Source organism: Alligator mississippiensis, chromosome 3 (assembly GCF_030867095.1).
Source record: "Alligator mississippiensis isolate rAllMis1 chromosome 3, rAllMis1, whole genome shotgun sequence".
NCBI lineage: Eukaryota > Metazoa > Chordata > Crocodylia > Alligatoridae > Alligator > Alligator mississippiensis.
Genome location: NC_081826.1, coordinates 153,250,172 through 153,355,381, shown reverse-complemented (window position 1 = coordinate 153,355,381; position 105,210 = coordinate 153,250,172). Strand labels below are relative to the sequence as shown.

Below are 105,210 nucleotides of genomic sequence, written 5' to 3'. Positions count from 1 at the left end.
ATGCATGTCAGCATTGCAGCACTTTGATAAACAATAATGTCACAGGAAGGGAGAGCATTTTTTTTACTCCAAAAAAAGTGTTGTTTGCAGTTTGATATAAAAGTTGGGCAAGAAGCAGCTGGATACAGCAGACACCTATAGGAGGATTTTGGTTTTCCCAACAACCTAGGTAAGCAAACCCCATCCCATGGCCCCCCCCCCACTAAAACTGGACTGCTGCAGGCTGCTCATACCACTCACTTCCCATCCCACCCCCTCCCAACCGCCTCACCCGGCCAACAAGGGGTTTACTTAACCCTTTGCAGGACATGGTTCAGGCTGGTTAGGCGGTGTTGTGTAATGATCTGTGGGCCCCCCCGACCAATGCCAGCCTGTGAACAATAACCTACCTCTGTCTACCCTAGTCCACACCCTACCCCAGTCCACCTCTGCCCATGCTCTGCTTATCCTCTACCCACTGCCCCCTCCCCTTGACCAACCCTGAAGACAGACAAAGATGGTTTATGTTGTAAATAATAAAATAATTTAATCAAAAACAACCACTGCTAGTTGTTGGCAGCATCCATAATATGTGCTGCCAGGCAATCCCGTACAAGGGCCGCCCAACCAGCTTCTCTTTGTAGATATGGCCCCCGCCTACACTCTCTCTCTCTCTCTGCTCCCACCTTCTCGCTGTCTCTTGGTACCATCTTCAAGAAGGGGGACAGAGCTGATTGCGGAAACTACTAGGGCATCTCTTTAGCCACTGCTGGGGAAAGTCATTGCTCATATCTTTGCTAACCATCTTCTCCCACTTGCGGAAGAAATTCTTCCAGAATCTCAAAGCGGCTTCAGACCATCTCAAGGAACTGCGGACATGATCTTTACAGCACATTAAATCCAGAAGACGTGCCGTGAGCAAAATAGGTTGTTTTGGCCTTCATTGACCTCTCTCAAGCCTCTGATTCTGTAAACCATGAAGCCCTATGGAAAATCGTATCCAAAATTAGCTGTCCAAACAAGTTAATCTGTGTTCTGAAACTTCTCCATGACAACATGTCAGCAAGGGTTCTCAACAATGGGAATCAAACCGAACCATTTGAGGTGAAAACTGGAATGAAGCAAGGTTATGTCATCACTCCAACTTTGTTTTCCATTTTCATCTCTACCATAATGTACCTTGTCGACAGAAAGCTCCCACCTGGAATTAAAATTGTGTATAGGATGGATGGAAGACTCTCTTCAACCTCAACAGACTTAAGTCCAAAACAAAGACCACGACAATATCCATAATGGAGCTCTAGTACACGAATGACAATGCTGTCGTTGCTCAATCTGAACAAGACCTCCAAACCATTCATAATGTATTCTCTGAAGTCTACGAAAGTATTGGCTTAACGCTAAACATCAGGAAAATGCAAGTCCTTTACCAACCTGCTCCAAATGGAGAAACAACCCTCCCTCCCCCACCCCATCCCCCTCCAATTCAGATCAACGGAGAATAGCTGGAGAATGTGGATCACTTTGCCTATCTTGAAAGCCATCTTTCATCAAAGGCAGACATCAACATGGAAATACAACACCACTTGAAATGTGCAAGCACAGCCTTTGGATGTCTGAGTAAGAGAGTCTTTTTAAATCATGACATCCTTGCTGAAATGAAGCTCTTGGTTTATCGAGCCATTGTCATTCCAACTCTGCTGTATGGCTCGGAAACTTGGACCACATACAGAAGACCTCTCGAGCTTGGAAAAGTACCAGCAATGGTGCCTTCACAAGATCCTTCGGATTAGCTGGGAGGATAGATGCACAAACATCAGCTGCTTGGCTGAAGCAAATTCCAACAGCATCGAGGTCGTGATCATCCAAAACTAAGTATAGTAAGCCCTGGATTTTTTTTTCTAGATGGCAGCCATCCCTCCCAGTGAGCAAAGACAGTTCCTTTTATGCAAAAAACTCTTTTCTCTGGGACCTAGCACTGAATATCTAGGCTTATGGTTAAAACGTCTCCTTTTTAGAAACCTTCATTTTGCTTTCTAGAAGCTCAGGTTGTTACAAATGCAAATAATTCCACCTGATAGACTAAGCCTATTCCCGTATAAGCAGCTCTCTGGAGTAATGGACATTGGTTCATGTCTGGGACACTGGGAAGAAGCTCCTAAATTCCTCCTGTTTTGACTGGTCATTTTGTACATCAATACTTGTTTGGGAAATAAGCTCTTTTTTCAATAGATGGCTCAGGAAAGCTAAGTGCTGTGGCAGGGCTGTGGTTATGTACATAGAGTGGGAATGTGGAAAGTTTTCAAAACCACCTCATGGGAAGTGAGCTTGGGTAAATTCAAAAAGAGGTTGGATGAACACCTGTCTGGGGTCATGTGATCCCAGCATGTGCTCTGGCCAGTGGCGGGGAGTCAGACTAGATGACCTATTTAGGTCCCTTCTGACCCCTAACTACTATGAAACTATGAAACCAACTTCACTGGACAGGTCATGTTGGTCGCATGCCTGACTCTGCCTTCCAAAGAGAATCTTTTTCTCACAGGTAAAAGAAGGTCAGCAAAGTGGCAAAGGGCAAAGAAAGCACTTCAAAGATGCCTTGAAGGCAAACATGAAGAGGTGTAACACTGACATCAACACTTGGGGAGACCCTTGACCAGGACTGACCAAAATGGAGGGAGTCTCTTTCAGAGGGACCTCAACACTTTGAAACAGCTCATTAACAGGGAGAAGAGGAAAAGAAGAACAGGCAAAAACAACATCCAACACAGCAACACAGTGTCCATCCCTCCTGGAAACACCTGTCTTCACTGTGACAAGACAAGATATGTGGATCTAGAATTGGGCTGTGGAGCCGCCTGTGGACTCACTATTCAGATCCTTGGAAGACAATCTTACTCATTTGTGAGTGATCGCCCATCATCATCAATGTCCTACCTTACAATTTGTGGCCCCAGCATCAAGATGATATGATAAAACGTTTCCCTAGTCATTCGGAACATCTCTGGCCACTGCTGGTAGTTCCAGGTGGTCAGCATAATTCACTCCCACCAGTCTGAGCTGCTCTTGCGGGCCCAGACCCTGCAGTTGCTGCTCCTGAGATTCATCCACAGAGTCCTGTCCACATGCCTCTTGGCTGTCCCACGCCACTTCTTATCTAAGTGCCCTTTTTCACAAGGCACCTCTACGTGCAGGCATCTCTTCATTGCAAATGTTGAGAGAGAGGACCAATTCATACGCTGCCATTGTTAGCTGCACCTGTATGTTTTGTATCAAGTCCAAGGCCAGTAGCAGGGTAATTAGCAACAGTTCCTCCTCGTCCTCTTCGCCCATGTCATCCAGATTCTCCATTTCGGACTCTTCACTCAGTTCTCCATTTTCCACTTCCCAGTCCTCATGCATTTCTTCCTGAATCTCCATTTGCTCCTCCTCCATCATCCCATATGTATTTTCCCAAGCAAGGTTGATTGAACATACACAGCAGGACGGCCTTTCAGATCACAGCACCGCCACCAAGCCAGGGGGTTGTGGTCTAGAGCTCTGTCTAGGGAGCTGCATTCAATTGATTCCCATTGCAAGTGACCTCTTATCTGCATTTCAACAAGTAACCCTGGGGCACTGGTGCAGCAGAGCCTTCCCCATTACTCTGTTCTGCGGGGGGTGTTGGAGTTTACCATGGTGAACAATGGCACCCTGGCTTCAGGATAACTGCATATATCATATTAATGGATAGCCACACCTGAGAACAATATACCCAGAAAATGGAGTATGGTTATCAGGTGTGCCTCTTCAGTCTCTGGCTACTGATCTCATCCGAAAAAAAGCCTGACCTGCAATAACACTCCTGGCTAAAAAAACAATGTCCTCCCAGAAAAAAACCCATTTGCCCTGCCAGGTCAGGCATAGCATATAAAGTTAAAAGTGATGTTTTGGATGCACAGGATCTCATCCTTTTGAAACTTGTGTTTGCTCTTACTTACTGTATCCTAGTAAGCATAGTAAAAAAAAAAAAATACCCTGAGATAAGGGGAAAGTTGTAAGAGAAAAGTTCTGATGGATCAAGCCTTTGGTGAAGACCGCTGTCATCAAGCTAGGCTTGCAAAGACTTTTAATTCTACAATTGGAGAGAGACAATTCTGCCATGTTGCTCTTGTGTTAATGTAGGACCAGACAAAGCCTTGAGAATCCTCAGTACAGAATGCTTTTGTTTACAAATATGTCCAAATGAGCCAGTATCAGGTGAATACTTTTGCAAGGACAGCAAGAAGAGTCTGTGCTTCTCTAGTTGCAGCAAGAACAAACTTGGCTCTGCCAGCTTAAGAAGCAATTGCAGGCAAAGCCACAACTGTCTTCCATGATATATTGACCATTGTGAAAGAACCTAAATATTCTAGGTTTAGAAGCATCAGCTGCTGATTTATATTTAATATTTGAGGAAGCATGTCTGTTACGTTCGGTAAATTTGCCATAATTTTTTTTTTCCTATGACTGCCCATTCTGGAGTACAGAACGTGGCTGTGGCCAGGGTCCCAGTGTGTGAGAATGGCATCCAGTTGCCATATAAAGGGCATGGACTTGCAGGCAGTACCCAACTAACAGTTGTGGTCAGTCACAGTGACCCACTGTGCCATCAAGGCCTTGACCTTTATGCAGCACAGGCATGTCAACTGGTCGTACCCATGCTCCTGTATACAGCCTGACAGCCCCTCATAAATATGAGTGTTGGAGAGCCTGCCCCATGCAAACTGGCTGAGCACAGCAGCCTCACCCTACAGCATCATGTGGTCTGCAGTCTCATCTAATGACAAGCTGGGGCCCCAGGAGGTGGTCTGTGGCATTGGGGAAGATGCTAGCATGGCTCCTGCAACTCTGAGCCTCTGTGGCTGTTCCAGTGTTGCTGGGTCTGGGCAGCTGCCTGCAGCACTCAGCACAGAGGTATGGTGTAGGACTGGCAGCTGTGTGGCTGGGCAGTGCCAGGCAGCACCTGCAGGGTCCAGGCAGGCTGCTGGGTGTCACCTGCAGCCAGGTAGAAATGGCCCCAGTGGCCAGAAGCTGGCTGCAGCTGGGCCTGGGTGCTGGCAGGCCTGGCAGGTGCCTACAACACCCGGAAGATCTGGACAGCATGGCACTGACAGCCACACGGCACTGCAGATTTTAAGGGCCTAGACCTGGGGCCGATGTAGAGCTGTGCTGAGACTGGCCCCCTAGTGGCAGAGCTGACTAGGAGTAAATTTGTTCCCGGTCAGGGTCTACACATGCACTACAGCACAGTAACTACTCGTGAGTAAATTTAATACTTGCATTTGCAGGTAGCAGATTTACTCACAAGTAGAACAGTTTACTGCACAGTAGATGTGTGCACATGTAGACACACACTCTTACTGTGCAGTAAACTGCTCTACTGCACAGTAAAGTGTCTCGTGTAGACGCACTTGCTTGTCTCAGCTCTTGGGCCCTGAACCTAAATCCCTAGGACCAGTTAGCTGCCCCATACTCCCTGCAGCAATGTAAAAAAATTCTGGTATCTTGCGAGCTCATTTCATATGGTAAGGCATGCTTTGTGGGCACTGTGTGTGGAAAATTATTGGGAGCACTGTGTAGACATGAGCTTCCTAAGCAGTGATAGCATCTGGGTCTGAGCAACTGACACCAAGTTCGCAGATGACACCAAACTTTGGGGCAAAGCATCCACACCAGTAGACAGGCGGATGATCCAGGCTGACCTGGACAGGCTCAGCAAGTGGGCGGACGAGAATCTGATGGTGATCAACGCCGATAAATGCAAGGTTCTTCACCTTGCGGGGGAAAAAAAACCCACAGCATCCTTATAGGCTCGGCAGTGCTATGTTGGCTAGCACTATGGAAGAAAGAGACTTGGGGGTCATCATTGACCACAAGATGAACATGAGCCTGCAATGCGATGCTGCGGCTAGTAAAGCGACCAAAACGCTGGCTTGCATCCATAGATGCTTCTCAAGCAAATCCCGGGACGTCATTCTCCCCCTGTACTCGGCCTTAGTGAGGCCGCAGCTAGAGTACTGCGTCCAGTTTTGGGCTCCACAATTCAAAAAGGATGTGGAGAAGCTTGAGAGAGTCCAGAGAAGAGCCACGCGCATGATCAGGGGTCAGGGAAGCAGACCCTACGATGACAGGCTGAGAGCCCTGGGGCTCTTTAGCCTGGAAAAGCGCAGGCTCAGGGGTGATCTGATGGCCACCTACACATTTATCAGGGGTGACCACCAGTATCTGGGGGAACGTTTGTTCACCAGAGCGCCCCAAGGGATGACGAGGTCGAATGGTCACAAACTACTACAAGATCATTTCAGGCTGGACATAAGGAAGAATTTCTTTACTGTCTGAGCCCCCAAGGTCTGGAACAGCCTGCCACTGGAGGTTGTTCAAGCGCCTTCATTGAACACCTTCAAGATGAAACTGGATGCTTATCTTGCTGGGATCCTATGACCCCAGCTGACTTCCTGCCCTTTGGGCGGGGGGCTGGACTCGATGATCTTCCAAGGTCCCTTCCAGCCGTAATGTCTATGAAATCTATGAAACTAACGCTGATAGAAGAGTTACAGCAGCCTACGGCGTAACATGCTTTCTTCACTGGCTTTGTATCATGAATGTATATGTCAGACACACAGACATAAGGTACCTCATCAGCTGTGGGATGGAGAGATCCCTGTGTTCCCATATGAACACCCAGAATCTCAACCCCTACACTACCTTACTAGCAGAGAGCCAGTTGCACCTGTAATGGGTTGCTTCATATCTCTCCCTCATCAAGACCCTGGCTAGCCTTAAATCCACAAGCTTTCTCAGTTGCACAGAGCTAGGTAGCCTGAAAGTCTCAGCCTCTCCTTGTTGTATAACTTCAGCTGTGGATCAGTGTAATCCAGTGATAGTGGGATATAGTTGTTGTCTTGCCCTACCGAAAAGCCATGACTAAATGAGTTTTCCCAGTGTTACAGAGATGAGGAGGAGAGTGGGAAAGGGGAAAAGAGTAAGAGAGAACCCCCCTACAACACCATTTTGTTATGTATCAGGGTGTTTTTACACTTTCCCAGAGGCATCAGGTATTGGCTACAGCCAAGATTGGGGACTTTGACTGGGGTGTGCCTGCTTGGCGCAAAGCTGGAAGTTCATGGCTACAGGGTCTAGCCCCTTTGTTCAGGGTCAGACCAATTGCCATATTTTGGGTCAGCAAGGAGCTTTACCCCATTGTCAGACTGGTATGGACTGTGGGGCATTTGTGCCTTCCTCTGTAGCTGGGGGCCTCTACCCAGGACCTTTTGAGTGTATATTGATGATGTTTTATAGAAGGAGGCCATTGGTTGCTGTGGTTCCCTTGGTTTACCTGTGGAAAGTTAGGGTATTAGGTCTATGTTGAGGCAGGGTTGATGTAGTCTTATGTAGAATTTAGATTATGGTTGTATGGGGTGGTTTGGATAGGGATGGTCCTGCCTCAGGCAGGAGTTTTGACTAGATGACTTCTGGAGGTCCCTTCCATCCCTACTTGTCTATGATCATGAATCAATGAGATAATCAAGGTAATGAAGATGACTAAGATGCCAGCTGTTCTTAAAGAACTGACCAATACCGAAAGGGACCTGAGCAAGCGAGCACCAGCAAGGAATGTGTAGTTGTCAAGTGAGTCCTTGGGACCCCAAAGAGCCACGGAGCTGTTCCTGTCACATCCCACGTGTCCTGCAGTCACCCACTGGTTGGACACCTGCTCAGAATGACAGACACTAAGCTAAACAGCACTTTCACGAGTGGGTTTAGGGGGGTCTTAAATTTTATTGTGAGACTTGCTCCAGCAAGAAGAGCAGAGATTGGTTAGTCATGGTGGTGATTGGCCTCCTGTTTAGCCTGAGGCTTTCTCACCTTTTTTTCCCTCCATAATGAAACCTTGTAAATAAAATCTTCACATTTTTGGGTCTCTTCCATGCTTTGCTGGATTTTGTTTTCCTTTTTACTTTAAATGTAGACTATATTTTTACCTTAGAAAATTTTATGCAACAATTACAGAAAAAAAATATTTTTAAGAACTTGAGTGAAAATGAACCTATTGCTGTTTTGTAAAGTCTAGTTGTACAATCACTTTTTAAAGCCAAGTGATACAAAAGGGAAATGGAATTTGAATTTGTATCTGAGTTTTTTGTATTCTACTCTTCTTTGAGGTAGTGAATGTGCTTCTGTGTATCCACAGTGGTGGGGATGGGAGAGAAGGGCTGATCACCTTGCACCATTCAGGGCATTTACCACTTGGTAAAGAGCATATATAGGGCTATTACACCTGAATAGTCACTTTCCAAACCCACCTTGCACAGCAGGCAAGACTAAGGCAGGGTTGGGCAATTATTTTGGCTGGAGGGCCACTTAATGAGTTTTGGTGTCCTCTTGAAGGCCACACTTCTCTTTTTCCCTCCCCTTGTAACCTGGCCAGAGCTGTAGCATGCCCTGATCCCCACCCTGACCCAGAATCCCACCCCAACCTGGAACCTGCAGACTGCATCTGCAGCTTATGCCTCCATCCACCCAGTGCAGCGCAGGTGGGCCCAGGTATCAGCTGTAGATGTCACCAGCAGGTTCTGGGTGGCGATTGGGTCCACAGCTGATGCCACCACGTCAGTGCTGGGCAGAACCAGTCCTGCCGACCTGCCCAGCACTATGCGGCAGCTGAAGCCAGAGCTGCCGGCCACCTGCAAGCCAGATCCCATGAGTTCACAGCTACCCATCCATAAGCCAGATGCAATCAGTTGGCAGCCCTATTTTGCCCACCCTTGCATTACAACATTGAGCCCTGTGATCTTGCATAGCACTCGCCTTCCACTGATGGGCCTTTAACTCGTGATAACCATAAGTCTTGGGTCGCTGGTAAGAAGATAAAAGAAAATAACCCCTGCTGAAAGACTTTTCCTCCCACTTACCTGTATGGTACAGTAGGCAGGTTCAGGAATTTGGAGGGTTTGGCTGCTTGAGGGTAGGGCTCATATTTATGGATGGTTCTCAGCAACTTGTTGGACTGCACATTGGTTTGTAAATACTTTTAATTTGAAGTATCACTGGGAAGTAATGATTCTCATGATTCATCTTGCTGCCAGGATTGTAACAGATCTTCATTCTTCACTTTCCTCATGGTGCATGACAACTGTTCAGGATGAAGCTGCATGTTCCCTGTCTGTAGTAAGTCTGGGAGTGGATCACTTCAGACTGTTAGCACGTACAGCCAGGCTGAACTGGGGCATGGATGGTACAGTGCAGAATGGGTGTCTCCTGGCCTCTATGCATGTAGGCCAATGGGGGTGGATGGAAGGGAGGAAGCCTGCCTACTCACAATACCTGGGCAAGGTGCAGCCATACTCATACTTCTTGAATGTTGTGTGGGTTACAAGTCAGGAGGGGCATGATCCCAGCCCCACTAATTTTAAAACAGTGAAAAAGGCAAGTCTGAGCCTGGATTAGTCCTTGGAGTGCAGTCCTTGCAGCAGAACTCAGGTCTTTGAACTATAACCACTAGATTATAGCTCTCTCTTTCTGGCCCCAGGAATCTTGCTTTTTTACTTCACAGTGGACCCACTTTGAGAGGAAACTTGAGCTCACTACCCATATAGTAGTTACTCAGGTGCAGTAGTTAAAAAGCAAATGAAGAGGAAAGCCTATCTGTGTTCATTCCTATGGGTTAGTTTTTTAGTTTATTAGAAACTGAATCAACACAGGAACAAAGTACGGAAGGACTTAAATGAACAGCCCACCGGTCTCTGGGGCAAGTGGGAAGGTTAAGACACACATATATTAACAACAGTGTAAGCACCTGTATAATTTCAGGTTTAATTACCAGGTATAATTCAGGAAATAATTTATCAGAGCACAGGACAGAAATATATAAACTCCCTTCTAAGTCTGCTGAGTCCTCTGGTTTAGAAATTTTCTTTAAGCAATTAAACACTGGAAAAAGCAAAATCAAACCAAAACCTACATAATATTAAAAAGTAAAATTCTAGATAGATATTTATTTAATTACATTTGTTTTACATTGCACAAATCTATTTGCCCTTTTCTCCTCATCTTGTTTTCTATTATGTCTTCCCTCTCTTTCTTTATAAAGATACAAGCCATTTGAGAAGAATGCCACAAATGATCATTTAAATATATTTAGGCACTGTTTAATAAAACATAATAAAACAATTTCTGCCAATCTCTGTCTTCCTGTAAAATATTTATGGTTACATTTCAGCTTTGAACTGAAACATAGTTCAAAGCCTACATTTATGCAGAGGTATTAGCCAAAAGATCATATTCAAGTCCTGATTAGATATTCTTTGTTCTTTGAAAGGTCTTCAGTAAACAATAAATGCAATGATTATCTTTTCAAGTATACATTGAGATCAACAAGTGCATTCATAATTGGCTAAGAAACATTTGCTGACCAGTTTCCAAGCTGTCTAGTCATACACATACAGAAAAAAATTAATAAAAAAAGAACAAACAAAAATGCCTGGTAAAAATTATTTTTCTTTACTTTCGCTGACAAATAATTTAAATAATTTTTGTATAAAAAAACCAAAAAAACTCCAAATGAAACACACTTTTCACTGACAGGAAGCAGCCTTACATTGTCTTACATTGTAGGTATCCATGTTGTCATGTCACTGATGTGTTGTTCAGTTTTGATAATCATTGGTTGTAAACTAAAAATGATTGGGATTTTTTTACAAAAAGAAGTATGGCTGTATTAGTTGCGTGGAAGTTTCAAATGTGGTTCAGACAAACAGTAGATGTGTCCAAAATATTTGGTGGGCAACTTGGATGACCAGCTCTCTCTTTCTTTCATCCATATCACCTTGTGAGATGGTAACCCACACAAGCACAGATGCTCAGCTTCACAGAGCCTACCACTGGTGCTCATTAGCGTAACATAGTGGGCTGGGCACTACCCTTGTGAAGAGGGCACAAAAATAGATGCATGCAAAGCAGCAATGAATGGCTCCCACTGCAATTGGCACTGCAGCGGCTGGCACTGCCCCAGGCATTGCATGGCTGCCCTGAGAATGGAGCTGCTCAGTGACACCGGTACTGCTGCCTCCAAAACAGTATCGGACAGACAGAAAGATGGAGTCTGACGGTGAGTTCCCCAGAAAAAGCAAGCATCAGCGTAGCTCATTTCTACTTCTATGCCAGAGAGAGGTGTCAAAGGTGAAGGCAGCCAACTCTAAATGGATTTTGTCTTGGTGTGTGGACAACTACCCCCACACAAATGGTCACTGGTGGGAGTGGAGAAAGGGGGCTGTTTAAAGCAACATAAAAGTAACTTTTTTAGCACCTGAGTTTCTTGGTTCTTAGAGTGGCATGAGGCTTTTGGGAAGGCTGAGGTCTCTTTGCATTACACACCTATTGTGGGTCCTCTTGCAGTGCTCACAGATGAGCAACTTCTGTCGGCTGCAGCTTTCTGGGAGCTGATGCTAGTGAGCGCCTTGCCCCAACAGGAGGCACTGACAGACAGGACACAGTCCTGACTTCACTGGCCGCTGAATTCTCTGTGGTGCAGTGGTTCTAATCTAGTGACACAGTAGTATTCCTCGCACTTGGCAAATGTTTGAGTTCAGATCATGGCCCTGCCATCTTGCCCATGCTCACCCCATGTGTATATGAGTGCATGCACACATACGCATACACATACACGTATGTGTGAAGCAGTAATTACTTCGGGTAAAATAAAGTGCCTCATTGATTCTCACACCGTTCACGAGACCATGGACACTTCTTTCCACCTTAGGGTTTGCATGGACACTACTGTTTACATCTAGGGGACCTGGAAAACCTCAGGACACCTAGGTTCTCACCAGGTATACACAGAGAGGCTCAGGGGACAGGGCTCGGAGCCTTGGCAGGAGAAGCTGAACCGCAAGGTGCTCTGACATCAGGCAGTCGAGGAAGAGTGGAGAAGTCGGGCAAATAACAGCATATGGATAGCAGCGTGTGTCTACTTGGTGGGAGACGAGCAGTGTAGGGTCAGGAAAACGCTGCTGAGGCATGAAAGGGCTACAGACTAACTGGTGTCTGGGTTATGGGGCATGAGGTAGCAATGGAGCCAATGGCTGCTGCAGAAGAAGAAACAGGATGTAGCAATAGACCCTGCCTGACGGGAAAAGGTGGGAGGATGACAGGAGTGCCAGGCCTGTATGCCTACTCAGTGGGAGGGCTGGAGATGCTATTGGGACAGGCTACAGACTCCAGTCTTCATATGGGTCTTACGCGATGTTATTTCATGTGTAGGGTAGCTCAGGCCTTGTGCAGTGTGGGCAGTTTGGGGGCCACCCCCAAGGGCTCTGCTACACAGCACCTGGCTAGTGCTGACAGCCTCCCCCACACTGCATAGCCAGGCAGCAGTGCAGGGACCCCAAGAGCAGCACTGCCAGGCACAAGCTGACCTGGGAAGCTTGTAGTACCCCTTCTGCTTATTCCAGCACACTGCAGCATACAGAGGCATCAAAGGAGAGTGTGCAGAGCCAGAACAAGACTCCCAAGACTTTGTCCATGCTTTTCAAGCCAGCTTTCCTCTGCAAGCTCCATAGATGGGTATGAGCCCATGTGCTGCCACTGGGCACTCAATCGCATGCCTTCCATCTTAATCCAAAGCTAGAAAGAGCAGTTCTCTCAAGGTGGCTGGGGTCTCTCATAGGCCTGCCAGGTGCAGTCAGCCACATGGGCACCCCTATGCCCTCAGTACCTGCCTGCATCCATGTGGCAGTTTTTGATCTCCAGCTCCAGCTGCTTGATTTGGACATCTCTCTGACTCACCACCTCACGCAGCCTCCGGATTTCCTCCTGCTGTCGGTAAAACATCTGTAGCAGCTGGAAAAGAAGCAACACCTTGTTCCCCTTATGCCACAACCATATCTAGGCATAACACTGTCACAGCCCTGCTGGCACCAGCAGCATATCAGACAGGTATCCTCTGGCATGACTGCCATCATCAGAGTACCCATTTAGCCACCTGAATTCACCCCCCAACCCACCCCATGGCTCCTGAAAAGCCACATTCCCTCAGTAGAAAGGAAAGGAAAGGAAAGGAAAGACAGAAAAATAGTTTCTACCCCTCTCCCACATACTTCTGCCTTTATGACTCCATTCCACTGATGGGTGCAGGGGCTAAAATTCAGCACTCAGGAGATCTGGGTCCAGCTCTTGGCTCTGTGTCAAACTCCCTGTGTAACCTGGGTATGTCCCTCAGCTTCTCTCGGCCCTTGTTTCTGATCTCTTCAGGAGAGATAAAAAGCTTCCCTTTGTCTTCTTGGCTTACACTGAGATATTTTGGGGGAAAAGACCATCCCTCTCACTAGATGCATATACAGCACCCAATGCTAAGAGGCCCCAGTCTCAACATCTGTGATTGGCCAGGAACAGGGCCCAAAAAAGGTCGCACGCTATGGCATGGGTGGGCAATTATTTGGGCCCAAGGGCCACATAGGCAGTTCTGGGGAGCTACCACGGGCTGGTCAGCACCCCCCGCCCCCCTCCACCCCTGCCCCACCCTGAAAACAGCCTGGAGCCTGTGCGTCCTGTGGCTCCTCCCCACCACTGCCAACAGCACCTAGCCCCAGCCCCAACCCTGGCCTGCCTCACACCCATGCTAAGCAGTGGCAGTGGCCAGGCAGAAGCTGCTGATCAGCATGGGTGAAAAGCAGCCCCTCCCACTCACTGTTGCTGGGCCCTTCTTGCTGTTGCTGCCTGGAGCCGGTGCCTGGACTGCCCTGCTGCTCCTCTCTGTCACAGTCACCATCGCCTCCAGGCTATCCAGCGGGGCAGATGTGGCAGTGCAGAGGACCCACAGGGCAGCCCAGGCATGGGCTCTGAGCAGCTGCAGCAAGAAGGACCCAGCAGCAGTGAAGAGGAGGGGATGCTTTTCCCCTGCATGAAGCAGCAGCTTTTGCCCAGCTGCCGCCACTGCTGCTGCTGCTCAGCATGGGTGGGTGAGTCTGGAGCAGGTGCAGGGCACGCTGGGGTCACAGCTGTATGTGCAAGTTCCTGCTGATTTAGAGCTGGTCCACTCTGCCAGGCTGAGTCTGGGGCAGGCTGGGGGCATGGCTGTGCATGTGGTCTGCACCAGTACCACGGGGCTGGGGCCAGCTCAGTGTGGGATGCCTAGAAAGCAGCAGAGCTGCCCCAGCCCCGCTGTGTGCTCAGACAGTGGCAGGATGCACCATGGGCTGGATGGTGTCTGGGCCAGGAGAGACCAAGGGACCCACTGCAGGCCAGAGAAATTGCCTCTTCAGGTGGGATCCAGCCTGTGGGCTATATTTTGCCCACCCCTGCTCTGTGGGCCCTCTCCCAACAATACTGTGGGGAAGCTTTTATTGGCTTCTCCCAAGGGGCAAGCTTCTCTCCCACATTTGGGCAAGTGACCAGATTTCCTGAAAAGCAGCATGCCCGTAAAGGCCAGTGAAGCCAATAACTGTCTTACAATGGTCCAGCTGGGAATCTCCTCAATTAGGACCATCTCTTGAATAAGCCAGCGCTACGTACCAGCTAGAAAGGGGAAACCAATGAAAATGCTGTGGCTCTGCTCAGGTAAGGCATAGAGCGTACTGATTTTTGCATGGTCCAGGGGACCTCTGGGTGACCATCACCTCAGTGTATGGTTGAGAGCAGAAATGTATTAATGTCAGCAGTGACAAGGACTAGCTATAAATACCTGGGTAGAGAGAGCCTACCCCTTGTAACTGGGCTGCCCCATTGTGCTGTGTGCTGTATTCATGTAAGAGACAGCCAATGGCCTCAGGGGATCACAAATGAAGCATGCCGTTTGGGCTAGCTGTCACCTGTTGTTCTCTCCCTTCTCCCACCCTCACATTCAGGCCCCCCGTGCTTCCACACAGCCAGACCTCATTCTCAGTTTTGGGCGGGGGGCACTCAAACACATCAAAGCCATTGGAAAGCCGCATCTGGCTATCATTCTGCAGTCTCTCCTCCATTTTCTTCTGGCTTTTCCTGTCCGGGACACTGCTTTGCTTTTGGATCTCCTCCAGTGGCATCCATTCTTCCTGGTTTTGGTACCGGTTGGATTCTGTGGTCTTCTGGGATGGCTCTTGCTCAGGAAATTGTGGCAGAGAATTCACAATCCCAGAGCCTGGTCTCAAGGACACTAGAACAGGCCCTGTAAAGCAAATGGGGGGCGGGGTCTTTAGCTCCTGGAAAGAGCAGGCATGTACTCACCCAGTAGGAGAGACCTGAAGGTTGGAGGTACTCTCAAAGGCCATTCATAATCGAAACAGCCCTGAGTCATAGGACAAATTTTAATTTTTTTAATAGGGCATAGCTCTCCAGCCACTAATGGACCAGAATGCTCTTGACACATCATGCCAATGCAAGTCAGGCAAAGAGCTTTTGGACTCCAACTCCGCTCCCTCTGCCCAGGCCTGACCTTTATTGATTCCATTCAGCCACTCCTGAGATGTCAGTGCTGGCTGGGTCCCAGCTGTCATGGGGTAGATGTCCTCCTGGTAAGATTCTGACTGCAAACACACAGGGAAAACACACAAAATTGCTACTGGAGCCTCCAGCTGCTGCCAAGCTTGCTGGCCAAAAAAGGGCCATTTCTCAGCAGGGCAGCCTAGACACTGACAGGTAATGGTTCCTAATGTGTAGGAACCTCTACCCATCCTGACCCAGAAACCCCTTGCCTGGCCTTTACTGGGATGATGATTCCCCTAGAAGTTCCTTGTTGCTTTGGCTCACAACATCCCCTTGCCTGGAAGAGCAGAGTGTTACAAGGTACGTTCCAGGCTGATAATTCTCCTAGCAGTATATGGATATAGACAACCTGGTCCTGTTAATACTTGCAGCAGAACTTCTGCTAGGTTTCAAAGGATTGGGATTGCACCCAAAGTGAACCTCAAAGATGTAACACCCACAGAGATGAGCTAGGTGGCTTGATGGCAGAGCTGGGCTGATGTAGACAGCTATATCTGAGGAGCAGGTGGGCTGTATATCTGAGGAGCAGAGATGGAGAGGTATAAGTACTCACTGTGGTGCCCATCATGGACTCCATGGACTCACATAATCAGTTGCCATAAGAATAGCCTCCTCACAGGGAAGCTGGACTGAGTGGTGTCAGGGGATTTAATAGCTTACAGAAGTAGTTTTAGTAGCTTACAGAGTCACAGCCAAAGTGAAAGCTAAAGTGATGTGGGTGCGAAATGGTTCTGGTCTCCCTGACTGGGATATCTACACTGCAGTCCCAGGCATGTATACAGTGGTACATATAGCTCTCCAAGCTAGCTTTAAGCTAGCCAGCTCAGACATGGGGAATGGCTTCAGTATGGCAGCATGAAGCTTGGTGCTAGCAACTTTATTCTTCCAAGGAGCTGAAACCCCAGTGCAGGCCCTTTCACTGTGTTATTCCAATAAAGGCCATGAGCAGTTTAGAATGTTCTTACATACTATAGTGTCATTGTCTGTCCCACACACATGGCTGGGTAAGAGCCTTCCATAGCTGCAAGCCATGTAACAGGCTATCACAAGCTGTCTTTCCTTAGGAAATAATCTTTGGTTCAGGCAGCACCCATCTCCCACCTCGGCTGAGGAATAGGCCCAAGGGCTTTCCCAGAGGTCATGCATCCCCTGCTTAGCTGTGCTCTACCAGAGCTGGTGGATGGGCCCACGTGCATGGCAGAGGCCTGCTTACCCGCCGTGGCACAATCATGGAAACAGGCTCGATCAGGCTTTTGGTTGGGATCAGCTTGTAGAATCGGAAGATCTCACAGGCTGACACATCAAGGCCTCTTTTTGGCATGGCCCCTGATGACAGAGCACAGCAGATGGCAGGCATGGTTTGGGAGCAGGCTGGGCACAATCACCAGGGAAGACTGACCCCATCCTTTTTCCAAGTGAATTTAAGCAAGCGAAGGTCATTGACTCAGCATCCCTCACCACAAGCAGCATGCCTGGCTGAGAGATGGCATTCGTTTTGGCACAGATGTGCTAACAACATCTTGGCTTATTAGTGCTGTAACAGTAACAAGGGCACTAACAGTCACGCACTTCATTAATGGTGGCAATAACACACACACACATCCAACTGGACACGGTGTTGTCAACTCAACTGTCAGGATTTTTGGCATTGTTCTTAAAGTCTATGCTTTGGGAATGTGAAAAATGTAGCTCTTTATTTTGTATATAGTTATATATATCTATATATATAAGAAAGAGCTAAGTTTTTCACATTCCCAAAGTGGAGACTTTAAGAACAATGCTAAAAATTGTGAGTTGGCAATACTGCCACTAGGGTTTTTGCCACAAATTACATACGTTATGTAATGAATTGGTTAATTGTGCAATAAATGTAGACTGGCCACACTTGCAAAGTAATTATCACACAATTAACTGATTAATCACAGAATAAATTTAGACCAGCCACATGTGCAGAGTAATTATCATGCCATAAAAATGTCCATCCAGCTATAAAAAGAGCCAATCAGCTACCAAATTAGTGCTTGAAAATGTGTAACAATTTTATAGCTGGTTTCTATCCAGCATTAATTTTAATATGTGGTTGGGCCCTAGGCGACTGTGGCCTTACAAGGATCTATACTTGTTAGATGGAGCCTAGAGAACATTTTCATAAACCGTCTGATTGCCATGGCACTGAATGCAGTGTTTCCTTCTTCCTTGGGTGCTCGAGTCAAAGAGTGACTCAAATGGATGCTTATCTTGCTGGGGTGATCTGACCCCAGCTGACTTCCTGTCCCTTGGGCAGGAGGCTGGAACCAATGATTTTGCAAAGTCCCTTCCAGCCCTAATGGCTATGAAATCTATGTGCTTTGCTGTGTAGTGTACTTTCTACCTCTAGGAACAGAGTTGTAGCTCAGAGGTGGTGTTCAGAATAGGCCCCCTCTAGCCTCAGAGCCCTTGGGACTGTGCTATTGAGAACATAGATGGAAATCCCAAGAACACACAGGCAGAGTCGGTAGCTTTTATATCTGTCAGATTCCATTCACAAAGCTGATGTGAGGTCTGAGTTAGGCCCCAGAGTATGTTATTGTGGACCCCAAATTGTTATGGTCTCAAATGCTGAGCCCACAGCTATGCTAGCAATCCAGGCCACAGACTCACCAATGCCTTTCTGTGGTATGTGGGAACGGTACTCCATCAGGAAGTTCAGGTATGGCTTCTCCATGCTTATCTCATAGTAGCGAATGTTCCCATCACCCTGGAGACAAGGAGAATCAATGCAAGGCCTGGCATAGCTCCCACTGCACAGAGGAGGACTCAAGAGAGGGGTGACTCCAAGTGCCATTCCAGTGGACAAGAAGGGAGCCCTTTCTCTGTGAATGCCAGCTTTAACCTCCTCACTCCCATGAGGGATTGGCCTTATGGTGTCATTTCCCATTTTAACTAAGGTCAAAAGCTCTGAAATGACCAAAGTCAACCTGCTGTCCAAATAAATGTGCCTCGCCACAGAATCTGGCCCCATCCCATGGCAATTATGCAAGACTGCAAGGCTGGACAAAGACTGTGCCTCATGCGCTGCCACTGGATCCACCTGCAAAACTCCCTAAGCCTCAAATCTTGTCATGGCATGAGTTTGTACATAACCAGGCATATTAGTACATCTTTTAGTTTCTTTTTACCTGGAGAAAAATATGGGTTGTGTTGCACCATACCATATCATTATGCATCATACTATCCACACCCTCTTTTTCAAAATACTAGATCCACCCTTGTTTGTGGGTTTGTTATTGCCCCCTGCAAGGAGTAGATGACAGACATGTTGAAGACCTTGGCTCACCTGGACCCTGATCCTGTAAAAGCTCATGCACCTACCCAACATTACACCTACAAGTCCTCCCACGGAAGACCATGTCTTCAGCTCACATGCTTGACATAAGGCTGCATTTGCAAGATCTGGTCCATCTGGGCAAGCATCTGAGTGCTGTAAGCATATGTGATACTAGTGAAAACTGACTCGGGGACCTGGGAGTTGCTGATGATACCAAAATTTGGGGTGAAGTGGGCATGCTAGTAGGGAGGGAAAGACTGCAGCAAGACCTGGATAGGTTGCAGGGGTGGGCTAACAAAAACAGGATGCGTTTCAATACTGACAAGTGCAGGGTGCTGCACTTGGGCAGTAGTAACCAGCAGCACACTTATAAGATGGGAAACTCCCTTCTTGAGAGCATGGAGGCAGAAAGGGATCTTGGAGTCATTACTGACTCCAAGATGAACATGGGTCAACAATGCGAGGTCACGGTCGGCAGGGCTAACCGGACCTTATTGTGCATCCACAGGTGCATCTCAAATAGGGCCAAGGAGGTGATCCTCCCCCTCTACGTGACACTGGTCAGGCCACAGCTGGAGTACTGTGTCCAGTTCTGGGCACCCCACTTCAAGAGGAATATGGACAACATCGAGAGGGTCCAGAGAAGGGCCACCCGCATGATCCAGGGACAGCAGGGCAGACCCTACCTACAATGAGAGGCTACAAGACCTGAACCTGTTCAGCCTTCACAAGAGAAGGCTGAGGGGGGACCTGGTGACCACCTATAAACTCACTAGGAGGGACCAGAAGGGTTTGGGGGAGATCTTGTTTCCCCTAGCGCTCCCTGAGATAACAAGGAATAACGACCACAAGTTGTTGGAGAGTAGGTTTAGATTAGACATCCGTAAGTACTACTTCACAGTTAGGGCAGCTAGGATCTGGAACCAACTTCCAAGGGAAGTGGTGCTGGCTCCTACCCTGGGGGTCTTTAAGAAGAGGCTTGATGCCTACCTGGCTGGGGTCATTTGAGCCCAGTTTCCCTCCTGCCCAGGCAGGGGGTCTGACGAAGATCTACAAGGTCCCTTCCGACCCGACTTCTCTGATTCTCTGATTCTATGAGTGCAGAGTATACTGGGAAATGACTGGAAGAGCTCACCTTGTCATCAAGTGCAGACCCCAGCTCTTAGCAGTGCAATATAATCATAAGTGACCATGCTCCATCTAAAAGCTGGCTCTCTGCTGCCACAACTATACTGCCTTTCTTCCCATGTCTAGCACAGGCCCTTCTGTGGGAAGGGGAGACTTGATTTCATCCTTTGCGTCTGTCTGTCTGCCAAGAGGTATCCTCACATTTAGTTGAGAACCTTTTTAAAGCATCAAGGCATGAGTCTTGTATCATGCAAATTGATTTAAAGCAGCAGCCCCTAGCAGGGAGCATAACCAACTGTGCTAACATCCATTCCAAGGAAAAGCACTTACCTTGCTCACAACATACAGCATGTTTGTATCTGAGTCATAAAAAGGGAAGAGCAGCCCTGAGGAGCCATCTAGATCCTCCTCTAATAAAGGCACCGAAAGATCATTCTGGGCATAAAAAAGGAGAGAGAAAACAACTCCCATCAGAAATGACCTCGGAGAGGAGCTTCTTCTCACAGGACATGGACATGGATCAACCCAAATGCCCCTGGTCCAAAACACAGAGTGTAACTCCCTGATAGGGACCCTGCCCTGTCCCTCCTAGAGAGAGAGCTGTGAAGACAACAGGCTACATCCTGGAATCCCTCAAGATGATGGTGGGGAGAAGCCACCCTGGCTCCTTGTATGGAGATATCAGCTCAAAGGTGTCCACTAGACAAGCACCTACATGGGGGCAGAGCATTTTGTGAGGGGTCTAGGAAGGTGCTGGTTGGGTCCAAGGTCTGTGCAATGTAGGAAACTGGCACATCCCCCCTCACAAAGCAGGTGAGCCTGAAGGGTTCTGCCTACCAGGGCAAAGTTGAAGGGTAGCTGGAGTGGCAAAGCTGCTAGGAGGAGTTGCTCACTACCTAGCAAGCCAGCCACAGGGAGATTGGCAAAGGGTCACAAACAGGTTATTTGGCACAGAGGATACAGGCTTGTGACTCTGCAGAGCCACCACTGTCATCACCTGGGGCAGACCTACCAGAGATGAGCCTGCTTAGGACAAGCTCAGCACCATGGCCCAGAAGAACTGGCTAGCATGTTGTTGGGATGGACATTGCTCCAGCAGCACCTCCTGCTTGTGGACACTGTATCCAGCAGCACAGGTGGCCAGCTAATGGGAAGCTGCACATACCAGTGATGGAACAGCCCCTTCACTGCTCTCTAGTTAATGATGTGACACTAAAATATCCTTTCTTGACCAGCACCCATCTTGACAGGAGGCACATGCCTTGCCAGTAGATTGGGGTAAATGTTCTCCAAATGATTAAGTGCAACGCACTGCCAAAACTAAACAGCAGATACTTTCCTCCCTTGAAGCCCTACTGAGCCAATGTGGGGCTTAATTCTGCTCCAGTGGGAAACGGTAGACTTTTTGGCATTGAGTGCAATGATACCAAGAACTAAGAACTGCATCCAAAACCCCCAAGGTCCTTGGAACAGCTCTGTACCTCCAGTTGATTGCTGTCTGCCTTGTTCCTGTGTCTCACTACTTCGAGTAATTTCTCTGCTGCCAAGCTATGTTCATTTGCATTAAATAATGTGGTACAAACCAAATGATGAGTCACAAAGAGCTTTTACCTGGACAGATGCCTCTGAACGCTGGCTACATATTAATTATTCGGTATTTGGTAGGTACAACTGTTAACATGACAGTTACAAAGTCTAGAAAACTGTGGATGTGAATATACTGGGCTGCTGGTCTGACTCACCTGATCCCATAAGACTATCTGCCTATTATTCCACCGGGATGTGCCAGTAGAGAGCAGCTTTTTCATGTTTCCTAGAAACAAAACTTTATTCACTCTGTGAGACTTGTAGCTGGCTTCCTGTAGGGAGAGATGGCATGTTACTGTGATTTCCAAAGTGAACAGTACATTGTGGAAAGAAATCTTTTCCCATTATCAACTGACATTTGGAGGAATCCAATCTCTCTGGTAAATTAATCTTTGCCTCACACAAACCACACTGCTCCCAGAGTGCTGCCTCCTAAACCAGAAGCAGTGGAACCAATCTGTATGGTGCTTCTTAGCAGTAACAATACTAATTACTTCCGAGTTAATTAGTTTATATGGATGCAGCTTTTTCATTTCTGGATTAGGAAGGAGGCCATGAGCTGGTTTCCAATTGCACAGTCCCAGGGTCATGCCTGTTTTGTGACACTAAGGAATCGCCTTGGAGCAGAGCCAGAATTCACTTGTCAGTCTGCTCCAGGATTCTCTCTGGCACTTGCACCTTGCTTATAGGAATAATCACCCCCTGGTTCTCCCAAGAAAGCTCATCTCCCTTCTGCCATGGCTGCACACAACTGCAGCCTTCCAAATGTTCAATAAACCTTTACAGAAGAGGACTCACAAAGTCAGCCGCACTGGATTCAAGTTTCCGACCCCAGCCTACCTGTACAACTGTGCCTGTCTGAGGCTCAAAAATCCGTATCTTTCTGTCTCGGCAAGCTGTGGCTAGCAGACTGCCATCCATGTTGAATGACATGGAGAGGATCACATCCTTGTGAGAATCGAAGATCTTCACTGGATTCTGAATGACCGTCTCCTTTGTGTCGAGGTTCCATATCATAATCTGAAGCAAACAAATAAGTTCTCAAGCCCTTTCCCTTTGAACTTGTTAATTTTAAAGTAAGTGCAAGAAAAATGGCTGTTCCATCAGCGAGATCGGAGTCGACGTATTGGAACTGTACAAAAGGAACTATATGAAAGGTTTACTGCAGCTATATGAAAGCTATATGAGCTATATGAAAGCTACTGGAGCTATATGAAAGGTTTACTGCAGAGTAGACTAATTAGCTCTGCAGTAAATGTTGCGCATCTACACGTGCACCCCTCTTAAGCTGGAGTAAACTAATTTATTCCAGAGCAGGATAGTACTTGTAAATACAGGTACTATCTTGCTGTGAAGTAGAGAACTCAGCAGCAGCACACGTGTAGATGCTGTCCTGGCTGGCTGGGGCACGAGGGTGCTTCAGTGTGGGGGCTGCCTGCCGGCTAGTCCCCACCCACTGAAGCACCCTCATGCCCCAGTCAACCCCTCTGCCATATGTTAAGCCAGGGGGAGCAGCTGCCAGACCAACCCCCCAGGCTCCCTGCCAGCCGGGGCTGCTCTAACTTGGCTCAACGTGCTGTGGGCCTGGGTGCACATGCAAATGGCATGCCTAGAAACAATAAACTCTGGAGCAATAAGCTCCAGAGTTTATTGCTTCATATTAATTGCATATGTAGACACACCTGTTTCCTGTTTACCTTTCTGTGCCCCTTTTTTACCTTCGTTTTTTTACATCACCAATGTTTTTACATTTCCCAGCCTGTCTTGTTCTAGTGCTTCTGAGAGCTAGTCTGACTCAAACCACTGAGACCCACAGAGGCTGAGGAGGTCCAGCTCACCCTGCTTGTAAAACCCCAGCCTTGGCCCTTCAAGCCCAGACCATCAACTTGCCCTCAACCTCCTCCCCAGTGACTTCCAGCCCATGACCTCTTCCCCTTGGAGGGAACCACAGGACAGAGTAGGGCTACTTCTGGAGAACTCCCCCATGCAGCTTGACAGGCCTTGGCCCTCTTTTAGAAAAGACAATGACAGGGAAGTGTACCAATAAAAGTGATTCTGTAGAAACAGAGCATATATGGGGCAGAGCTTTCCCCTTGCAAACACCTGTAGGCCCCGCCTCCACTGTGCAAGGCTCAGCTGTGCATGCTACCATTTGAAGCAGGAGACATAGCCCCTCTGGGCCTTGCTGGATACCAACAAACCTTATAGTCATAACCAGAGCTGAAGAGGATGTTATTGGCAGTGGGGTGCCATTCGATGAGGCCAACCCGCCGTGCATGGCCGAGGAGTTCCTTCTTTGCGTTGGTGATGTTTCTTGTTAGCAAATGCTTGGGGATGTCCCAGATCTTGACCTGCACAGCACACCACAAAAAGGTCTCTGTGTAAATACAGTGTTGTATCACCAGATATCTGTGCTAGTATGAGGCAATCTATCACTAAAACTTGGTCAAGTAAATCATCAGCACCACTGATGTCAAATTAGGGGAACCCATGGTCCAGAGACCAGATATTTCTCTCAGGACAATACCTAGATACTCGAGAGCTAACCCAGCAACCAGTACATTCAAAGCAGGGCTTCCTCTTTATTCCAAGCGATCTTGAATTGGACCAGAAAGCATTTGACATTGGCCTCCACACATATCATTTAACCAAATCATTGAAATATGGAAAAGAGCCTGAGGGGACCTTAGGAGTTCATCTAGTTCAGCCCCTTGGTCACAGCAGGATCATCCTAGTAGAAAGCATACCAGACAAGTATTTGTCTAACTTCCTCTTAAAAACTTCCAGGGATGGAGACTCCACTACCTCTCTGGGTTACCTATTCCAGTGCTGAACCACCTTCACAGTTAGAACATTTTTCCTCATATCTGTCTTAAATGTCCCTTGTTGTAATTTAAGACTGTTATTTCTTGTCTTGTCTCCTGTATAACTCTATATTTTTCTGTATAACTCTATATACAGTATCTATATAACTATCCTTCAGGTATTTGAAGACAGTTATCAAATCTCCCCCTCAATCTTTTCTTCTCTGGATTAAATATTCCTAGTTCTTCCAACTGTTTCTCATAGGTCATGTTTCCCAGACTACTAATAATTTTTGCTGCTCTTTGCTGAACTTTTTTCCCAATTTGTCCACCACAAAGGCAGCAGCCTCAGATGAATTGCCAAGGAGCCACTCCACACTCCATACTAATCCAGTTTGGCCCAGGCTAGAATGATCTAGTTAGGAATGGTCCTGCATTGACCTTAATTTTCTATGATTTTATGTCCTACTGTTAATTTTTGTGCCAAGCTGGCATTCACTTGTGTGGAGGCAAGTTCAGGTCCCCTCTCCTATAACTATTGCTGGTTTCTATCCATTGATGGCCTAATGAAGAAACCCCCTATCCAAGCTGAGTGCTCTAAGCATTAAACTTAATCATAGAAAGTCATTGAACTACAGGCTCCCTTTGATTTACTCTCCTTCTAGCTGTAGGACTCTTGAAATCTTGGTGGCCCAGCGGTCCAGCTCCATCAGAGTCCCCATAATCAGGCATGTCTATAGCCTGGCAGTTGAAGAGTGAGCTCTCCTGGGAGACATTAGTTGGAATAACTTCAAGCCAAGGAGCAGCTAGAACCCAGGTACTCTGCTTCCTGGGTATATGCTCTAACCACCACACTATTATGCAAGAAGTGAGCTCTACTTCCTTCCAATTTTGTTTCTGAGTGAAGGTGGCCATGACTGCCACACTTTACACTGAACACAAAGCTCTTTGCTTGCATTGATCCTGTTCCAAACATGTCTACAGATTTGGGCCCTTCTGGGGATTTAGACAGCGTTTAGGTGCCACTATGCCTCATATTGGTATCATAATGGAGCTCAGACAGGACCTAGGTGCCTTGCTTCTCAAACTGACCTGCTTTGGGACAATGCAAAGACTATATTTAGATGCACTGGGAACTCTGAAGTCCAAAACGTGGGCAATAAATTAAGGTAGGTACCCACTGAGATTTGGGGCCACTGGAACAGAGATAGCCTGAATATTTTGGATCACTTTTCATGATTGAAGTGTTTAAATCCCTCCTAAGTTGCCTTTAGGTGCCAGGCTTACGTATCTGGATCTACTCTGCAGTCACTCTTTGTCTACAGTATAGACATACCCTTGGAGAGCAGCTCAACCCCTGACCTATTTGGTTTGCTCTTACTTTCACCATTTGCATTAGCATCAACCACTGTAACTTTGGATAGTCTCAATATCCATCCTAAGGAAATGCCCAATTCCTTTCTCCATCTGGCTACATTTTTGACCCTGGTAACTTCCTGTAGCAGTGAGTTCCACAAGCTAAAAGTATTTCCTTGTATTAGTTTTGAACTTGCCCCCTTTTAATTTCCTTGACTGTCAACTTCATGTGAGATTTTTCCTCAAGCAGATCCAGTTATTTCAGTAGTGTTCTTCAGACTCAACTTACTTCTACCTGTTTGAGCCAGAGTGACTCCATGGAAGGGTGCTATTTAAGAAAATCTGTTCTTGATTAGCAAATCCTAATTATACTCTGCGGGCAGGTCTACACGTGCAAATAATGCAAAACAATAAATTCCAGAACTTATTGCTTTGGAGTTTGTTGTTCCCAGGTGCATTGTTTGATCATGATCCCAGGAACGCAGCACGTTGTGTCGGGTCAGAGCAGCCCTGGCTGGCAGGGGGCCCTGGGGGTCAGCCTGCTAACTCAGGGCTGCTTCCTGCAGCTCAGGGTACTGCAGAGGGGCTGGCTGGGGCATGAGGGAACTTTAGCATGGGGCTAGCCTGCAGGCAGCCCCCTCACTGAAGCACCCTCATGCCCCAGCCAGCCAGTGCAGTATGGAGTAAACTGTGCTGCTGTGGAGTAAAAAACTTGTAAATATAAGTACTATTCTGCTGCAGAGTTGGTTAGTTTACTCCAGCCTAATAGAAGTGCACGTCTAGATGCACAATGTTTAGTATAGAGCTAATTAGTTAGCTCCACAGTAAACATCTCATGTAGATGCACCTCGTGGGGATGCTCTGAGTCTGGAATAAGTGTGCCCACACAACGTGTCAATCAAGACTAGCTGTTCTGCTTTAAATTCAGGCCCTATACTAATCCAAATTAACTTGCTTGTGTAAACAAGCCCAAGGAGTATGTTGCATTGGAAAAGTACCTAATTCAGAGTTTCCTTCTCTCACTGAGCCCAGGACATATCTCACCCATGTCTACATGGGAGCCCATGGTTCTGAGCCCAGGACAGAGCCTCAGGCTTGTTTTTAAATGTGAGTCTGTTTAGTATTTCACCATTTAGACTGTAGGCTCCTGTTGAAGGAAAAAGCTCACTAAGCATTATGGGCTTGATTGTAAGTTGGGAATAGAAGGAAAGTATTCTTTACACAAGTTCAAGAAGAGGAAACCCAGGCATGCTTCTTCCTGAATGGTACAATTTCTTTCCCAAACAAGTGCTTTGGCTGGCTCATGACCGAGAGCAAGCTGACAAACTTACAGTAGCATCTTCTGAGCAGGAAGCTATTACAAAGTCATTAAAAGGGTTCCACTTGATGTCCAGCACGTTCCCTTTGTGCCCACATACTCGAGGATAGTGTGGGTCAAGCTTTCCTGTCTGAAAAGAGCAGAAAGTCCTGGTTAGCTCAGAAAATTGGAGTTTAGCCACAGGTTTATATAATCTCTACCCAGCCTTAGTAGGTTATGTGCCATGGCCAGACCTGCGCCATACTTTCCAGGTCCAAAGAGAAACACCATTTTTTTGCTTCAGATAGATCTCGATATTTTGCTTGCAGGGAATAGGTCTTACAAACTCTTAGCCCTTGCCTGGATAGTGCTATTCCAGATGCTATTATCCTTCACCATTCCTGAACAATGACAGTGGAAAAGCCCAGAAAAGCATGAGCCAACCATGGAACTGATCATTTCCCAGGAGCCACAGGCAAAGGTATAAAGGACAGTGGCTAGAGCTGGGCAGGTAATGGGATTTTTGGGTATGGTGGCTGGATCAAAAAATTAGAGGAAAATAACTGGGTTCAGGGTATACTGAAAAGGAAATTTGGAGCGATTCTATGGAATAATCCCTCAAAAAGGCTACATAAAACTGTCCATGTGTAAACACAGGCATAGAAATATAAATAAATATTTTGTCAAAAGTCTGACCTTGTGTCTTGTTCATAGTCATAGAATAAGAAGGCCCTTGTACACATGAGGAAATTGCCCCTTTTAGTGATTTAATTGCCTTTTCTAACAATTTGTGTAACAGTGTACACGTTTGGTGGCATATTTTGATTTAAATGTCTTTTTTACATAGCAAACTAAAACACATCCCATGTATTTTAGTTTGTTATGTAAATTACAGCGATATTCCTCATGTGTACAAGGGCCCGATCCGGAGAAGGCATCCGGGATGGTTCATGGGGCACTGGAAGTCTGGGTGTGCTTGGGGAAGCTTGGGGAAGCTTGGGCTTAGCCCGCTTCCATGTGCACCATCCTCATCACCTTCTCTGGCTGCCAGCACATCCAGCCACCCTCCTGCCACCTTCCCAGGGCAGCCAGCCCGTTTCCAGGTGGTCCCAGGCAGCAGGGTTGGTGCACAGGGTGCTGGAAGCCCACCAAGCCCGAGCTTCCCTGAGCATGCCTGGGCTTCCAGCGCCCCGGGCACCATTGGATCTGATGGGTGCTGCCTGCAAGCTGTGGCTGCACCCGTGCAGCTAACAACCCACCCAGGTTGCCCCCAGGGACACCACTGCCAAGGAGGGAAGCACTGGGCTCCCCCGCTGCTCAGGGGTGGCGTGATGCAGTGGCAGCTCTTGAGGGCAGGCTCCACCAAGGAAAGAAAAAAAGCGGCCAGAGGCCTGAACTTTTTTTTTCTCCCGGATCCTGCCTGAGTCTCCCACAGCTGGGGAGTGAGCTGCAGGCGGGTTGTGAAGCCCCTGAGCTGTAGGGGACCCCAGTGCTTCCCTCCATGGTGGCAGCACTCCCCAAGCAGCACCCACCTGCTGGCACCCTGCCTGGGTGGTCATGGGGGGCACCTCCAGTGTGGAAAGAAGCACCAGGGCCTCTCGGCAGCTCTCCCCACAGCCTTGAGAGAGGTGGGCAGGCTCTGAGAAAAAAAATAGGATCAGGTCCCTCACCGCTTTTTTTTTTTTCCTTCAGCAGAACCTGCCCACTCTGTGGCAGGAGGCCCCAGTGGTTCATTCTAGTTCTGACTTGCCAGCATATCTATTTGAAATGCCTCAGGATCTATAATAATAACATGCTTATTCCATCTGTCCTGAGCACTGTCTGTCTGGAGCACTCTGATTGCTTGTTTCAGTAAACATTGTGATTGGCTGCTGAGACAACCAATCAGAGTACTGCGGACAGACAAAATAAGCCTATTATTATAATTATAGATTCACACGCTATCTTTCATCTGCCACGTGGGTTCCCAAGCAGTGCTTGAATTCAGCCTATTTCAGACCCCTTTCTAGTTTAAGTTAAAACAGAGACCCCTAGCATCCCGGCATGCTCTTTGGGCTGGGCAGGGCTCTCTGCTCCGTAGCAGGGATAACCCCTCCCCTCTGGCTGCAGCTCCAGAGACTGTGGGCTGCTTCCCCCCACCCCTCACCACTCCTTGCTAAGCAAGAATTGCCCCCTCCCCTCTGCCTTGCTGAGGAGGTGTCTATGTATTAGCTTGCAGATTACCTGCTGAATCGACAGGTAGAATCAACAGGCAGAATCAACAAGTAGCTGGTAATGTCCCTCTATTGTTTTCTTAATTGGGTGATAAACACGTATTTAGGGGGTGAGAAACACCATTGTCAATTCCCTGCTGGAATTTAATCTAATCAGAGTGTCCTGCCAGGGCCTGGCCATGCTCCCCTCAGCTCAGTACTGTGGAAGGAAGGGAGGGCTCCTCTAGCACCCCCCCAGCTTCTGGCCTGAGCCACTGCAGGCATGTGCCTGTATTTCTGGGATGTCTGTCCAGTTACAAAACTGATTTAGCCTAGCCAGGTTAGACTAACCTGCAAAGACTGAATCAATTCAGGCTCAGGCTTTTTGAATGTCTGTCTCTAGAGCCTAGGAGGGAAAAGAGAGACTCCCCATAGACTAGCGCATACAGATGCTTGTCTAGATGGCAGGATTAGCTATGAGGGCTTCAGGCGGAGTCTGCTTATGAGAATTTACAGTGGAGGGCACTGTAGCCAGAAACCACGTGGTGCTGAAGCAGCGGGTGGGGGGTGGGGTCGGGCAGTGGTGGTGGCAGGTGGCAGGGTAGTGGCAGCGACTGGGTGTGCGGGAGCACAGCAACAGCTGGGTGGGAGCACGGGGCCTATATGCACAATCTTCCAAAGTTCTGGAATGTTGTTATAACACAGCACCACAGCAGAACAGAGAAGAACAAAAATGGTGAGGGGGCTGGGGCACATGATTTATGAGGAAAGGCTGAGGGAACTAGGCTTGTTTAGTCTAGAGAAGAGAAGGCTGAGGAGAGATTTCATGGCCCGGGGGGGGGTGTTTAATCTTTTGAACCTCCCTTCAGCTACCTGAAGGGAGGTTCGAAAGACAATGGAGCTAAACTGTTCTCAGTGGTGGCAGATAACAAAACAAGGAGCAACTGTCTCAAGTTGCAGCAAGGGAAGTTTAGGTTACATATTGGGAAGAATTTTCTCACTGGGAGGGTAGTAAAACACTGGAACAGGTTACCCACAGAGATGGCGGAAGCTCCATTGCTGGAGGTTTTGAAGACCTGGGTAGGCAGAGCTTTGGGTGGGATGATCTAGTTGGGGATGGTCCTGCTTTGAGCAAGGCATTGAACTAGATGACCTCCTGAGGTCTCTTCCAACCCTAATTTTCTCTGATTTCTTCATTTTCACATTGCAACACTATGCCAAAATGTGGGTGTGGCTGGCTTCTGACATAAGGCTACAGAATCTTTAAGCAGTTACTTGTTGTGATGGTACAGCAGCAGTCCATCAGTCCTGCAGGGCAGCTAATAACAGCTCAGTCTAATAACAGCTTTGCTAATTACAGAAGTATTCACCTGGCTCAAATTCTACTCCCCATATTAAGTGCATAAATGGACTTACCCAAGGAACCTTGTCTGCCTAAATGGACTTCAGGCAGACAAGTCCTTAGACCAGTGGTCACATACCAGTGGATCTCAATCCACTGATAGACCTTGGAGCCTCTTGGAGTCAATCTGAGGCTGGGATGGGGGGCTACATGCACGCGTGCATGCATGCATGTGCCTCAGCCCATCAGGTCAGTCCGTGGGGGAGGGAAGGGGTGGGGGCTAGATCAAGGCCCCTGCAGTGAGGGATAATGCCACAGAGGCAGAAGCAGGGGTAAGTTGAGTGGGGCCCTGGCCAGGTGGGACTTACTTGCTCTGGAGGTGCACTCCCAAATAATTTTTTCTCGATCTGTCCCCACTCTTCCCTCCCCACAGATTTACCTGCTGTGTGGGGGAGGGGGTGGCAGCGGTGCACGCTATATCTTGGGTTGCTTTTAAATGCCAAAGGTGATCTCCTACTTAAAACAGTTGGAAATCACTGCCTTAGACCAACATGGCTACAACCTATATCCCTGTAAATGGACTTAAGTATCCTATTTTTATTCCACCCTGTTCAAGTCCCTGAAAAACAGTTTAGACAGTGGGGCCTCCACCTTCTCACTGTTAAGGGTCAAAGGACAGTGTGTTGCAAAAGCAGTTTCATTATTGAATTTTTAGGGCCTTGAGCAGGGTGGAACAGAATCACACTTAAAGTCCTAAGTCTGCTTAGATACCCAATAAATGAAACAGAGTCTGGCACCTGAAACAAGAGCTCCCAGAGGGTAATGTCATCATGTCTATTCACCTTGTTCCTGAATAAAACAGAGATATTCTTCTATTTTATGGGACCTTAAGTATTATGTCAGGCAAATCATTCGTTACAGGAAACAGTCAGTTCAGAGATAATTGTATCTGCTTCTCCCCTGTTGAAGTTATCTGAATGCACAGGCTTTAGCTCTTCCTTTAGCTCTTTCACAGGCTAACTTTTTATGTGTAGCAACCTCTGCTATTACTGTTTCTCGCAATGTTCTTCACAGGATATTCATTTCTGTTGTCTCTGGCAAGTTGTAGGATGTTCTTGGTTGGCATGTCTGGTTTTGCACCTTGGAGCAGAAGTGTGCATGTATTTGGAGTGGACTATTTTTAAGAATCTTTGGGTTAATAATTCCATGAGAATGCAGGAAACCTGGGCTTAGCGGCCCAGGGGTTCTTCTAACCCCATGTTCCTCTCCTATGCCTGAAGACGTGTGGAGGTTTAGCCACATCTTCCCAAACCAAGCAGCCATTTCTCATGTAGGACTGGATAGTCTCCTTGAATTCACCCACCATGACTTTGATGGGAAAAGGAAAGAACTAAAGATAGGCACAGTCCTATAAGATGAGATGGATGTGACTGAGAAGGTTGGCTCCTCTTCACAAGGCTCCACCATAACATCTGGTGTGGAGAGGGCAGGGTACCCTGCTCTCTCCACACCAGATGTTATGAGTTTACTCATATCAGTTCTCATCTATGGGAGCTTTGGCCCCTAGGTTATCTTGGCCAGATTCTAGGGGTCTTGTTCCTCACTCCTGGTCACTTGCCCCGTTCTTCCCCGCATGGGTGGGAGGCCAACCCTCCCAAGCCAGGGTCCTCTTCTTGCCTTTGCCTCCCCTGGATCGACAGTGGCTGCCTGCTTGGCATCTCTTTAAATCCTCGATCTGATCAGCTGCGGTTGCCATAACAGCATCCCATTCTCTGTTGTCCTGGCTCTTGCAGATGATTGGGCTAATTACCATCCGGGTCTTCCACATGGTTCCTATCTTGCCTGGGGTTGGTGCACCTCTGCTTCCCGTCTGGGCTTGCTCGGGTAAGTTGTTTCTCCTCCTTTGTTCTTTCGGGGTTTCGTGGCAAGACAGGTTTACTACCCTGTCACAACATGCAACAAAACCATTGTGCCAGGGCTCTATACCAGCAGGTCATCAGCAGGGCTTTGCTGATCTCCAGGGACAATTTCCTTAATTCTACGTTTGCATTATCCCCAGAAGGCAAAGCAGTGCCATTACAGATTTACAACAGCTGGCAAGAATCAAAGAGATGGCATTAAAGAAAAGTTTATTAGGAAAGAAGGGTACAAATGAGTCTGATCAATGAAGGACAATGCAAATGTGCTGTCTTCGCCCTGCCAGCACCAGCGTGTTATGGTTCAGAGGCCCAAACTCGGCAGATAAAGACAGGCTCTTTATCTCCAAACATATAGACAAGGTTCCAAGAGGCATTTGTTTAAGCAAAGAACAAAACAGTAAACTTCAAAGGCAAACTGGCCCAACAGCATAGCCCTGGTATCATCTCTGGATAGTCAGAACTGCAGATCTAGACAGGCTGGGAACCACACCAGATCTCCCAAACTTAGCTAGTTAGTTTCCCCTCTCTTCTTAAAAAATGACAAAAATAGAGCGGCTCCAAAAGCACAGACAAAAGAAAAAAATAAAACTGAAAATTCGCTTTTCACATATGCTGCCCTAATTCTAGCCAGTTCACAATCTCTTCAGTCAGTGGCATAACTAGGGTGGGGTAACCAGGGTAGCTGTGCCAGGAGTCAACTGGCTGGGGGGAATAGGTAGGGGAGGGAGGAGTTGTCACTGGCCCTGTGTACAGCACCTGCCCCAGGTGCCCACCTGTGTCATTACACATCTGTCCCCAGTTCACAATCTTTTCTCACTTCTATTGTCAGGACTTTCCAGGGTCCTGTGACCCTATCTACATGTCCTAGTCTGCTAATGTTTACCCCTATTTGGAACTACATTTTGACATGTTCTTAATTTGTCCAAATCGGGACCAAAGGAATAAAAACCACACCATTCTCTTCTCACTTTTGTCATTTTGTAGACCCTGATTCAGCAAACCACCACCACCTAGGATTCACATTAAAAATTTGAGCCGTCACACATTTTTAAACTCAAGTGGATCACAGAAATGGGGGCCTAAGGACACTGTCATGACCACTGAACCTCTTTTGTTCTAAAGGAACCATTGGTGATGTGTAGGGAGTGCACGCGGGTGCACTTGCACCCCCTGAGATTGGCTGTGCACCCCCTGGCAGCACCAGCTGCAAAACCAAAAGTGCACTTCTGGTTTCGCCGCTGGCAGTTCCGTGCTCGGCAACCTGGTGCCCCCCAGACTTGGGAGGCACCAGTCACCCACGAAGGGAACAGTTGGTTATGGAGAAGCTAAGATCATCTCCTGTCCATTAGCAAAAGCTGCATTCCTGTAAATAAAGACTCTTTCCCCTTTTTGCTGCTGATCATTATTTGTTTTGCAATGAGGACCAGGCCTTTGGACTGCTGCTGCTGATTGCGTGTGAAAGATATGCAGGTATGAGAGTGCCATCTAGCAACCAAAAACCTTATGGCAGACAAATGGATAGATAAAGATACAAAAGAACTCTCAGTGTTAGGGGCTATAGAGTCATGTAACAGAGACTGGCTCCTCGTAACCAATTTAGGGCCCAAATTGTGTTGTGTATTGTGTTTTACAGTACAAGCAACAGAAGTAAGTTTCAGTTACTACTGTCACCAAGACATGCCAGGGTCTCTGTGGCCTTATCTCTGTCCCCTAGTATTGTACAACAATGGAAGAAACCAGCCTGCACCCCCAGAGCCCTGCCCAGTGGTCATTGCTCACCTGGTGCACAGGTATCACGAGGAAGGCCCCACCACCTGCACACTCTGTCACCACAGCAATGAAGTGGGGGTTGACAGCACAGAAGTGGTTGTCGTGGACGCTGCGTGTGATGGGCACACAGTCATAGCACTTCTCCTTGCTGGCTGGCTTGCCGTAGACGTGACGGAACTTGGAACTCCGGTACTGAGGGTGCCATGACATCTGGAGTGGGCAAAACATAGAACGGGTGGTAAGGATGAGGCCTTTCCCTGGTGCTGTGAAATGCTGGCTCAGGCTTGAAGCATATCCCTGGGATCAGCAGGGCCAGTGCAACCCATGAGCCTCCACCCCTTTATGCCCATGATGCATTCAGAACCCCAGATATTCAGGAACCAGGTTCTGACCAGACTTACTCTCTCTGCCCATGACTACAATTCCCCTCTCAGAACACTTGTAAGCCTTTTTCCCTTTATCTAATATCTGCTAACCAGTCTCTTCCCAAAACCAGAAGGGAGGCCATGAGCCACATCCAGGCAGAAGCCCCACCATAAAGTGAACAGCAGGGCTTTAGGAAAAGAGACAGCCACTGAGCACCCCTTCTGGAAACTAGCCCAACCAGCTCCAAAACACAATACTGTAAATGAGGGGGAGAAGTGGAGACAAGCATGCTATCAGCCCCATGCGGCCAATCTAGAACACAGCAAGAATAGCAGCTGCTGCCAGCCTGGCCATCGCTCAGGGCACAGAAATTGCTTGTTATGGCTCTGCCCAACTCACCCTCCCAGATGGTCCCAAGAAGGCTCCTCCACAGTCCAGCAGGCCAGCTTTGATGTGGATTAAGCCATCAACAATGAATTCAAGAGGAGAGACCAATTGAATCCAGCTCTACATCATCTCAAGCAACAAGAGTCTAAGGCACCACAAATGACTTAAGCAGCTGAGACCTGTGCCATGCCTGAGGCAGCCAATTTCTTTCATAAACATGGCTCTCCCACCACCTCTCTCCCTGCCCTCAGCAGCACCTGTGGAGACCATGCTGCATAGATCCAGATGGCATCTGTGGCTGACTATAACACGTTCTCAGTTTGACCTCAACACTGCCTGACACTACACTGGGAACTCAGTGGGTAAGCAAGCACCTTCTCCCTCTCTAACAAGCTTCTACAATATTGCCCAAGAAAGTGTTGCATAAGACCCCAAAGGCCTCCAGCTCAAAGAGGGAAGCCCTCTAGAACATTAGCCCAAAAAAGGCTAGGACTCTTCAGTTGGGAAAGGAGAAGGCTGAGGGGGGATATGATAGAGGTCTATAAATCATGAAGAGTGTGGACCAAGTAAATAGGGAACTGTTGTTCACCAAGTCCCAGAATACTAGAACTAGGGGACACCCAGTCCCCTAGTTCTAGTAGGGGACTTGTTGAGACCCCAGACCGCAGCTGGGGTCGCAACAAGGAGAAATGCAAAGTGCTGCACCTAGGGAGGAAAAATGTCTAGCACACCTACAGCCTAGGGAATGACCTGCTGGGTGGCACGGAAGTGGAAAGGGATCTTGGAGTCCTAGTGGACTCCAAGATGAACATGAGTTGGCAGTGTGACGAAGCCATCAGAAAAGCCAATGGCACTTTATCGTGCATCAGCAGACGCATGACGAACAGATCCAAGGAGGTGATACTTCCCCTCTATCGGGCGCTGGTCAGACCGCAGTTGGAGTACTGCGTGCAATTCTGGGCGCCGCACTTCAAGAGGGATGCAGATAACCTGGAGAGAGTCCAGAGAAGGGCCACTTGTATGGTTAAGGGCCTGCAGACCAAGCCCTACGACTAGAGACTAGAGAAACTGGACCTTTTCAGCCTCCGCAAGAGAAGGTTGAGAGGCGACCTTGTGGCTGCCTATAAGTTCATCACGGGGGCACAGAAGGGAATTGGTGAGTTTTTATTCACCAAGGCGCCCCCGGGGGTTGCGAGAAATAATGGCCACAAGCTAGCAGAGAGCAGATTTAGATTGGACATTAGGAAGAACTTCTTCACAGTTAGAGTGGCCAAGGTCTGGAACGGGCTGCCAAGGGAGGTGGTGCTCTCCCCTACCCTGGGGGTCTTCAAGAGGAGGTTAGATAAGCATCTAGCTGGGGTCATCTAGACCCAGCACTCTTTCCTGCCTATGCAGGGGGTCGGACTCAATGATCTATTGAGGTCCCTTCTGACCCTAGCATCTATGAATCTATGAAACTCACTGAAATTAGCAGGTGACAGGTTTAAAACTAACAGGAGAAAGTACTTTTTTATACAATGCATAGTTAACTTACGGCATTCATTGCCACAGGAGGTGGTGGAGGCAGATAGCATAGCCACTTTCAAAAAAGGGCCTGGATAAATTCATTTATGATAGAACTTTTAATGGCTACTGAACAGAGTGATTGGAGAGGTTTCCTCTGGTATCTGTAAACCAGGAGTGGGCAAAAGATGGCCCTCGGGCTGCATCTGGCCCAGAGGGATTTTTTTCAGCCTGCAGCAGGTCCCTTGGTCCTGCCTGGCCTGGGTTCAGGCGGCATACCAGGTTGTTGCACTTCTGGCTGGTCCCAACACCCCTGGATGCGCCCTGGGGCTGGGGGCCACAGCAGCTGGACTCCATGGCCCGGCAGCTCCAGGAGTGGCGGCTCCTTCCGGAAGCCACAGCCACCAGCCCCAGGGGCTCCTTCTGGCTGCTGCAGCTGCTGGCCCCAGTCCCACTGCCTGGGGCACTCCAGTGATGTGCTCTGCACCCAACACAGGGGCAGGACCTGAGTGGGAAGGGCAGTCAGCTGGGCAGCTGAGAAGGGGGTGTGAGCAGGTGGAAAGCAGAGTTCAGGGGCTAGATGGGCAGATGGGGCCAGGGAGATGCCAGGATCTTGGGGCAGTGACTTCGTGGGGCTGGGGCCCAGGGCAGAGCCGCCAATCTCCAGCCCACATGCCCCTATGATGGATGTGGGTTCTGTGGGCAGGGGCATGCAGGGAGCAGATTGCACCTCTGCCCCAGCCCCAACCCTGGCCCCACGCTGTCACTGCCCCAAGATCCCAGCCCTGGCCCTAGACGCAGATCCCCACCTGGATCCAGTCCCATCCTGTCCACCCAGCCACATGCCTTGCCCACACAGCTCCCAGCCAGTCTCTATGGAGACCCTGAGATTGTGGGGTGGTGACAGCATGGGGCCAGGGCAGAGCAACGATGTGCTCCCTGAATGTCACTGCCTGCAGACCTGGGACTCTGCCCCAGGCTTGGCCCCAGCCCTGTGCTGCCACCACCCTGCAATCCTGGGGTCTGCATGGAGACCGGTCGGGCTCCCCATGGACAGGGAACATGGCTGGGCAGATGGACATCTACATCTGGGGCCAGGGCTGGGATAGCACAGGGCAGGGGTGACAGCGCGGGCCGCAGTGACAGCAGACCACGGTGACAGCGTGGGGTCGGGGCCAGGGCAGAGTTGCGATCTGCTCCCTGCATGCCCCTGCCTGTGAAGCCCGAATCCATCTCAGGGCTGTGTGGGCAGAAGATTGCAGCTCTGCCCCGCATCCTGGCCCCAGCCCCGCACTGTCACCACCTCATGACCCTGCCCCATGATCCTGGCCTCACCCACCTCTTCTGCTCCAGAACACTGCTCCCTGCCTGTCCATGGCCCCACCTCATGTAGGTAGCTTTGGTGAGCTGTTGCATGGGGGAGTTGGGGAGGTGCTGACTTGGCCCACTACAGCCCAGAAAAACTCCCTATATGGCCCACAGGCCCAAATAATTACCTACTCCTGCTCTAAACCAATAATAGTGTATGCTAGGGAGGATGCTGAATAGGGGGAAGATTACCCTAGATACCCCGTTCAGTACTTCTCCCGCCATAGCATCCATTTCTGCTGCTGTTGGAAACAGAATATTGGACTAGATGGAGCACTGGTCTGACCCAGTATGACACTTATGTTTTTAAATGATGGGCTGTACTTGCAGAAATGAGTGGCACAAAACTTAATAGGAACAGCCACATTCATCCATTTTTAAAGCTAGAATGGAAGTCTGCTGGGTAAGGCCCTTCATCAGAGAACCGCCCATAACACTTACATCCTGTCCTGGTTCTGTGGAAGAGTACAGTGAGGTACAAAATAATTAACCTTTCCTACTGCAAACAGGGAATAAAGCTCTTTCTGTCAACCCTGGTCAAAACCACCACTCCCAGTCCCTCACACCACTAAAGCAATGGTTACTGCTGGATGTTGTAGGACTTGGTACCACCTGTGAAATGCAGAAGTCATGCTGCTGCATGAGGAATCCAGTGCAGGAACACTTCTAAGTGTGGGAGACCAAGGACGGAAACAGCTCCAGCATAGACATACAGCATGTACAGACATGTACAAACTCTCCTGGGAGTGATTTAACCCTGTTTATTGCCAGATTATTTTTGCCTTGGAGTGGACATTTTTACTGTGGGAGAAACAGCTTGAATATCTGTACACTTGTGGTTTCTCCTGGGAGAATGTCTGTACAAGGCCAAAACCTGGATGTGACCACTCAAGCTGTGAGATGGGACCATGCACCTGTCCAAGGCTGGGAAAACATGTTAAAAATTAGATCTCTGGAATTTGAGCAAAGTGAATTCATATGTGATTTGGACTTCATTTGCAGCTAATGATTATCAAGGCAATGGCAGGAAACAAACCTCACAGATCTAACCTATGGAAATTCCCAAACAGATATGGCCCAGGTTTGGGTTGGGGTTACAAACAAATGGTTTGTAGGAAGTAGCTGGTTTACAGTGAACAGGTTGTTGCGCCTCCCTCCCTCCTCTCCCTCCTTCCCCCCAGGTAAAACAACACTTATAGGTTGTGGTAGTTTTCCAGAAAAAGAAAAATGGAGAAACGGTTGAAACCTGTCTTGAGTCACATGTTTTTGGGGGGAATCTTAGCTATGGAAGTGCTTGCGAACTGAGCAGGAACTGTTGCATTTGCAAATGGTCTGAGATAAGCTGAGGACTGCTGAGCTGAAACTGAACTGGGAATGCTGAAGCCATCTGGGTAGGCTAGCTGCAAGCATACAAAGGTGGGTTTCTGAGATATGAAAAATCTCACACGAGGCAAACAGATTTTCACTTGTTCATGTCTCCTTCATAAGAACCCCAGAGAATACCAGGTGTGTTACTTCATGCATGGATGTAAGCAGGATAGAAAAATGATTTAAACCTTGACTCATATGCCATCAAGGTCTGTCTACACCACATACACAGCATGTCTGGGAAGCTGATCACAAACACACTCCATGCACCCACTCCCTCTCACGTGCATCAAACTCTGGAAATGCAGCAGAGAAACTGGTCCAAGATTGCCCCACTGTGGCCATTCACATGTGCATGGGAGACCAGTGTTTCCAAAGTAACCACAGGGGGGTGTCCTTGAATGACTTATGGCCCCATTTCTGGGGTTGGCATATGAGAGCAGGAGCGCATGGGTGGGGCATGTGCTGGGACCATCTCTCAGGGACAAGCTGGGACTGTAGTGCAGACATACCCCAAGAAACTTTATAGTGCTTAGTCCAGAAGAGCATCACCATCTTTCGCTACTTTATCACAAGCCTGAAATGACAGAGCTGAAGTCCTGAGTATAGGAACAAAGAGAACAGCAGGAGAATCTCAGCCTCTGTTGAGAACCGCACATGATTCTAGCCTTCGTCATGGCAGCAAAAGGCTCAGTAACATGACAGGTGAGGATCCAGCATCTCAGTAGTCTGTGGGAAAATCTGAAATTGGTTGTTTCTAAATACTTGAATTTTTTTGAGCCCAAGCCATGACTTTTGGGGGACTTGACTCCTAATTCTAGAATACTTGGGCCACTCGGTGCCGCTGACCAAACCACTGGTCTTTCTAGCTGTTTATAGATATGCTCACCATTTTCTAAACCATGTTAAGTGATTTGCATCACACAGTGCAAATCCAATTTCAATTCAAATGAAGAGTTAATAGACAATCATTGACCATCAGGGAGGTTTTTGTGCATTTCTACAGTAAAGACAGCAGGGGGCATCTGGTGCTACACCAGGTAGTGGGCAGAGCAAGCCATATATAGGTGTTAATCAATATAGTTTAAATTGCTTAGTTCAGACTGCCATGGTCTGCATTCACTTTAATCCTCATTCAGTGAGGATTAGTTAATTCAGACTCATGCCAATTTCAATTCAGATTACAGACATTCACATGTATACAGTGTCGATTGTAGTCCGGATTAAACCTAGAACAACATAACACCTATAAACAACCTCTGTCTCCAGGTGAAAGCACATCAACACAGTCACCACCCAGCTCAATGAGCTGACTAATCGTGCCTCACAACAGGACCCTGCCAAGCCCTTTCTCTGCAATGCACCTTTACTTGTGTTGACCACAGAGACCTGCCATCTAAATGGAGCCTGCTTCCCCTGCTCTAAGGAGCTGCAGCTCAGAAGCCCTTACACCTCCCTCCATACTCCAGACACAGACTGGGATGGCTCCACTGCTCCTTCCTCTCCATGTGGCAGCTTGTAGTGTCCTGTACTCCAATCCATCCTCCACCCTCTCTTACACCTTAGCAGCTAATTAGCCTATCAGCCTCTACCCTCTGGAAGGGGGGAGCAGACTGTGTGAAAGCCAGCTAGCTGGCCCTTTACCTGGGACTCCTATGTCCAAGCCTGAGACAGCCCTCAGCAAACAGCACTGGTGGGGCCTTGTATCTCTGCTTAACAGCAGATCCAGTATATATCCTTTGGATCCACCATTCACCAAGGCTTATAGGTATAGCAGCACTAAGAGAACTGCAGAAATTGTGCCTCTGCTACTGAAGGCAACTGAGGACACAATCCAGGGTGCATAAAAAATAATTATTTTGTTTTTAAATTTAAAAATTGGATTTTTTTTATGTAAATCAGATTTTTATTTAATCATATTTTTGTTAAGATGCTTTAAAAAAAATTAACCTATATAAAGATACTTTTAATTTAAGATATGTTAAAGCTCAAAGAGCTCATCATGGAATAGGAATTATAACTTCTAATTATATACCATTTGAGACAATATATTCATGTAACCTTGTTAGAAAAGTTTTATGAATAGGGCACAACAGGCCATCGACTGTATTAGGGGCCCAATCTTGTGGGGTTTCCAGAGGCTCCTCTATATATTAGTAAAAATTAAAGAAAACCACTCTACCCAATGGGACTCAGTGCTCAGTCTACAAGAACCCATTAAACACCTCTGTGATGCTTATATTCAGTTCTCAAACTGTGGATTTGTGACTGCATCCTTGTTAACATAGTTATCTTTCATCTCCTAGTATATGGAGATGAAAGATAACAGATCTGATTATCTAGCCAACAGCCCTATTGTCTGTCTTCAAGTTTGTGCACACAGAGTCAAGCCCTTACCACTCTCTAAAAGTGCAAAATTTCAAGAAGTTAAATAAATAGAGTATTATTGGGGGTGGAGTAGATCTGGGCAAGGAGGAGGAGTCTGGAGATAAATGCAGGGGCAGGGAGCAGCAGACACAAAAGAGAAACATTTTGAGAAGAATTTTCTGGAAGTCTTGAAGACTAAGTTTCTGAGTATAGCCTTTCCATTGATTTGAGATCTAGTGATGGAATGGTATGGTAGAAGGGAAAACCTATCATGGCAGCAGGCTTGCCAGGCCATAAAAGAGACCCTGTTTGGGAATATTTTAATGAAGTTCCTCTACATTTGGGTAAGACAGGCATGCATGCAAAATGCAAACTGTTTAACAAAGAAATGCAAGGCCTGGTTGCCCAAATGAAACAATACCATGAGAAGTGCCCCTTGTCAGGAGGAAGCTGCTTTGAAGATGATGAGTGGAACATGTCTGAACAAGCAGCACCTCCAGGTTAGTAAGCATCCTTATTTCATATTTCTTTCTTAAGGACTATTTGTCTTCCCTGTCCATATCTTTTGGGTAGATTTCTGGACTACTTGAATTCTCATAAAAATGAGCAAAAATATACTTGTTACTTTATGGAACTACCATATTTTTAATGCAGTTGTAATATAAATTAATGGCTAAAATAGGCAGATCTTCCTTTTACAGTTTCAGTTCTAAAGTAGTACTGAGTGCAGTGAGTACAGGCAACCCCCACTTAACACTGTTTCACTTAGCACTATTTCGCTATAACACTCATTTAAAATTGATACCTGATTTCACCTAGTGCTTGGCAAGTTTCGTTATTATGCTCACAGTCACTATTTTGGGTCATTAAAAACAACTGTGGTCACCATCTTGGTTCATCAAGTACTTTTGGTTTCACTTAACACTCATTTCACTTAACACTCATTTTTTCAGGAACCAATTAAAAGCGCTAAGCAGGGGTTGCCTGTAATACTAAATGAGCACTGCTGTAATGACTGTATTGACTTCTTTTGTTCAGGAGGATCCATCCTCAATATACAGGATTCTGACTATCCATCTTCACCATCACCATCACTGCCTACAGTTTCAGTTAGCTGCTAATGATAACAGTGTTCCAGTCAAATGTATGTCACAGTATATCCTGTAGCAAAAAGAAACAAAAATCTCCATCATCCAGAAACAACCATAGATAAGTTTGTAATAAGAACAAGCAAATTACAGCAAGAGGCAATAGAGTTTTTAAAATGGCTTGGTTTGTTTATACAACAAACTCTTCTTTCCATATGGGTGAGAACACACACTTCATTGATATGGTTCAGTCACTACAACCAGGATACAGTCCACTCAGCAGAGCAGATATAGCAGGCAAATTGCTGAATAAGGTGTATGACAAAGAAACTGAACAGTGTGCAAAAAGTCTAGAAGGGAAAATCATTAACCTGAGTCTTGATGGGTGGAGCAATGATCACAATGATCCATAATATGTGCTTGTGTGACAACAGAAGAAGGAACTGTCTACTAGGCCTGTGTGAAGCAGCTAGTATTCGCTTCAGATTCAGATTTGGCCACTTCAGGGGACAGTAATTCAATTTGGTGAGTCGAATCACTGTCCCGAATTGATTCAGCCAAATCTGATTCAGAGATTCAGCTGCTGCTGAATTAGCTGAATCTCTGAATCAAACAGGCCCCATCCCCACCCACTCTCCCAGCCCCATCAATGGCTACCAGTGTCCTGGCACTTAAAAAAAACAAACCCTGCACTTACTGGCTCCTGCCAGGCAGGGGGTGCAATCCCTGCTGCCCTGCCCCACTGTCCTGTGCTGCGTAGTGGGGCTCTGCCATGATCCCCCAGAGGCCCTGATGGTCACTGCAGCAGCCAGTGAGTGCAGGGCTTTTTTCTTTAAAAAAGCTGGGATGCTGGGGCCAGGTGGGGCAGCCATTGACGGGGCTGGGAGAGTGGGCGGGAGTTGGGGGGCACTTGGGGATGGGGAAGCAGGCAGGGGATGGGGCCTGGCGGGGGTCCCCCCAAGGTCCCCTCCCCCCTCCTCCAGTCCTCCTTTTCCCGCCCCCTACTTACCGGCACGGAACCTGGGTCCAGCTCCCTGCAGCGGCAAGTGGAGACTGCCCTAATCACCAAATCTCCGAATCTTTCTCCAAATCTTTTTTTAATCAATTTGGAGGCTTGAATTGGTCTCCCAATTCAATTCAGATTCATAGATTCAGCTGCCAAATCCGGCTGAATCTTCTCCAAACTGAATCAGCACCCAAAGCTTCACACAGCCCTACTTTCTACCTTATAGAAACAATTTATACATCAGAAAATGCATACACAGCAAAATACGTGAAGTAGCAGTAAAAGCTATAACAAACTGTGAAAAAATTCAAATCTCTAGTACACAGCTTTGCCTCAAAGGTATCAAAGATAAGGAGAAATCTAAAAGAAATTGAAGAAAGTACCAAGCTAATGACATGTGGCTGCAGTGCTCATTTGATGCACCTCTTAGCCAAAGACTTCAGTGCTCCAGAAATAAAGGCTTATGTCGTTGAAATGGAAAATACTTCTGTAACAACACTTTGCAGCAGCTACTCTGAAGAAAGCAGGAGGAACCAAACTAACACCCCCACAAGACATGCAATGGAACTCAATAGTGGACTGTTTTGAGTGATATATTGAGAACTGACCTAATCTGATGACAATTTATGAACAAAATCGTGACAAAATACATGGAACTGTCACAGCTGAAGTTCTCAACATTGGGCTAAAGAGAAATGTAGAACATATGCTGACTATCCCAAAGTCTATTTCCATAGCCTTGAACAAAGTGCACAGAAAAGGCTGTTTTATTGCTGATGCTGTTGAAATTTGGAAGGAACTGAGAAAAGAGAAATACACAATGACAGAGTTAAATTACAGGCATTTAAAAGATGAATGGATCAAGCACTATCTCCATCTCATTTTCTTGCCAATATTCTCAATACTAAGTACCAGAGTCAATCCTTAACTGGTGAAGGGGAGGAGCTGGCTATGAGATGGACATCCAGCAATCAACCCTCCATAATACCAACTATAATACATTTCAGGGCTAAGGGTGAACCATTCAAGAAATATATGCTTGTTGATGAGGTTTTAAAGAAAGTCATATCACTGAACTGGTGGAACTCACTTAGGGCGCCTATACATACATGTGCAGAGAGGCTCCTCTGACATACTATAATTACAGAACATCGAAGCAGACTCAATTAATCAAGCCTGCTGGAGTGTGGTAATTACCAGGCTCCAGCAGACTCCAGCATCACGTGTATCAGTGTCCCAGCACTGAAAAATGGTGGTGGGGGCACTTTAACTAAAGCTCATTCAATGAGCTTTAGTTAAAGCACCCCTGCTGCCATTTTTCAGTGCAGGGATGCCGATACACATGATGCTCCGGGAACTTTAATTAGAGCAGCTCTCGGAGCTGCTCTAATTAAAGCGCTCTGCCCTTCCCAGAGCACATGTATAAATGCCCTTAAGCACCTGGATCCACCAGAGGCTACTGAAGTGATAATCCAGCTTTTACCAGCAGTAGCTTCTTCTGCAGGTATAGAAATTATATTTTCTTCCTTTGGACTAATTCATTCTAAAGTGAGAAATTGCTTGGGAACTGAAAAAGCAGGAAGGCTTGTCTTTCTTTTCCAGGCTATGAATAAACAGGAAGAGGGAGGTGAATCCTGAGTTTGCTGCATAATCCAGTATTTCAAGTTTCTCATGTTGACCTGGCTGAAAAAAATCTATTTAATTTTTGTTAAAAACACATTTCACATTTATAACTAAAATAGTTAAAAATTCAAAAATACATATGCTTGTTATGTTAAAATAATTATACGTTTGCTGATAGAGAAAAATATCCAAACAACATACTAAGCTTGTTGTTTTAGTTAAATAAAACAATTTAAATATCTTTTATTTTTAATGATGGTTGTTGCTGTTCTCTAATACAGTGTGCCAAAAATATCCCCCAAATATCCATGACTTATCTAGTAAATTGGAGATAGTTCACCTCCCAATGACTTCACAATTATCTGCTTCAATTAGCTTTGGTAAATAAAATAACCAAACCATACGGAGAATCTTGGAATTTGGGTCTGTTAAGTAGATACTACAAGTGATTTTTTTCCCTTTTAAATATCTGCCTATTCCTTCAATATAACATTTCATTTTTTTTCTTGCTATCTGTGAACTAAAGCATATTTTTACTGCAAATAATTGTGTAAAAAAGGTGCCACAATGAAGATACCACTGCCACAACCAGGTAAATGTGTCTCAAGCAGCTGCAACAGGTATGTCCTCTCCCCCCTGCATAAAGGTACTCTGATCAGCCTAAAGTGGGGAGGAGAGCCGGCTGGTACTTCAGCCCTTCCTGGTCCGGTTGTCCCCACACTCCTTCTGGGAACAGAGGCATGTATGTGCCTGTTTCCAAAAGATGCCATGAAGGGTTGGACCAGGAAAGAGCACAGCACCAGCTGGCTCACCTGCCTGATTTACGTTGATAAGAGAGCATTAATGCAAGCAGGAGAGTGCACATGCTGCAGCTTTCCCAGGCTGTCAGCACAGCAAGCATGCAAGGCACTTTTATCTGGTCATGGTGGCACTAGCAGCACCCTGGATCAGAGTAACTGAGGTAAGCTGAGGCAGCTGATTTCAGTCTGGAGGAGCCATGCCGTGTAACTGAAGGAGATTCATACAGAAAACAATTTCAGTGTATTAAAATAACTGTATTAACAGATACAATTAGCTCACTGTTTAAACAGGCAGCACTAGAGACACAGTATCCCAGATACAAAAAAAAGATTTTTAATGTTATATGTAGAGTGTATATATAGATATAGATATAGATATATATATATTGGTATATCATGTCCAATCCCCCCTTTCAATTCAGGAAGGTTTTTCATGGCTACTCTATGCTTCTTCTAAAGCACTTTGCATAGGAGACACATGGAACATGTTGCAATAGTTCAATGGGTCTCAACTGGGGATCCCACCAGATTAAAAAGAGTGGTGATGGGGTGCACTGACAAAAAGTTTGAAGACCACTAGGTTAGAAAAAAGTAACATGCATCCCCAAGTCATGCCCCTATGTTCCAAAAAGGGGCAGGAGTTCAGACCCACCCCTGGGGTCTGTGATTGGCTCTGTGGCTAAGGACAGACATTCAAAAAGCCGAAGCCTGAATTGATTCAATCTTAGCAGGTTACTCTAACCTGCCTAGGCTGAACCTATTTGCAACTGTATAGACATTCCCTCTGGGCTGAGGAAATGCCGGCACATGACTGCAGTTGCTCAGGCCAGGCACCGAGGGGGTGCTAGAGCGCACCCTCAGCTGCAGGGAAGCTGTGCTGGGGGGGGGCGGCGAGCCCAGGGAGGGGTTCCTGTCCCACTCACAGGTACATGATCCAGGTCTGCCAGGTGCTCCATCCTTGCTGCTGCAGTGATGCGGCTAGGCACAGACAGACACTGGCTGGAATGGCCCCTGAGGCAGAGGGGGCAGGGAGGGGGGTTATTCTCCCCTCTACCCCCACAGCCCCTGGGGGACCGCAGCCGGGTCTGCCCGTCCTGACTGCCGCCACTGCTCACTTCCTGTTTGGGGCAAGCAATGGAATGAGCCCCCTTCTGCCTCTTCCTCCAAATGCCAGAGGGAGGGGAAATAACCCCTCTCCCTGCCCCCCAGCCTAAAGGGCTCTGCCAGCCGGCTTCTGGGGGCAGCAGCCCTTGTCATGCTGGGAAGCACGAGCCCCTTCCCAGGAAGGGGGCTGAGCTCGGGGTGAGCATAGCTGTGGCAGACTGTGCATGACAGCACCGGGGCTTGGAGGGGACCAGAGCCCCCCAACCCCTCCCCAGCACAGCTGCCGTGGTCCACAGCAGCTTTCCCCACCCCACAGCGCAGCCCCCCTGCTGGGAAGGGGCATGCACTCCCTGACACCAGGACAGGGGTTGCTGCTCCCATCACAGTCACTCCCCTCTCGCAGCTCCAGCAGCCAGGCAGGGGTGGGGACAGAGCCTGGCTTGCAGGGCCCCTTAGGTGGGAAGCAGGGAGTGGGGTTATTTTGACCTCTGCCCCTGGGGGCCGCTGCTGCTGCCATTGCCACCGCTGCTGTTCACTCTGTTCCTGGGGCAAGCAGCAGAATAAGCCCCCTCTGGCATCCCCTCCCTCATCATCCGGCAGAGGGGGCTTATTCTGCCACTTGCCCCAGGTACAGAATGAGCAGCAGTGACAACAGTCAGGGCAGGCAGACCCTGCTGCAGCCCCTCGGGGTCAGAGGTGGGGATAAACCTGCTTCTGCTCCCCCCTGCCTAAGGGGACCCGCTGGCACGCCTCTGGCCCCACCCCGACCTGGCCGCTGGGGCAGTGACAAGGGAGCAACCATGATGGGAGCAGCAGCCCCTGTCATGGTGTCAGGGAGCACAAGCCCCTTCCTGGTGGGGGGACCGTGCTGCAGGGTGGGGAAAGCTGCTGTGGACCACAGCGGTGCTGGGGCTGGGAGGCTCTGGACCCATCTGAGCCCCCGTGCTGTTACTCAGTCTGCTGCAGCTCTGTCCACCCCGATAGCACCCTCCCCGACCCCTGCCAGGAACAGGCCAGTGCTCCCTGACACCACGACAGGGGCTGCTGCCCCCATCAAGAGCCCTGCCCCCTTGCTGCTCCAGCAGCCAGGCGGGGGTGCAGCCAGAGGCCAGCTGGAAGGGCCCCTTAGGCAGGGGACAGGGAGGGGGGTTATTTCCCCTCCCTCCAGCGTCTGGCAGAGGGGTAAGCAGGGGGCTTATTCCACTGCTTGCCCCAAGCAGGGAGCAAGCAGTGGTGGCAGTCGGGCCAGGCAGACCTGGCTGCGGTCCCCCGGGTGCAGTGGGGGTAGATGGAGGAATAACCCCCTTCCCTACCCCCTCTGCCTCAGGGAGCCATGCCAGCTGGCATACGGCTGTGCCCAGCCCCACCATTGCAGCAGTGAGGGGGGAGCACCTGGCAGACCTGGCTCGGGTCCCTGCTGGTAGGACAGGGAAGGGAGAATTAAACCCCTCTCTGGCCAGTTTATCCAAGGTTACTTCCAGCCCTGGCCATGCCCCCACTGCTGGAGCAGCCAGCAAGGAGAAGTGCAGGTCCATGCTGGTGGGACAGGGGAAGGAAGGGGGAAATAAACTTCTTTCCTGTTCCCTTCCGGACCAGACCCCCGCCCCTGCCTGTCCCTGCTGTGGCTGGGGAGCAGAGGGGCAGAGCCAGCCCTGCTCTGCTGGAGCAGAGAGCCCAGCACAGAGAGCATGCCGGGATGCTGGGGGACTCTGGTTTAACTTAAACCAGGAAGTGGTCTGGGACAGACATTGCATAAACCAGTTTGAGGTCAATCAGTTAAGTCTGATACTACATGCAACCAGGTTGATCTCAAACGGGTTTTGACCATTTTGAAACTCTTTCCCATTAACTGTACAGGGAGCTGAGGCACCTGACTTTTCCTCAGGATGACTCTCCTTGCAAATATGTTTAATTTCTAGTTGTTGCAATACCAAAGTTGAGATATCTCAGGGACTGGTTTGTATCAGGCCCTTGTCCCTTTTTCTTACCTGAAAGGATTGGGGGGGAGGGGCTGCAGCCCTTGTGACCCCCTTGGAGAGGGCGCTAGCCCACACCCCAGCAGTTGCAGTCAGGCAGGGTGCATGGAACCAACACCAGCCCTGGCCCCAGTGAGGCAGTGTACAGGGAGCTGGCTGCAATAGCAGTAGCAGCCGCTGTCACTTAAGACCATCCTATGCATGCCTCCACTTTCACCCTGCCCTCTGGATGCTTAGCACAACACTTCTCCCATCTGTGCACAGGTCACTAATTACACTTCTGTACAGAAAGACAACAGAAACAAACCATCAAGGATCCAAGCAGTGAGGGAGACTCTGCCCATCACCCTGTTGATTTATGGAAGTGTGGAGTTACTATAGAAAAGGCCGCTCTTCTGGCCACATCAGCAGGCTATGGCAGCAATTAAGCCCCAGGCCAGCTCTACAGTTTAAGAACAGATGTGGTGCAGTTAATGACCAAAGTCAACCTGAGAGCCCTGTGAGGTTGCCAGGCCTCACTTCCTGGCAACCGATAAGAGAAAGGGGCCAGAGAAGGAGTTTCAGATCATGAGACAGAATATGAAAAGATACTTAATCACCTACCTGGGGTCATATGACCCCAGCATTCTTTCCTGCCCATGGCAGGGGGTCGGACTTGATGATCTGCTCAGGTCCCTTCCTACCCTAGCATCTATGAAACTATGAAACTTGGCTGCCTTTAGTTTATTTCAAAGCACTAGTTATATGTGAGCACTCTTCAATTTCCATGTGTTTTGCCTTTGCCATATATCTGTACTGCTCACGTGACAATAAGCCCCAATCCTTATTAATTCAACAGATCATGGGGTACCTATTGACCACCCCATGAGATCAGAATTAGGCTGCAAGGTCTGGCCTGGTAAGATCTGACAGTCAGATTGTCTTGCTGGCCTTCAGGTCATAAAGAAAAACCCACACAACTCATCCTTTTTTCTACCTTATGAAAGATCCCTTAGCCAGTCTCATCTGCATCTCAAGTCGATGCATTCTAGTCCTAAAAGCATAGGTCAGGAACAAGCAAATCCAGATTCAGCCACTGCCAATCCACAAAGAACCAAGTATGAACCCTGTGGGCACGTCTACATGAGACGCTTAACATGTGCAGTAGTGTAGTTTACTGCATAGTAAGCATGTGCATCTACACATGCACACACTGTGCAGTAAAAATGCTTAATCAAAACTAAATTTGCTACCTGCAAATGCAGGTAGAAAATTTATGCTTGATTAGTTACTGTGTAGATGCAACTGGGCCAGCCCTGCTACTAGAGGACTGGCCTGAGGCTAGCCCCAGGGCTTCCGGCTGGGAGCCTCCCTTGCCCCAGGGCTAGGCTGTCTCTATGGCAGCCCCTGCCTCAGGCCTTTAAAAACCAGGAGGCACTCAAGAGCTCTGGAGTACAATAGCAGGGAGCCTGAGACCACTCCAGAACCCTGTGTTCCCCTGGGCAGGCCACAGGCCAGCTGCCCTAGCCTGCCTGCATCCTGGTGCTGCTGCCTGGCATCGTGCTGCCACGTGCCTGCCAGGCCCACGCTGTCCAGGCCTGCAGTTCTATGCTCAAGCCAGAACTGCTAGCCCCTAGGCCCAGCTGCAGGCAGCTTCTGCCTGCTGGAGATAGCTCCACCTGCCTGCAGCCCATCCCCAGCAGCCTGCCCTCAGCTCGCAGGTGCTGCAGGGCATTGCCTCTGCCACGCATCAGTCAGTCCCATGCTGGGACCCTGTGCTGGGCACTGCAGGCAGCTGCCCAGGCCTAGCAGCACAGGAACAACCACATGGGGACCCAAAGAGGTGGAGTGGAACCCACGATGGTGTCCTCATCTGCGGCCATGCCAAGGCCCATGCCCACCACCCATAGCCCCAACTAGTCCATGGAGGAGACTGGCGACCTCATGGCACTGTGGGGCAAGGTAGAGGTGCAGCATGAGTTTGAGCGGGGAGGGCACTCCAATACCCATGTCTATGAGGGGCTGTCAGTCCAGCTGTGGAAGCATGGGCACGACTGGTCAGTGCAGCAGTGCCGCATAAATGTCAAGGGCTTGTGGGTACAGTGGGTTTCCATTGCCAACCAAAATCATCGGTTGGGGAATGCTGACCGATGCTTTTAGGACTATCACCCTGGGACCCAGGCCACAGCCATGCTGTGTACAGCAGCATGGGCAGCCTGCCTGAGCCCCCACCCTAGCCTGGCACCCTCAGTGACATATCACCAGGGGAAGGGCCCCTCGGGCATCCAGGAGCCTGTCCCACTAAGCTCCCTGGCTGCACCCTCCACCAGCAGCTCAGGGAGCCCAGGCCAGCCCACCAGGCACTGCTGGTCATGACACAACCAGACACCAGCACCACCAGCTCCTCCTGGGAGGCGGGGCACAGCCAGGCACCTGCCTGCTGAACCCCACAATCCAAGGACTCTGCCCAGAGCCGCACACCATCTCCAACAGTCATGACTGTGGAGCCTTCAGCCACTCCAGCCTGGCCACATAGTAAGGCCCGCACTGGAGGGAGGGCACTCCCCGTCCCAGACCCTGCCTCTCCCCCTCTCCCCACCCAGCATACCCACAGGGGGCAGGAACATGTTGCACAGCCACAGCTAGTGCCACCACAGGTGCCTGTACTGCAGGGCCGGGGCCAGCAGCAGCCTCAAAGCAGCTGCTGTGGCCCGGCTGCCCAAAAAGGCAGTCCTTATGCAAAGCAGCCCCAGCCCAGCTGCATGCCCAGTGGGTGGTGCCTCAGCCAGACAGGACTGAGGGACCTGCCAGAGGCCAGACAAAGCCTCTGTGGGCCAGATCCACCCAGCTGGTGACGTCTGGCCCTGTCCCCGCCTGGCCGCTGGAGCAGCAAGGGGGGAGTTTCCCCGAGCACAAGTCTCTTCCTGGCAGGAGGGGGAGTGGGGGTTGCGCTGTGGGGTAAGGAAAGCTGCTGCAGGCCGTGGCAGCTCTGGCAGGGGCTCTGGCTCACTCTAGACCCCGGTGCTGCTGTGCGCAGCCTGTTGCAGATCTGCCAGCGGGGCTCCCCACCAGGAAGGGGCTTGCACTCCCTGACATTATGACAGGGGCTGCTGCCCACACCAAGGGCCCTGCCCCCTCCTGCTGCAGCAGCCAGGCTGGGGCATGGCCAGATGCCACCCTGCAGGGCCCCTTTGGGGGGGCAGAGATGGGAGTTTCATAGATTTCATAGATTTTTAGGGTCGGAAGGGACCTCAATAGATCATCAAGTCCAACCCCCTGCCCTGGGCAGGAAAGAGCGCTGGGGTCAGATGACCCCAGCCAGGTGCTTGTCTGGTCTCAAATATATAATAATACTATATGTACAATGCTATACCTTAGTATAGCCACACTTAAACCACTAGAACTATATTTTAACCAATACAGCTCATTGCACCCATGAGTACGGTTCTACTTTACCAGCACAGAGTTCCCTTTTCTTGTATGGTATACCTGTATTCCTATACCAATAAAATGGTTTCCATTGTAGGCACAGCCTCTGCCAAACAAGTTATTGGGCTCAGTACAGAGGAAATAGGTTGAAATGTATACAGCCTATGAGGTACAATCACAGAAAAGTAGGGCTGGAAAAGGGCTTCCAGTCCAGCCCCCTGCCAGAGGCAGAACCATTGCTATCCAAACTATTCCGGGGAACCCCTTTTCTAACCTACTGCTAAAATACACAAGCAACCTGCCACACAACCATAAAGCATAGCACCCTAACTTGCCACAGGTAAAGCAGGGAGACAACAGCGGCCAGTGCCTGCTGCTCCAGGGCTGTTAAAATACACTTGCGATATCCAAGGGAGAGAGTCACAAACCACGCTACAAGGGAACGTGAAAACCCTCGTAGTCCGCACCAGTCTGACCATGGGGTAAAATTCCTTTCTGACCCCAAATGTGGTGATTGGTCTGACCCTGAGCAGAGCAGCGAGACCCTCTAGCCAAGAGGAACCTCTGGGCTTTGGTCCTAAAAGAATTGGCACAGCCCAGTTAAAACCCCAAGCCTTGGCTGCAGCCAACACCTAATGCTTCTGAGGCAAGTGAAAAATCAAAACCAAACCAAAAGCAAAAAAACGCATGGGGGAGGGGGAAAAAATTCCTCCCCAGCCCAGTGCAGCAATTAGCAAAACCCAGAAGCTTGAGAGGCAACCGAAGTAGAATTTACTAGATCATCCCTGCCCTAATGATCCAGCCTAGGGTTGCCAGCCCTTCCAGACTGACCTGTTGTCCTGTGGAGTCAGACCAACTCTCAGGATCTCAGTATTGCAGTTAGACAGGAGGGTGTGACATAATTGCACGTATACAAACACACAAATCAATTAGGTGCATACACACACACACTACCAGCTCAGGCACATACACATCCAAACCAGCCTAGGCACATGCATACCTATCACGAATTCAAGCACATACACTATACACCCCAAAAGTTAGACACAGATGACTAATTTGTATATCATGCACATAATGACATATATATATATATATATACACACACACACACACTCACCAGTTCACACACATACAAGCCACCTACACATACACACAGGTAAGTTCCTAACTTGGATGGTACAGTGTGTATGTGTGTGCTTGTGGTACCTGGGATACTTGGGGGAAGGTTCAGGTGAGAGAGAGAGTGTTACAGTGTAGGGAGTGAAAGTTGCCAGAACTGAGTTATTTCTTCTCCCTCTGGCATCCAGTGGCAGGGACAACAGGGGACTTATTCCTCCACAGGGACTGAGCGGGCAGACCTGGCTGCCAGTGGGGTAGAAGGGAGACTAACCCCCCTCCCTGCCCCACGCTGCCTCAGGGGCCATGGTACCCCACTGCTGCAGGAGCAATGGGGAAGTGCCCGGCAGTCCTGGCTCGGGTCCCTGCCAAAGGGATAGCAAGAGGGGAATGAAACCCCTCTCTGGCCAGTTCAGCCTGGACTGGCCATGCCCCGCTCCAGCACAGCTTCCCTGCAGCCAGGGGCATGCTCTAGTGCCCCCAGCTCCTGGCCTGAACAACTGCAGGTATGTAGCTGCATGTCTGCTCTGTTACAAATCGGTTCAACCTAGGCAGGTTAGACTAAACGGCAAAGGTTGAATCAGTTCAGGCTCCAGTTTTCTGAATGTCTGTCCCTAGCCCTAGAGTGGAGCTCTGATGATCTTGAGATGGGCAAGCTCTCAAAATTCATGCTCTGAAAATGAGATGTTATTGGACATTTCTCCAAGAGCAAGATTTGTATAGTAATATCTTACGCCAAATAAATCTTCATTGTTTATATTCCCTGGACTGTCAGAGATACAACACAACACCACTACCTACAACATGAAAGATTTCGAAGAACAACAATGCCATATGCCTATGCTCTAGCTGTTAGTACCTTTTGCTACATAAACTCTAAGAAACAATTCCCTAAAAAGGAAGATGTCTTATCACAATGGCTAGAAAACAAACTCAATTTCTAAGAAATGGCATTCCCTACTGGCCAGAGATCCCGACCCAAGATCTCAGGATCTGCAGAGTGAAAATGAAATGAAAATGAAATGGTTGCAAGCAGGTCATACCACCATCTGTATACCACTGACCTTGAAGCTTATAATTTAGCTCTACCTGTTGAATGTTTGCTGCAAATATATGTACTTATGCCTTACAGCCAGTCACTGAAAAAAAAATATTGTGTTGTAACATATAAAATATGCTGTACGTATAGAATTATTTTACCCTAACACATGCACAACTGAACACATATGTACACATGTGTACACATACTCTTATCATTTGTCGTATGGGCTAGGAACACTGTAATATTCTTGTAATTACTTAACTCTGACTTCAGTGGTGTTCTCATAGCTTTCACCGACTGAGAATCTACCCCTTAGATCAGTGGTTCCAATTTCATCTGGCCCCGCAGGCTGGATCTAGCATGTGTGGGGCTAGTCTACAGGCCTGATCTGGTAACCAGGTTCAGTCCACATGTGGAGCTGCATCAACTTTCCTGTGGGGCTCCTCACATGTCTAAAATCTGAAGACAGGATGATGAATGGCAGATGGTTTAACTGCTGCCACTCTGGGAGTCACGGCAATTAACACTGTCACTGCTCCCCCACCACCAGATTTCTAGTCCTGTGGGTCGGATGACATGCAGGCTGGATTTGGCCAGTAGGCCGTATCTTGGTCACTCCTGCCTTAGACTGTAAGCACCTCAAAAAAGAATCTATGGGCTAGACCTGGAGGATATTGCATGGTTTTCACTTTGTCCTCATTCAGGTTTAGTAGCTTACTGGGGGCTTGGCTTGTAAAAGGGCTGATTTAAAAAAGTGAGTGATAAGGCATTGTTACCTGGGCCCTGTATTTTACCTGCATCATAGACAGGGGGTGTGTAGAGCTGGACCTTCACCAATAATCACAATTACACACTGTGGACTTTAAGCTGATTGGAACCACAGGCAGCTCCTGCAGCAGAAGTTAAAGGCTGACAGCTTTCCCATTTGTTTTGGCATTTTCAAAATTAAACCCTTCTGCTTTTAATACCCCAAGCCACCAAAATTATGTTACAAGGTTAAAAGGGGCTCAAAAACTCCCAGAATGAAAGGTTTTTGTTTGACCCAACATGGTTTTTTTCATATCTCTGAGACCACGGAAAACATTTGCACTTTACCACAGACATGCTTCTCCCCAGGTAGGGCAGCAGTGGAAGATCAATTATCCACAGAGCCCTGCTGAACAGCCCAAGGCCCCAGACCTGTTAGTGGGAATCTCCTAGGTCACACGCACAAAGGCAAGTCAAGATCAAAGCAAATACGCTTCCCTTCCAGACCAAGTCCATGGAGAGGGTGGGGCCATGTTCTGGCAAGCACAGGAAGAAAAAGGCACACCAACAGTGGGAATAACTCTGCCTTGGCCTGGGCTGTATGCAGAAGAGAATCTGAACCAGGCTTTAGGCTGCTGTACTGAAATCAATGCAAATTGCTAAATGGCTGCTCTTGCACTGATTTAACCTTGGCTTACTCACTGTAGTGACATTTAATTAGCTTCTGCAAACCGCTCAGTAGAGTAACTGTATGACAAAGCAACAGTAAAGCAGGGGCCAGTTCACAAATCTAGAAGTAAAAACCCCACTTCTAGATAAATGGGTGCCAGACTGTGGATCCCCTGCCACGTATTGTTTGCATATCAAGGTGTAATGAGAGATACACAGAGACACACACACACACAGACTACCCCAAAAATGCTGAAAAATGCTGAGATACTGGAGCCAAGTGATGAGGTACTGGAGTCAAGTGCTCCACTGCCGGCAAAAACAAGGCAGTCCACTCAGTCCTCTGAACATTTGCCAGCCCTTCCAATATACAGCTGAATTCAGAATGGGTTTGCAGCCCAAACTTTAATCCTTCAACACTATCACTCAGCCCCTCTGTGCATGGAGAGGGTCTCCCCAAGGGGCCTGGAGTAGAAAGCAATTCACATAGAAGGCTGTCCCCCACATACATGCACATTTACCCAGGGGTAGGGTCTGTGGATGCCACAGTCAGCTTCGGCGGTATCCACTTACCATTGACTGAGTTTGTGATCGTCTGGATGTGGAATAAATAGTTTGGATCCTGTTGGTGTTACCGTCTGTCCATCTCTTTAGCTAAAATAAGAAGGGGCTAAAAATCCACCAGCAGAAATCCAAGATTGGGGTGAGCCCTCCTGACAGCACTCGCTCATCTGCCAGCTTCTGTGTGCATGTGTGTACGTCTGTAGAGTGAAACAGGAACCTGAAACCCTGCCTGGGAGGGTGTGGCTGCACTCCCTCCTTGCCTGCCAGTCAGGTAAACACTGCAAATCTGCTTACCTCTGACCTCAGGCTATCTGCTGCCTGCTCCCTGTGTGACTAACCAGTCTCACTGCAGCCAACACAACTCACTTACCAAGCCTGTGACAGCTACTTCCACTGGCTGCTACAATTCTGATACCACTGCCCTCCTCCCTCTGTTTTTTCCAGCCCAGCACAGAATAAAACCATACCCACAAACTGGTCTGGCTAATGCTGCCAGAGGCTGGACATGTGGCACATTAGGATGAGAGCAGTCACTGTTCACACTAGGAAAAGTGTCCTTAAGGTCAGAAATCCCATGTGCTGCACCTGACAATGGGTGTGGACACACGTCAACTTGGAACTCTTTCAAAAGGGGAATGTTTTAAAAAGGCAAGAACCAAAGACAAAAGATTAAAATGTAGCACAGCAACTTCAACTTTAACACTGCTTCATCCACATTTAAAGTTATAGCCACCTTGCAACATTTGAATTATTCTCAGCTTGTTCACACATAACAATAAGAACCTGCCAGAGGGCTGTGGATGGGGAGTGAGGGGCAATGGCACGGACAGGGCACTGGCATATCAGGGCTGCTCAGTACCACAAAGCAGTGCAGGGGGGACAGCCTCAGTTGAACCCATGTCCTGGTGAGTGAATGGGGCAAGGGGAGCTCTGATTTTGCTTGATAAAAAAAGCCAAAATCAAACACCAAAATGTATAGGTATTTAGAAATTATTTTATTACTAGCCAATTGCCCATCAAGAATGACAGAGGGGTGGGTGAGAGCGGGTAGGGACAGAGCCTGGGCCCCCCCGGTCTGGGCCCACTCCCCTTTTCCTCCTGCTGCTTGGGGTCTGGGCCTGCTCCCCCTCCCTGCCGTAGCAGCGGGGAGAAGAGAGGAGCAGGCCCAGGCCCAATGTGGGGGACGACTGGGCCCGAGGGCGGGGAGAAGCTGGGCTGCCACAGCCCAGTCCTTCCTTCCCCCAGCCGCTGCTGCAGCTGTGTCAGGACAGGCCCACTACTGTGCATCCCCTCCCCTCCCCTCCCTACCCCCCACCCCTGCAGCAGGCTGGCTTTTGCCCTCCTCGCACCCACTCTCCCCCCCTGCATTGGTCCTGGGACCGCTCCCTTTCCTCCGCGTTGGGCCCAGGTCCACTCCCCCCTACGTTACATGTAGGGAGCAGGGCGGGGGGAGCGAGGCCAGCTCTGTCCCCTGTGTCCCCACCATCATGGCAGCAGGCTGCCTTCTCTCAGAATGCTTCTTCATGTTCTGATTAGCTGTTTGTCAGCCAATCATAGCACAAATAAAGCATTACGGACAGACAGACAGACACACTTAGGCTTTTATAATATTAGAATAGTTATTAAGGCACTGGTAGGCTTCGAAATTACTTTAAGATTGTAAATATATCAATAAAACTTTGTGTTCAACTGATACCTCTCTCTCTCTCTATATATATATATAGTGGCATTTCATTTTAATCATGGAAAAACACAGGTTTGGGGGTTTTTTAATTGAGAATTGGTGATTTTTTAATCAAAGAAAACCAGGTTATCAGTGAATTGCAAAGACAATTATTCAAAGAAGCACTGATATGATTTTTCACTCTGCTTGTGAGACAGTACTAGCAATGTAGAGAGCTCAGAAAAATATATCAGAACCAATTAAGAGAACAGGAATCCAAAAATCTGGTGGTCGATAAAGAAAACATCACCACAAAAACCAATACTGCCAGCTCTGACTGTGTCCTGAGCTTCTGTTAAAGCTACAGTTGCTGGAATCATGAGATTACAAGAGAATGTCAGCATTGCTTTCCCAATAAACAAACAATGGAAAAACAGAAGATATTGGCAGTGTTGGGCATAAACTGGATGAAGATTGATCTAAGGGTGGACATGAAGGCTAGAAGCAGATTAGTGATGTATAACATAGTGAACATGAAACTCAGATGTGGGCAGTGTCACAAGGCGCCTCTCCTGAGGTGGCCATGAAGCCCCTGGGGTCCCTGCAGCCCTCACTTTCTGGGGCAATCACTCTTTTAGTCGCCCACCACTCTTTGATGTTGTTTATTTTTATGACAGAGGCTACCCCAGGGCTTCCTAAATTGCTCTCTCAAATGACCACCAGGTGGGCTGTGGTCCCTACTTTATGGGCTAATTGCATGGCTCCATTGACAAGAAGGAAGGAGGAAAGAACTGAAGGTAGCTGAAAACATAATGGAACAGGACTGTGTGAAGGAGACAACGAAATGAGTGGCTCCAATATCAAGTTCCAAAACTAATATGCTCCTTCTGACTGTAAGTCATTAGGCAAACCACAACATGGGTGCACGGGCAGAAATGGATGGAAAAAGAATGGTATGGATAGTTTAAGAGGAATATAAAAAGAAAAAGGCCAATTTACATAGCTTGTCAAAGGAGAGTTAAAAAAAGAAACCATGCACAGGAATTCCCTGGTTAACAGAGGCTCAATGAGAGAATAGAAATTGACACGCTGTTGGCAATGGGGTGACAATAGGGTGGGGTTGGGGACATGGCTGCAGAGAGGTGGCATTATGGCTATGGCAGGGTAGCGTGGCAACTCATAGAGGAACCTTGCAAATGAAGGAAGATAGCCCCTAAAACTGACTACTAAAAGCCTTCAAAATGACTGGAAAGAATTGGGTTCAGGGCTGCTGATGCCACAAGAGTTTCAGTGGTTGAGGTGGGATTTTCTGTATCTCATGAGCATTGCTTCTATTAAACTTGGGTAAGCACATTGCCTATTTTCAGTCCTGTGGCTATGCACTCCCAGGGAGTACCTTGTGGTTCCTCCAGCAACGGGGATAAGGGATGTTCCCTGCAGGAAGGCACAGAAGAGCAGAGGGGAGTTTTGTTCTTTCGCCAATGCTGAGACTAGGCAGGGATGCCAGTTATATGCACAGGAGCCTGACAGGGCTTTTTGGGTCTAGACAGGTACAGATTAGTTATAGCTACAAGGAGATATGATAACCAGGGATCCAGGTTTTCCATTTCCCACAGAAAAACATGGATTTTCTCCTTTAAAGGAGAAAAACCTGGGAAACCACAGGTTTCCCTTTGCAGGCTGGCAGGTTTCCAGCCTGCAAGGGGCTGCTTGGGGCTGTGGGGAGCAGGAGGAGGGCAATGAGAGGCAGGGGGCCACATGCATGTTCATGTGTACACATACATGTGGCTGGCAATGCAGCCAAGCACCGTGGTGGAGAGCAGCTCCAACAGCTCCCTGCAGGTACGTCTATGGGGGCGAGGGGGTCATAGGTGACACATGGCGGGGCAGCAGGAGTATAGGCAATGCATCTGAAGGGCATGGGGGGACATGTGTACCCCCCCGAGATTTCTGTGCCCACAGCGGGGTACGCAGCACAGAGCTGTAGCCTGGTCAGACTCGCACCAGGCAGGAGCCACCTCAGCAGCCCAGTAGGCAGGACCCACCATGGGAGGGCAGAGTGGAGTGGGGATGCTCAGTGCTGCCGCTGCCACTGCCAGGAGTACTACACCACCATGGCCACCAAGATGAGGTGCCCCCTGCCTGTCTGGCAGCAGCAGGGGGGCACAACTCCACGCTGCTGCCACTACAAGAGCCTCACCTTGGCAGCCATGGTGGTGCGGCTGGAGCAGGGCTCCTGCCAGTAGCGGTGCAGAGTTGTGACCCCCTGCTGCTGCCAGGAAGGCAGGGAGTACCTCACCTTGGCAGCCATGGCAGTGCAGTGCTCCCTCCCACCACTGCCTGGTGCCAGTATACCAGGCTGCAGCCCTGTGCCCCACTGTGAGTGCAGAAATCAGGGGAGACACATGTTCCCCATGCCCTCCCGACACCTCACTTATGGTGTTGCCTGTGCCCACTTTCCCACGCACTGAGGGGTGAGGACCTGGGGGTGGGGGCAGTGGGATGGGAGTTAGGGGCATCACCAGGGACAAGGGGCAGCAAGTCAGGAGTGAAGGGCACCAGCAGGGCTTGTGGGGTGGAGGACTGTGGGTTGGGAGTAAGAGGCACCAGCAGGGCCAGGTTGGAAGTAAGGGGCACCAGCAGGGCCAGGGAGCAATGAGTCGGGAGTGAGGGGCACCAGCAGGGCTGGAGGGGTGGGGAACTGTGGATCTGGAGTGAGGGGCACTGGCAGGGCCAGGGAGCTGGGGGTAGGGAGTGAGGGGCACCAACACGGCTGGGGGAGTGGAGGACTGTGAGTCAGGAGTGAGGGGCAACAGCATGGGGAGGGGCAGAGCACCAGGCATATCAGAGCTGATCAATGCCACAAAGCGGGGGGGTGATGGGGACAGCAGGGAGGAGAGAAGGGCAACTGCAGCTGCACCTGCATCCTGGTGAGCAAAGGGGGGAGGAGAAGCTCTGATTTTCCATGATAAAGAAACCGAAACCAAATGCCAAAATATATAGATATTTAGAATTTGATTATAATGATTAAGGCACTGGCAGGCTTCCAAATTGCTTTAAAATTCTAAATATATCAATAAAACGTGTTCAGCTGATACCTATATCTATGGTGGCGTTTCATTTTAATCATGGAAAAGTGCAGATTTGAGGTTTTTTAATTACACAATACTGGGGCGGGGGAGGGGGGGGTTAACAGTGAAAACTAGGATGCAGGATGATAACTAACTGGACACTGGAAGGAAACAGTGTTGCAATTTGCCAATGCATCTGCCCAATGAACTATCTTCTTACCCTGCTGTTTTAAGGTAAACAGGCAGATTATATTTGGGTCATTGAGCATCTCCAATATAATGCATGGCTTCAGAAACCACCCGTGCAGAGCAAAGCCTTTGCCTGTTCATTGGGCAGAGATCTTGTCCACAGGACACACAGGAAGTATACTGTGATTGTCTGGGTGTTAAAGAAAAACCCAATCAATAGCAGCTTGATTTTCCAAAAACTCAGGTTCACATTTGTTAGCATGCTTGAATGTGCAAATGTTCTTTCAGCAAATAACATCTTCAAAAAAGGTCAGATACAATGTAGTCTGATCCACCATTTTAGTTCATCTTTCTGAACACCATAGCAAGTTTAGTAGGAAGGAGGTGTCCTGTGTCACTCATATGAGAGCACCGAGGCAACTGGAGTTACACCAGGGAGGAATTTGGACAACAGGGGCCTTATAAATGTGAGCGAGGCATAGGAGTAACCTGACCGTGCGCGTTCACGCACTCAAGCAGGGCACTTCCTTGCTCTTCGTGAGGACTGACATCAGACCCACAGCTCTGCATGGCTCCCTTCTGCTTGCTACCTGTCCCAAGAGGCTAACTTGTCTTACAGGCTGCCCAACACTTGCCATCTGCCACCACTGAGCACATATCATGTCACATGGCACTAGCTGATACCTCAAATGCCAGAAGCCTATTGTGAGGAGAGAAGGCATAAGAAGCATAAGGCCGGGGGAGGGGGTAGCAGACTCGTTACCCACTGAGGAGGAAGGAACTATATGTTAGAGTCCTTTCCATATCTCTTACTGCCGAGTTGTACAGTAATATTGTGGACAAGGACCTGTGCTCAGATTAGCAGTCCCACTGAGTTCCCCGTGTCTGCACTCCTGGCACAGAGCACTTCTTCTCAGGCACGCCGAGTCAGCCCTGCAAAGGGATTCTTTGTAAAACACCTATCAACATTTCCTAATGGATTCACTTCCAAGGGAAAGCCAAGCAATTCTCTTGCTTTCATATCGGTGACTTACTGTTCGCTTCGCCCCTATCAGACACGTAAGTGGACTTAGGCACTTAAGCACCATTCTGCTCAACCCTGCTTGAGTCCCCGAAAAACAGTTATTCCAAAAGATCCATCATCATCCTCCTCACTCTTTTGTTTACGTATAATCTCAGGGGTCAGATGCAAATGTCAGTAGTGCCAACTGTCATGAAATCATTGTGAGACTTGGGATTTCAAAATCAAAATAACTGACTCGCGATCTCCAGAACCAACCCTCAGATCTCTGGATTTTCTCAGCTGATAAATGGAGGGAAAGGGAGGGGGGGGGGGGGGGGGGGGGGGGGGGGGGGGAGATTGAGGCCCCCGCGGTGAGAGAGAGAGCGGAGCAGGAGCAGGAGCAGGGATGAATGGGGCCCCAGGGCCGGGGCGGGTTGTCCAGAGGTGCGGGGTGGGGGCCTGGCTCCCCACAGCAGCACACACCCCCGGGGGAGGCATGGGAGCATGTGTACCCCACAGGGCAGAGGCAGGCTGCCTGCTGTGAGCTGGGGCTCTGCACCCTGCTGCCTTTGCCCCGGGAGCTCAGCCATGCAACCCCTGTGTCCCCTGCCCACCTGGCAGGCAGCAACAGCATTGTGCGGCTGAGCTCCTGGGGCAAGGCAGCAGGGCACAGGGCTCCAGCCCATAGTGAACAGCCCACCTCTGCCCCACAGGAGGCACGTGCCCCCAGGTCTCCCCTGTGAGTGCATGCTGCTACAGGGAACTGCGCCCCTCCCCCTGTGCCTCTGGACAACCTGCCCTGGCTCCAGTGCTCCATTCACCCCTGCCCTGCTCCTGCCCCACTCCCTCCCTTACCACAGGGGCACTGATTGCCCCTCCCCCCCCCATTCCTCTCCCCACCTTCTCCTCCACTTACCAGCTGGGTACTGTCTGTGTGTCTGTCAGTGTCTCTCTGCTCCTCACTCCCAAGCCACAGACCACCATACCCACATCCTGCCAGGGTTTGCAGGGACCCTCCCTCCCCAGGCTCCAAACCCCACACACCCACAGCCCCCAACACCTTCACAAATAACCTACACACACACACACATGCACACACACACACTTGAAAAACAGCATCTCATGATTTACGTGCCAATCTCTTAATACTTTAACAGTTCATCTCATGATTTTTGGCACAGTGGAGTTGGCAATACTGAAAAGTAGATGCATGGTTGGTCTAATAAAAGATATCAGATTCTGCCTATGTCCTTAGACCAACACGGCTACAAACTATTCTCCAACCATTTGGGTTGGTCTAATAAAAGATATCAGATTCTGCCTATGTCCTTAGACCAACACGGCTACAAACTATTCTCCAACCATTCGGGTTGGTCTAATAAAAGATATCAGGACCCAAGGAACCTTGTCTGCTTAATGGATTTTCAGCACTTCAGCTACTGCGAAAAGACTTAATGACGATGTATCTGCTGAAGTAATACTTGAACAGGGTGGAATAAAATCACACTTTTTAGACACCTAAATTTACTGAGATGCCCAATAGGTGGAATAGAATCTAGCACTTCCTGCTCAGGGATGCATTCGCTCTTTGGAAATACCCAGGGCAGGAAAAAGATGGAGCCTTCTAAGCATGTTAAACCCTACAGAAAAGGAGGCTAGCTTTTCAAATGAAAAATGCATACTTAATTTAAATAACTAAGGCAGTAAAGAAAGATAATATCCTATACATCTTGCAGAAAGTACTCAAATGAATGGTATTACTGTTAATGTCCACAGGGCAGCACTCTCTGTGAAAAGACTTAATGAAGATGTATCTGCTGAAGTAATACTTAGGCAGCTTGAGGGAAAAAAACAACAGCTGATCCTTTGAAAAGATAAACTACTGCATGCCCTCTTGAGCAAGGAAAGGGTAGGATTTGGGGGGATGACACTGGAAAAACCCAAGTGTTACTAGTAATTGCCCCCACAACTACTTCCGATTGGGACTAAAGGTGAATGTGGCTATTTTGCAATGAGAAGGCCTCTGTGTTGATTAATAGAGTCAGAGAGGAGTCAATTTAAGTTATGCCACAGCAGGGCAAGCATTTTTAGGCCAAAATGTAAGAGTTCATGCAAGGACTAAGCAGAAATGACTGAAGAGGTGGATCACAACTGAGAAACCCATTCCACTTTTTTGGACGAGCCCTAATGTCCCTGATGGAAGCCAAAGTATTCAGCAGTACCCCGATACCCATTAGCACTGCTAAGAAAGATTGGCACAGCATGCACAAGGCAATCTCATGCTGGTTCCTGGCTGCCAGGAGAACTGCAAATTAGAGGCTAAGTCCATAATTTAGGCTCAGTGGAGGATGTGGTGCAGGGAGGAAACAAATCAGAAGATTGAGCCCATGACAGTCAGCTCAATCCAGGACCCAGTCCAGGGCCAGCCAGGGAAGCCATGTACATGTGCAAGGCTTTCTCCGATGTGCTCCAAGGAATGCTGTCCAATGCAGTTCATGTCACCTGCAATGCACACATTCTGTCTTTAGTAAGTGACATCTAGTGCATGCAGTTCCCCAATGTGGATAGCCTGGTGTCTTCCTTCAAGAAAGCCTTCAAGTACTATCCATGCCATAAGGTCTGGTACACCAGTGAAAGCAGGGACTCACATGGCATTGTGCCGCTGCCACCAGAGCCTGTGCTCACAAGGTGGAATTCATGGTTCATTGTGGTCTGTTACCATGCCAAGCATATGAAGTACTACCAGCAGTCTCTGAGCAAGGAGCTGGAAATAACACTCAGCACACAGTGTATGCTTAAACGCCATGATATCTTAAGGTGAGGTGACATTCAAGATCAAGTGATATTTGTGGGTGACAATGCCCCCCCAGTTCATGGAACTTCTAATGTGGTTTGAAGACTGACAGGCTGTGACTTACCACACACACAAGTTGGTGGATTTGATAAGCTGGGTCCAAGACAGGACATTGCAAGCACTGTCAAGCTGTCCTTGTGAAAACCAGTGCAGAAGGGACCTGTTCCAGGCAATAGTTGTTCAGCTGAACCATTACTACAGGTGTGGTCTGTCACTGCCACCATGGTTCAGACAACTGGCTGCCACCTTCCTTAGTGTTGTTCACATTTTGGACCCCAACCAGGTGCCTGTTATGAGTTGTGACCCTCAGCTGCTGAAAACACTCCTGGGATGGCTAAAAGAAAATGACAACGAGCATGCTGCTTACATGAACTTTGTCAAAGAGTGCCGGATGCCTGTGCCTGTATACTGGAGCTCTTTCTGTGCCCAGTTTCCACATCTCTACACCCTGGGAAGACACTCCTCACCATTCCAATGAGCTCAGTGAATACTGAACGTGCCATCTCAATGTATGGACAAGTGTTCAGCTTACAGACACAGAGAATGTCTGCAGCAACTGTGACTGGATGCAGCATTATCACATTTAATAGCTAGCATGAATTTGCCTTTTTCAAGGTTAGCCTTCAGTTTCAGTAAACTCCTTTAATACCGTGTATATAGTTGGTGTTAGTTAATGAAGTGTATATAGTTGGTATTAGTTACAATTCATGTTGTGTATAGCTTTATTTTAATAAGATAGTTTAAATAAGTGCTTAGATTGCTTAATAATGCATCAATTAATGGCTTCCACTGGCTTAATCCCCTGATTAATCATGCACAAGCCATTAAGATAAACACTGCTAAGCAATTTAAGGTGTGGTTTGGGGCCATCTGGCAATCTCTGTGGAGGGGCAGGACTCCACTCAGAGGTATGAGGGGCCCCACTGTGCTCAACCCGGAAAATGGTGGCCAGCCCGGGGATCTGGCTCTGAAATCAGCCAGCTGCTTTCAGAAGACCCCTACTGATGTCTCAAGGAAGTGCACTGCTGTCCTAAATAGCAGGCTAATGGAGGAGACTTTTTGTTTAAGGCAATTAAGTTATCATTGCATTACTTGGCTGCTGGTTTTCTCTCTGCCACTCAAGCATAGGCATTGCAAATCTCATGACCTGAGGGATTCAGTTTATAGGGCCCATCAGCACTCGGAGCAAAACAAAACTGTACCTTACCATTCATTATCAGCTATTCCTGAAGTAGGCTTTCTTCAGGAGAGAGAAGGGACATGTCCAATTAGTCTATTCTGCCTGTTGACAGAGAGGGTGTGAGCTTTCAAAAGGTCCCAGTGCTTGATTTCAGTATCTCTATGGTGATATGATTGTTGACCCTCCCTGCAGCTAAGAGTAGATGCATGTAGCTGCTCCCTCCAGCCTTAAACTGTGTTAGGCCAGAAAGGCCAAAAGTTTGAGTTTGGAGAATAGTAGAGAGTTTTCCCTACCCACAGCACCACCAAGCTGGGATCAGAACACGGCTAGGTAATTGCATAGTTATGTGTAGTTCTGACATCAGACCACAGCACGTGCAGGGCAAGGGCAATGCTTTTCTATAAAATACCTGTCCCTTCTGTGGCAGTAGGGGAAGCATCTTAACTGAGAGCTCATAAGTGTTGCTTTCCAGTGTTGCTTCAGGAAGCAACACTGCAAAGATGATGCAAACACCACATGGATTACACTGTAATACAGCTCACCAGACCTAGGCAGAAGTGTCCAGAAAGATGTAGAGAGTTTGCTCCTGATTGGAAGCTCTGGTTCAGGGTACATACATACATTGACCAAAGGGAAAGCAAGGTAAAGAGTGGGTCAGATTCAGCACTGTGATATGCACACAGATCAGTGACAGAGGGAATCTGATGGCAGAATATAGCCCGTGGTCAGAATAAAGGTGGATGTGAGTCTGCTGGCTGCAGTGACTTTGGGTTAAAGTCTTGCTCAGCTAGAGCATAAGGGTTCTGAAAAATAAGTAACTTACAATAATTTAAAATCCTAAAAAGTTCTTTATAAAAATCCTACCAGTAATTCCCCTGAAAAGGGAGAGTTGCAGGGCCAGCTCCTTATCGGCTATAATGGATTTTTCCAGAGATAGGGCATGTATGGTACATGCTGGGGTAGTTCTGCCTGCTTTGATGAGAAAAAATTTCAAAGTAACATAAAGGATATTCTCCTTCCCTCAAGGAGAGTGGAAGAATTACGTTACTCCCCACACTGCTTTTAAATGTTCTACCCCAGGCTATTATGTACACTTCTCAACCATACATGACAGTCACAAAGGCATGGTGCATGTGCTGATTCACTATTCAGTCAGTAAGTATTACACTGTAAGCTGGTCAGTAGGACAGTCAACAGTGAAAAGTTATTTTGTTATTGTGCTGAGAACTGCCACACTTTGGCTTTCACAGTTGTTTTCAAATGCTGTTTTCTAATTTCCTGTTCCATCTGTCCTTGCTTGGCAGTTGGCACTAGCTCTCATTAAAATTAATTGTACTCAGCTAGAAAAAACACCTTTTCTTGGGCAAGGCGGTTCCAATGAACCAAGTACACAATCAGGACAGGAGTATTCATAGGTAACTTGTACTCTCTTTTCTAGCCAGCTATTTCCCTTTGGGCGCTTGGAAACTTGGAGAGGACTTATGCAGGCCATGGACCAACCATGCATACCGGAGCAAAACACAGCACGGGATATAGCTTTTGCAACCCCTCCTTTAAATCTTATCACTTGGCTAATGGGCTTCTGGGACAGAAATGCCTCCATCCATTATCATTCCCCTCACCATATGCCTCTCCCTCACATACACATACACAGTAAGCAGGCAAGGTTCTTTGGGTAGATGTGATATCTTTTATTAGACCAACTGAGTAGTTGGAACAAAGTTCTTTGCAAGCCTTTGGGCACAGGCACCCTTCTTCAGGCATAGGGAGACTCTGCTGTTGTTCTGAGCTCTCCAAGGAATGAAAGAAGCTAAAAGTGTGGCAGGAGGTCAGTGAGAATGTAAATAGGTGGAAACTAGGAGAACAATAGGCAGAGAAGGGGGGGAGGAGGAGAATGAGGGGGGAAAAGGAGAGTTGGGTCTTCCTCTAGTGTTTTATAGTAGGTTGTGTCAGAGAGTTGTCTGTTGGCTTCTTTTATGCAGTCTTCATGGTGCTGGTTTTATTACTATTTGGTGGTTGGATCTTAGAGAGTCAATGGCCCTTCTTTTTGAGTGAGAGAGGTTGTTATAGTGGTTTGCTGCTGAGTATTTCATTGTTCATTCTTTCTCTGAAGCAGTCAATGTAGTAGTCGAGGTTTGAATTTCATCCACTGTAAAGTGTCCAATCTGAGGTTTTGGGGGATTTTTTGGTGTCGATTTTTTCATTGATGTTGTCACAAGATGAATTTGTGTTGAAAGTGGATTCGTTTTGGTTGTGGAAATACTCCTTCAGAGGTGTTAGAAAATTTCTTCTAGTTCTCCACATTGTAGTATCTTCTTCAGGTGTTTTTCAGGACAGAAATTAAGGCCTTTGGGGAGGACAGATTTTTCAGCTTTGGTAAGTGTGTGCATGGAGAGACTGATAATATTAGAGGGTTGACTGGTTTCTTCTGTTTCATCAAGTATGATGTTGGAACATTGTATAGTATTGGCGTTGTTCTTCTGAGGTTTGTTTTGTGGCTGGGTCAGTTGTTCCTGTAGTAATTGGTTCCATTTCTTCTTTTTGTGTTGGATGGATGGTGTAATAAATCTTTGGTAATCTTTTTGTGTACGTTGTATAATGTTTGGGAAGATATCCGGATTCATCTCTTGTAGGTTGTTGAAGTATGTGTTGATTTCCTTCTTGAGGTGATTTATTTTGGAATAGAGTATGTAAAGGAGATGATTTCTAAGTTTTTCTGAAGTTCTCCTGCAGAGTCGTGAAGCATATTTGGAGTTCTGTGTGGTGGTCAGAGGATTGTAGATGTTCAGTCCTCTGGGAATGATGTTGTGTTTCTTGCATAGGCTTAGAAAGGATAGGTCACTGTTGATGTTAGTTTCTTTTATCTTCATGTTGTGAAGTTTCCATTTCAAACGCCAACATTCACGAGACGCCATGTATAAAATGTCAGTTATTCTCTCCAGCTAACTCCAATCCTTGGGCCCAGATACAGCACAGCACTGAAGCACGTACATGGGTGACTGGTGCCTCCTGAGTCTCGGGGGCACCAGATCGCCAACTGAGGAGGGTCCTCCAGCAGCCAATCACTGAGCCAGCAGCAAAACCAGAAGTACACGTCTGGTTTTGTGGCTGGCGCTTCCAGGGGGTACACGGGCGATCTCAGGGGGTGCACATGCACCTGTGTGCACCCTCTACACATTGCCAATGAGCATGTACCACTTAAATCTGTGTGACCCCAATATATCCTTACACAACTCAGTGAAAGGCCCTGCTTTCTGGCATTCCCTCAGAACTTTCTGCAATATGCAGTGGGGATGTGCTGGGGGGAGGCAAGAAGAGAGGGGAAAAGCTTGTTCCTGGCAGCCTCATGGTAGTAGCTGACTGAATATTGGGAAAGTGAGGAGCACTTACTGGGGTTGGACTACTTTCCAGGACCAGCTTTCCAAATTATTAGAGGTGACCAGGTCTTAGAGAGAAAAATAATCCAGGCCATTTTAAAAATAAAAATTACTTCCTACGAAAAGTAGGTCAGGTACCCTGAGCATAAGCAGACTGACAAAGGAGGATAATGTTCAGTTATTAAAAGCCCAGATAAGTTTAGGGCTGGTCATCTCTTGGGTGAATACTGTGGCTAAATGCCTTTGCAAATACCTCCCTGGAGCCTTACTACCCTTACCATAAATGAGCATCTGACTGATGTCAGATGGAAATCTATTATTGTTATTATGATCAACATTAATAATGATAATGATACCCAATTCCTGTAGGTATTCAATATATTATGGGCTTGATGCAGCTTTCATTAACTTCAGCAGCAGCTGCCCTGGACCCTGTGGGTGAGATCTTACATATAATAAACAGGAAGTCACAGAAGAGCATGCATGACGCTCTCCAAACACCAGGCCTAAGGAACCACTGTATGACCCTACCCATAACCCAGAGCAACATTATCAATAGGATTATCTGGGCAGCTTCAGTGGTAAATCAGGCCCAGTCTGCTTAGAGTTACTGGGACAAATCGTCCTTTTGCTGCCATCCTATTGAGTTAATTTAGCTTATGCTGCCACAAACTAGAGGACTTTGGCCCATCTTCTGTGAAGCTCCCTTCCTTCCTGCTGGCACTAATACAATAAGAGGTGGGGGATCATAAGCAAGTAGAGTAATTGGGAATGGCTGCTTCATCAAAGAAACTACGGCCACCCCACTGAACATGAGCTTTCCCTATCAAAGACTTTTGGGTAGAAGCTGGACTTGCAGTGTACCCTAATCCAGCGTTTCTGGAACCACCAGAAAGACATGCTGTGGCATAAGGAGTTTTGAATGAATATAGTTAAGATCTCCTTTAGGGCTGACCTTTATGTCTCATAGGTGGGGTCGGCTGTCCTGGAATGTACCCCAGCCGGCAATACGTTCTGTATTTACCTGCGCACATCGCTCTGGGGAGGAAAGAGGCTCTTGCACTCCACAGGAGCTGGCCGTGATGATCCTAGTGTGTGCTGAAGTTGCTAAGAGGTGCGTCACTGGCTGAACCACCAGTCCCAGCCCATAGGGGTTTGACTACGTGCAGCCTAGAAGGAAAGCTCTGCTTGTTGATCCTGCTGAAGTACCTGAGATGCATGTTTTTCATAAACTCTCTTGAGTGAATAGATTGTTTATCTTTATGGTTTTACTCTCACAAGAGCTGAGAAAAACATACCTTGCCAGAGACATCGTTAAGCACTGATCAAAGTCCAGGAGGCCTCCCTGGTGCTGCACATACCTGTTATCCAGAGTAGCTTGAAGGCAGTGGGTTCGCAAAGCTCTCACACACAGTTTTAGATTTCCCATATTTTTTAATCTGCTGTTGGGCTTCCATATTTAATTCCATGTCAGTATTTTAGCCCACGCAATTCAGAACACAGGGGCTGAGCCATACTTAAGGGTCACCCTGTTTGTCTCCTACTTTCTTTCTCAAATAAAGGCGAGACATCTATGTCCCCATTTTATGTGTTTCTCTTGGAGTGGGAGGTCTTATTCCCAACCCTCTGACTGTGGGCCCATATGGTGCTGGAGTGGGTGCTGAGCCAAAGACAAGAGGGTGAATGGTGAGGGTTCTCCAAGTCAGTAACAGCCCAACTCTACCTCTGGATAAGCACAGCAGAGCTGGTTTCAAACAAGGGAGATCTGGTGCTGCTAGCAATGCAGGGGAACCTTCCAAGTATGTATTCCATTTTCTGAGCAGGTTTTGCAGCTCTGTGCTGCCACAGCTACACTTCTGGGTTACCATGCTAGCCACTTTAAGACTAGCTTGGATGTATCTACATGCATATCACATACACAGAAGAAAATGCCTCTGTAAGAATTATTGACCTGCGCAGCTTCTCAGTGATGCCAACTCTCAGGATTTTTATCTCAAGTTCTACAAGTTAAAAGGACCCAACATTTATGATTGATAAAAATCATACTTTTAAGACAATCTAATGATTTTGTTAATGTTTAGGGTTGGCAGAACTGTTATTAGTAGTAGTAGTAGTACCTAAGGCTCCATTCAAGGATCACCAAGGTCTGTACAGAAATACAATGAAAATGGTTCCTGCTGCAACTTTCGTTCCTGCCACCTTCTAAGATTTGTGAGCTGTTGGGCAAAGTCTGTCCTGCTGAAGGCAAAGCCAAATTCTCCTACTCATATCAGTAGGAGGAGGATTTGGTCCAGGGTTTTCCCTGTGTCAGGAGACCCTGTCTGCTATTCAAGTACAGTGCCATAAGGAAGTGCCAGTTTTTGGTCCTGGGGGGAATAATCCCTACTCAATAACCCCGAGCTGTAAATACCACATGTGCTTGTCACTTCTGACAACCAAGCCAGCTCAAGCATTAGCTGTGAAGTTTTACAGTAATGAGAACAATAAATGGTAAACAACTAACATGGGTTTCTTCACAGCACGTAGCACCTACTGAATGAGAAAACTCCACACCTAACAAGCCTCTTCCACAGCAGTAGCTCAGGAGTAATGCTGCCTATGCTTGCTAGAGATTTGTTTTATCCACTGGCCTGTTTTGTGATGAAAATGCCTTAAAAGGGGGGTTTCCAGAAAGCCATTTGGTGCAACAGGGATGCTCTGTAGGCAGCATTAGGAGGCAAAGGCCCAAGTTCCTGGGTTTACCAAGGTCTCCTCAATGCAAGGTCCAAGGAAGTTGGCTCTGCACCAACAACTGGCAGAATGGAAAGCACCCTCGCTCTGATCGAATCTACTCCTAGCTGCTAGGAATCGCTGGAGTTTGGAGTGTTTCAGCCAAGCTTTATCCCTCAAGCAGTCTTAAGGAGTCCTGCCTTAGCCTGTAACAGAGCAGGCTATGAAACTGGTGACATAATATCTTCCTGCCTCTGTGCCAGAATTCCCAAAACAAGAAGAAATAACCTGTCCTCTTTCCTGAAATGGCAGTGCCGTTGGCTGGGGCCAGAGGCTGCTGCTCAGTGGCCAGGTCCCTCAAGCTAGCTCTAAGCAATCTGAACATAGGGGTGCTTGCATGAGCATGGAATAAGCATGGCATTCCCTCCTGGCTCCTCCAAGTGAACCGCACCTTATGGGACAGGACTGCAACATGCTGGCTGGCAGACAGCCAAATAAGCCATCTTCCCTGACAGTTTATTCACAATGCAAAGGTACCCTGCTGAAGCAGGGCTGGGTTTTCCTGTAGTTCAGCGGCAGGCATCCTCACTGGCACGGCTAACATTAAATGAATATTGGAGAGGATTCCCAGAGCACAATTTTGAGATTTGTTGCATGGAAGGATGCCTAAAAAAAGAAACTTCCAATCAGGCAACAGAACTATTACCATGTGACCTATGCATCCAGACCCATGTCTCATGCCTTGAATATAAAAGACTTACAATGAACTACTTCAGATACAGAATTGTTGGTAGGACCGGTTTGGCAAACAGCATTAAATAAAGAACAAATACCATACAAATATTATCTGTCCACAGATCATTTGCAAGCACCAACAGAGAAATTCCATCAAATACATTATCTGCAACAATCTCTTTCTGTACTGCAATCTCAGGAAAGTACAAGTAGGAAATGTTTTCAGCAGTGTGTTGGCAAATGATACTTGAGAGCAGTTAATTATAGAGGAAAATAACAAATTGTTAACATTGGATGCCAGATACCCACAATTTCCTGAGAGGCATGAGCTGTCTCATCAAGGCAGCTGCCCCACAGTGCACAGCAGCAATTTCCCACAAGGTAACATGCCTGAACATGGAAGGGACAACACTAGGATGACTCCCTCCCAGCACATTTTTTCCCAGACAGCCTGCTTCGGTGTGAACTGAAGGGGCCCAGTATGAATGCTCTCCCTGGACTAGCTGTGTCTGGCACAAGGCTGGCAAAATCTTTACCAGCATAACTCTCTAGTGTAAATAAGACCCTAGGATTATAACCTTTTTGCCCCTTGAAGTGAAGTGTTTGACCTCCTAAATGTGTACCTAACCTTCATGTAATGTTCCCCAGTGTGGCTAACCTGTGATGCCTTCATTTTACCCAGGGCATGATAAAGTATATTAAGGAGGGCTCTGTGACTTGATTGGTTAATTGGCAGCGGTGGCAGTGCAGAGGAGCCGCAGGGCAGCCCAGCATAGACTCCGGGCAGCTATAGCAGGAAGTGCCAGGCAGTGGCGAAGGAAAGGGGCCACTCCCCCCCCCCCCTTGCTGAGCAACAGTTTCTGTCTGGCCAACACTGCTGCTGCCACTGTTTAGCATGAGCAGGTGAGTCCAGAGCAGGTGCAGGGCACGCTGGGCCAGGGCTGTGGTGTGTCCCCACTGGTACCGTGGGGCTAGGGCCAGCAGCAGTGGCAGATGGAAGAAGTTGACACCACCTGGTCTGCCTAGGAAGGCAGTCCAGCTGCAGAGCTGCCCCAGCCCCACTGCGTGCCCAAGGGGTGGCAGGACGTACCACGTCCCGACAGTGCCTAGAGCAAACACGACCAAGGGACCTTCTGTGGACTGGACAAAGCCCCTCCATGGGTCAGATTTTTTCCACCTTTGATGTAGGTGTTGGTCCATGTGCAGAACTGTATTCACTAAAATGTACCACAGCCAGATTGAGAAATCCCACTTCACATGGAAACTACGCTGATCCCAGGGACAGGAGCTCTGACTCATCCACTCCACTGCTCCACCTACCCTTAACTTTGGACCTGCAAGCAAGGTGCTTGTATCTTCTCCATACTGGCGTCACATGGAAAACAAGGCCTCTTGTCTCATATTTGATTTCCAAAACCCATCAAGAAATTTAAATTAATGCATACAATTCAGATGCTGAAGAGCATGACTGAGATTTAAAGGTGCCTGTGGTAGGAGGAGGCCACAGTGACAACCTGATGCTACTCCCATTTCACATCAGTGCTATTATACTGATTCCACTGGAGGTACCCTGACCTAGAGCTGAAATGTGGTGGGGAGCTATGCCTAGTATCTGCACTTGAGCAGACCATGCCATACGTAGGTTACACTCTACTTGAACTTATAGTCACAGCCAACAGATCCTTTTTTCCCTTCAAATACCCCATGGGTGACTTCCTTTAAAAAAGGTGCAGTGATAGCTCTAATGACTTAGTTAGCACACCCTTGGTTAGCACAGGAAAGACCTTAGGAATTAGTGCTACACTTGCAGGCAGTAGGCTCTTTCCAGAAGAACTGTAATTCCAAAGAGAGCCTGCCTAACACACCCAATCTGACTGCAGTATGGTGGAACCTGCAGGTGAACACAGGGTTCTTCAACACCCACCCTGCACCCAGGTACTGAAGGGGCCTTTGCTCAGGCAGTCTGAGGGAGAGTTGGTATTCAAAGAGAGCTTTAAGTGATTCTCTGAGCCAGGCATGATATGCAAGCAAAACCAAGAAAGTAGCCAGGCTTTCTGCTGGTTTGTCATTGCCATCTGAATTACTGATAAAGCCAATTTCCCTTGCTAAATTCCATTACTCTGAGACAGCCTAAACAATGTTTGCCAGAAAAAAATGGCAAAGCTAAAACTAACTTGTCTGCATTCTCTGAAGACAATGCTTTCTTCTACACATGCTTGTTACCTGGGCACCAAGGAAAATATTACTTCTTATCAGGATTCAGTGGGAGGGCAAACTCCATGATACAAAGCTTTCACTTCTTGGCAGTCATCCACTTAATTATTCAGGAAACTTAATAAAACTTCCTTGGTTAAAAAACATTAAAGTTCAAAATGCAAAATAAAAATGAATGGGGCTGAGCAGGAAGGAGTCCATATAGTTTAAAACCCTGTTAGCACTAGAAAGCTTTGTAGACAGAGCTGTTTTTGCCCTTAGAAGGTACAGAGGTCTAATGCAATTAGCTGTTAAAGCCCTATCAAGGCAAAGTGGCACCTTAGAGCCTAACTGATTCAGAGGCATACACTTTTGTAGGCAACAGCTACTATGATGAAGTTTCATAACATATGACAAAGTAGGCTATTGCTTATGAAAATTTATCTCTCTGAACCAGTTAGTCTCTGAGGTGCCACTCTGCCCTGCCTTTGGCTGACTTCAAATTAACACAGCTAACTACCTCTTCATATTGAAAAATAATGATTTTCCTGCTGTTTACAGACAGAGAATGGATTGATAGCTCCAAGGAATTCTACATCTATCTACAAAACAGTGCAGTACTGTCCAGGCTTTGCACCAGTGCTCCACTGACAAGTCTCAGCCCTGCCTGGTCAGAATTGCTCCTACAGGGAAAGATCAGTCTCCAACCCCTTGCGGTCTTTGTTCTCACTGGTGAGGCTGGTGATAAGGACACCTGTGAATATCAGGATGGCAATATATTTGTAACATAGAGCTCATGGCTAAGAGCCTTCTGAACACCTTGGTAAACTCTTGGATGAGTCTAAATCAGCAAAGCTCTGGTAAAGAGAGTGGAGTTAGGCCAGTTTACACAGAATGGGGATTCGACCCAGGAGGTACTTTGGTAACTCCCTAAGGCAGGGGTCAGCAAAATATGGCCCACAGGCCAGATCTGGCCCACAGCGGGGCTTTGTCTGGCCTGCAGCAGGTCCCATGGCATGTCCTGCTGCACCCTGGGCATGCAGCAGGGCTGGGGCAGCTCTGCAGCTGGACTGCTTTCTAGGCAGTCCAGGCAGTGGCAGCTCCTTCTGGCTGCTGCCGCCCGCTACTGGCCCCAGCCCCACAGTACTGATGAGGACCAGCACACACACGCAGCCCCGACTCCGCGCACCCCACACCTGCTCTAGGCTTGCCTGCCTGGGTTGAGCAGCGACAGCGCAAGAGAGAAACTGCTGCTCAGCACAGGGTAAAAGCAGCCCCTCCCCCTTGCCACTGCCAGTGCTTCCTGGTGTAGCTGCCTGGAGCCGGTGTGGAGCTGCCCTGCATCTACACTGCTCCACCACTGCCTCTGGGCTGCCCTGTGGGGCAGTGGTGTAAGCGCAGAGCAGTTGCAGGGCAGCCCCATGCGGGCTCCGGATGGCTATAGCAGAAAGTGCCAGCAGTGGTGCCACCAGGCAGTTCTTGGTACAGTCGCCCAGTGCCTGCGCCACACTAGAGTTCCCTGTGTCTCCATCACCACCACCTCTGGGCTGCACAGCATGGCAGCAGTCACAGTGCAGAGCAGTCACAGTGCAGTCCAGAGGCAGGTGTGACGGAGATGCAGGGCAGCCCGACATGGAGCGACACGGCACAGGCTCCAGGTGGCTGCACCAAGGACTGCCCAGCAACAACTAAGGGGAGGGACTGCTTTCCCCCATTCCAAGCAACAGCCTGCCTGGCAGCTGCCGCTGCTGCCACTGCTGCTGCTCAGCCCCAACAGGCAAGCATAGAGCAAAGATGGGGCGCACAGGATCAGGACTGCGTGCACACCTGCTGGTCCCTGCTGATACTGTGGGGCTAGGGCAGGGGTGGGCAAAATGCAGCCCACGAGCCAGATGCAGCCCACCAGGACATTCTATCTGACCCACAGGGCCCCTAAAAAATTTAGAAAATTAATATTTATCTGCCCCTGGGTGCCTGTCATGCGGCCCTCAATGGCTTGCCAAAACTCAGTAAGCGGCCCTCCGCCAAAAATAATTGCCCACCCCTGGGCTAGGGCCAGCGGCAGCAGCAGCCAGATGGAGCTGGCCCAGCCCTGCTGTATGTCCAGGGGCAGCAAAATGTGCCACAGCTGGATGCTGCAGAGTGGGCGTCATGAACGACATGTGCCCCTGGCGGCTGGCGGGGCACGGAGATGACAGGAGCGTGGCGCTAGGAGCAGCAGGAGTCCAGCAGCAGTAAGCGAAGAAGCTCCTGCAGATACTGTGCAGTACTGTTGGCAGTGGAGGGGTGAGCGCCAACCAAGGGTCGGCGACCACCTGCAGCCACCACCGGCAGTGGCCAGTGGGGATTGCAAACCGCCTGCAGACACCGCCAGTAGTGTCAGCGGTGGGGTGGTAAGCACCAACCACCCACAGGCACTGGCAACAGTGTCAGTGGCACCTTTTTGTAGCAGGTGCACCACCATGCTCAGGGGGTGCACATGCACCCATGTGCACCCCCTACACGTTGCCCTTGGCAAGTGGGGGGAACACTGGGGCTGTGCACTGTTGGCAGTAGCAGGGAGGCGCCGCACAGCACACAGGCTCTGGGCTGTTGCAGGGCAGGAGCTGACCTCAGGGAGGCGCGTGCAGGGGGCTCCCATGAACACCCCACAATACCCCACAAAAGTTTATGACGGATCATATTTGTGGGAGTCCAGCTGGAAAAATAACGCAGCAGAGAAACCAGCATGGATTTGTAGCAGGTAGATCATGCCTGACCAATCTGGTTTCATTTTATGAATGGGGAACCAGCACGGTTTCATTAGGGGCAGGTCATGTCAGACCAACCTGATTGCCTTTTACGATCAGGTCACAAAAGAATTGGATGCAGGTGTCGCCGTGGATGTAGTCTTTCTGGACTTCAGCAAGGCCTTTTACACTGTCGACCACCCCATCCTCGTTAAAAAACTAGGCGACTGTGGCATTGATGCCTACACGGTCAGATGGATTGCAAATTGGCTGAAGGGTCATACTCAGAGGGTGGTGGTGGACGGGTCATATTCGACCTGGGGGGAAGTGGGCAGAGGAGTCCCCCAGGGCTCAGTCCTTGGGCCCACACTGTTCAATTTCTTTATCAGCGATTTGGACGACAGGGTGAAAAGCAACCTGTTCAAATTTGCTGATGATACCAAAATTTGGGGTGAGGTGGGCACGCTAGTAGGGAGGGAAAGACTGCAGCAAGACCTGGATAGGTTGCAGGGGTGGGCTAACAAAAACAGGATGCGTTTCAATACTGACAAGTGCAGGGTGCTGCACTTGGGCAGTAGTAACCAGCAGCACACTTATAAGATGGGAAACTCCCTTCTTGAGAGCACGGAGGCAGAAAGGGATCTTGGAGTTATCATTGACTCCAAGATGAACATGGGCCAACAATGCGAGGTCACGGTCGGCAGGGCTAACCGGACCTTATCGTGCATCCACAGGTGCATCTCAAGTAGGGCCAAGGAGGTGATCCTCCCCCTCTACGCAACACTGGTCAGGCCACAGCTGGAGTACTGTGTCCAGTTCTGGGCACCCCACTTCAAGAGGGATGTGGACAACATTGAGAGGGTTCAGAGGAGGGCCACCCGCATGATCCGGGGACAGCAGGGCAGACCCTACAATGAGAGGCTACAGGACCTGAACCTGTTCAGCCTTCACAAGAGAAGGCTGAGGGGGGACCTGGTGACCGTCTATAAACTCACTAGGGGGGACCAGAAGGGTTTGGGGGAGACCTTGTTTCCACTAGCGCCCCCCAGGATAACAAGGAATAACGGCCACAAGTTGTTGGAGAGTAGGTTTAGATTAGACATCTGTAAGAACTACTTCACAGTTAGGGCGGCTAGGATCTGGAACCAACTTCCAAGGGAAGTGGTGCTGGCTCCTACCCTGGGGGTCTTTAAGAAGCAGCTTGATGCCTACCTGACTGGGGTCAACTGAGTCCAGTTTTCCTCCTGCCCAGGCAGGGGGTCGGACTTGAAGATCTACAAGGTCCCTTCCGACCCTACTTCTATGATTCTATGAGAGGGACACAAAATGCTTAGACACAGTAGTAGAGGTGGATGTCATTTTCTTGGACTTTAGAAAGGCCTTCGATACGGTATCTCATCCTATTCTCATAAATAAATTAAGAGGCTGTGACACAGATGTTTACACAGTCCGGTGGGTGGCAAATTGGCTTAGCGATCGCACCCAGAGAGTAGTAGTAGATGGGTCGGTATTGACCTGGAAGGATGTGGGTAGTGGGGTCCCACAGGGTTTGGTCCTTGGACCTGTACTCTTCAATGTCTTCATCAGTGACTTGGATGTGGGTGTGAAGTGTACTCTGTCCAAGTTTGCGGATGATACTAAATTGTGGCGTGAAGTTCATACTCCGGAGGGTAGGGAACGATTGCAGGAAGACCTGGACAGGTTAGAAAAGTGGGCAGTACACAACAGGATGCAGTAGAACAAGGACAAGTGCAGAGTGCTGCACCTAGTCGCAAAAATATCCAGCACATCTACTGGCTAGGAAGTGACCCTCTCAGCAGCACAGAAGCAGAAAGGGATCTCGGAGTCATAGTGGACTCCAAGATGAACATGAGTCGTCAGTGTGATGAAATCATCAGCAAAGCTAACCGCACTTTATCATGCATCAGCAGATGCATGACAAATAGAATGAAGGAGGTGATACTTCCCCTCTATGCGGTATTGGTCAGACCGCAGTTGGAGTACTGCATCCAGTTTTGGGAGCCGTACTTCAAGAAGGATGTTAACAGACTCGAGAAGGTCCAGAGGAGGGCCACTCGTATGGTTAGGGGCTTCCAGGACAAGTGCTATGAGGAGAGACTGAGGGACCTGGACCTCTTCAGCCTCCGCAAGAGAAGGCTGAGAAGTGATCTTGTGGCCACCTACAAATTCATTAGGGGGACCTGCCTAGACAGGGGGTCACACTCAATGATCTGTTGAGGTCCCTTCCGACCCTAGCATCTATGAATCTATGAACCCACAAACCCTCCCCCACGACTATACCTTCCCCGCACACAATCACACATCCCACAAACACCACACCCACACCCTCCCCCACACTCACACCCTCGTGCCTCTGGGGGGAGCCCCACTCACTACTACATGCACACACACGCACCCACACACACTCCTCCTCCACACACGCCACAGCCCCAACAAACCCCATACCCACCCACGCTTCCCCACAAACCCCCATACCCACTCACCCATGTCCACACACACCCATACACACACACCCATACCCCCCATGCCCCTTCACACCCCCCACAATATACAAGAGTGAGATTTAATTTTGAGATACTATGGAATCACTTTTATATACACAGTGCAAACACACACAAATCAGGACAAAAACATATTTTTTAAATAAAATTAAAATATGTTATTATGGATGTTTGATTATTATTATACAATTTGTTTTTTTTCCAGTTCCAAGATGGCAAACCCCCTTTCCAAAAGAAGTACTTCCAGGGGCAAGAGGAGGGACTTCCAGTGACAAAGGTCAGAGGTTAGGGGCAGAACTTCCAGTCCCAAGATGGTGACCGGGGTGGGGTGCTTGTCAAGGGGCAGGGCCACCCTTGCGGCCCTTCAAAGCTCGCCAAAAATTGTTAAGCGGTCCTCTAGCTGAAATTGCTCGCCCCTGCCCTAAGGGCTAGAACCACAAGAAACTAATGCTGCAACATCAGCGCTGCAACATCTAACGTAGAGGGGCCTGGCTACCCTTGTGGAAGCCCTAGCCCAGAGTGAAGTGCCCAGGCTCCCTATACAGTGCACAGGAACACCTGCACAGCCAGCATGCCATGCAGGGAGCCAGCCACCAAAGACCATGTACTCCGCATGCAGCCAGTAGGAAATGCCAATGAATTGGGCTGCATATTATATTCAACTGTGATAGGACCCTGAGTTGGCATACCCAATTAAAGCACAGCTAAATTTAGGGATAAAAAAGGCCATCGTTTATAATCAGGGAAAAATACTACAACAGAACCATCAGGGAAGATGAAATATAACATCAAGTTTCAAAACACACTAGCTGCTAAAATGCTTCGCTCTCACCCCTGGGCAGTGCTTACTTCTCCATCCCTGGCTGGTTCCAGTGACAGGCAAGAGTTATCACTGTCTCTGCAGCAAAACTTCCCCTCATCCCCAGAAGTCTCAGCTTCTCTGCTGGCCTCAAAAGGTTGTCTCTGCCTCACTGTTCCAGCCCCCACGTGGCAGACACTCTCCATCTCCACTCTTTGGGGCATCACACCTGCCGGCTTCAGCAGGCCACATGCTGGCAGGCAGTCACACAGCTCCCCTGCTTATAGCTCCTCCCCCAGCTTCTACAAAAAGCCAGAGCGGGAAGGGAAGGCCCTTCCAGCGTTATCCAAAGGGCACAACTTCATAAGCCAGCAGCCCAGCCCCAATCAGTTCAGAAACAGAAATTAATGAAGGTGCTCCTTGATCTGAGGATTCATTACATGAGGGTTAATTTGTCACATGATTGGGCACTTTTAAAGCATTCTGCAGCTGCTCTGGCAGGACATGGCTGTAGAGTGCTTTCAAGGGGCTGACCATGCAACAAGTGTCACTTCTGTCAGTGCCCTCAGTGGTTAGAGCCCTCCGCCAGGATGGCAGAGGGGTGATAAAGAACCATCACTTGCATTTCACTAAAAATGGAGGGAATTCATTTTGATCTATGCCAAATTAATCTCTGGGGTCAGTGGGGTTACCCCAGCTATGAACTGCTTCTGTATTTTATCCAACAGGTATTTCACGTAATGTATTCAAACCTATGCTGAGAACAGGGGCCAGGATCCAGGACTCTCCCATCTATAAGGAGTGCATTACCCAGGATGGATCCAGAGGGGTGAAGTGGTATAGTCAAACTCCCCTTCACTACCAGTTCACCACCAAGAGCTCTGCTCTCAGATGCTGGATACATGTGCAGGGTCCAGGGGCAGGCAACAGAGATGATGCTTGGAAAGCAGTTCATACTGAAGGGCTGAAGGAAGGACTGAAGGAGCTAGGCATGTTCAGCTTGCAAAAAATGTGCTTAAAAAAGGACATGATAGCAGTCTTCAAATACCTGAAGAGCTGCCCTAAAGAAGAGGGAAAGCACCTTTTCTCTATTGCTGCAGAGAGAAGAATATGGACCAGTGGCTTGAAGTTGCGGCAAAGTAAGTTTAGAATGGATATCCAGAGAAAAATCTTCACTGTTAGAACTGCAAGGCAATGGAATAGGTTGTGTAGTTATAGATACTCCATCACTGGAGGTGTTCAAGAAGAGGTTGGTGTAGCATGTTGGAGTCCCAGGGGTGGCCGTGACGCTCTCTGGTGGCTCTGCAACCATGCCCCATTCCGCCTCTGGGGTGCTTTCCCTTCAGTCTCACCCACCACACCTTGATACAAGTACAGGATTAAAAGGGAGGCTGCTCCCGGGACTTAGAGCAAGGCCCAGTCCAGGTAAATCCCCACCAGAGTTCCCCTGCGATCCCCTGGTCTTGATTACACCTTCAGGCTCAGTGGGCCCTCTCAGCCTGACTGTGCCTCTGAAGGATACCTATAGACATAAGGGCTGACTGCATGGCTCTGTTCCTCCCCTACACCACACTCCAAGCTTTGCAAGTGTCACTATTCCGTTAGTCCCTCCTATTGGCCTTCAGCTTCCGTGGCCTTTGCCCCCATCCTTTAGCTAGGTCTTCTAGCCCAGGCCCACTGTATCAGACCTGGCTTTGAGGCACCAGCTCTAGTCTAGCCATGTCAGGCACCAAGCCCCTGGCCCCTGCCCACACCCCTCCTGGTTGCCAGGACCCTGTCTGTCTGCACCCTTCATAGGCACCAGGCCATTGTCCCCTGTCTGGGCTCTGTGGCCCCATGTTCTGCCCTGCTCCAGGCTTAGCACTTGCTCAAACCTTGAGCCCTAGCAGGGCTCAAGGCGCTCGTGTGTCCCTAGGGCACTAATGGGACCTCCGAATACCACCTGTCAGAGTCCCAACCCAAACCACTGGTTCTATAATGACAACCAAACAATAAGCCCCACCCTGGGATATAATATAAACTCTACCCTCTAGGCCCAGCACTTCAACAAAAGGGGAAGCAGCCCTCTGACCCTTTAAAAGGGAAAACTTTCCCTCATCTCTGGAGCCAAAATAATCTCTTAACTCTGGGTTATACCCCTGTGAGCTCACAGAGCCTCAGTGGGGAATCAAGGCTGCACAGCAGTCCCTCCAGCATTCCTTTGTAGCTCTCCTAACCCTCTGGCTTGCAGGGCTAGACTGTCTTTCTAGCTCCAGACCTGGGTTTATGTGCCTTCCGGTCAGGAGACTCCCTGGGCTGCCTTCAGGTGCCTGCTGATTGATCTCATTGCCCACTTACTGTGGCAACCTGGAGTAGCTGTGTGTGCCCTGCCTGGCCAGCAGTGCTCTCTCTCTGGGCTGCTTCCCTCTTAAGGTAACAGAGAGTCCCAGGCTCTCTGTTACAGTTGGACAGCCAGTAGTTGGGGGGTAATCTAGGCATAGCTATGTTATATGCCTATAGCTAGGCATAGCTAAGCATGCCTATGTTCTACCATAGGTATTTCCCATGCTTCTGGGCTTTGCCCACCCCCCAAACCCCGTCCTTTTTCTGCTGTATGTGTCAGGGTATTTTTTCTTTCCCGAAGGCATTGGGTGTTGGCTACAGCCAAGGCTGGGGACTTTGACTGAGGTGTGCCAACTTCCCTGCTGGGAGCAAAGCCAGAGGTACCTGGCTAGAGGGTCTTGCCTCACGGCTCAGGGTCAGACCAATTGCCATATCTGGGGTCAGGAATTAATTTTACCCCATGATTAGATTGGTATGGGCTGTGGGGGGTTTTGCCTTCCTCTGTAGTGGGGGGCAGGACCTCTTAGGCATGCATTGACAACATTTTATAGAAGCAGGACATTGACTGCCATGGTTCCCCTGCTTTACCTGGGGCAGGTTAGGGTGTTAAGTCTGTGTTAGTGTCAGTTTTGACAACAGTCTTATGTAGGGTTTAGATTATGGTTTGTATGGGACAGTTTGGATAGGGCTGATTCTGCCTCAGGCAGGAGCTTGTACTAGATCAGTATTTCTCAACCAGCGGGTCTCAAGAATATATGAAAGGGTCACGAACAACCTTTAAAAATGGATCAACAAACTTTAAAAAAGGATTCTCCTGTGAAGGAGAAAAACGTGGGAAACTGTGGGTTTTCCCATGCAGGCTGGCAGAGGACCAGCCTGCAAAGGGCTGCTTGGGGCCCCCCATGCCACACACCCACCTACTGCTCCATTCACTGGGAGTCAGGGCAGCAGGTTGGGAATGAGGGGCACTGGCAGGGCCAGGGGGATGTTTTCTATGTAAACTATTTACTGAGTTGGGACTGGCCATCATTGTTTACAAATGGATCCTGGTACATAAAAGGTTGAGAACCACTGGACTAGATGACCTCTGGAGGTCCATTCCAGCCCTACTTCTCCATGACTCTAGGACATAACTCTCTGCTACCACTGCACCCGCTATTTGCCATCCTGGATCTGCAACTGGCCCTAACCACAAGGCTGAAGAGTCAGGTTCCTAGCTGTTGATCTGGCCTGTTGTGAGCTGTGAGAGAATCTTAGGATTATAGGGCTGGAAGGGACCTCAAGGGGCATCTAATATAATTCTCCTCCTTTTCTCCCTACCCTCTCACATACACAGATATAGGATTCACTGCTCCTAAACCACCCCAAACACGTGCCTGTCCAACCTCTGTTTTGAAAACTTCTCACAAAGCAGATTCCACAACTTCCCTGGGCACCTTGTTCCACTGTCCTACTCTTCTGACACTTAAGGTGTTTGTTCCACTTTGAACTTGCTGAGCCATGTCCTGCCCTCTGCAGAGAGGGAACAATTTTTCTTTGTTACCTTGCTGGCAGCCATTCAACTATTTGAAAACCACTCTCATGTCACCACTTCGATCTCCTTTTCTCCAGATTGAACCCGCCTGGTTTCCTTGGCCCTTCTTCATACAATCTTGCAGTCCTTCTTTTGTTCTCCTTTCTTTTTAGTTCTGCTACTGCAACTGAATGCAATCTGGTAGAGTCACAGGCAGTGTGCCCTGGAGGGCCACACCCAGCCACAAAGCATTTATCTAATAAATGGCTCTACAACACAGGCGATGAATATTTAGAGGGCTCCTGTTCTGTGAGGTAGCTGCCTGCAGGCCACATACTATGTTAGCAATATGGCAGTTTCTTCTTGGGTGAGATATAGTAGAAAACACAATTCTATTTCACCCAGTTCAGCTTGGGACCAATTCTCGCTTAACACAATGCAGGAGCACCTATTACCCGCTGTGACCCATATTATAAGAATAGAGAGATGTCTATAGGTCTCCAGAGTTATGCAGGGGAATAACAGAGACTGATCCATGTCCTGTCAATAGATCTGGGGCAGGCTGGTTAATCCCTACACAGAAATAGCTGCTGGTAGGGGAATCTTGGGGCCAAATTTGGCTCTCCACGGTGTATGTAGAATCTCTGGAGGACTCCAGGGAAGAGTGTAATCTATTGTAAGAAGTATTCACCCATGACAAGGGGAAAAGCGAACTGCTAGAGATAAGTAGGCACTGGCTGCTCAGCAAGGAAGTGAAGAAACTCAAAAAGATCTATATTTGGCAGCATCAGACAAAGCTGGTGTCTGCTAGCACAGGCCTGGAGGAGGGATGTTCTCCCTGTTTTCCCACAGACTGAGCCATGAGAACAGAAAAATACCCACCCCAACTGACATAAAAACAAGGAATGTGGTATGAGACCCTGTTCTCTGATCCTGAGAGCTGGGGTGTTCTCTGAAGCCTGTAAAATTGAGATATCCCTTTAACCTCTTTACAACTGCATCTCCATTCAAAGAATACTTATGGGTCTGCCTGAAACAAAATCTTTCTGTGTGTCCACTTGCCCCCCTCTTGTGGATCTGTAGTGCCAATGGAATTGATTTATGATTCCATTTGAGGTTTTTTCCTTATGATTTGCTGATAAAAATCAAAACTAGCTTCTGCCTAGTCTTCTCTGAAAAATCCCAGTCCACTTGTGGAAGCTGATTAGTATGTAACAGCACTCTGAAAATAGGGCTCTCACTATCTGATGTATTATAGGAGCTTTCTTAATGTTCAGTGTAATCAGTTCCATATTACCTAGTTAACTATTCAATCACTTAATCTTTGGGTACACTTATTCCAAAACTGGTGTTGCTCTCCAGTGCCCCTGGCAACCAAGCCCAGACAAAAGCAGTGGCCCAGACACAAGGTGCATATAACCAGGGACAAATCCTTCATCTGTCATCTCATTAGTCTGAAAGACCAGGTAAGAATTAGTGTGAAAATGACGGGTTGGAGTCTGCCCTCACCCCTCTTGTACCGGTGTGACTCCAAACCAGGGATGTCACTATTCAGACTGTATGGAGGGCCATCTGCAATGTATAGTTCTTCCTGGAGGGCCTTGTTAGTTAACTGAGTGCCTGGCACATTTGCAAGTAGGAAATCAGACCACACACCCAGGCATCTGCACAGATTAATGAATGCCTATGCAGTGAGAATGTGGGATCTGCTGTTAGCTTCTCCAATGTTTCTTCATTTCTAATGCTTATGGAACAGAAACAAATGAGTCCTTTAAGAAAGAATTATGGTAGCTGTTGTGTTTACCTAGGGAGGGATGGGAGAGACATATGGGGTGTGTCTACATGTACCTTAATGCGCTGTAATTACAGTGAATTAAGTTTAATACCTGTTATAACAGGTACTAACTTAATATGCCCTAATTGACATTACTGCGCATTAATGCAGATGAATGCTTTTTGTGTGACACTTAATGCCCATTGGACTAATCTACTGCACATTACGGCATTAGTATGGTTTTTGCCAGCCACGCTAATGCACAGTAGAATTAGTCTAATGGTTATTAAGCATCTCACGTAAATGCGCCCATTGTACCCCCTGCTAGAATCATAGAAAATTAGGGCTGGAAGGGACCTCAGGAAGTCATCTGGTCCCACCCCCTGCTCAAAGCAAGATCATCCCTATCCAAACTATCCCTTACAAGTGCTTGTCTAAACCTCTTCCTAAAACTATACAACAACACTATTGTGCATCTACAAGGCACACTGCCCCCAAAATACTCTAATTTGCCACAGGTAAAGCAGGGGGGCGCAATATCCCATTGCTGCAAGGGTTATTAAAATGCACTAAAAAAAACAAAGATCACCATGCCCCCACTACAGAGAAAGGCAAAAAAAACCCCAGTCTGTACTAATTCGACCATGTAATAAAATTCCTTCCTAATCGCATGTGGACTGGTCTGATCCTGAGTGGAGGGGCAAGATCGTCCAATCAGGAATTTCCTGGTTTTAGTCCCAGCAGAAACATCAGCACACCCCAGTCAAAATTCCCAGCCTTGGCTACAGCCAACTCCCAATGCTTCTGAGAAAAATCCTGATACCATTTACAAAAGGAAGGGAAAAAATTCATCCTGGCCCATGTGGCAACCAGCAAATCCCAGAAGCATGGGAAAAAACAAACCCCATCCACTCTCCTCTGCAACCTGGGAACAGCAAACACAACTCCACATATCACTCCCCATAACTGGAGAGCCAGCATGTCCCTTTCTGTCATCCTACCTTCTCTAGTGGAACTACTTTTGATTCCCCCAGTGCAAATGAAGGCTGAGTCAAAGAACCCTACCCAGAGGGTGCATCTACACATGCATTAATGCACTTTAGTTAATGCACATTCAATCTAGTACCACTATTATGAGTTTCTAGGAAAATGCACATTAGCTCATCCTAATGCATATTAACTAAAGAGCACAGTTCTTAAGTGATGCATAATGTGCATTAGCCCTTTTTAATGCACATTAACTAAAAAGCAGGAGCACCTATACATGTGCAGCAAGACTGCTCTGACATGCTGTAATTACAGTGTCGGACCAGACTAGATTAATCGAGTCTGCTGGTGCATGGTAATTACTGCCATCATTTTTCAGCACAGGGACACAATTTTTCAGGCCAGAGGGGACTGTTGCCACATTCTAGTCCTATCTCCTGCACAACACAGGCCATAAGACTACCCTGAATTAATTGCTTTGGGAACCAGAACAGACCTTATAGTGGACACCCCTTGCTTGATCTAAAAGTTTCCAGTACTGAGGAATGCTTCACTTAATTATCCCAATAATTAATTATATTCCTTACAAAAACTTTGCACCTCATTTCTAGCCTGGGTTTGTCTAGCTTGGAACTCTCAGCCACTGGAGCTGGCCTATCCAACATTATCAAAATTTGGTTATGGCAAAAGACATAATGGGAGACTGCTTCTTTAAGCACCGCACAGTTTGCGGTTACACTGAAATTATAATAGAGACTGCTTGGGAACAGAAAGAGAAGAAATAATGACTTTGAATCCGAGCTTGTACTCCAATTCAGACCTCTTGGGAATTTTACATGCATCAAGACGTTTGTCTTCACCAAGGCCCAGAGGTGAGATAGCTGTGATATTTGCTCTTGTTTGATTACCATTTTTTCTTGCATGCAGCACGCCCCATATACAATACATACCTTGTTTTTGAAAGGCAGTATGAAAAAAAGTCCTTCGTTTTAGTAAGTGGGGAGCTGAGCTTGCTCTCAAGCCTGGCTGCCAGCCCCATGCCCTAGATGGGTCCCGTGGACTGACCCCAGGCACCTGGTCCAGGCCCACATGCCAGGTTCAACTCAGTATGTCAGATCTAACCCTGAATGCAGAGTCTGGGGCCAGGTACAATTGATGCTGCCACTACTCCTCTGCTGCCAAATTTCTAGACCCATGGGAAGCCCTTCTGCCGGATCACTCAGCTCTGCAGGCCGGATCTGTATTTCTCACATATAATGTGCACCTCAATTCCCACCAGCTGGTCTGAGAGGAAAAGGTGAGGGCTCTTTGTGAGAAAATATGGTATTTATGCACTTTATTCTTCAAATTAAATTAGATGAAACCCACACTGATCTAAGGATGTGAGCTAACTGCTTTTAAAGAGGAAGAAGTAAGATAAACACTGGCTTATTATATTTATCTAATGTAGTTAAAGAGCAGGTTGGATTTCTGTTTTACTGATTTGTGTTCTTGTTTCCAGTACACACATTTGCAATTTTTTTCATGCATACAAATGGAAGCATAAAGAAGAAACTTAATTTGTCCAAGCACGCAATGTTCCTGCAAGTTTCCTAACAGAATCCTCCTTGAGACTATATTCCAAGAAGTCTTTGTGGCTAGGCTGACTTCAGGTTCTGAACAGACTGGGACAAACGTGGAACCAGAGAAAAAAAACTGTGCTTCTATATGATCAATGTTATACTGTTAAACTTATTCTTAGCTTGGCTCAGAACAACCACTGGGAAAGGCTAGTTTTAATAATTGAAGGGTTCTGCTTTATTTTAATAATTTATGCACTGTGCATGGTTCAGCAAAGCACTCATAAGTAACCATTCAGAGGACTGCTGCTCTGGAAGGGGAAAGCTGCCTGAAGGGATGGAACAGCAGGCAACATGAAGAATAGAAGCAATTCCCCAACTAAAAGATCCTTCAGGTTCAATGACCTCTTCCAAGGAGAGTGGTGGAAAGCCCGTCATTGGAATCGTTGAGGGAATGCTCAGGAGAGAATGACTTAGGCAGATGGCAACAGGGACCTTTTGGCAGATAGGCAAACATGCCACACTAAGGCACTACAGGACATAAATTACACAAAAACTGGTATAAATAATCAGAAACCAGTTTAAATCTGTAACACAACAGAAGTTCAGTGCACATAAACCACTTTCAAAATAGCCAAAATCAGTTTAAGATAAACCTGGATGGATGTAGTATCAGACTTAACCAATTTAAGTTAAATCAGTATATTGAACTTCTGTCCTAGATACCCTCCAGATTCAAGTTAACTTACAGTTCTCCAGCATCCCAGGATGCTTTGTACCTCCCCTGCAAACTCCCACTCACAGGGTGGGCGGACTAGCCTTGGCCCAAGCTGTTTGCTCCAGCCCAGCAGGAAGGCATGCTCTAGCACCCCCTAGCTTCTGGCCTGAGCCACTGTAGGCATGTGGCTGTGTTTCTGGAATCAAAAATTAATGTCTGTTTACTTGCTTATCAATTCAATCTACGCATCTTAGATGAACCTGCAAAGATTGAATTGATTCAGCCTTGGGCTTTTTGAGTATCTGTACTTAGCCTAAGAGGCCTTTCCCAGGCATGTCTGTGCTCTTGTTCCATCACTGAATTGCAGTGAGGACCCCTGGCAGAAGGAAGAGGAAACTCTTGCAAGACATTGGTTTTACTGCTAAGCCTGCCCACTGTGGAACTGCCCATGATGGAGATGCCTTCAAAACTGTAACTGGGCTGCAAGGAGTATGACAGATGCCACCTGCTTATTTTCACTGAGGAACTGGCATATATGGTGGGTAACCTTCTATCAATGCTGGCCTGCCTCTGAGGAGTGAGATGGATTCTTTCATTCATGCATCACAAGTGGCTTTATGAGAGCAACACCTGGTAACTACTCATGACAGAATCTGACCCCAAAACTTTAGTCCTTCCAGTACACATCCTGGGGCTGACAAAGCTCTTGCATTCCCACTTGCCTCCCACCCCTTTGCCTGTGGCCATGCCATGCTGTGTTACGGCTGTAGTACACTGTGAACTCCTCTGTGCAGCTACCTATTGCTATATCAGTGCACTGTCATGCCCAGGAATAATGTTGTTGAGAAAGGATGACTGTGGTGAGAGGACTGTCAGTGAGCCCAGTCCTGGCACCCTTGTTCTCGCCAGCCCTAATGCTCTGTGTGTCATTCCACTGCTTCCAGCATGAATAGGAGTAGAAAAGTTTGGCCCTGTACTTGAGATTTGGTAGCATTAATACCAGCCTTGCTTAGTCACCCTTTTCCTATCATAAAATCTCAGTGAGGAGGTGCCTCAGAGCATGAGTGACTGGTGCCTCCTGAATCTGGGGGGGCACCTGCAGAAGCCCTGACCCTGTCGAGGGTGCACCAGCCCTATTGACAGTGTCGGGGGAGGGGGCAGGGGGGGGCACCGGCCCCATCAGCAAGGGCACGTGCACCCCCTACCAGCTGCCTATGCCTCAGAGAACTGATTCTGCCCACCTTTATATCCATGCTGCCCTTAGAGTTCAGTGGGGCTGCAGGGGTTATAAAGAAAGAATGTGGCTCCTCTGCTTCCCTGGAACTTATCTAATCAGGGTCCATGGACTTTGTCCCTGATAACATGCCATAAAGATGGGGAGTTTCCATTCCTTTTCTTTTTTATCATTTTCTTTGTAACTTTGTCCCAGAGAGGTAAGCATGTTGCATGGCCTTTCCATGCAGGTACGTTTTCAGGAAAAAAACTCCAAAACCATTGGTGGGGAAGATACTCTTTATTTTCCAAGGTGGCATATGAAAGGTGTGTCCTGGTCAGAGCCAATCTGTGAGCAGATTCTCCACGTACAATATAAAATACACTCACTTCTGCCCAAGAGACCCAGCATATGGGACTGTGAGTCAGTGTGAGGTGATACAGTAGCACATAACAAAGACTGTGAATGTGGACAGAGGAACTGGGAGACATTGCTATACAATAGCCCTGTCTGTGCCAGTGATTTGCTGTGTGTCACTGCAGGCAAAGCACTTTCCTGTGCCTGTGTGGGGGTGCTGCTGAGAAAGGGAGAGAGATGGAGACATGGAAGATCTCATTAGTTAATGAGGGGGAAGAGCTTTTGCATTATGATGATGCTGTCCTGCAAGGCATGTTTTCAGTGCAGAGAAGTGACTGGGCAGCCTGTGCTGTTGCTAATGGGAATCCCTGTGCACACCAGGCCATTTGCTTATTTGTAAAGGTAATATAACCCTTTGGGCACCAGGCAGCTTCCAGGTGGGGCTGCTGCCGCTGCTACTGCAGCCCCCAGGGACCTGCTCTGCTTCCCTGGTCTCCAGCTGACTCCAGGCAGCAGGCAGAGAAGGGGCAGGGGTGGGGGCAGGGGTTGAGCTGCAGCTGGGTGAGGGCAGGGAGTGTGGGGCAGGGGCTGGTGGCAGTGTGGAACCCATGACTGCAGGGCAGCGGCAGTGTGGAGTTCAGGTGGGTAGGGTGTGGGTGTAAGGGATGTGGGGTGGGATGTGGGGACCCCCCTGCTCCACACTTCCCCAGTGGTGCACAGCTCTACAGGCAGTGGCAGCAGCAACAGGAGCAGGAGGGGGCTCTCAGGGCACTCACGCCTGGTGCAGGCACTGGTGTTTTGCAGGGCACAGCTCTGGCCAGTGCTGCACGGCACAGCGAGGAGCACAGCCTCTGTCGGGCAGTCCTTGTCACCAGCGCTCCCCGCCATGCATGTGCAGCCCCCACACTCACGTGACACCACTGGAGCCAGCTGCCTACCCTGCTGGGGCTCCGAAAAATGGAAGGGAAGCCCCAGGCACCTTCCCTTTGGGGGTGGGGAAGGCAGCTGGCTCCAGTGCCTGGGGCTTCCCTCCCATGCCATGCAATTGCAGGGGCTGCGCATGCATGGCCGGGAGCGCTGGAGACCAAGACTGTCCGGTGGAGGCTGCGCCCCTCACCATGATGTGCAGTGCTGGCCCGAGCTGCACCCCACTGGGCACCAGCACCTGCATCAGGCACAAGCACCCTGAGCACCCCCGCCTGCTGCTGCTGTGCCATGGGGGGATTGCAGGGGAGTCCCCACACTTCCCCACCCTCCCTCACACCCCGTAAATCCTACCCACCCACACCCTGCCCCTACAATCCCCCCAACATACCCTATGCCCCCCCCCACACAGCCACACCCCCTCACAAACCCCCCACACCCTACCACAGACATGCACACACACCCAACCCCCCCAATATATACAAGACTAAGAATGTATTTTTGAGTTATTATACAATCACCCCTATGCAAGCACAAATCATGACAAAAATATTTTTTGTAATCAAATTAAAATACATTATAGTAGGTGTTTGACTTTTAGTTTATTATTTGGGTTTTTTCTGGTTCTAAGATGGCAACCCCCTGCCCCTTCCCAAAAGGAGTATTTCTGGGGGGCAAGGGGAGGGACCTCCGGCAGCAAAGGTCAGGAGTTAGGGGTGGGATGGCGAATGGGGAGGGGCAACTGTCAAGGGGTGGGGCTATCCATGCGTTCCTCAACAGTTTACCAATACTTGTTAAGCAGCCCTCCACCTGAAATAATTGCCCGCCCCTGAGTTAGGTAGTCTGTTGCTTGAAATACACCGTTTGAAGTTGTGGGGTTGCCTGTAAATTAGGACAGGCTGTCCCCCAAGGCTACTTTGAGATTTATTATCAGTTTCCAGGCAGGGTTGGAGGTCACTAATGATGTGTCCAAGGTGCTCAAACTGTGGGCTGTAGGGATTCGGTTGCCCTTGCCATGGGGTTGCTACTGCAGCAAGTCAGAACAGGGTTCTGTTGATTTAAGTGGCTAGAGTTTTCTTTAAGGTGCCACCGTACTGTACTGCCCGTTGCACTGACAGATAAAAAGCCACAGAAGTAGTGTAACAAAGGGAGGGTGATCGGGGCACTAGCCCTGGTTGCCAACCCTGTGGGCAGGGCAGAAAAAGAGCAGCAAGTGTGCTGCTGGCATTGCAGCTGCTGCTCTAGTAGCAGTACAGCCACTGATGCTGCCTCATGCACAGCTGCTGCTCAGGGCACTCAAGTGCCCAGTTACACCTCTGAGCCACAGCACTGGTGACACGGGTGCACATGCAGCCCCTGAGATCAGCCATGCACCCCTGGAAGCGCCAGCCGTGAAACCGGAAGTGCACTTCCAGTTTCACCGCTGTCCCCCCCCAGTTGGCGATCAGCCACTGAGGGACCTGCCCCCAGTCAGCAACCAGCCACAATCAGCAATCTGGTGTTCTCCCCAGACTCGGGAGGCACCAGTCGCCCATGAGCCACAGTATCTGAAATTGTTTTGGATGAACCTGAGCTAAGGAGCCAGTAGGAGGGTACACAGTATTCTGAGTTCATCCTACCCAGCAAGCAGCTCACAACAACTAGTGGGGAAGGGCCACCCCCTCCACTCCTGCCCATCTACCGCTTTCACCAGCTCAGTGCACGCTAGGCTAATTATAAATCCAATCTCCATGCTGTTGAGTGGAGCAGGAAGCTGTGCCCATGCCAGAACCACAGTGCTGGCAAGAAAGTACCAAGCTATGTGGACAAAATGCTCCAGAAATCTCCAAGCCTTTTTTTAACCCAGGGGTGGGCAAATTGTGGCCTGGGGGCCAGATGCGGCCCGCCAGGCCACTCTATCTGACCACAGGGCCTCCCCAAAATTTAGAAAATTAATATTTATCTGCAATATTATCCCAGGATGTCATTCTCCTGCTATACTCGGCCTTGGTGAGGCCACAGCTGGAGTACTTTGTCCAGTTTTGGGCTCCTCAATTCAAAAAGGATGTGGAGAAACTTGAGAGAGTCCAGAGAAGAGCCACGCACACGATCAGAGGTCAGGAAAACAGACCTTACGATGAGAGGCTGAGAGCTATGGGACTCTTCAGCCTGGAAAAGCGCAGGCTCAGGGGTGATTTGGTGGCCACCTATAAGTTTATCAGGGGTGTTCACCAGGACCTGGGGGAACGATTGTTTACCAGAGCGCCCCAAGGGATGACAAAGTCGAACGGTTATAAACTCCAGCAAGACCGTTTCAGGCTGGACATAAGGAAGAATTTCTTCACTGTCCGAGCCCCCTATGGTCTGGAATAGCCTGCCGCTGGAGGTGGTTCATGCACCTACATTGAATGCCTTCAAGAGAAATTTGGATGCTTATCTTGCTGGGATCCTATGACCCCAGCTGACTTCCTGCCCCTTGGGTGGGGGGCTGGACTCGATGATCTTCTGAGGTCCCTTCCAGCCCTAATGTCTATGAAATCTATTAAATCTGCCCCTGGCTGCCTGTCACGCGGCCCTTGATGGCTTGCCAAAACTCAGTAAGCAGCCCTCCGCCTGAAATAATTGCCCGCCCCTGTTCTAACTCAAACACACAAATCTTTGACATCCATGTTGGAAGACAGCTCCAGGAAGAGGAAGGTTGACAGGATTTGATTTACTGGCACTTTCTAATGCACGTAATGCATCTGAAAGGCCTTTTATTGATCGAGTTTGAGCAAACTTTGCAATCTCTTTAATTGGGTAAATGAACCATCTGCTACTAACGTTGGTGTAAGTTAAAATCTGTTGCTTCGGCTTTTATCTCTTTGCTGAAGCAGCTCTTCCTTTTTACCTCCAGGAAGTCCTGTGTGGAGCAGTCTAACCTAATAAGGAGACCAGGGCTCCTTCAGGCCCTTTCTGGAGTGGAAGTGGGTTACTCCCTCACAAAACAAAGCAAAGCTGCAATTGCCCATGTTTGGACACAGGCTACAAAAATGATCAGAGGCTTCTGAGGAGGTTTCCATCTTAAGGCAGACTGAGGCTATGTGTAGGCCATCAATTTACTGTGCCTTGCAGTGTCACCCTCAGAAATATCACACAGCTCCAGGCATACAGTACTGCTTCCCAGAAGCCATGTAGCCCTGGCACCATGGCACAGACACCAGGCAGTGCTAATTAGCCCTCCATCATCACCACATGAATGCAGCACACTGCTTCTAGCCTGGGCAGTGACAGATACAGAGCAGATACCATCAGTTTGCAGCACATACATGGCTTAAAAGGACAAGGCCAGCTTGTCATGAGGAGCCATGAGTGGAGCCCATGTGGGGGTGGGGGTGGATGAGGGCTGCCGCTTCAGGCTTAGGGTTCCCTGCCCTGCTGTCCTGCCCCCAGGAGCCTCGCACCGGCTACACTGCCATGGCGAGGCACCCCCTGCCTACCCAGCAGCAGCAAGGGGCACAAATCTGCGCTGTTGCCGCTGGGTGGGCAGGGGGTGCTTTGCCATGTGGCCAGCAATGTGGCCAGCACAGGGCTCCCAGGGCAGGACAGCAGGGCAAGAAGCCCTGAACTTGCATCCTCTCCAGCCGTGCACACAATCTGGGGGGCATGTGCCACCCCCATGCCTCCCTCCCTGGGAGTGTGCACAGCTGCAGGGAGCTATCCTTCCCCCCCTGGAAGAGCTACCTGTAGCTCCCTCCCACTCCCCTGCCAGGCCCTGCAGCTGTACATTCCTGCACCTGACCCCATGCACTGCCCCAGTTCGGCAGCGCCCCCAGCTCAGCCCCATCCACCAACCCTGCCCCACTCCCTCCCTCACTATGGGGGCCGCAATCTGCTCCCCCTATAGACTTACCAGCGGGCAGCTGAGGGAGCTGTTTTTCACCACTGCCTGAAACTGTATTCTCGTGGCCATGCACATGTGTGTGCACACATGCACGTGGTGCCGTGTCCCACAGCCCCTTGAACGCTGGATCTCTGCCAGCCTGCAAGGGGAAACCCACCTTTTCCCACTTTTTTCCTTGGTGAATGCCAGGACTTGATGTGCCCATTTCAAAAGTGTCTCACCCAATTAGGGATGGGTGGTCACCCTATGTGGCAGGGAGGGAAGGAGGGGCAGAGGGAGAAGGTCACAGGGTCAATCCTAACAACCCTTTCCCCATGCACTGAACTGGGAAGCACCTGATGCCAAACAGTGTCACAGCAATACTTTCACTGCCCCCATGTGGTGACACCATGGAGCCCATGCCCCTGGCATACCCCTTGTGTCCAAGAGGTTGGCAAGGGGCATAAAGGGTTAGTCCAGGGGTGGGCAATTATTTTGGTTGGACGGTCACTTAACAACTTTTGATGAGCTGTTGAGGACAATGGCTCACGGCTCCCGCTTGCAGTGCCAGGAGCCCCATGTGGTGGCAAAGAGCCAGCCTGGTTTGGTCCAAAAGTACATGCCAGCAGGATGGGCTGGCTTTGTGCTGCCACCTTCAGTTCCCGGGGCTCAACTGGAGCTTTGTGCCACTGTGGGGGCTCTGCCTGCTATGGGCCATGAGGGCCCACTACCTGCTGATGCTGCTGGCAGTGGGGGATGTGCGCCATGAGAGCAGTGGGGGTCCACAAACCCTACACCCACACACATACCCACGTCTACCCACAAACTCCACCCTCCAACACACCCCTCCCATAAACCCCACACCCACCCACATTAGGGTTACCATATGTCTGGGTTTTCCCCAACATGTCTTCTTTTTGGATTCTGCCATCTCCATCCAGGCGGTTTTTTAAAATACCAACAAATATCTGGGATTTTGCACTGCCTCTGTTCAGCAATGAAGCTTTTCCAGGCACTTCCTGGCTTGCCCTAGCAAGGAGCTGCTTGGGGCTGGGGAGCAGCAGGGGAGGGCGATTGGAGCCAGGGGTATTACGTGTGTCTGTGTGCATGCTCTGGCAGCTACAGGCAAGTAAGACTATGGGGACTCAGGTTGGAGAGCCAGGGCTGCGGACTGTCAGGGATGTATGTATGTGTGTGTGGGATGGGGGGGCAGGGTGTATTGGGGGGTATGAGTGCCTGCCAGTGCTGGGGAAAGCTGTCCAGGCACCAAGGCTGCAGCCGGGTGGGGAGGCAGGAGAGATGTGCCTGCCCCTCCAGCAGGGGAAGGGGGTGGGGGGAGCCCTTCAGGGGCAGCAGAGAGCTGCATGGCCAGGCTGGCAGCACAAGGGCCGGTACTTCTATTTGCAGGGGTGGGGCAGCCGCTGCAGGGGGCTGCAGGTCAGGAATGAGGGGCACCGGCAGGGCTGGCGGGGCTGTGGCTTGGCAGTGAGGGGCAGCAGGTGGGGCAGGGAACTGAGGGTCAGAAGCGCAGAGCAAAGGCAGTGCTGAGGGGCTACGGGTCAGGAGTGAGGGGTATCAACAGTGATGGGGGAGGTGTGGGAGTGAGGGGCACCAGCACGGTCTGGGGGGCAGGGTACCGTGGGTCAGAAGTGAGGGGCAGCAGCAGGTCTGGGGCAGGGGGATGCAGCTTGGGAGTGAGGGGCAGGGACGGGGCACGGGCATATCACTGCACTCTCCCCCCCACAATCATATTACCCACCATCGACAGGTGTCCTTTTTTGAAACTGGAAATATGGTAAGCCTAACCCACACACACTCCCAACACCCACGCGCACACATACATGCCATTGATCTGAGCAGGCTCCAGGCTGCCACATGTGGCTCCTGGCACTGCAGGCAGGAAGCTTGGTGCCTCCACATAGGGCTCCCAGCTGGAGTGCTGGGAGCCCCACGGAGGTGGAGACACAGAGCCATCCCAGTACAATGGCATGAGACCTCTTAAAGCCTATGCCTCCTGTCAGCTTTCAGAGGGGTAGCCATGGGCTGGTAATAATTGTTTCTTGGAGGGGCCCTGCAGGCCAGATAGAATGGCCTGGCAGGCTGCATCTGGCCCATGGGCCATATTTTGCCCACCCCTGGGTTAGTCACTTTCAGTTTGATGTAGCATTAGCTCAGACTTCAGGGCAGAAACTGAACTCTTAACCATCTGTGTTGAGGAAGCAACACTCTCAGGGGTCCAGTTCTTCCCTGATGCTCTGGAATGGGGACTCTGGCAGAGCAGGCACCAGCCAGGTGCAGTGGGTGATAGGACTCTGAGCATGATGGGCATAGCTGCGATGCAGCAGGGACATTTCTGCATGCCTGTTTTTTTACATATTAGTTCTTGAACCGAACCAAGGCAAGGGGAGCTCTGTACCTTGCAGGGTGAACAGTGGGTAGTGCTCTGTGACTTCAGCTAGAAACCTAGGGTCACAAAATACTGTGCCACTGTCTAACCCAGGCTGCCAGGTATCAGAAGGCACAGGAAAGGTTCATGCAGCTGCTCACTTGCCTTCCCTGGATGAGCAGGAGATTGCATCCTAATTGACTACAGTGCAAGTGCCCCATAAGGAGTTCATTTTTAAACAATTCTGGTGGCACAGAAGCCAATGGCCAAACTCTCACTGATTTGCAAGTAATGGGGCCAGGATGTCAGTGGGTTGCTAACTGTATGAGAAGTACAGGTACTCCTCACTTAAAGTCGTTCCAGTTAATGTTGTTTCGTTATTATGTTGTGGATCTATTAGAGAACATACTAATTTAATGTTGCACTAAGTTTGGTTATAATGTTGTTTGGCTGCCCCCTGCTAGTAGTTAACTACTTTGTAACGTAATTGGATTTGCTTAACATCATTTTGCTTAAAGTCACATTTTTCAAGAATGTAACTAGGACATTAAGCAAGGAGTACCTGTACAGGGACACAACAGCCCCAAGCTGTGCATGCCCCTGCAGGATAATCAAAGCTCAGGCTGAGGTCACGGAGCATCTTGCCACAGTGGGAGTGAAGGGGCCAAGGAAGATGAAGGCATTTTGTACCAGCAGCATTGTCTTGGCTTGCAGCTATTTCTCTGGACCACCCAGCCATTTCACTGGCAGGGATGAGTGCCAAGGGTAGTTTATACCTTTGACACAAAAATCAGGGTGTCTGCTCTCAGTTACAAGGCACCAATGCATCAAGGAACTCTACTGCTGTCAATAAGCAGCACCTGTGCACACTTTCTATGCAACCTCTGGGCCAAATTCTGCCCTGGGTGACTCTCCTGTGGCTCCACTGATGATAATGGGGTACAAAAGTAGCCGGTTTCAGATGGTAAAGCTTAAGATACAGAAAGAAATTCCAGGAAATTGCCTGGGGGACATAGTTGCAATCACATAGTCAAAGGGGCAGAGAGGGGAAGTCCTACTCATGCAGCCTGCAGAGGGGATGTCACAGACAATGCAGAGACCACTGACCACTAACTCCTGCTGTTACTGCACACAGACAGGCTGCAGGGATCTTAATGACATCCTGCAGCCTTCCAAGAGCAAGTACAACCAAAGAGAAGTGAAGATAGAGTAACTTCCACCCATGGTATGTGCTGAGCACCTGAACCTCCATAGTGCTGGACACTTTCAGCTCCTGTTGTATACTATGAGACACACCCACAGCCTTGGAGCAGCTTAAGATGTGCAGGGTGAGGCTGGGATTGATGTCCTTGCAGCAAAGGGTACATTGGCCAGCATGCTGCTCTCACTGCTATAAGATGGAGGGGGATACTCAGGGCTCAACTGCCCAGTGCAACCCATGCCACCATCCTCCAGGCAAAGCAGATAGTTGAGCTGCATGCAGTTGGCTGTGTGGGATTCAGGGGGTTTGTGACAGCTGTGCAGCTCCAGCCTCTGGTATACTCTGCTCTGTGAAGAACAGCCCAGGCCCAGACCACACAAAGCAGGGAGGGGCTGCAGCAAAGTGCATGCACTTAACTATGCCTTGCTAGTCCTGCTGCTCATCTCTCTGGGGCACAAGCCTATAGCAGCTATCGAAGTACAGTAAGGTTCACAGCCCCCAGCCCCTAGCCAGAAGACTGTTGGCTAAATACCAGAATTCACTCCCCTCCTGTCTATGAGCTTCTCAGATGACCTGGAAAGAGTTAGTTTACCTCTGTGTTCACCTCCATGAGGCTGCTGGAGCACCATTCTTGTTTGCCAAGATTCTAGGGCAAGCAGAGCTGCAGAGGACGTTACAACAAAGCCAGTTAAGTATTTTATAGTAATCATGGGGGCAGAGATGTTCCCCATGGGCTAGTACAGGGGTTTTCAACCTTTTTGGGTCATTGTACCCCCAGCAGCCGGTTGACAAGGCAGGAGTCCCCCAGCAGCCAGACGAGCAGCGGGACGGGGGGGCGGGTCCCCCAGAAGCCAGTTGACAAGACTCCCACTGCCAAGTACCTCCTGAGGCCATCAGAAGTACCCCCAGGGGTATGTGTACCTCCAGTTGAAAACCCCTGGGCTAGTAAAAGCTGATCCAGTGCATGGACTGGGAGCTGCAGCTTACTGCCCTGCTTCCCAGAGGCTCCATCAAAGTGCCTACTGCTGGAGTCCCATCCAGCTGGCCAACTGACAGCAGACTCGAACCCGGAAGGGGTAGCCTTTCGGGGAAGAAGAGGAACCTTTGTCTCTGCAGGAAAGTGCAGTATCACGTGGTGCAGGAAGCTGCTGCCCAGGGCATAGAGGAACAGTGGAAAGTAACCATCCAGCACCTCTAGGCTACAAGATTATCTGCCCTGGAAGGGAGGGAACGTGACAGAGTTTGGCCTGGACAGCCAAGACAGTCAAAATGAGGTGCCAAACATACAAGCAAAGAAAGTCCTAGAGCTCATGATGGCAAATGAAAGTCCTAGAGCTCATGATGGGCTGTGTGGTCACCACCCTCCACACACCAGGTACAAGATCATTTGCTCCTAGCCCCAGGCATGTGTGTATGTGTACACTGCATATCCATGTGCCTGCATGTGTTGGACACCATGTGTGTATGTGTCTATGTAGGGGTGGGGTTTTGAGGACCCACGTACTCTGTGCTGGATTCTCCTGAAGACTCAGAGGGGCCCTGCATCAGGCAGTGACTTTGTGACTGCACTTTTGCATCTCATCCAGCCCTAGGCAGAGGACCAAACTCCTGAGGCCCAGCTGGGAGAAGTTTTGTCTTTGCACCCACCTTGGGACTGCTGAGAGGCCCAAGGTGCAGAGGGTGTTGGAGTCAAAGCATGGCAGAAGTGAAAGGGACAGGGCTGCTCTCTCCAGTGGCACCAGCCCAGTGCAAGTAAAAAGTGACTCTCTCCCCTTCTGGCTCTGGTAGCCCCTCAAAGCACAAATCCTGCTAGCACAGCCTGCCAAAGAGCTATTGTGGGGGCACAGAGTTATTGCTCAACTCTACACATATCAGACTGAGGTAGAGAGCCAGTGTCCCCAAATTCAGCCTTTCCTAAGCTTTCAGCTCCATCATGGCACTGTCTGGACTGGCTTTGTAATGCTTCCCAGTGCTATGGATTTCCAAGGTCTTTTGGATTCTGCTCCAGCCTCTCCCCCGGCACTGAGTTCTCACCAGACCTTTTTACATGCAGCACTGTCAGGACACCACCACAGCATAAAAGTGTAAAAGGGAAGCTGTTCCCTTAGGGCTGCGTGGGCTGCACAACATAGCTGCCTGCCTGCACTTTCCACTGGCAGCACATCATGCCCAAAGCTATTGCCTTTCCACCCAGTGGGGATTGCAAGCAACATGCTGCCACCACCCTTCCCAGACCACAAGCAGGGCAAAGCTGGAGAGACATCAATACCTGCATCCTGTGGGACTGCATGCTGCATGCAGCTCAACCCACACCCAGAGCACACACCAAATACAACCTGGACAGGCTACATGCATTGCCAGTCCACAGAGAATGCTGCTGGTTTTCCCTCTGGGTCACATAGCAGACACCACACAGATGCCAACTTTTCCAATTGCCTGCAAAGGTAGATTAGGTCTAAAAAAGTGTCATCTGCCCTGCCAAACACCCATGATTGCCACCCCACAAATCTCAAAAATGCTTTCGCTCAACAAGGACATGCCTCCAGAGAGATAGATTGAACTATTGAAAGAGCCACCCAGATACTATATGAAGAATTGCTACAGTACAGAAGGAAAACCCTCATGAATCGCACACTACTGGTTACGACACATCACCCCTCCCTGGAACCTATACAGAAAATCCTCAAACAATTGCAACCTCTACTAGAAGGAGACCCAGTTCTTAAAGAGATCTTCCCAGAACCACCCATCCTAGCCTTCAAACAAGCACCAAACCTCACTAACCTCATAACCAGAAGCAAACTTTCTATGGCCCAAAATACACCAAATGGATCCAGACCATGCCAGGACAAGAAATGTAAAACCTGCCAACATATCTCCACCACCCCCACAATTACTACATCCCACAACAGAACCATCACCATTCCTGGATCTTACAGCTGCACCTCCAGAAATGTAATACATCTCATCCAATGCACCAAATGCCCCGATGGAAAATTTGTACGAGAGACCAAACAACAACTGTGGAAATCTATCAAAGACAAGAATACCCAATTAGCTGTGCGGGCACGTTTCTCACAAGAAAACCACTCTCTCTCCAATCTTTCAGTTCTGATCCTCAAGGGGAATTTACAGAACACCTTTCACAAATAAGCCTATGAACTTCACTTCATCAACCCCCTGGATACTAAAAATCATGGACTAAATATAGACATTGGATTGATGACACATTATATATAACCTGCCTAACATCTGACTCCCCCAGGTACCTCTCCACTATTTAACTGTTACATTCATCCCCCTTCTCCCCCCTACCCAGCCTGTCTCTCACCCACTGGCTCCTCAATCTACATCTTCACTGACTGCCTGTCTTGTGTGCAGCCCAGCCTCTGGCTTCTTTACTATTCATTCCATCCAAGAAGAGCGCACACCAACTGCAGATGCTTCCTCAGCCTGCGGAAGGGGATTTTCTACCCGAAAGCTTGCAAAGCAAAATGTTTTCCCACTCTTTAAGCTGGTCTAATAAAAGATACCAGATTGACCCAAAGCACCTTGTCTGCCTTTTAGCAGCAGGTGCACCCTGCGCTCCAGTCCGATGCTCTCCTACCTTTGTGATGGTCATGCAGGATTACTCCAGGCCAGGGAGGGCGTGGTGTCCAGCACCCGCTGCAGCAGCGATCTCCAATTCTGCAGGCACACGCAGCCCAGCCCTGCCTCCCTGCCGGCTCGGACGGAGGATCCCCTTGCGGAGTGTGGGCGATCCCTGAGTCACGCTCATTCATAAGTCATGACACAGGGCTGCCTGGCTCGCCTGCTGCAAGAGGCACGAGAGAGCAGGGAGGATCCGAAACGAAAAGCAAAAAAAAAACACCCACCCAACAAACCAAGTAACCTCCAGCTTCCCAGCGCCTGGCAGCGGCAGAGCGAGCTGCGGGGACACCGCACAGTCCCTGCAGCACAGCCCGGGGCGGGGAGGTCGGGGCTCCGGGGGGGTGGGGGAGGAGAGAAAAGGATCAGAGAAAGAGATTTCCTTCCTTTGTGTGCGGCAGAAATAGGAACCTCGGCAGGGAGAGCCGCTGCATATGCATGAGGGCGGGCGGAGCCTGGCTCCACCTAGGCAGACCTGCCCTTCCCTTCCCCGGCCTGCGCTCTCCCGGGACCTGGTGCAGGGCACGTTGCGGGAGCGCTCTGTCGCGTGGGGGACTCAGCTCCTGCTGGCGCATCGCATCAGCCCCTTCCCTTCAGCAGGGCTTCCTCTGGCAAGGGTGAGCGCAGGGCAGGGGCAGGCGCGGAGCTTAACAAGAAATAAAGCAACGTTTTAAGGGGTTGCAGGACACTGAGCCTTCACGAGAGCCAGGGCAGGGGCTGAGCTGCTTTGCTCCGAGGATGCGCTCGGTGTCTGTTGGTGCCTAAATGGGTGATTGGGGCAGATTCCCAGGAGAAACATGCAGCAAGACTAGTCCCTGAGGCCTTGGGCTGTGGGAGCCTGCAGCTCTGGTAGCTGGCATTGCTGATGGGGGAGCAGAGTGCAACCTCCTGCTCATGTGTCGGGAGTGTCTCGAGGCTGTCCTGCATCATCCAGGACTGATCTTGTGTGATCTCTCTTGGCTGGGCTCTGGCTGGCACATATGGATGTGGGCACCACTTCCAGAGGACTTAACTGTCTGTCTATATATGTGTCCACGCTATTAACACTTGCCTTTTCTACCCAGAGCCCTCTGCAGGACAAGC

The 105,210-nt window shown here is 48.9% G+C and overlaps 1 protein-coding gene across 3 annotated transcripts; it reads right to left on the bottom strand.

Annotated features, from left to right (window-relative positions):
• Positions 1–9,786: 9,786 nt before the first annotated feature.
• CORO2A (coronin 2A) lies at positions 9,787–104,566 on the bottom strand. Of its 3 annotated transcripts, none has more exons than XM_014596194.3 (12): positions 104,087–104,566; positions 34,165–34,365; positions 26,967–27,083; positions 23,677–23,826; positions 22,316–22,495; positions 21,631–21,747; positions 20,219–20,323; positions 18,094–18,190; positions 16,667–16,779; positions 15,404–15,494; positions 14,865–15,136; positions 9,787–12,834 (listed from the first exon to the last, which is right to left on the bottom strand). In XM_014596194.3, the coding sequence occupies exons 1-12, from the start codon at positions 104,099–104,101 to the stop codon at positions 12,703–12,705; spliced, it is 1,590 nt and encodes a 529-aa protein (XP_014451680.1). In that variant the 5' UTR covers positions 104,102–104,566; the 3' UTR covers positions 9,787–12,702. The 3 variants fall into 3 exon arrangements, with proteins under 3 accessions (XP_014451680.1, XP_006259313.1, XP_019346346.1); XM_006259251.4 differs by lacking the exon at positions 104,087–104,566 and adding an exon at positions 56,670–56,898; XM_019490801.2 differs by lacking the exon at positions 104,087–104,566 and adding an exon at positions 28,465–28,571 and having other exon boundaries at positions 34,165–34,248.
• Positions 104,567–105,210: the final 644 nt, after the last annotated feature.

What these genes read in the sequence shown, in the direction of transcription:
- CORO2A (XM_014596194.3), bottom strand. An exon ending in TCGTGATACCTGTGCACCAG is followed by an intron (nt 27,084 to 34,164) that starts GTGAGCAATGAC and finishes TGCTCTTTTCAG; the next exon opens with ACAGGAAAGCTTGACCCACA. An exon ending in GCTCTGGTTATGACTATAAG is followed by an intron (nt 22,496 to 23,676) that starts GTTTGTTGGTAT and finishes TGTTTGCTTCAG; the next exon opens with ATTATGATATGGAACCTCGA.